Here is a 109,916-nt window from a genome sequence, read left to right as displayed (position 1 = left end):
TAACACATTCTCTGTGCTTACTCAGGTTTTCGGTGCTGAACTTTTTTGAAGTTGAGCTGAACCATGGAATATTTGTTTGCTTTGCAACTGTTGTCTAGCCATCTGCTTTAGGTTTTGCTTGATTTCAAGAAGGCTTGGATTGTTTTGGCTTTTTGTTTTTTATTAAAGATGTTGGATGCATTAATCCTCTGAAAAATCAAAACACCCTCAAGATTAATTACAGATATGGGTCAGCTATTTGTTGCAGTCTACCCATATGAAACAGGTGTTTGGGTTGGCAAGTCATCCAGGGGCAAGGAAAGGACTTCATAGAGGGTTTTTTTTCCTTTGAGTTTATGGTGAAACTGAGCTTTACACATTCTCCAGGAGTCAATTACTTCAAACGTCGTGTTCTGCAAACAATCCTTACTGGAACAGTTTCATAGAATCAGAGAAAAACTGAGGTTGGATAGAAAATGTACAGGTCATTTAGACCAATCCCTACTCAAAGCAAGGCCATCTGCCTTTGTCTTTATCATAGCCATCCATGAGGTAACTGGAGAAAGCAATTAGATGCACCTATCCTCAGCTTGTTCCTTGAATGCTGAAAAAATGCCATTCTTGTTCTGTCCTGTGCTCCAGTCCTTGCCTGACTTGGTTACAGCATTTTCATGTCTTTCTTGTCTGAAATACTTCCTATGGGAACGCAGGGCAATCTCTTCCCCTTACTGGTGTCTGCACACGTAGCCTGAAAGGTTGGGCTGGGTTAGGGAGCAGTGCAGGCAAGGCTGGGGAGATGGAACGGGCAGGCAGAAAATTCCCAGCTGACACAGGCACCTGTGGCTGGCAGCTTTCAGGGGGAGCTGCTGAGCTCACGGTGTTTTCCTGGGGGGAATTCTCCAGCAGCATATTTTGGTGTTGGAACCCAGGTTTGTTTTTTCCTTAGGTTTATTTGGCAAACGAATAGTGCTTCCAGCAGCCAACAGCACTTCAAATTTGATCCAGCAGGGAGCCCTCTCATCAGGTAGAAGGGATTCAGACTGCAGAGGTTAAACTCAAATGCTGGAGTCCCAGCTCAGCACCCCACTCGTAAGAGCTTGCTCACCATATGCTGACAGATGACTGTCTTTTCCTCAACAACTAAACTGTTGTTTAGCTTTATTTCAAATGTTTACTTTTCTGCTGGGATTTCAATAAAAGCCCCTTGTCCTGCAGCAGCAGCAAGTCATCCAGGACAAGAATGAGGTCTGTAAAACTGTCCTGGTTTTGTGCTTGTAAAGCCCTTTGAGAGAGACTACACTACCCATCCTGTGTTTTGCTTTTGGAAGGAAGTTAAACATACATTATTTAAGTTATTTGTGTTATTGTTAGATCATGGGGACAAAGGGGCTGACTGGTAACAAGCATAAAATAGTTGAAATGTATGCCCCTATGGTTCTTTTTCTAAAAAACTAAACAAAACAAACTTCCAAAACAGGAAAGGAAGAGGTGGGGGGAAGTGGGGATCAGTTATGTTTTGAGTTGCTTTGGTTTATGTGTTGCATTTTTTCTTTTTGAGCTCCTGTTAGCCTACTGCATCTTAGGCTATCTCTGGTCCCCAGAAATAAGGCCACTTATTCAGTTTCTTTAACAGAATAGTTGCCTTTGAAGATTGAATTCTAGATCACTGGTGTGTTGGTCCACTGAGGAGAAGTGTTTCCAGCACAGTACTGTGCACTTGCCTCAGTTTCGTGGTGGCTTTTCCCTCTGTTACTGCACAGTGATCAACCCCTTATCACAGAACAAATGCTACAGCAGCTCTGGATAGGAGCAGAAAGTGTATTTTAAATTTCTCTTTGCCTTTTCTGTTTCCAGCTTTAAATGGTGCTGAGTAGTGGAACAAAATCAAGCCTTGAGGTTAGAGGAACAGCAGCTCTTGAGCCTGCAGTTCCTTTGGTGTGCTCAGTGTTGATTGTGCAGCTCCCACAGCATCCAGCCCCAGTGCTGTGCTGGATTCAGCCCTCCTCCCAGCTTCTGGAGAGGAGGGAGCCAAACCTGCCAGTCCTTCTCTCCTACTGGTGTTGACTAAATCATGTGAGAGGGATTAAGGAGAGCAGCGAAGCATTTTAACCCTGCTCTCTCTGCAAGAGCCCTGGGGAACCGGAGTGTTCTCTAACAACTGGGCATGTGCATCAAAGGGCATGAGAAGGGGAGAGAGGTGGAGTCTGACAAAGAGTCCCTAATCCAGTTAGCTCTTGATGCTGCTGATGGGGCCACAACATGGAACTAAGGAGTGTTTCCTAGAGGATTTCCTCCATTTGGATTCTGAGCACTAAGGATCTTTTGGGTTTCAGGAAGGCAGCAGTGCCATAGCAGATTTGTGTGGTGCTCCCACAGGCGTTCCCACTCCTCCCTGGAGCTTTCTGAAATCACTCTGCCTTTTGATAGTGGCCCTGCTCCCCAGTTCAGTGCCTCCTCTTTGTGCAGGCACCATGGAGTCCAGGCTGGAGGGAGATAATACTTCCTGAAGTGCTCATTTATCCCAGCGGGAGAGAGGCGGCTCGCAGCATCCACACGGGTTATTAAGCTGCACTGAAAAGAAAGAGCAAACTGCAGAGTTGTATTAGTTTGTGTATTATCAGCATTTGTAAGGTACCTGTTGCCCTAGTAACGAGCAACAATGTATATAAGTTCAACCAGACAAAATCACCCTCTGGTCAGGGAAATAAAAAATTCATGGCCTTTCCTCCGGAGCCACTCCTCCAGTGCCTGGGGAGGAGGGCTTAGGAGAGAAGAAACTGAGCTGGTTGTTATGATCATACAATCCCAGTTTCTGTTCATTCACTGCTCCTGGGAACCCTGCAGAGCTGCTAACAAGCTGTGTGTGTATTGAGAGCACGCAGGGATATGCTGGAGGCAGGGGGACAGAGGGGTGGGCAGGTTCACATCATTTGGAGCCTGCTCAGTGCCTGCCAGAGCAGTGGGCTTGGGGATATCTGGAGCTGCCCTTTCCGTGTCCCTCCTGCTCTCATCTCCAAAAGACTGGCTGGGGAGCTCACCATGGGGCTTCTCCTGACCCCATTCACCCTGGGACTAGTTTGTCTTGGCATGAGAGGAGTGACAGACTGCTGTTTGTGACAAGTGCATGTGCTGCCCTGTCCTCACTTCTCAAGGCTGAGTGTTTAATCATTTAATGGGAATCACAGCATTGCCAAACCCGAAAAGCTGCCACAGGTCTCACAGCAGCAGTTACTGTTCTATGAGGGCTGGATGAGTGAATGAACATTTGCTGTTGCTGTTTGTGTCACAGGATGGTCTGAACACCATCGTGCTGGGCACTGGGAGCTCACCATGGCACCGTGTCCCACTGGTTGCCCCATCTCTGGAGCAAGGACCCCAGCTGAGCACATGGTCCTCTGGACTTTCAGATGCTTGACACTTGATATTTTCCTTCTAGAAAAATAAATTGTTCTGTATACGCAGTATAACAAGATAAACATTGTGCTCAGTACGACAACCAAGAAAAATACTGCAAGGATACCTTAAAGGCTGAGATGGGTTCAGAAGACAATGCTGACTTTGTGTCAATGTCAGGGGGAGAGTCATTGCTCAGGTCCTGGCAGTTGTAGGAGATAAAACAGCACTTTCTATTCCATGTGGGTCAGCTAGTATGGACTTGTTCCTAGCATTGATTCTGTATGCTGGCTAATGACAATACAGTTATTGTTCTTACACCTGTTTGCAAAGGGAAATGAATTGATGACAGAATTTTAGTGTCTCTCCATGAGGCAAATGGGTCAGGTTTCTTTATTTTTGTCATTTAGTGCAGTACATCTAGTCTTTCAAATCTGAGCTGCAACCCAAGATATATATAGGCAATTCAGCCCCTTGTTTTATCATCATCTAAAAGACAATAAAGCAAGCCATTAAAATCTCCACCAGAGTGAAATAAGAGGTGAGATTCTGATAGCTGTAAACTAGGCAGCCAGCTAAGGGGAATCCAATTATTTTTGGCACTGCCGGGTTTTGCTGCAGGATCACATCACAACTGGTAGCCAGCAGCACAAAACTTACTTCACTTTGGCTTGATGCTTGTCACAATTGCTACACAAACAGTAAAACTTCATCATCTGTTACTGTTCCGTGTTCCTATCAATCTCTCTTTGTTGCATGAGAAGAGATTTGTCTGCACTCTCTATCAGCCACCACAGTGATTGCCTCACTGTGACTTTGACTGTAATTTTAATTGTCTATAGATCCTACACTGATCTTTCTGACACTGAAAGATTTAAGAGTAGAATAAAGCTCCAGAATCGATGTTAACAAGTCTTTACTTGGGACCCTTATTTAATAAACTCTCATAGCCTCTAGGGGTGATACACAAAACTGACCTTCACTGACTGTCTGTAAAACAGAAAATCAGTAAATACATTTCTTCAGGAAGTAATGGATGCTTCCTTATTGGGAATCACTGTGGCACCTGAGCCATGGCCACAGCTTTACCTGCCCCAAAGCATTACTGCTCTAACTCTTGAGCAGATGATGTATTGCTCTGCAAAGGGTGGAATAAACCCAAACTTCTTGCTCAATGCACATTAAGATGTTGTAGCAGAGGTAAAAGTAGCTGATTACTTGCAGTGCAGAGCCTCTTTCCATGTCTAGCAGAACTGACAGTGTCATTTTAAATGGTCTGAGTTATAGGAGTCTGAACCAAATGTTGTAAAAGATACGGTATGGAGCAGCCAGGCTTTGATGAAGACATGGCTAGATAACCTAACAGGCATTCCTTGGTTTAACAACCCTGCAACAAAGTGGGGTTGTTGAGTTGTGTGGCTTTGAGTTCAATATGAAGGTTTCTGCTTTAAAAATTAAAGGGAGACGAAAGTAATTGTGTTGGGATTCTGATCTGGCAGACAACGTGCAGCAGGGACCGTGCCCACAGTGAAAATGCCACGGAGACAACGTGTCTGCTCCTACCCATCACATTGCTTTCCATGCCAGTGCCTGGCTCCAATCCATACACAAAACCCAGCCTGCTGGCTGCAGTGGTATTTGCAAAGGTGAAATCATGCAACTGTCACTGATAGGAAAAGTCGATAAACATTTTACAGATGATGGGTTTGGGCAGCAATTCTAAAGCGACTCTGCTCTGCCTCCTTTTGCCCTCTGGTTTGACTGCTGGGGATGCTGTGTGTACTTCATAGCAAATGGGTATTAAAGGTTTATTAAGCGATACAAGTCTGTTAAGAGGTGCAATCCACAAATCAGTATAAAATATTCCAGGCTATTGTAAGGCCTGGAAATTGAAGGATTTTGCATCAGTTGATTAACCAGTTAGGAAGCTGTGCCTCTCATTAAACTTTCATATGACATATTAAATGTACAGTTGTAAATGAAAGGTGACTAGGCCATTTATTGCAAAACAAATGGATTGATATGATTAAAAGGGGCCTGTGCATTTGTGTGGGGATACTGTCAAGAGGAATAGGAAGAGCACTTGCAAAAATGAGAATGCCACGATGTGCTTTTACTTCAAAACAGAGTCCTGAATCTGCCCTGTTAGAAAAATCTATCACTGAGACTTGAGTGAAGTATTATCTAACCATCTGAGACACAGCCCTATAATTCATGGGTCATTGACACAGTAGAGAAGATCAGTTCTGGCTATTGTAGCAGCAGAGGGACTCTTAATCCATGGATTATTAACGTGGAAAATTGAAGGGGCTGTTACAGGCTTGTGGTTTATTAGACTATTGTGGATTTAGGGAGCTTTAATTTGAAGATTATGGACACAATGGAGTGCAACAGATCCCTTGACAATGTCAGTGGCAAGGCTTTTGTACAGGAGAAAGCTTCTGCTTGAATTCTGTCCTTCCCCATCCCACAGGATACTGCTTAGGAAAACACTTATGGGGCTGCAGTCACCTTTGAAGCTCATTTGATCAAAGTAACTCAGAAACACACTTCTCTGAAGATAATGTTCCCTCAGCTCTCCAATCTGGAAATTATTTTGTTCTAGCAAGGCTTTTCTCGCCAGCACTTGATTTACACCCCCAATTGCTGTTTTGTCTTGCAGAAATTTGATGCTACACTGTGTTTGTATAACATCATTAGGTCCGTGGGATGCTTTGCAGGACAAGTCAGCTGAATGTGTTACATTTTGGAGAAGGACTAAGGAATGAAACCTTGGACCTTCACTAGCAACGGCTTTGTGAAATCCCCTGATGCCTCTGGTCACCATCTCAAAAGCCTGGGTGAGCTTTTCTCTGCTCCCCATCCACCTTGAAGGACCAATGGGGATGTGAGCATTTTGTGGGTATGGAGAGGCACAATGAGGCTTGAACACAACCATAGTTCCAAATACAACCAGCCTGCTCTGAAAGCACACCAGGGAGGGTTTCTTCCCTGCCCGAGAATGTTGTATGTCTTCCTTTTACCTTTCTCTATCCCAGAAAAAGGGCAGGAAAATGGAAATTGTTACAGAAAACTCTGCGGAAGGGTTGGGGGTGAGGGAGACTCAGAGCTGGCATTGGGGTAAGCTCTGTAAGTGCAGTGGTTCCACTGCACAGCATGGAACTGGAAACCTTCCTTCTCCATGCTCCGATTTATGCTTGGAGTACAAGAGGAGGAGCTGTGAGCAGGCCAGCACAGAGTGGCTGCTTGGATCCAGGCTCTTGGCACGTCCTCTGTGCCCGTGCTCAGCTCGAGGTGTCTGTGCCTCACAGGCTGCTTTGCATCCCTTCCGTGGCTGTCTGCAGCTGGGGAGGGGATGAGGAGGGCAGGGAGGAAAGCCAAAACGCCCTCTGTGTGGGCATTGTTGGTTTGTTGTGCCCTTGTCCAGGTAAAGCACAATTTGTTCATGGAGCTTGCTGCTGCTGGAAGCTGAGGAAGCCAAAGCACGAATGGGATCAGAAGGAGCTTCACAAGCCCGTGGTTGGTGGCTCACGAATGGCTTTTGAATGATGTCTCAGACACAACATTGACACCAAGATTTCCAGCAGTAGGGAGGGACAACAGGAAGAACACCCATGCTTGCCCTCTTGTCCAGGTAATTTTCCAAAGTTCCTACTTCTTCTATTAGATTTCATTTTAGGCCCAGACAAAACCTTAAAAGCTTTCCCAGGAAGGAAGGAAGGAAGGCAGCTGCACAAAATAAACTACAGTGTGTGTGAACTGGGGAATGGGAAGCAAAAAGGAGGCAGGGAGTTCTGTCAGACCAAGACAGGTGAAATGAATGCTCCAGTTTCCTGGCCCAAAATCAGTAAGATAAAAAGCCTGTGCAGGACTTCAGAAGGCAACTCAAGAATTTCTAGGAACAGCCCTGGGCACTGGGACAGTCCTCACCCTCTGATGCTCCAGTGTGTACCCAAAGGCTTGGTATATACACAAAATCTCAGCAGTCATGCAGAGATTTGATTAAATTGTAAAATTGGTTGAGTGATTATTTTAATTGAAAAAATATATATTTACTTGGAATAAACTCCTGTTTCTCAACTATGCTTATGTTACACAGATAGTTTAGTTTATATTTATTAAAAACTGTTTAGAATAGAAAATGTTTAATATTCCGCCTGGGAATAGTTATTTAGCACAAATAACTATTTCTTTAATATTAATTTCCACTTCAAGTATTTACATTTTCTTGCTTTCCCTTCTTGCCCTCTTCCATTCCTCTCCCCATCAAAATTTACTTACATTTCCCAGGGAATATATGTGGTTTAGAGTAATGCAAAACAAATGATGGATTGAGTGTATTTGCAATGCCCTTTGAAAACTGTCCCAGTGTTCAAATACTGCTCAATTTTATTCTTAAGTGTTCTGCAGCTTACTGCTGCAACATGTCATCTACACAGCCAGGAAGTTGTACAAGATACACAAGATTCAAGCCAACAGGAAAAAATCCAAGTGATCTTTTAGCTAGCTTTTGAAATGAGAAGAATTTTGTGACCCAGAACTCCAGAAATTAATATTATCTGAGCAGTCAAACACAGATGGTCCACATGAAGTTTTCTGTGTAACTTTTAATTTGACATGTGAAACATTTTATATAATTTTTTAAAATATACTGTGATTTTGAGCCTTATGCTATTTAATAGAGCACATATTGTTGCAAAGGAACAAAGACTTGAGAAGTGTTTGGTTCAAGAACATGGCAGGTTTATGCAACTTTTAGAATTTGTTAGGCAAAGATGCCTGATTTTTGACGAGCATTCCATGAAATGGAAGCAAACCTTTTAATGCTGATGTGCTGGACACCTGCAAGGAGCTCTGAAATGTTCAGTTACTCTGGCACACTAAACTCTCAAATAGTGGGAAATTTTCCTTTGATTTCAGCAGATGTCTCCCACAAGTACACAAGAAAATGTTTGTCTTTATATTATCAGCAGTTTTTATATTACAAAATAGCCAAAGGTCAGAATTTCATTTTCTCTCGGGCATGGTGCTGAATGAACAATAGCTGAATAACTGTGTTTGGATTCAGTCACTGATTGCACTCCCTCAAGATAGTCTCACAATCACTTATTCTTCCATTTCTGCCCAATAAAGTGCCTGGAGTTTGGTAAACAGCTGGAGTCAAAGGGGTGTGGGAGGTAAAAATACAACTGAGGTAGGTGAGAGGTTCTGCTGGTGAGAACATGAAGGGAGGAATGACACTGAGTTCCTGGAGCTCTGGGCATCACCCTCCCTGTGAGAGCATTGGGAAACAATGCATATTTTGGTCATTTGGTTGCTAATGTTCAGAGCAGAACTGCATCCTAATTTCAAGTGTTTTGCTAGCAGATGCAGCTTTTCTACTGAAGCCTAGGAAACAGAATGGTTGTGTTTGTCATGTTCACAGGATACCTGGGGCTGCTGTGAAACCCTCCGTGCTGTATGTGGTGGATAGGAGCTCCCATTGCCATGTGGAACACTGTGATTTTCCCCCAAGGGTGCAGGGGTATAACACTGTCTGGGCAGCAACATGGAATTGCTCTTACTCAGGTTACTGCTCTCTTCTGTCTCGTGGCCTTCCTGTACAGCAAAGTCACACGGGGAGCCATCAGGAGGCTACTGACACTGACTCAGAGCAAGCCTGGCCACTTCTCCTCCTCAGCTTTGCCAAGATAACCATCTCTGCTGGGAAGAGCCAAGGTGAGGATCTCTTTCATTACTTGATCAAAGCAAACCAATTACCTCCTTTTAGAGCTTTATATATTAGGCTCACATAACATCTCTTTTCACTTAACTAGTTCAGCCATTCATTATCCATTCAAATGGAACCTGGCAGAGCTTCCTCTGTTCAAGTTTTTTGGATCAGTAGTTATATCTGTTATTGGTCCAGAAAACATCAGCTTTCATCTGACCTCTCCCTCTCATGGAGCTTTTCCTTCCAAACCAATTTTTTTGTTTAAATATTTAAACATTTATTTATTTAAGTAGCAAACCCATGCATCCTCTACTCTTATCAAATTTCACTAGACTGCATTTCTCTGGCTTTGCTTGTTGTCTTATGGCTCAGCAGATAATGTATTAATGACCTGTACAAAGCCCCAGCAGGATATATCCTAGGGAGAAAATGGACAATGTCTGAGTTTCTCAGTAGTCCTTCATTTGGAAATGTTACTCAGGAAGATGTTACAACTCTGATGAAACAAAATTCAGCTGCTCCTTTGCAGATACTACATCCACAGGGAAAGATCTTCCATCTTCATTTGCCTTGATTCAAAAGCTGCTGGTGTTTCCTATAGGAACACTAAGCTCTGTGTTTATTAGTCCAATAAATGGCTGTCACTGAATGCTCCAACCAATCCTCCCAGCAATTACCATCAGCAGGGTTCCCATGCTGTGCATCAGTGACGGTTTGTGAACTTGTTTCAGTAACTTCCCATGAGTTAACACAGCTGAAACAGACAAGTCAAACTACAATCACTTGGTTTTGCTGGGGGATTTGGAAGCCTGGCTTCCTAAAGAGATTTCCACCTTCACACTGTAAGTCTCTACACCTGAATATGTTGTTAAGTTCTATCCAGATTTGACAGACAGCTAGGTATGTCAGCAACAGCAAGATAAGCTACTGAGGAGAGATTAAATCCATGGCACTCAATCAGGAACAAAAGTTGACCTGTAATCTCAAGTAAATCTCCAAATCCCTCAGACTACTCATAGTAAAAGTATTCCTGCTATAGGAGGTGTTCTGACTCGGGTTTTGTGAGTTACTACCCAGAAACTGGCCCAGCCCTGAGCCAGGGAGCCAAAGGCAACAAGGCTTTGCAGCTTCTGTTGCTCACAGTTTGGCTTCTTTGAAACTCCTTCCTAATTTCACTGCCAGAGATGCGTGTCAACCTTTGGGCTTTTGTTTTAATTACTAAAGGTGGTTTCTTTCCATTAAATATTGTGCAACTGTGCTGAGAGGTGCATTTCCAGTACTCACTTTAGTAATAATTCTTGAGCATAGATGGGAAACCGAACCTGAGGGCAGGGAGCACAGGAAGCTTTATTGCATCAGAGAACATCTCCGTGTGTGACCACAGTTTGTAGAAAATAAGAATATAAATGTGCCAAATGTATATAATGTGGTGGAATGACTCCACAATCCCAGAACTCTGCCTGGGACATTTACATTTGGACCATAGTGGTCCTGTGATGAATGCAGACAGAACAGTGAGTTCCTGACAGGTCTCAGGTCTGTTGTGTGCTGGGGGCTGGTTTCCAGCTCTGTGTGTTTAGTAGACCCTCATGACCAGCTGCACACCCTATCACTGCTGAGGAAAGGTGCTGGAGCTGAGCCCTGCTTTCATGTGTGAAGCATTGCTCTCCTCCAAATCTGCAGCAGCATCTCCTGCTCAGTGGAAAAGGAGAGCAGTGATGCTGTCTAGGCTCTGGGTAGCATCACCCATGTGAGGACAGTGGTTCTGATGATAAATATTTCATATGTCATTCATGTCTGATAAAGGTGAGCAGCAATACATTAAACCTTTCATATTCCTTCAGCTATCTCCTTTTTCAACGACTTGTTTGCTGGAGTGCCTCACTCTCCTGATCCTTCTTGGTGAGGAAGGAAATCACTTGTTTTGACGTTTTCTAAATAGGAAGAGTCAAGACACAGAAAACTTCATCTGTTGAAGCAAATTAGGTAGAAAGAGGCACACAGAGCAATTCTCAATTCCCCTGAGATGTCCAGCTCCCCTGAGCATCAGGTATTAAAGAAATTTCTGTAAGTTTTCTATTTACATCTTTACTAACCTAAATCCCTCTGAGTGTCTGGTACTAACTCATCTACCCATGGTTGCAGAAGGAATTTGATGTATACAGGAAACTAATCCTTTCCCAAAAACAAAACCAGTGTTTAGCTGCTGTCTTTTCCATCTCACTTGCTGCATTCTGGAGAGCTTGCCAGCTTGAACTGGACACTTTATTTAGGGAGGGAAACTCTCAAACTGCTTTGCATCAGGAACAATTTATCTATAGAAGTGTATATGTATAAAGATACGTAGTGTGTATGCACAAAATACATTTACAGTACTAATAAAATAAGAAATGACGGGTTCTGAGATTCCAAATTCTCATCCAAGGGAGAATTACACCTGTTGCCAGTGTCTTTAGAAAACTTTGTGAAAAGTGTGAGTGCTACATTGCACTGCATTCCCCACAAAATTTAAGGATGGTGAATGAACTCTAGTAAATTCTGAGTAGCTTTTTTCTTTTTTAACTGAATTTTCTCAGTAAACTCCCTCCTACCAGAAGCTCAGCTGGGACTGCTTACTTAAATTTATTTTGCTTAAAACAGGAACTGAGATTTAAAACCATTATTAATAAACAGTTTATTTTTTACTGGCATCCAACATAAGTCATAAATTATTGTCCACTTAATTAAAGACACTCACCTTTCCAGCTGTTGCTCAAATTAGCTCAATCTAAAGCAAATAAATTCAGTGCTTTGCCAGTTCTGTCAGGGACTTTGGTGCGGGCACAAAAAGTGTCAGGGTTCCTTTCCTCACCACTCCAGGTGTTACTGGGCCCTGTTGGAGCTGATTTTCAGAGGCCCTGAGACATCCTTGAACTTCTGGGAACTCTGACTCTTCATCAGCAGATTGTCTAAGATGTGAACTTACATGCCTGGCCAACAGAGTGAGCTCACCTCTTGTCTTTATTTTTTTCTTATTTTCCTTGAATCCAAGAGTGGACCTATGAGAAATTAAAGTAACTTTATTTATGGCCACAGCGATCCTGGAAGAGCAAGTCTGCCATTGATGGAGCCAGCAACTTGCTCAATGACCCTTCAAGCTAACCCACATCCAAGATCATTTTCTATGAAATGGAGAGGGATGTTTCAGGCAGCTGGTTGGAGAGAAGAGTATGTCTGTGACTACTATCCATAGCAAAAATAATTTCTCATTTTCAGTCTTTTCTACAGCTGACTCTTTGTAAACCTCCCGAGTTCAAGAGTAACCAGATGAGTCCGTGGAAAACAATTCTACTGAGAGCTATGAAATACAAATAGAAAGATATCACCCTGACCCCAGAAATCACCCATGAAGTTTGTTAGAGAGGCTTCAGGAGAAATGAGATGGGAAACAGAAGATACATACAGGTAGCTGGAAATGTCTGGGTTGGTGAAATTCACCCCACTTTTGGAGTAACCTGCAAAAGAGGGGGCAGTGTGTTAACCTTTGTTAATAGAGAGGTGTCAAAGGTGTGCATTCCTCTTCCCTGCATCTCACCCTTAACTGACTTTTGTTCCCAGTCCTGGTATGCTCCAGTGGCCTCTGATGTGATTCATAGAGGGGTGAGAGAGAGCCTGGGATGTCTGCAGATAGGAGACACCAAAATATGGCAATAATTACAGGTATTATTCTGAAATCACACAGAATTTCACCAGCCAACTCTCTCTGCCATCTACTCTGTCAGGCCCCAGAAAACTGCCTTGATCCTCAGTGTTTGTGTGGGAGGGCAGACAGAAAAGAGATTAAATGCTCCTTTTGCAATGTCTTTTCAAGCATCAAAACCATATCTGCTGACCAAGTAAGTGCACTTTAGTGACTATATCATCTGCCCAGTGACATTACCACTGGTTTGCAGTTAGATAACACTTCTCAGAAAGGGAAATTTAATCTATTTTTCTGAGTAACTGGAGCAAAACATACAAACAGGGAAATTTTGCAAGGCCAGAGTTTGTTTTTACTTATGACATCCTTTAAAACAAAGGTTAACCTTCTGTTCAGATAATTCCTTGTAGGACAAAGGTTCAAAACTGAAAGTAGCAGCCCAGCAGAAATGTGTAGCAGGAGATGTGACTGGGAATTGTGTAGCAAGTTGCGGGCTATGATAAATCTGAATTCTTAAGAGAACATATGAGGACTGGCGTGCTGCTATTTTGGGTAAGTTTCTCACTTCATTAATTTTTTATATTACTTACTATTGCAGTTGAATGGTTTGTAGTTTATTCTTTGCTAAAAAAAAAAAAAAAAAAAAAGGTGTTTTTTTTTTAAGGTTGGATAGAGATAGAAGAGAATGATGAATGCAGCCTGGGAGGCTGTACCAAACTCCTCCCTTCTTAGAGGTAGATGTCCTCTGAACCACTTAAGCTGGTTTGGGATTTTTCCCCTTAGCAGCTCTGCCCAGGGTCTGTTCCCATGAAGCAGAACCACGAACTAAAGCCTGAGAATGTTGGAGCAGAGGCATTCTCTGCAGAATGGCCCCTTCATACACTGCAGCAAAACTGGAGCTGGTGCCCCTTGAGTGCTTTGGGTCCTGTGTTTGTGGATTTAACTTCATTTTCTGCTGCAGGCCTCCTGGTATGTAAGAGAGCAAATTCAAGCTTGTCGCTGTGTTCAGTGAGGCAGCAAACTTGTGGGGGGAAATTCCCCTCCTGTAGTTCATGGTGTTCTTCTAAACTATTTATAAATAGGTCTGCTGCAGCCAGTGTTTGCATTTGGAGAGCCTCACTGTTCTCATTTTCAAGGCTTCTCTCAGATCTGAAAGTAAAGGTCAGGTTGACTCCCCTTATTTGAAATAGAGAGGAAGAAAGTTAACCCTGTAAGCAGGTGGCTCTAATGCAGTAGTTCTCAGGAAAATGAGTACATCTTCCCCTCCCTTTGGCTCCATTTTAATTTCTCTGCCCTCTTCATTAGCTGATGATAATTCTAACTTCCTGCATCCTTTTAAAGAGATCCCCCTGCAAATCATCATGTGGGATTCATGATTTGCAGAGATCTGGTAAGCAGCACAAATCACACGCTTCTGGCCACACTTGCCAGAAGTCCTGGATAAGTTTTCAGCTGAGTTTATGCTTCACCTCCCTCCACTCTACAGAACAATAACACATAGGCCCATTTTCCCCAAAAAAACTTGTACCAAAATGCAAAAATCCTCTTCATGGAGGATTATTTTATGCAGATTGAGAGATGTTTGGAGATGACAGGCATCTAATCTCATCTTAAGCCTTAAATTGCTGTAAATCCCGTATTGGTTTACTTTTAACTTCAACCAAATAAGATATTATCCTGCCTCAGAGTTAACGCTTTCCAAGCTTGCCTCAGCTGAGTGTTGCACACCAAAGGCATTATTATCTGCCACCACTGGACAAGGCACAGCACAGAGCCACCAATTCATGTGTGACACAGCTAAAACACTAAACAGGATTATGTGGTTCATAAGGCAGGAACCACATGCATGTAACAACCATTTTGCTTCTGCATGGGGCCCTTGAAGGGCAGGTAAAATACTGAAACAGCCTGAGATGTGCTGTGTTGTGTGCATGGGCAAAGGATGTGAGGTCTCATCAGCTTCCAGATGTAGCTATCCAAAGGCTGCACTAAGAAGGGTGTCAGTGGATATTTACTTCAGTGAGGACCTCAGTGGAGGTCACAGCCAATGTCTGAATGATGAAAACAAGAATGAGGGTGTGAAAAAATTTACTTCTGAAATGCAAAACATTTATTGTTATTTCTTTTATGTTAGTGTTCAAGAGCACCTTACCCTCCTTTATCCCAGGAGCTGTCTTAGCAGTCTCCTTCAGAATAGATTATCTTTGACTCAAGTGGTACATTTATTTTGGGATGGATTGCTAATAAATAGAGTTTTCTAGGTGTTCTGAGTGCAGGGAATGTAATTGGTAGGCAGGTACATTATGAACCTAACCAAAGAAGATTTACAAGACTAAATATTGTTTTATTGCCTATTTAAGACTTTGAAATGAAATGTTTGTATAAAAGAAGGTGCATTATCCCAAGACAGTGGTTTTATTTGTACTATTATTTAACAGAGTGTTACAAACACCCAAGAGGCCTCTGTAAACTTTCTGACTGAGCTGTGAATTGAGGCCAAGGTGAATGTCATGGTTTGACCCTGGCCAAATGCCAGGCACTCACGAGAGTCCTTCCCTTACCTCCTTCTGCTAGTTGGGCAGAGGAGAGGGGGAAAAAAAAAAATGAAGGGTCAAGATGAGGACTGGGAGAAAAAACACTCTAGGAGAAAAACAGGTTTAAATTGAAAGGTATATAGTAAATTTATTATTAACAGAGTCAGAGGAGGATAATGAGAAGTGAAATAAGTCCTTAAACCACCTTTTTTTCCCTTCCCTCCTTCCCAGCAACAGCACAGGAAGACAGAGCATGGGAGTTTTGGTCAGTTTGTCACTCAATATCTTTTTCTCTTCATTCAAGGAGAGTTTTTTTTCTGCCATGTCATGAGTCCCTCCCACGGGCAAACAGCCTTCCCAAAGCTGCTCTGGTGTGGGTCACTCATCCCTGGGGTGCAGTCCTTGAAGGGTAGGCTGCTCTGGTTTGGAAGCAAGGACCCTCTCTCTCTGTCTCTGGCAGCAGGGGCCCTCTGTCTATTCAGGTCTCACACTGGATCACAAATTTCTCTGGCATCCACCCACTGTGGTGTGAGCAATTTGCCCATGGGCTGTGAGTGGATCTCTGCATCCCCCATGCGCTCCATGAATTCCAGGGTGCAGTTTGTTTAACCATGCCCCTCACCATGGCTTGCAGGGGCAGCCAGGCAGGCAGAGCTCACTGTGAGCTGCACTGAGATGGGTTTGGCCTTGGCATTGCATTGCCATGCTCCGTGCCAGGGATGGCCCTGGCAGTGGTGCTTCACCACTCCTGGAAAAAAAAACTGCCCATGTGATGTTTTGATTTTCTTCTTAAATGTCGTCACAGAGGCATTACCAACCTCTCTAACCGGGCCAGCAGCATGTCCATCTTCAGAGCCATCAGAGATGGGTTCTGTTGGACATGGTGGAAGCTTCCAGCAGCTTCTCACGGAATCTACCATCTACCCTGTGGCCCTCTCCCACTACCAAAAAATCAGGCAGTGCCAAATCAATGCAGTGAATTTCTCCCAGTGAGACACAGTCACTGGGTAAAGATGTTCCTCTTAAGGAGGAAACCTGGTCAAAATGGCTAGAAGTTATTCTGATCCATAACAGAGCTGGTCTTTATGCATTTTTTGTGGATGTGTGAGGTTTTTACCCACTAGTAACATGTACAGGTATAATTTATTTTAGCACAGAAGCACTAAATAATTAATTAATTACCACATTCTCCTTGGATGTGTTCAGCTGCTGCTTGTTGTGAACATCCCATAGGCTCTGAGGGATTGTTTCTGTGCAGGCAGTGGCTGTTACCCTGGCAAGCAACTGTTCACCCACTGTTTAGAAATCTCATTTTCTCTGCTGGTATGTGAAAAATTGTATGGCATTCTGGTCACAAAATTCCTTTTCTAGTTTTCCTGTGCTTTGCGCTTTCACAATTCTCTTTGGCACAGCAATTATTATTGTACCAGCTGCAATGCTTGCAAAAGGTAATCATAATGAAACCTTGCAGGCATCTTGTGAAATGCCAACACTGGTGAGTATGGGCCCCACCAGAGCTTTTATTATAGATTTTGCTAATTCATTTGGGCATGCACATGAAGGCTTTGATGTTATTTACCTCACATGCTATATCTAAGTGAATTGCCATAATTATTTACCTATGAACTATATTTTTTTATCTAGAAAAGTGTAGTTTGTGGCTGGTGCTTTGGGATGAACTGCTCAGTGTGTTCTTTGAGTGGCTTGACACCCCAGTTGAATGACACAGGTTTTAGTTTTGTACATCACAGAAAGAAAGCAAACTTATAAAACACTGTTAATGAAAACTAGCTCTGCATTTCAACAACTGTTTTAATTATTATCAAATTATTTGTTTTACTATATTTGATTTCAAATTTAATTTTTTGTAACTCTGTTTCAAGTATAGAGACTGGTTATATTTATCTTTATATATTTTTATAATTTATATGTTTATGTTTGTATTATAGATTTAGATATATTTTTATTCACGGGCACCTTAAAAATTGAATTTGCTTTTGTATTTCTTCCATTTATACTGATAAAATATCATACACTAAGTAATTCCTATACCCATTACATATGATTTGTCATCCTTACTTCCTCAGGCTGTTTTCAACTTTAAGCCACTGCTAATCCATGACCTTAGTGCTTTTGTCTCCAGGTTTGAATTATATAAGTATTATGGAACAAGGATTGAAATTAACTACTCTTGACTTTATTGTACAATAACAGTCAGCTGATTAGCTTTTCTATTTCCACTAACTTGACTAATAGAGCAAATTTAATTACTTTAATTTTTAAAAAATTAATAATTATTTAATTTTTTTCAATGTGGGAAGGCCTTTTATGAAATATTTCTAAAAGGAAAGCGGAAATTAAAGAAAATAGTGATGGTCTGCATTTCTGGGTATCCAGAATTGCTGCCAAGTGCACAGAAAGACAACTGAAGCAGGAATGTACCCTGCATTCTGCAGTGCCCACTGCAATGGCAATTGAATAAAATCTGCTGAGACAAAAAAGAAAAAACAAAAAGCACTTTGGTCACAGAGCTGAAATGGAAAAGCAGCAACTGTTAAAAGGAACCTTTTGTAGTGTGTCTCCTCAAACTCTGTCTCCTTCCACGAGACTCAAAAGCAGAACACCTGCAGAATGTCAGGTTTCCTTTAGGATGCCGGAGAGCAGCATCACAAGGCATGGCCATGTCTCCAACAGGCTGGGCCGTTTGCTGCTGCTCCTGTTCCAGCCAAGCTGGTTGATTCTCACTTGAAATGCTATCTCTAAGCTGCTTTTGTTCAATTGCTTACTCTCCTGAAAGGTTATAATCAAACGGCCATACTTCAGGAATAATTTGGCTCCCTCGTATGGTACTGGTTTCCAAGTGGCATGTAAATAAGAAGTCACATTTTCCAAAGAGAGAGCTGCCCCACCATCAGTGCTGTGAGAAATCTGCTTCGCAGCTCCATGGCTGAATTTAGGGGGAAGCATTGCTGACAGGCTGAGTCAGTGGCCCAAATTCTTCTCCCTTTATCCATATAACCACATGAAAATTGTTTCTCCTATCCACAGAATGTGCATGAATAATTTGCTTGGCATGGAACTGGAGCTAACTAGCACAATAAATGCTTTTGTAAGCTCCATATGTCCCTTGCCTTGGAGCTTTTCAGATGACACAAAACCCTGATACTGTGACTAAAATGAGAAAAGCCTGGGCAATGACTTCAGAAGCAATTGGGAGTGACCTAAAGCTCATAACGGATTCTTGGCTTCAATGGTATTGACTCGGGTCCATCAGACTTACAAGTTACATCCAGACCTTATTGGGATCCTGGAATGACCCCTGCAGTCTGCAGAGATGGGTTTTTGAACCCTGCAAGGGGGTCCAAATTTCCAAACTTCAGAAACACCAGACTCTTTAACTGTACTTTTTGAAATAAGTTCAAGAAATGAGTGCACACATGTTGCCTATCCCTCTGCTTCTCTTTGCACTCAACATTTTTGGTGTAGGAGAGTTCAGTAACGGAAGTGTAAACCTTCTGTTTACATCTCTAAACAAGATAAGGTACAAATTGCTGCAATACAAACTTCCTTGCTCTGGCCCTCCGCTGACCTCAGCTATAAATGACAAGGACCCCTCTTTCTCACAGTTGCAGGAGTCTCCAGTCTCTGGGGCAAAGTTTAAACCAGCAAATGTGATTACAGAATCTTCTGTGTGAATTTTTCTGACTGCTGTGCTAGTCACACGCCGCTCAGGGCCAGGGGCTCATGCCTGTGACATGAGGGACAGACGCAGCTGGAACTACATTTGGAGGGTGCCCCAGACACCTCCAGCTGCTGGGTGAGCCTGGGTGCATTTGCACACATTTCCTGAAGTCAAGGAGCAAGCTACAAGCACTTTTGCTGAAGGGCTTGGATAGAGAAAGCCACATTGTACCACATTTTAGACCTACAGGAAACACCCATGTCACTGTATCTCACGCTTCAAGACTTCTCCTGGAGGCTGAGTCAAATAAATTGGTTCAAAATATCCAAGATTTTGCCAAGTAAACACAAGAATAATTAGATTTAAAAGCTAACTCATGCATTGTCTTATTTTTGTAGATTTCAATGGGTGCAGAAAGAAGAGCTGCCAGTAACACAAAAGCTGTTCCAGGCACGGGAACCAAATTCCTTGGTGACCAGGACAGATGACACATGGCCTGAGGGAACGACACAACAAGAGGGATGGGGCATGAGAAAAATCTTATGGAGTGGGGCAGAAAAGGGAATTTCTGCACCTGACAACTGTAACTATATTTCCATACCCTGAGAGATGTCACAGCCACTGGCAGTCACACACACACATCATTGAGACTATGGTGAGTATTCCTAATTGGAATTGTTAATTTGGGATTTCCACAGCCATGTCTGTCTGGGTGGTGGAAGTGGAAACTAAACCATCATGTGTGGTACCGACATCAGACTGTAGAGCAGTGCAAGGCTGGGCGTTTGCACAAGGGTGAGAGTTACATTGATGTTTGTGCGTCCCCTGGCAGGACTTGTGTCCCTCTCCTCCTGGAGCAGCTCAGCAGAGGAGCACAAGGACATCACCTCTGGCATGGGTCACCCAACTGCAGATCCCTGGAAGATGGACTGGTGCTCAGGCAAGGCCCTGCAAGCTTTCCTTGTTCCTGCCCTGTCACCACTGAACGCTCACCATTGGTGTGCCCTGGAGAGAGTGGGAAATGACTCAAAGAGGGTCAGGTCAGTAGTTCTTGTGTGTTTAAGCAATGCAGAAACTTCTCTTTTCCTTGTGCTGTGCAGTGGATTGCAGGAGAGTGACTCAGGGATATCTGCAAGAGGGAAGGGCTATGGGGATGGTTCTTGGTCACTGTTGTTAATGATGCTGCAGAGAGGTGCTGACAATGGATCCCTCACAATGCTTTCAGCAGAAGCATGTCAGCTTCTGAAAAGTGCCAGCTCCTGGCCCAGAGGCCTGTTTTCTATACATAATGGTATCCAAAAAAAATTAATGCAATTAGATACTGCTGCCCTAAACCACATGGTTTTATATATGTATAACCAGGGCTGCAAAGTTCCATTCTCACTGCTCAGAGGAGTTAACTGATGCACAGAATCAAACAGGATGATGTGTCTGTTTTAATGTGCCCACTTCTACTTGTGTTTGGGGGAAGTTGCTCTTTTGGCTCTCCATGTGTTTCACAAGCTATGAGAGGTCTAGAAGTCTCAGCCATGGGCGAGCATCTCTCTGTCCTGCTGTAGAAGGAACACAAAATTTGTTGGTAGATGAAATGGCTCCGATTTGGACAATTCTCTGTTTTGGCTATGGGCTTTGTGCTGCAAAGAACCATGTGCTGGAACCTCCTATGAAAACAGTAGGGAGAAATAATGCTGCTGGTGTGTATGAGATTTCTCCTCCCTTCAACAAATGCTATTCTTAGGTGGCTGGCTGGTGTGGAGTAACGCATTAACTGAGTGTGATAAGGCAGGGGAATGCCGATACTGGCCCCATTTTCAGCCCTGTGTTTGCTCTGCCATTAGACAATGGGGTCTTGGTCCCCTGGGAGGCCCTGACATGTCAAAACAATGTCAGTTAAGTCAACAAATATCCTTATGTTACAGTCATTTCCAAATCATGCTTTATCCTTTTAAAAATTCTGAATGGAAAGTTTAGGGATATTTAAGAATTAAGATAAAATATGGGGAGAAAACATGGAAACAGCTGGCTTACAAACATAAGCCTGATTCCCATCACCAGCATTTGTTAATGTTATTTATGTTGCAATGCATATAAGAAAGTTGAAAGGTCTGAAAAACACGACTTGTATATCTCATCATCCATGTGTAGGGTAGGAAATTGCCCCCTTAGCAGAGCTGCCACACCTCCAGACATACAAGGTGTGCTGCCCACATGCACATCTCCTCAGGTCTGCCGTGCACCTGCAGGTGATGAGGAGCTCCAGCAGGGCCACAGTTCCCAGGAAGGTCCAAATCCTTTAGATAATTTTTGGTAATATTTCTGCATGGGAAAGAAATGTCATGGCCTCACACTGGGTATATGGGAGCTCAATTCGTGGTGTCATTGAATTCAGATATTATGGGTAATAGTGCTATAATCCTTACTGCCAAATGATCACACCTGGATTTAGAAGCAAGTTGCATGTATTAAAGCAACATAAAGATTACTGACAGGCTGTTTATTCCTACTGGCATCCTTATGGCTCCTGTCCCAGCTTATCCCTCCTTGCATGCAAAAGACATACAAAAGGCTCCGTTGAAAAGTTTTGGGAATTTTGAGGGCTGCTCTTGTGTGCTTAGAGGTGACAAAATTAGCTGCTTAATTCATTGGCTGAAAACAGATTAAAAGTAACACCTACTTGTGCTATGAATAATTCATCAGTGAAAGAAAGTGCTGCAGGATAGTATTTGGGATGAAAACTGCACAACAGTAGTCTCACAAGTCAATTTGCTACCCATAAAGGAAGGGATTTCTGTTGGCTGTCCTCTCTTCAGGAAAAAAATCTACTCCTCTTAACATTGTCTGCGTTTGGAAACAGCCTACATTTTAGGTAATTAAAACTGATGTTCCTGACAAACATTCGCCTCCAAAGAAATGGTCTATTGTAAATGTAAACTCTCAAGATCCTTCCAGGCATACCAGCAGACTGTCTCCTAAAAATTCTTCCCAAGCCATCTGGTGCCTTATCTTTGTAGCCAAGCCATACAATAACTTTAAAAGAGAATTGTTGCTCGCAGGGTTTAGTCTTAGGACTACAGATTCTCTTGGAAGTATCCCGGTTCACTCTGAACCCCTTAGACAGGCAGCCTTGGTTGTGTGAATTCTCCACTACTTTTAATCAAAACCCAAAATGTGCAGCTGTGGTTCTCTGGGAAGATCCCCTCTTCCTGTGGTTTGCAAAGGGAATGAAGGAGTTACAGAGAGAAGCTGGAGATTTCCAAACAGGGATTTACACTCCATTAATTCTCTCTCCAGCATCCCAGCCAGAGTGGCATGACATGAATGTGGTTAAGGCTGCAGCCAATTCACATCATTCTTGTAGCTCTCCTCGCACCTGTGAGGGGAAAGGATGGATTCCAGGTTTGCTCCTAGACAACCTTTGCCATCAAAAAAAAAAAAAAGGTATTTTGTGAGTAAGAAGGCATGAAGGCATAGAGCAGAGGTGGCTGTTGCAAACAGCTGGGAAGAAAAAGACAATTTTGTTTCAGCTTTGCAGATCACCCAAAGTTTGCTCTCCCTGAGTCCTGCTACTTTTGTGCCTGCTTTTTAACATCTCACCTAAACTCCATCTTCTAAGAAACTGAATTCTTAGCATTAAGTCCTCTATTTTGGTTGCAAAAGCAGAGCTGACAGTGAAGTTAAGCAGCAAAGCCAAGGCTGCAGGTATCTGACAACAAAGCAGTAGCTCAGGCACAAACCAGTGAGGGATCCTGCATTAGGTGTGCCCAGCTGCTCAGGCAGCGACAGCCATCGTGAGAAACAGCGCAGGGTGTGCAGCTGAAAATAGAATTTGTTCACCACTCCTTCATCCAGGGCAAACACAGCATAGTTGGGGAGAGACCAAATGCCTTTTTGGATTTTTGTGCTGCGTTTATATGCTGAATCTTCCGTGCTAAGCATTTCTGGTCTCCTTCTTATCAATGCTGCTTTCAGAGGAGAGGAGGAAACTGGGTGCAAGGGTATAGAAGCACCTATAAGAAGAGAGCTGTTTCCTCAACATATCCTGAAAGTTGGGGTCAATGGCTGTGGTCTGTTGCACATTCTGGCTGTGGTAATGATGTGGTACCAGCAGTGCTACAAAGTGATGGGCTGCCATTAGATTATCTTCTCTCTCCCTGTGCCCATCTGTTCTGGGAACCCTCAGCTATCTGAGAAGAATTTTAAAACATCCCAGTTTTGGTACTGCAACTAAGCAAGCACAGACATTTTTCTAAGTTAAAAACAAAATGGGTTTTCAAGCTGTTGCATCTTGGTAAAGAAATAGTGGACGTATATATGCTTGTCAGGTGGATATTAATGAGCAAGATGTGATGCTATAAAATAGCTCCTGGAAATGACAGAGATTCATTCTGCACTTCTCTAAGTCAGTGGAAGTTTTGATGATGAGTTTTGACAGGCACTGGATTAGGCCTAAAACATTCCCAGCTTTTTGGCCATTGACAATTTTTTTGACAGTTTTACAACCAGTAGAGACTTCCTACCACAATACAAATGCAACAACACTGTAAAGACTTCCCCCAGGGAGACGTCTTTGCTTTTAGCTGGGTACCTCGTTACACCCCAAGGGAAATCAAACAGTGTAGGGAAAAAGAACTTGATATCTGTAATGTTGCTTAGCTTTTTCCCTGCTCTACTGGATATTTGTATTTTGTTATCTCTGGAGACAATCTACTATTTGGGAAAAGAATGAAAACAACCCTCCTAAAATAGAATTTTACAGTTTAATGATCCCTGCACTGAAATATTACATTATACACTTAGACTGCATACATGATGGAGAGGGAGGGTGGAACTAGCATGAGGTCAGAGCTCCATGACCCCATGTTCTTGGCCAAATCAATCATCTCAGTCTTCTTTTCATAAGGTGATGGTGACACCTCACAGAGCTGTTATGATAATTTGTTTATATAACAAAAGTACATGGCTCGAGGGATAAAGCTTTTTGTACCTGTATAATTTCCAACATTCCCAGGTTGCCTTTTGGTGTGGGATTACAGAACATCTGCTCTATTTAGTCCTCCTAGTATTACTGTTAATGTTTTGGCAAAGGGACCTGAAACATAGCATAGATGCATAAGTACGTAATATCAAAAGTCATGCAGAGTGTATTCAAAAGATAAAAATAATGCTTAGCTTTATGTGGCTTAATTTGCACAAAAATGGAAATATTCAGAATTGAGTGTTTCTTAGCTACTTTAGGACTTCTCCCAGGTTTACCTGTAGTAAAAAGGGAGATGGGATCTATAACTACTTGTTAGGCCAAAGAAACTGCTGGGCTGCAGCGAGACGCAGAAGCTGGGCTGTCCTGAGCACTTTCCACATGGCAGATAAGAGGTGTAAGGAAAAGGAGCAGTGTGTGAACAGTCAGCAGCAATGCTGGGAGCAGAGGAGGGGCGAGCTGGAACCAGCAGTTTCAAGTGGAGAGCCTCAAGGGATCATTATGTCCATCCATGCTGACCTGAAGATGAAAATCCCACACATTTGCAGTGTCTATGTGGGCTGTGCTGTTCCTCCCACCCCGTCCCTAGCTCCTACTCATGTATCTGTTTTCCAGGGTCAGAGCTGTTTCTGAAGGCAAGCTGAAGGCCAGTTTCCCTGCATGACTGGAGCAGTGGAACAGGCTTGTTTGTGCTCCCTCCTTCACCTTCTGTTCCCAAATGGTGATTCCCCACCAGGCAAAGAGCAGGGATGGTATCTGCAAGGACAAGGTAACACTGCATTTCCACTGTGCCCACCTTGCACCGTGTGCAGAGCATGGATGGCTCCCACAGAACACGGCTCCTGCTGCAATACACTGGCTGGGAAGATGTTTAGTTGCACAGTTTGACCCAGGACCAAGATGAAGGGTGTTTGGGTATTATTGCCTTGGGTAACCTTGAATTAGTCACCTCAATGTGCACATCTCAGTGTTCAGGGAAGTGGGATGGCACTGATGGCTCTGCAGCATCCTGGCACATCGTATCACAATCTCCCTCAGCCAATGGCCCTAAAATGGGGACCAGGATATGGGCCCACAGAGGGCAAGTTGTGACAGCAGTGCTGTGCTGGTATTGCTGGGAATGGCAGGAAGCACTTCCCAGCCTCCTGTGGTCAGAGGACCAAACTCCTGAACAACCCAGTGATTCAGACCTTGATGGCAGCAGCAAACTACATGGGGTAAGAAGAGAACTCCAGGGAGGAAGCAGAAGCTTAAAGGACTACAGTCGATGAGTGTATTTAAATCCTTTTAACGAGGACCAAAAAGAGTTGGCTTGGCACAGATAAGTTTGACAATTAGGTATACCCAAGGACTTGCAAGTTTCAGTCCCTCCAAACAAATGTGAAAGTCTTACAAAACCTAAAAATCCAGCTTTGACACAACTGCTGAAAATGTCTTTTAAAGAGAAGCCTCTATGAGGGTTTCCAAAACAAAAAGAAAGGCAGCCCAGAGTGGTATCCTTGTTACCAGCATCAGCAGATGAATGAGAGAGCAGGAGAGGGTGGTTAGCTGTTTGAAGGGAATGAAATCTTTCGCTTTCTGACCACACAGATTAGACAGAAGGAGAAGAGTTGGCTGTTTTCAGTTATCTTGTAGCATTGAGGAGCAACCATCAAAGGGAAACTGCCTTGTGGGATAATCGTTGGGCAAGCAAGAGGATGCAGCAGATAAAGGAAGATGATGCTTACCCAGAGAGGCTGAGCCACAAAGAACAAAGATTAGTACAGCCTCACCTATAGTGAAAATGAAATGGTAGCGAGGGATAAAAGCAGTGCAAAAACCTCAGGAAATCTGGGTTCTTCTGCAAGTGTATTCTTGCAGCAGTGTGCACTGCCCTAATTTCTTACTGAAATTTTGCTGTTGTGATCAAGTTCTGATTTTGTGGTTTATAGAAGAGGCATTTGCAGCTCAAGTTCTGCAATATTTACATAGGCAAAATTCCCAGTGTTTTAAGGGGTAGGTATGGGCTCTTAAGTCTTACTTTTGACTGGGTGAGGACTTGGAGTCTGCACAATTACCATACCGTAAGTATTAATAGATCCTTCCTAATAGGAAAGTTATTTGAATTTAAGATTGCAGCTTAGTTTCTCTAAGCTCCACATAATCTATTTACTTAGAGTAGTACAGCTTTCATTCTGCACTTACTAATCTCCAGCTGTAAAGATTCAAAATGCCACACAACATACAACTTGTGCATGTTGATGGAAATGGCTCCGGAAGTCATGGCATGCTGCATGGAATGCATAAATATATGTTTAGTGACATTGCAAAGCCAGGATTTGGTCCTGGGAGGCTTCAGATCTCTCCCAACTCTGCCCCATAATGGAGTCCAATGAGTTGGATCCCCTTTTCTGAATGATAAATTTTTGTTTCTTGCCTTCCTTCAGGTTGGTGGTTTCAAATCAGTGGGTTGGGCTGTGAGGATGCTCGACTAAACAACCTTGCTCCATTCAGCTCAGAGCCAAAGAGTCCTACCCAACCAAGTCACAGGTATGTGCTGTCACTTCTCAGCCATTACCAGCTCCTGAGCTCCATCAAACCTCACCCCAGAGCCAAATTAATTTTCTACTGGTCACCTTGTAGAAAAGTAAGGAGAAAAACTCCAAAGCTCTGATAGGTCTTCCTGTGACAGTGAGCTGAACAGAAACAAGGCAGCTCTCACCAGTGCCTGATGGGACACAGGGGATGCTGAGGCTGCGAGTGGTGGGATGTGAGATGTTTGTGAAATGGGGATGCCCCGGGGCACTCTGCAGCCCAGATAAACCAGACCTGTTTCCCAACACCATGCTGATCAGAGGCCTGAAGGCTGCACCCCTCTCTCCCAGACACAGGCAGGACAAGCTCCACGTATGCCTCCTCCCCTCCCCTCTGACTCAGCCCTAATGCTATGCTCAGCTTTTCACCTCCCCTTCCTCAGGCAACTCGGTTCACTTCTCCTCACTCCCTTTTTGCTGATCAGCTGCTTAGTATTGCTCCACATGCCCAAAGAGCAGAACAGGATCCCCCTGGCACTCCTGGGAAATGTGTCCACACCCACCTGAGTTTGGGATACAGCCTACCCTTCCTTCTCCCACAATTTCTGGAGCATTATCCCAAGCTCAAGCACCCTGTGTGTATCTCTCTCTGTGAAGACTGAAAGCTTTGGGGTACATGTGGACATTGTAGGAAGGTGGTCAGGGCTCAGGGTGCTCTGCAAGCACTGCAGCTCAGGGAGATATGGGTGAGTTATCTCTTGGTAAGTATCTGAGATTTTATTTAAGTCTGGTTTGTAAGAGTGGGTACAATGCCATGCAGGGAGGTTATGTGCCATTACACCTTGCCCTAAGGATGTGCTGACTTGGTCTCCACAATACTGGAGATTTCTTCACTGTCGAGGCTCTGCCTCCCAGCCCTGCAACCCTGGCCCGCCAGTAGCAGGGTTGAAGATGCACGGCTTTGCAGGTGATGCTTTATTTACTATGATTTTTACATTCATCATACAAAATTAATAATTGACTCCTAATAGTTGAGGTTTGTAGCACTTCACCAGTTGAAGACTCAGGAGGTACCATTTTGCCCAGAAGTGGATTCTGAATTGATTTTTATTTTAAAGCTTTCCCTTTCTGCAGCAAATACCAACATTTCTGTGCCTTGTCCCAAAGTTGAGCAAAGAATGTAAAGAACTTTGACATTTTCCATGGAAGTGCAAACTGAACTTCCAAACTTCTCATTTGCCTTATGTGTTTTAAAGGTTTAAAAACCTTTTAAACCAAGGCTGGGGTTTTGATTTGAGGAAGGGGTAGAAGACAACACTTAATTATATGTAGCTCTAAAGCATGTCTTAAATTTTTAGAGACCTTTCAAACTGTAAAACAAAACAAAATAAACTCAGTTTTGGATATAATCTTCCTTTTCCCTCAGGGTGCCTGAAAAGTGCACAACACAAATCTCATCCTGAACAAAAGTTGCTTGAATTGCCTCTTATCTGAGAAACGCCTAAGAAAACAACTGCTATAAGAAGTGCCGCACAGGGTATTCTTCAACTGCTGGTCCACTTCTTCAAGCTGCCTTGGGAAAAAAAAAAAAAGGGAAAACATTAATTACGTAAGAAAACCCATCTCTCCTCCCAGTGAGTGACAAAGGGACTCATCCCCACCAGGTCCTGGCAGTGCAGGCAGCTCCGGTGCCGCCCTGCCTGGGCTACTTTGGGATTTTAAAGCTTTTTGGACGGAGCCGGCGGGGAGCGGGCGCCGATCCCGGGTGTACGAAGCCGTGGCTCGGACTCCCCCCGCCCGCTCCAGCGATGGTTTCCTTGACCAAAACCTGCGACTTCGGCTCTCGCCGGCAATGAAAAAAGAAAGTGTCATTGGAAGGTGGGGAGCAGAGGAGGGCGGGCTTGATCCATGGAGCCCGCCCCTTTTTAAACAGAGAGTCCCGGCAGCTCTCGTCCACCAGCCCGACGGGGGGAGAGGCGGAAAGCGAGGGAGAGCAGGCGGGCGGGCGGGCGGCTCCCCCGTCCTGTCCCGGCCCGTCGGTCCCGACCCCGGCCCGTCCGCCCCCGCGCACCATGCGCGGCCCCCGGCGCCCCGCGCGCCGCCGGCCCGCCCGCCCCTAACGCCGCCCGGCTCCTGCGCCTTCCCGCGGCAGCGCTCCGGGGGCCGGGAGGGGGCCCCGAGAAAGGAGAAGAGAGGGGGGAAAAAAAATTAAAAGAGGAAAAGGGAGGAAAAAAGAGGAGAAGGAGCGGAGGCGGGGAAAGCTGCTCCTCCGAGGACAGCGCGCAGCACCATGCAGCTGGCGCCGTTGGCGCTGGCACTCACCACGCTCTTCATCGACGGCTGGAGGACGGCAGCGAGGAGGCAGAAGCTGCACCCCAGGCAAGGTAAGGGGGTGCTCGGGGAGGGGCAAGGGGAGTGCTGCGCTGCCGCCCCCCGGGGCCGCGGGGCTCGGCCACTTCACTCAGCGTCTGTCCCCTCGCAGCCCAGCTGCTGGAGAAGCTCAGCGAGTACGAGATCGTGACTCCTACCCGAGTGAATGAGTTCGGTGAGCCCTTCCCCACCGATGTCCACTTCAGGCGGCGCCGGCGGAGCACCAATGCTGCCCCCGACGCCTGGACGGCGGCCGCCGCCGGCTCCCCGAAGGCACACTACAGGCTGTCCGCCTTCGGGCAGCAGTTCCTCTTCAACCTGACGGCCAGCTCGGCCTTCATCGCCCCGCTCTTCACCGTCAGCCTCCTGGGAGAGCCCGCCGCAGACCAACGGCGCCTCTACGCCGAGGCGGCCGACGCCGATGTGAAGCACTGCTTCTACCGGGGGCACGTCAACGCCCGCCCTCGGCTCACCGCCGTTATCAGCCTCTGCTCCGGGATGGTGAGACCCCCGCCCCGCTGAGGGCCAGGGGCGGAAGCGCGGAGGAGGAGGAGAAGGAGGAGCGGGGCGACGGAGGGTGGGCGGGCAGAGCGATGGCGCCCGCCCCTTCCCCTGACGGCGGCGGGCGGCTCCGGCCCACCCCGGCCGGGGCTTGCTCCCACGCCGCTCCTCATCCCTCGGGTTCGGGGTGCGCCGCTCCTGCTCTGCGGATTTTTGGGGGAAAAATGCCACCCATCGACACCTGGAGGGGCGGTCTGTGGGCCAGACCCGGGCACGGACCCTGCCTGCCCCCGAGGATGCCGGTGTGAGGGATGGCTGCGGGCTTACCACCAGCGCTGGCCCCGGAGCCACCCAGCACCCGAGACCAGGGCATGTCCCGGTCCCTGGTACCCCAGTTGGGTGCCCTTCGGTGCAGGGATGTTGGCACCGGGATGTGCAGAAGCTCCTAAAAGGGGAGCTCTTCTGTCTGTCCTGGTACCTTTCAGTCCCACGGGATGCCAATTTCAGGGGCTCCCCGGAGGTTTCTGCTGGCTTCATTCAGTCCCGGGGTTCCTCTGGGTGCATGTGTATGTGGCTTCCCTCCCGTGGATACCAGTATGGGATGGCTGCAGAATGTTTTGTCTTGGATATTTTTTAATTTACCCACCGAATATGCACATTGATAGTTGTACGCAACTAGGAGAGCATTGGTGTCTCCTTGTAAGCAAGGGATTTCACTAGCTGGACACCTTCTTCTGGTCCTTATATGTGGGTTAAAAGCCTGTCTCAGGGAAATGTGCTGTGTGCATGTGAAGCCAGCACATGATGGGGTTGCACTGGGGCCTCCAGCACACAGCAGCACCATCACCCTTTGGGCAGGACTGGCTTGGTGAACATCACTGGCATAAGGACAGGGTCTGGCAGACATGCCTCTCTCATGCTCCCTGCCTGTGGGTTGGTAATTATCCCTTTGTAAGCACCAGTGGGATGGCTGTGCAGCCCAGGGTGGGTGCAAGCAGCGTGACCAAAGCTGCAACTCCAGCCACTGCCCTCACAGGGGTTACCACAGAACTAGGCACACCTCCCTCATTAGCTGCTTGCTTTGTGGGGTAGTGCTGCTAGGTGGTTTGTCATCGCACACAGCTGACCTCCTGTTCCTCTCTCTGGACCCTCTCAGCTAGGCACATTCAAGTCTGATGATGGGGACTATTTTGTAGAGCCACTCCTATCGCTTGAGGAGCAGGAGTATGAAGAAGAGCACAATAAACCACATCTTGTCTACCGACACCGGACACCTCCAACCAACTCTTCAGGGGACTGGCAGACTTGCAATACTCCAGGTACTCATTTTCTTACTGCCTTGGATGACTCGATGCTTGGAAGTCCTGTTTGCAGTTAAAAGGCAGTAGGTTTAGGGGGGAAAAAAGATGTGGAGTTGAGAGACCCCTCTAGAAATGGTGCTGTGAATGCTGGGACTGGGCTCATGGTGGTAGTGCTGTACTGGAGAGATGTGGTGCACCCGTGCTTTCTAGGAATTGGTTATGAGGAAGTTGCGGTCAGAAAAAAGTTTCCCTTTGATTCCTGAGGTAAAGCTGGCAAGAGAGCTTTTCATCTGTCTTGCCTTAAGTATCCTGTGAGCCCTTAAACTCGTTTTCTGTTCTATCCTACATGTAATTCCCAATCATCCTAATCTGATATACTCTCTGTCTGATACTCTGTCCTTTAAATGACATCTGTCTTAGTCTTGCTGTGCTCCTGGTCTTCTTTCCCCAAATCTGGCTGTGAGTTGTCACGTCTTACCTCTTTCTAGTGGAAATGAGGAGGTCCTAACACCAACCCTGACAGTTTTCAGTAATCATTTTTCCATGGTTCATTTTCAAAGGCTTTTTTTTCCTCATGGCTCTTCCTCCACCAGCACCATCTCCCTGACCTCCTCACTCTCTTTTTCTAGTCCTTGCACATATGAAAAGAGCACAGACCTTTTTCTCCCACCCTTCATGTGCCTTGATGAGCAATAACCTTGCTCCTACTGTCCCTATTATCTACAGTGGCCTCCTGCTGCTCTCTGCTTCCTTGACTTCCTGATGTTCGCAACTAATCCTCCCCTTTGGCAGCAAATACCTCAGTTTTCTCTGATGAAGCTTATTCCTTCAGTCTCCTGTTTCACCTGCTGTTTTGCCCTTGTCCTTTGGCCTGCAGCTCGATCTACAGGAACTTTAGAACCTAAACAGAGTAGACCTTGACTGAGTTCCCTTGTGGGCTGCAAGCTGCTCATATGCTGCAAAGTAGGCGGAGTTGCTCAGGAAGTAAAGGTACCACTGGAGGAGAAGTATGGTGCCCAAGTTAGGCTGCAGTTAGCACACGTTACTTGTTTGGCACCCATGACTGTGATCGTGGCTGTGCTGTTGAGCTGTCAGTCTGTTCAGCTTGCACTGGTCATGCTGAGTCCAAAGATGCTCTGATACTCTGTGACCAGCCAGAGCAACATGTGCTTCTTCTGGAAGACGTGTGAATCCACTTCCACATGCAAACCTATGTGCCAGGGGTACAGTGGCACCTCTCACAAGGCTGTCATTGTTTGTTCTTCCAAGGGTTGCTGCTGGAATATGCCATTCTGGTTTCTCTCTTCCAGCTGTTTCTGCTCCCTTCTTTGAGATCAGATGCAGGAGACTCAGAACAGTTGGAAAGAAACACGGAATCTGGCACATTGCATCAGTAACCCTTGGAGGAACGGAGCAGCAGATCACAAGACTCATTGAATCAAAGGTAGCTGGGAGGGCTCTGAATTTTGCTTGTGAACTTGACTCTGTGCTGCTGTAACTGACTGGTGTATTTCACCCCACTGTATAATAGTTCTCATTTAGAATATTATTCTTCTGTATTGTAGTTCACAAGAATAATACTCCATCTGTGATTTTGCTGTATCTCTTCCTCCTTTGTTCCACTATGCTTTGCTTCTTGCTTGTCTTTGTTTTCTTGCTCTTCTCAGTTGCTTCATGTAGTGGAGGGAGGAGTTCTCACTTCTCAAACACAAGCTTAAGTGTTCCAGATAGGCATGAGAGTCTTGTCTCCCTGTCCTTTTTCCCTCCATCTCTCCCTCTTACCATCTTTTCTTTTTGTCATCATCCAAGCTTTTGAAAGGGAATGATGCTATGGCCATATGTGTTTGGTGAACAAGTCTTGGTTATTTCATTTAAGGAGCAAGTTCAGAGCAGCTTGGGCAATGATGAACCTTGGCATCCAACCTGAGGTTACATCTGGTGAGAGAAGGTGTCTCATGTATTTGCATCAGAGGTGAACATGCAAAATCTAGCAGCACTCACTGTTTTAGACAAGGTGTATCTCTCACTCCTGCCAGAGAAGAATGGTTTTGTGAGAGTTTGGGAGTTAATCATAATTGTAGGGTGTTGTGTAAATCCAATCTTTTGTCAGAAGAATGTGTGAAATGGTGCATTTGCTTTGCAGGCTTCTGGCAGGGGTGGAAATTTGCTTGAAGAGGAAATTCATGGGAGGGAAATCTAAGGTACCCCCCTGAGGTGAGCAAGGGACCCTGTGTTGCCAGGCAGTGGTGCTATTAAAAATGACTTTCTGATAGTCATCTTCCTGGAAATGCTTAATAGTCAACATGCTGGTGTGCCCTTGCCATAATGATGTAATTTTAAACTTCTTGAGGTATTCAGGAAAGTTTCCCTTGTGAATTGACTAACAGATTGAGTAAAAGCTTTCATTTGCAGCAGTCTCCCTGGTCGTACTTTTAGTTTTTAGCTGTCCTGAGGTCAGCTTAGAAAACCAGGCATTTGCTTTTGTGAAGTTTTAATTAGCAGTTTCTGATAATAGTTTTAGGTCCTCTGATATAAAAGATACTCTACAGGTGTTCTGGAAAAAGATCTTTTTCCTCTGAATGCTGATGGATATCAAATGGAAACTGTGCTCTGCAGATGAACTTTCATAGCACAGCACTGGGGTCTCTGGCAATGCATTTGAGCCGTCTGGCATACAGCTCAACTGCTGCAAGAAAAACTTTGGACAGAGTTTTCCTTGGGGTAACAGGTTAATGTAGTTTCAGTCATAGGAAATGGTGCATTTTCCTGTCCTTCTTTTCTTGTAGTTGGTGCCGTGAATCAGTTTGTCATCTGGCCGGGGATCTGGCAGGATAATCAGTTGTGTTTTCCTGAATAGCCCTGACGGGATGAGGGCTTGGCCAGGCAGACAGCATGATGTCACTGAGGTGCAGCACCACTACCACCCATCGCTTCAGGATAGCAAGCTCTTCCGACCCAATCATTAAATATCCGCTTTTTTGAGGTGGAGGAGGAAGAGAAAAGAAATTGCAGTCCTAAAAAAAGAAAAGAGGAAGTGGCTCATTGCAAGGCTGCAGAGCGCCGCTTTCCTGCACCCCATGGAGGAACAATCTGACTCCAGTGATAAAGGCACGGAGCTGCATCCTGCATCCACCTTCATGAGGCAGGCAGCACCTCCCCAAGCCCCCATCCAGTGGGACCTTCTGGCAGGAGTAGACCTGTGAGCCCTTTCCATGTGAAACTGTCAAGGTTTGGTCTTGCAGAGAGATGTCCAGGTCCAGATGCCAATAGGACACTGCCTTTGGTCATCACTTAAGTAAACTACTTGAGGCACCTCTTATTCTGGGTCTTACATCCATTTCTGCTGCTTCTCCTTTCTATCATATTTCCCATGGTTTTTGTCAGTGATGTATGCATATATGTATTTCTATGTATATTTCAGTTGTTGAGTTCTCTGGAGCTCTTCTCTTCCAGTTTTGTTGGGGTCTGTGATAGCTTTAGCCTTCTACTGAACCTTAGCAATCATTCTGCCTGTTGGCCACCCATTATTCTGAGACAGATGTGGCCTCCACCTGCTTGGTTGCACTGAGCCAAAATTCTCCTATGTCCATGAGTATAATTGCAAGTATTGTGCCCTTTCATCACCCTGCTTCTGTTGACTGTTTGGCTCTTGCTCCAAACTTTGCAAATTCTGTGCAGCTTTTATTGTGACCCTGATGCAGGACTCTCAACTAAACTTTTTGGGGCAGCTCCTTCTTTGTACCCATGCTGCCTTTAAGTTTTAGCTTTCGTAATTTATGTATAGTGAGTGTGAGCTGCTCCCTCCCTTGCTGCTGGTCAGCTGTGCCCATCCTGAGGCTGGCATTGGACCTGGGCTCTGGGGCTGCATGTGAGGATCTTGCTCAAAGTCCTCTCTCCTTAATGAGAGCATTTAAAGCAGGAACATCCACCACGGGCAAAACTCGTCATGCAGAAGCAGCAATAACACTGTGATGGTGCCAAACTAGTAGGAAGATGATTAGAGCTGTTCCTGTTTCTGGAGGGGAGCCAGGGGGCTGTAGCCAGCAAAGAGGCCTTCCAGCAGTTCGTGCTGAGGTGGTGAGGTTTTGGAAACAGCCTCAGATGAGTGCAGGACAGAGCAGGTCTTACCTGTGCCGTGCTGACTGTGCCCCCACCCACTGCTGGCAGGGGTGGGAAAGCCCAGTGACTCACCTGCTGAGGCTGCTTTCCAAAATCCACCAAGTATTATCAGCACAGATGGCTGTGGGACGCAACCTGCAGGCTTAGCATATCCCACTACCTGCCAGAAATGAATGCAAAAGGGTCTCAAATTTGCTGGTGTTTTGTTGGGTGTTACAGCAGTTTGACTGCTGGAGAGTACATGTATGGCCAGGCGCAGCAGCTCCACAAAGGGAAGCCCCATGTGGTCCAGGTGAGGAGAAGAGAAGGTCTGTGTGTAAGTTGTGCTGAGAAGGGTCCTACAAAAACCAGAGGAGGAACCAGCAGCATGAAGCAAGTCTTGCTGCTGAGCCAGCATGGCACAGGCATACTCAGTAATGTGTCACTGATTTTTCAGTTGCATTAACGAGTAATTTGTAATAGATTACCCTTTCATAGTAACTGTAACAACCTTTCCCACTGAACCTGACACTGGGGAACCACCAGGGCAGAGGAGGGCTGCCCTGTGTCTTGAGCAAGCAGATGCCTATTTGCTGCCAGCTCAATGATTGTGATCTTATTTCTGCATGATAATTAGCACCAGCCTGCTCCCCTAATGCCAGCCAGCTGCATGGGAAGTCACTGGTGAACCAGTGGCACAAGCAGGAGATGGTTCTGTCACCATGTTCCCATGTGCTTGGAAGGGCTGTTCAGGTTGAGGTTGCCAGAATGGGGGTTTGTTAGTGTGTTATCAGTGCCATGATCAGGGAGGAGGCCTGGGGAAGGATGTGTTTGCTATCTGGTACTGTGGCTAAAGCCTGACTTTGTAGTGTGGTCTTTCATTGGTGCAGGAAGGGGATGAGCTGTTGTTCCTGCTCCAGCTGTGGTTCCAGGTGTGTTTGCAGTGTTAAAATTGGCAATAGAGTGGAATGAGGCCAGTGGTGGAAAATTTCCTGCTCCTTCTCCAGACCCTTTGTACGTGTTATATTGTTACTTTATAGCAGTTTCAAGGCAGAAACTTTGAATTCCGTTTCCTCAGGGCTCAATGTTTGTACTCCTGTGAGTGGTCTGTGATGAAATCCCAGATCCTTTGCACTTGGATTGTTGGTCTGTAGCCCTTTAGTATTTTTGCTGTTTCTTTTGGACTCTGTCTTGCTTCCAACTGTGTCCCCTCTTTTTTGTTTTCAACTCATTCATCCAGCAGAATTCTGCATTCTAGGTGTCTGGTTTCCAGGCAGGTCTTCAGGCAAATTCTGTACTGCTGAGTGTCACGTAAACTCAGGCTTGCAGGAGATCTGCAGGGAGGCTTTCTTAAGCCTTTACTTCCAGGTTGAGCAATCCTTGAGCTCTTTCAAGAGTCTGTTTAAGCTGTCAGCTTTGCTCTTGGCCTCAGGGTAAAACACTGAGTTTGTTCTTTCCCTCAGAAAAGTTTCTTATCTTAAAGAAGTGGATTGTAATTTTTAGTCAGATAGTAATTAATTCACATTTCCTTCCCTCCCAGAATAAAGAAGAGAATTGCATCACAACTCCCATATGCTAATGTAATTAATTCTATTTCTGCCTCCCTGTTGAGGTAACAGCACAGTAAGAGCCAACTGGTATTTGGTCAGCTGGGCCTGGGAGGTCAAGCTCAAGCTTTTGCCATGCTGAGCTGGGGAAGGGATCAGTCTGTAATGTTTGAGGTGTCTTGTGATATTGACAAGTGAAATAAGGTAATAGACTGACTTCAGTTAAAAAACATTGATCACAGTCAGATCCCATAATTAGTTTTGGCTTAAGATTCCTCAATGTGAGTTATATGTGCATGCATTTTGTTGTTACTCTTAGCCTTGAAAATGTATCAAGCATCCATCTGGTGCCCTAAAGGTGTAAGATTTAAGATTACGATTAAACAAATTGTTGTTGATTGGTTATTGTTCTGCAATTTAAACATGGTAAGTGGACAGAGTTAAATTATTCTCCTGGAATCAAAATGGACATACTTTTGCCTCATCTGTGTGGACATCCACAGAAGAAGGACAGGTGGGAGAAGCAGAGGGGAATCACTTGGGTGCTTTCTGTCTGTTCCCTATGGCATATATTACTGAAAATAAACAGGCTGACTGTTCTGTGACTGCTTCTCCCATATGCCTGTAATATCATTATCAACATCCCTGTGGCCAATTGCTGAACAATTTCTTTTTTTCTTTTTGTCTAATGGGATATTTTGTCTTAACTTTGTACTGACAGTCAGTAAAAGATGTGGTGGCCTCAGTGTTGTTCTTGTTGGCACGGTGCCTCACAGGTGTCACTAGACACTAGTGTGGGACACAGGTTGGTGTATTTGTGGCTGTTGTGCATTGGAAGTTGCCTGAAGAGCATGTGTGGGAGTTCTGTAAGATGATCTTGAATCATTTTCTGCCACATGTTCAGCTCATGTGTTAGTATGTCCTTTCTTAAAGAGAAAATTTATTGTTTTGTTCATTAATCTACTTTCTGTCTACTGTGCAAAATTGATAGCTTTCAATTGCAACATTTTACCTTAGGCATAAAAATAATCTTTTAGGCTGGAATGCATTCTGATATTCATCACCTGGAAAGAAAACATTTAGAGTATGTGTGGTCTTTAGTGTTAGCATGGTATAAACCAGAGAATGTTTTATTACTAAGGGAAGCTGACTGCTGCTCACTGCAAGTCCGTGGTTCTCAGCATTCTGGTTCAAGCAGTGAGAAGAAAGGCAGGGTCACCCTGACAGACATCAGGGTTCAGCATCACCTTGAGCTTTGGCACCTCCAAGTCTCTATAGTCACAGACACAGGATGCAGTGAGTGAATTGGGGTGGAACTGTTGGTTTGTGCATCAGTGATGCTTCATGCTAGTCTGAACTGCTCATGGCTTTCTAGCTTTGCTTTCTGGCATTAATATTTTCAAATATTGCAAACACAAATTCCAGGCTCTGGGCTTGACACGTGGGACTGACTTCAGCAGGAGGAGCTCCTGGACATGGACCTGGCTGTAGCAGCAGCTCTGGTTCACTCAAGGAGCTATCCAGAGGGAAGGCAGGATTAATCCTGCTCATAGGGCTGATCATCTCAATGTGGTACAGGGCAAGGCAGTGGCTGGTCCCCAATTTGTTTCAATCCCTGGCTATTGTCCAAGCAGGGTGTGAAGCTCCTGGCAGAGAAGGTGTGTTCAGCTCTGGGTTATGCTGACCACATCAGCACCCCACAGTTACAGAGGTGAGAATTTGGCCTCATGCAAATCCATCTGAGATACATTTGTAGGTGTATAGAAACATCTTGATATAAAATTAGGACAGACCCAGGGCTAGAAAAGTTCTTTGGTCTGGCTTCTTACCTGTTTGTGTCCTAAAGAGGAGCCAGTTTCCATTCCATTTCTTGGCAAGAAGAGCCTAAAAATGTGGTTCAGTTTCAGCCAGTCTGATCTCTGCATGAAGGCAAATCCATTTTCCTCTCTCTGTTTCCCAGGTGATGGCAGTCCCTGGGGCAGCTGCCTTTGTAGCAGCTACAGGCAGCAAATCCAGCCAGGCAGCTGGAGCTGGGGCTTGGACTGAATCTTTTGGCCAGGGTTTGCTCCTGTGGAGTTGAGGGAGACAGGTCACACACTGACTGACTGCATGAGGGGAACTCAGCTGAATTTTTGGTCTGTTTTATGGAGGTGTGCAATAATTTATTATCTGTGCAACTGGATCAGAGCAGGGCTAGAAGTGGTGTGGGTCAACTGCTGAGTGGCAAATTTTATTAAAAATCCTAGGTCACACATTCAGAAAACTTGTGATAATTAGTCAGTTTGAAAGGATCATACTTTTTTTCTAGCAGGGAGATGTTGTTAGCTCAAGAAAGGGAATTTTTCTTGCCTCCTTCTCTTGCTGTCTCTCTCTCTTTGTTACATTTTTTTTCGCTGCTATGTGCAGCTCTTATGAACTTGGACCTGAACTGGAATTGCTTGAATTGTTACATGTCTTACTTAATTGTGCAAATTGCTTTCTGTTCCAAGGACTAGTTAATGTAGAAATGGAAAGGATTAGGACTGTTGGGATAAGTGATCATTCCATCTTTTAATGTTTGGTTTAGTATAACAATAGTTACTATGTCAAAAGCAAATCCTGACTCTGCCCTGTCATGCAGGCAAAGTACTCACACAGGGCCCGAGTCTTCCCTGCCCTCTTTCTTGTGATAGATCCAAAGTACATTAGCCAGCAGGAAACATCCATAAATCAGCTGAATGGATTCTGGGCTGAGGCTTCTTGCCTGGGCAAAAATAAATGGCATTAGTGAAAAGATGCCATCAGGAAGTGATATCCTTGCACAGGATTGGGTCTCCTTTTAAGTCCCACATTACAAAGAAGAAACCAAACAGAAAAAAAATTAAGATAAACTACCAGGTCTGTATAAAGACAGTGAAAACAGCATAGATTGCCTTAGTAAAGTAGGCAGTAAAATGGACATTATTCTAGCCTTTACCTGCCTCTCAAATGAATATGAACTGTTGAGTCAGTGCATGGGCTCGCCTCATACTTGAATTATTGAACTATAGTTTACATGATTTTAAAGGTAGTAAGTAAGAAGAAAAAGAAAAGTAAAAAAGTAAAAGAAAAGTTTTCTTTTAATTTTACAAAGTAAAAGAAAAATGTTTTGCTTCTTAAACTCATCCAGTTACTACCATGTGTAAGTAGATGTGTTTCAGGTCATTGCAAAGACTGGGGGCTTGCCAAGAAAACCATTTTTCTTGCTGATTTCTGTTACTACGTTAACACAATAGGGAAAATAAAGTGGGGAAATATCACACCCTTTTCTGATGTTATGTGTGGCAGTAGGAAGCTGGTGCTGCAGAATCACAGTTTTGTGTAATGTGAGATTTTCCCTTCTGCCTGATGGAGCAGGAGCACGTTGCGCCATTCAGTGAGAGCACTGCTGTTGTGGCCATTGTAATGGAGCAGGATATCAGCAGAATCAGGCACACAGAGTTCCTGGCAGTGCCTGTGTGCTGCTCCCATTAATGTGGTCAGGATTTTACAGATGGGTTGACAGCAGTGCACAGCCATTAGCATTTAATTTTTTACAGGTGAGTGCACACTATCTACATGCAACAAAGATGGGTGAAGATAACAGTTCACTACTACCAAAGTCCAGGAGTGGCTTTCCATGCAGGGCATCCCCATCACTGGTGCCTGGTTTTCCAGTAACCAGGCTGACAGACACCCAATATGTGACCTGTCCAAATGGCACAGTGCAAGTGTTGGAGTGACTTTGTGAGTGGAAATAATTCAGTTGTTTTGGAAGTGATGATGTGTCTGCCTTCATTTGTGTGCTGAATGGGGAAAGAGCACTGATACTGTACCAACACTTGGCAGGATTAGATTAATGATTGCACTTGATGATCTTTAGTATCTTTTCCAACCTAAATGATTCTGTGACTCTATGCCAGATCTCTGCACAAAAAGGAAAGTTATTTTTCCTCTGTGCTGAGCATACCTGGCTTTGTTGGGCTCTGATTCCCCTGCATGATCAGGGGCAGGTCAGGGCTCTCAGAACAAGATGTGGAATTTCATGTGGTACTCTCTGGGTGGTTTGTGAGGGTTTTTTTAGTGTGTGACACCAGCTGCAGGATTTCAATGCAAGCCCAGTGAATATCAACTTCTTTTATAGACCTGTGTGATAGGTGTCTTCAAAGATAGATGTCTTTGCAATTCCCTCTTTTTTTGCCATCTGACATCCCTCTGACTGGATGGTTGGAGGAGAAGGTACCCGAGCCTCATGGCCCCACCTGGGGCCCTGTAGAGCTCTGCCTTCACTCTGCAGTTTTGTCTTCAGCCTCACTCAAGCCCTGTTGAGCATCTCACCATCCTTAACACATTTTTCCTTGGGCACCTGCTCCTTTTGGAAGTTAGTTATTTAAAAGGGGAATTTGAGGGGTGGTCTTAGGGTGCAGAGAGGAAAGGAGAGAAGCTGGCTCAAGGGCTGGGGTTAGCACTTTCTCCTCAGTCTGGTCCTCTCCTCACCTTTAAGTTATTTGTATGCATAGTTGGCTCCCCAAGCTGATTGGCACTGAATGAGTCGGGATAATGTCACGGTTGCCCACGAAGCAGTGCCAGCATGAGAGCATAACCTTGCCAACACAAGGGCATTGATTAGAGCAGAGGAACTAGGGCAATCCAATTATAACCACAAATGCCATTGGCTTTCTCAAATTCTTACTCAGATAACTGCAGACTCTCTGCTGTATTAAGGTGGTCTGGGCTATATCAAGAAAAGGGAATTTAGAGGACTTAGGTAGTACAGAGTAGGCAGGATTTAATTCTTAACTGCTGTATTGCCTATTTACACATAGGGTAGAAGGATAGTATTTTTCACATAGGTAGAAGCTGATCCCCTTTCCCTGCCATCATACTGCAGAACATATTTCTTTATTTGGAAATTATTACAAATATTTCTAAAAGGAAACTATACAAGAAAAAAAATATAAAGTTTCCTATCATTTCAATCTTGTTTGAGCATTGAATATTCCTTTGTTCCGTAATATTATGCTTCCTCTAACCTACTCAATGGGTCAGATAAGGAAATGTGATATTTTTCACCACCATGACGAAATTAAACTAAAGCTACAAAGAGCATGAGGGTTGTAGCCTGGAGTCGTAGATGAGTAGTTCAGATCTGGCTTTATATTAAATGCAGAAGTGAACAGTCTTTCGTGGATGAATCACATTCAATTAGCTACTTCCTATGATGAACTGATTAAAAATTAAGTGGCATCAAATAAGCCTGATTTTGCTCTTACATTTAAATAATGCTATAATTACATACTAATCAGATGGTAAATCTTAATTGTACACGTTTCATATGTTTTATATGCCTGTTCTCCCTCTTCATTTTGTCGTCTTTGTATCAGCATGGAGTATATTTTCAGGCTGCTTTTATGTTTGGCCTAATTGAATATCAAAAGCAGTATATGTGAAACTTCCTGAATTCTATTCTTTCGCCAGTGGCAGCTGTGCTATTAGATGACCTTTACCATTCCTGTAGCACAGAATAATAAAGGGAGGGGGGGAGCTGAAGCCCAGCCATGTTATTGTTAGAGACAGAAATAAATCATATATAATTGCTTTGCTGTGAAGGCCAAATCCTGCCGTCCTTCATGCCTGAGTTAGAAATACAGGATTTGGACCTTTGTTTCCTGGCCACCTTGGACGTGCCCAGAATCCTCACACTGCTGCTGCAGTGGCTAATTACCATTGCAGGGCTCCATCCCTCCTGCACAGACCAGGAGCTGGCTCTGCTGCAGGGAATGTCCACCTCTAAGTGCTGCTGGCTTCCCCAAGATGGCTTTAAAAATGAAGCCTTAGATGTTGGATTACATGGTGGGCTTCCACAGAGTGCTTCTGTTTCAGTTCCCTGCTTGCTTGGAGCAAGCCTACACAACTTTGTTGAGGCAATAGGTATTTTGACTTAGCATACACATGGCATTAATTTTATTCACTCCAGAATGTACTGTATGTGTTTTCTGCCTTTTAACCATAGATCATGACCACAGTCACAAAAAGAACAAACGGAAACACTGGAGAAGGCAGTGGGCAGAGAGCAGCATATTGTCTGACGTGGAGATGTTGAAACACAGCCTGGAAGTGAATTCTTTTTCTGGGGACAGCAACAAGACAGGGACCATTGGTGAAAAGAAGAGCCACAAGCGAACGAAGCGGTTCTTGTCCTACCCACGTTTTGTGGAGGTGATGGTGGTGGCTGACAGCAGGATGGTCGCCTACCATGGAGCCAACCTTCAGCACTATGTCTTAACCCTGATGTCAATAGTGAGTGTTCAACCAGGGCAAGTAGATTCACCCACAAGTCGTTTTCTAGTGGTCACAGAGCCCCTCTCTGCTGCGTTCATATGCAACACCATCAGTTTGCCTTCCCTGGGCATGGAGATAATGCTGGGGTTACATCAAAAATGGTAAAACATGGCTGGAAAATGCTGGTTGGAGTCTTCTTTCCCAGATCCATCACACTTCCTGATCCTTCTCACACCTCTCCCAGCTTTCTGAACATCAGATACCATGAGCAATAACACTGGTTGTTTAGTCCACATGCTGTACTTTTGTTTTTATTTAAGCCCACATGAAATAACAGCTGAATTTAAAAGGTGCTTTGGGCACTGTGCCTTCCAGGGCCCTGAGGCTGGTAGGTTAGGCAGTTGCCTGACTTTCCTTGCTGTTGCAAGGAGAAGGAGCCTGTTGTCACCCTGATCCTTAGCATAGTTCTCAAGTTGGCTTTTCAGGCTGAGAGCAAGCACCTTAGGAGCTGCAGGTACTAGGATGCAGTAGTGCAGTTTCCAGACAGGCAGTTCTGTAGATTCAGAGTGACTGGCAGGGAGTACCCAACACATTTGTGTCTCTGGAGGGATGTTCATTCTGTCTGAGGGTAGAAGTGCACTGAATACATGGTCTGAAACTGCCCATGTCAAAATCAGGTGCTTGGAAGAGTAAGTTGCTTTTGACAGTCTTGTTTGGTGGTCTTTGTGTCTCAGAGCAGAATGATCCTTTAATTTGGTGAAATGTGTGCTAAAGCAAAAGGAAATGTTGGGTTTCTCTGATATCAGCAGGTTTTTTTCATTCTCAAATTGTGCTTCTGCCAGGAGGTCTCTCCAAGTAGCATCAGAGCACTGAGCAGGGCAGAAGAGCCGCCCAGGAGAAAAACAGTTGCAAAATGGAAAATATGTGTGTTGTCTTAATTGTTTGTTTCCTTGAATGTTAAGAATAATTCCAAATATTGCTTTTTTGAAACAGGTGGCTTCTATCTACAAAGACCCAAGCATTGGAAATTTAATTAATATTGTTATTGTGAAATTGGTCGTGATACATAATGAGCAGGTAATGGAAATTATTTTCTTCACCTTCTGCTTGACAATGGCATTTGTAGTGAGAATTGTCATGAATAATTAAAATACCTGCTTTCTGTGTGTTGCTTATCAGGATGGCCCTGCAATATCTTACAATGCCCAGACAACATTAAAAAACTTCTGCCAATGGCAGCAGTCCCAAAACCACCCAGAGGGAAGTCACCTTCGCCATGATACAGCTGTGCTTGTTACCAGGTGTGGTGAATATTCTCATGAAAACTGTTGCCACTTGTGTGTCAGGGGCTGTGAGCATGTAATGTATGGGCAATGTTGAGGTTTTGATGTGAGTGTAATGATATTTGCAGTTGTGGGAGCATATGTCCACCATAACAAGAGATGATTTTGAGAGGTTCAAAGCTGTCTAAGGTCTACCCATGGGTTTAGCATAAGATGAAAAACTCTGACTGTGGTGGGGAGTTAGTTTGGATGATGTGGCAAGCCAGCATGAGAAGGTCCATTGAAGGACCAAGAGTTGTTTCTGCTGTTATTACTGTGCTTGTACCTTAACTCACTGCTGCATTGAGAATTAATGTGTCAGGTCTGTTCTGCTTTCAGACAAGATATTTGTAGAGCGCACGACAAATGTGATACTCTGGGTAAGGAAAACCTTTTCTTTGTCACTTTTTTTGTAGTGACAATATTAGTTGCCTGTTCTGAACTGTGAGTGACATTTCTTTTTCTATCATAAACCTCTGTGTTCTCTCCTAGGTCTGGCAGAGCTGGGCACAGTCTGTGACCCATACAGGAGCTGTTCAATTAGTGAAGATAACGGACTGAGCACTGCTTTCACAATAGCACATGAACTTGGCCATGTGTATGTTCTATGTAAATACATTTACATTTAAATAGCCCAGTATTTATGCTAACTAGGGCTTGCCAGCCAGGCTGGGAACTGGTACTGCTGAGCCTAATTATTTGAGGGGAGATCAGTATATTTGGCTAGAAGATGCACCACTGAGGTAGATGAAACTGAGGTGCTCTGGAGCCTATCTGAGAGCAGCCAAACCAGCAGGGCCATGTTTTGGGGAGGATAAATGATAGAGAGCCACAAGCAGCACCTAAGAAATGACATCTTGACCAAACTATTGGAACTAGCCAGGGTTTTGGGCAGAGGTCCTTGAGGAGGACCAGGACAAAGAATGCTGGCACATCTGAACTATCTTTTGGGACTGAAGTCCTCTGAGAGCAGATCCTCAGCCTGCCACAGCTTGTCCCACAGCTCTGTGTGGTGCTGGTGAAGGCAGTGCAGCAGCTGTATGTGAAGGAGGAACTTACCCAGGGCATCTGGGAGGTGATGAGGTGTATAAGTGAGCTTCACTCAGCTCTTGAACTGTTTCATCATGGAAAATCCTCTGCTGCTGGACGTCCCCAGAAGAGACGCTGCCATTCACCTCCTCCAGCAGAAGTTTCTTTCAAACAATTTTTGCTTTTTTTCTCACTTCTGAGACTTTTTCTCACTACTAAGCAGTCATGAGAAAAATCACCTTAGATCACATAGTCCTTTACCTCTGGCTACAAACTTTGGCAGCTGATTCAGTCCCAAACCATCACACGCCTGCTTTGCAGTGGAGGTCTGTAGGTGTGGAATGGATGAGTACTTGGGAATAGATCTCCCATTGTTCTAAACTGTTGTTTTTTTTTCATGGAGAGCTGGCTGAGACAGTCTATTTTTAACCACAGTAGTATTTGTTTAAATAAGACTTCCTGACAGAAAGTCCCCAAAGTTTTGATGTTCCCCACACCTAACCTGTGCCTAATTCCTTTGCTAATGCCGCCTCGGAGCTGCTGGGGGGGTTAGCAGTGCTCCCGAGCAGGATATGCCTCTGTGCTCTGTTTTTCAGAGAACAGAGTGAAAAGATGGTTTGTTGGAGGTAATCTTAATGGAATACAAACTCCCCAGCCTTGGAACACAGGATCACACCAGGTCACTTCCCCTTCCCCACTTCAAACAGCGCAGCGCTTTAAGCCGCTCTGTCTCCATTACCACATTCTTCAAGGTGTCATGCGCTGCGAACTTCGTGTTGGTTTCTGCTGATACCAATGCTTGCTGGCATTTTGTAAACCTGCCACATAAAGTATAGGAGCCAAGTCTATCCCTGGTGCAACTCTCCTTAAGCAGCAGTGTGGCCCAGGGTATTCAACCGCATTAGAAAGTATTTTGCATCCAACAAGGTGTTGCCTGTGTGCATGAGGGTCTGCAGTCAGTGGGCTTATATCGTCTCCTTCAGAATTCCCTGGGATCAGCTCTTGGATCTGTGGTCAGTTCCAGAGTATTTCCCATTTTTATGAAGGAGGGGCCAGACTCCAGCCTGTCTGCAGGGTAGCAACTGTCAGCTGAAAAGGAAACTGCAGCTGGGTTTGCATCTCACTCCAGGCTCCCTGGAGAACTTGTCTGGCTAAATATATGCAGTCGTGGAGTGGAGAGCTTAGCAGGGTGCTGCACAGCTTTTCCCAGATGAGTGCTAGAAACCCTGTTCATTAACACTTCTAAATTTATTATGAATATATGTGTATTAATACTTTTATTCTGTAATATCTGTCAGCAGCATATTTAGGGAAAATTCTTGGGTTTGCTTGCATTTAGTTCACACTGTTGCCCTTGCTATGCTAAATACTTGATGTTTGCCTCTTAACTGACTCTACTTTTTGCTCTTTTCCTCTTAGATTTAACATGCCACATGATGACAATCACAAGTGCAAGGAAGATGGAGGTAAAAACCAACAGCATGTCATGGCACCAACACTGAACTTCTACACCAATCCCTGGATGTGGTCAAAGTGCAGTAGGAAATACATCACTGAATTTCTGGAGTAAGACCTTGCATATGCATGTGTTGGCTGTTTTCACATGTCCATGTGTCCCATGGAGTTCTTCAGTTAATTTGGAGCCCTAGTGTGCAGCGTTTGGAGGAAATCAGAGGGATTTGTGTGTGCACGCATCCTTTACCTAGAGCAGGAATGCACCCCTGGCATCCAGTCCCTGCCAGTTCAGCCTCATGATAAGCTGGCAAGGACCAGCCTCTCAATGGGGAAGAATAAGTCTTCCCCCATGGATATTGCTTTTAAGGAATGTGTGTTCTCCTCAAACCTGAAGAATGACTTTCCCGAGCTTTGTGGCCCAGATACGGAGCTGTGTTTTAGAAGGCAGATTGAATCTGCCTTTCTGCTCCACAGGTCAAGATAAAGCCCTGGCACTAATCCGTGTGGGAACACCGTTCCAGGAGCCCACGGGTCAGTTTGATGCACAGTGATTCGCCCATTTTGCTGTCGTGCCTTCCCGTGTGTTGTGGTGTGGAACAGAATGAGAGCCATGATGGTGTTCTGGCAAATCCAGGAGCTCAGTCCCTTGGGCAGTTCTGCTAATCAGTGATTTTTTTTTTTTTTCTCTGAATTCCTTATAAAAGTGCGCCAGTGCTTGCTCAGCAACTAAATGCACACTCAGAAATGCTTTTGCCATGGTAGCTGACTGTGGTGTGGTGGATGGTTGCTGTCACAGCACAAGGGTGATGGTGTATGGGTAACACACCCTCCTGTGCTTGAGTTTGAAATAGCTCTTGTAGTGCTTGTTAAATATGGCAAACATGGTGTGCAACTGCCCTACGGCTAATTCAGGCAAACACAAGGGAATTCTGATCTCCCACCTCCTGTTTAACACCAGTATTCTGATTTGTGTTGTAGCACTGGTTATGGGGAGTGTTTGCTTGATGAACCTTCATCAAGAACTTACACATTGCCTCAGCAGCTCCCAGGGCTGATTTATGACGTCAACAAACAATGTGAGTTAATTTTTGGACCCGGATCCCAAGTGTGCCCCTATATGGTAAGTGAAATTTCACACCTTATTTTTCCTGGTTTTGCCAGAGCAAAATAAGGTCTCCTGGGGTTGGATGAATGGCAGACTCACAATCCATCAACTTACTGTCAAGCTTGTGAGTTAATGATAAATCCTGGGGGGAATAATTTCATAAAGGATCATCTGTCTGGCAAGGCATGTGGTGCGTGTTTAATGTTTTGATCTATGCAATCACTTGAGCAGATGCAGTGTCGGCGACTTTGGTGTATCAACGTCGATGGTGCTCACAAGGGATGTCGAACCCAACACACACCTTGGGCTGATGGGACAGAATGTGAGCCTGGAAAGGTCTGTAATTTGTGCCTCGTGGCTCTATTTCCTTGGGCTGAGGATGAGCATATCAGTCAGAATCATCCTTCCCTAATGCCAGTTGTGTGGGGCACAGCTCTGACTGCAGTGCTGGAAGCCCAAAGCAGCTCACTGTGTTTTCAGCCTGGTGGTGCCTGGGACATCTCCAGCCCAGATACATGATTAAAGTCAACTGCTTGGTGTAACACTGCTTAAAGCAGGTATTCCTGGAGTGCTTATCTTCTTGAATTAATGCCCTTGAGTGAATTTTTGAGCAAAACTCTTGCAAAGCTTCCCTAATCTTTTGTTAGAAATTGCCTGTGTGATGTGAGCAATTAGTAATTCTGTGTAACATAAACTTGTCAGCTGGCTTTTCATCTTGACAGCTTCAGAGTAAAATATAGAATTGGTTGACATTTTATGTATGGAACATTTTTGGCAGCAATTAATAGAAACTTCCCATTTCCATGTGCAATGACTATGACTTGAGACCTTGTGCCCTCAATTTCTCTGTTGGTGAGCTTGAGATCTGCTCACTGCTGAAAGATCAGCAATAACTTTGAAATTTTCTTGAAATTCCAAAAATCTGGGCTGCAGCAAACCTGCACTCACCCTTGGATATGACCAGAGTGATGTGCAAACAGCAGCAGCTGAGCAGATCAGCACCCCCTCAGAGCCACCCTGTGTCATGCAGTGTCCAGCTCCATGGCTCTTAATAAAGACTGTGTGAGCAAAAATATGTCAGGCCACAAATTTAGACAATCTGACAAGTTCAGACCAACTAGGTAAGTGTGATCTGAATGTCTCAGCTGAGAGCAGATGGGCTCTTAAGAAAAGTTAATGCAGCCCACCTGTGTTCAGGTATTTAAATGTGTTCTCACAAAAGGGCTTTATGGAGTAATTTTGCTGTCTGTGTGTTCATCTGATTCAAGCTTAAAGTTTGGATCAACATAAACTCTGTCCTGCTTGCTATTTACTTGGGCTTGTGAAGTGCTGAGGTGTGAGTCTGAAGTGCTTTTCCTTGGAATAAATTGCTATTTTGGTACTCTGCTGTGGCCAGGAGCCCTATCAAACTGCTACTTGCTGACTAATGCCTCAAGTCTGCATGTTTAAAGCCCATGCTGTATGGGTTGGCAGATGGAGAAAATACCATACCATTTTTTATGGAGATATCTTTGGAAATAAGAGAGCCTGAATAGCTAAAAAAAAGATCTAGCTAAAATTACTGGGATGTAGATTTAACTGGGCTCTAAATTTACTCTTAAATCAAGGGCAGTAAAAAACATGGGAGTATTAACTTACACATATTTTGCATGTGAGGACACTGAATCTGATACCACTAAATCAAGCCATAAGCCAAGCCCAGAGTCTGGTTTTGCTGGGTGATGGTTTTACCAGGTTGCACAGAACCAGCTCATTGTTGGGTGGAGATAAATCTCTGAAGGAAGATGAAGGGGGTTGCAAATTTGGGCCACTCTCTGTTGTGCTTTTCAGGGCTGTTTAAAGAATGGTAACAGAGGAGCAGATGAGCAGTAATGATTTGTGTCTGCTGCCCTGTGGCAGCAGGTAGTGTGTCTGTTATGCATGCATGGAGCTGCACAGCCCCTTCTGCCCCCTGCTAGTCCATTCAGCCAGCCCAAGGATGGCAGCTGGATTTGGGGAATTATCTGGAGCTCTGGTGGTAAGACAAAGGAAAGGAAAGTCTGCTGTAATGTCTTCCATCCCTGCCAGGGCTCTCCAGCTCCACTGTGTGTCTAAGATATTTTGAATTTGCTCCAGACAATCTGCCTTTTATTCTCTTCTTTCTGTGAGCTGTTAGCTTATAGGAAAGAGAACCCTGGCAGGCTTTTTAGTCTTTCTGCTGTATCTCAACATAGAAATTATTTTTAAAATATGAAAGGCATAAAGGTTGCACAGCCAGACTGTTCACAGTGTGGTTCCAAGAAGCACTATTGTGTTTTCATAAGATAATCTTGCTGTTTATTTAAAACAGCTGCTCTTTTCCCCTGCTTCGCTTTACCATCAACTCCAACCTCCAAATTTTTAATAAAATCAATGGATGTAGATGACTTCCTGGTTAATACTCAACCATGAGATGGGAGACATATAGGTCATGTCACGGTCTGTGAGCTCTGTTCATTCACTAGTTAGCTATTCAGTCATCTTCCCTGGGTCAGTGGTGCCAGGCATGACTCTGGTTAGATATTTAGCTGTGAGCATCAACATTGCTGCAAGAAGTTCTCCACTGGGACAGCACTGTTGGGTTGGTGTCATGTATTTCTGTTGTTTAATGATAGCTGTCAGACCTCTTTGGACCTGTATAGGGACCCCAACCTTCAGGTTTTCAACCTTTAAATGCCAGGAAGAGTTGTGCATTGTAATTTGTCCTGCAGCAAAGAAACAGGCATTTCAGCTGATTTTATTGCTGTTCTTTACTGTAGCAGATGGGTTTTAGTCAGTTTTATCTTCAGATAAAAGCAAATCTGGGGCATTTTGCAGCCTAGAAACCATGCTTGTCTCTGAGCAAACACCACATGCAGGACTCAAATTATGAGTCCTTCTGTCCTGCAAACCATGTTCACGGGCAAATGCACCTGAGATCAGCTTTCTTCATCAGCAAAGCTATGTAAAAGTCAGCCTTCATGGGAAAAAGTGTCCCACGTGCTGCAGAGCTGTGGGATGCACAGCCCCATGACAGCTTGATCCTGCTCTGTTTTCCTAGATGGCTTTATCCAAGGTGGTTCATAAAGGTGTCTAAAAAAGCAGGATGAGCTTGTGGTGTATCTTGACATACCCTTGTTGTGCTATTAGTGGAAGGGCTGGAAAAACACAGTGCATTAGCAAATTTGACCCTGTTGCCATAAAGATCATCAGATCTGAACAGCACCTGGTGCACAGAAACACTGCAAGGGAATATTTTAGTGATACTCTCTACCTGCATTCTATAGTCTGTAGCCTCTTCTAATCTGTGAGCAATCAGCAATGTTTGGGCTTCCCATAATTACAAAGATTTAGGCATCTGCATGTCTCTGGGTTTAAAGCAACTGTAGCAAGCACTGTTCACTGAGAGGGGACATTTTTCCATCTATTCTGGTGAGACCAGAAGGTGACTCTTTCACTTCTGCACAAGTCTGTGTAGTCCATGTGGTAAACATACCCCAAAGGATACAATTTATACCATGAAAATAGGGAGAGGGGCTTGCCAAGGTAACTTAATCCAGTTTTCCAAACAAAAGAAAACGAGTCATAGCTGGAAAACAGAAGTGTAGACCAAGTCTTGGCAAGTCCCATGTTATGTCTGACTGTAAAAAAAAAACTACTTGGGCTTGAGGAATTAATTTTTCTCTTTTATTTGCCTTTTGGATTTGGAAGTTTTCTGCTTTGGGTAACTGTGGGGAGGTTTGAGTTTTCCCTGGTGTTTCTCCTCATTGCCCATCTCCTCCCCTGACAGGGCTCTCCATGCAGAGTTTCTGCAGCTCTGCAGGAAATCAGATAGAGCAGCTTTTTGAAAAGCCAGTGCTGCGAGCTTGCTGTGCTGCTTAGCACCAATAAACAGGGAATATTTTGTGGTTGCTGTTGTCTTTAGTCTTCATCCCATAAATCATTCCATGGACTCAGCACCTTGCCTTCACTTTGCCATTTAAGGGTATGGAGAAAGAAAAATATGGGGGTGACAGACAAAAGTAAAAGCGGTTCAGTTTTATTTGATTGCAAAATCATTGTGTGTGGCTGAGAAATAAGCGAGGCTGAGTCTCATTGCCCGGGCTGGTCACTGTGGGTCGCTCATAATGCAAAGCAGCACAATCCCACCTTTGCCCTGTCTCCTTCACGTGCAGCACTGCAGGTTTGGGATGTGTGTGCCCAAGGAGCGGGAGGCGCCGGTGACAGACGGAGCCTGGGGCACCTGGAGCCCCTTCGGGACCTGCTCGAGGACCTGCGGCGGCGGCATAAAGACAGCGATCCGAGAGTGCAACAGGCCCGAGTGAGTGCACAGGGGCAGATGGGGAAACGCACTTTGGGCTGCCCAAATGGGCTGGAATCAACTTGGGCTGCCCTCAGTCCTTGGGAGTGCCAAGGACAGGTGGCTCTGCACTGGGCATGGGTGGCTTTCCCCAGCATGGGTGAGGCAGGATGTGGTCATTGGTGTGTGGGTGAAGTGCTCTAAAAAAGGGATCCATCCATTCAACAATGAGGGATAAAAAGCTGATACCTCCATGTGTTTATTACCTTCCGTTTTCCTGTGGAGGCACAGCTGGGGTCCCACTTCGAGAGGTGTTTTTCTTTCTCCAAAGCTGTCAGAAAGGAAGGAGCCTTCCTTTTTCACCATTTTATCCCTGCTTTGGTTGCTTTTGCAGCTGTTCCTAGAGGCCTTTATAATAAGGTTTTCTACCGTTTTATTCCTGCTTTGTCTGGTTTTGCAGCTTTTGGCTGCTTTTGCAGCTGATCCTTTATACAGTTACATTTCAGCTGGTGCAGACTAGCCAAACCTCAGCAGAAATCTGTGCCCCATTAAAAAGTGGTACTCGAGAATGTTTGCTATCAGCCTGGAATGCAAAATCCTGCACCATTTGAAATGGCAGGGAATTTTGCTGTGGGCTTCAAGGAGACAAATATATAGCTGGTGCAATAGTAACGGCTTGAGCAACTGGTATGAAAACAGCCTGTTTACGTAAATTGTGAATTGTGCTGGTTTCTGTTTAGATGCCTTCTTGCAGAAGGGAGGCTCTCTGGGCTTTTATTTGGGACTGAGATACAGGGAGGAGAGGGTCTGTGGGGCTGATTGCACTGAGGGGTCTTAAAAAGATTCCTATTTCTCATCACTGGTGTTGGATGGTTTATTGCCAAGAAAATAGCCACTAGAGATGTGCCAGTGATAGTTTCATCACTGTTAATGGGAGAAGGGAGAGCTTATGCCCATGACACTCATGCTGTGGTAACAGGAGAGGCTGCTCAGCACAGCTGGGCAAGTGTCAAAAGTTGAGGCTGAGAGAGTAGGACACCAGCACATTAATTAAAACAATGCTAAGAAAAACACAAGTGCAGAGAGTTCTCCTCTGGCTGTGCTGAGTCAGCACACTCCATATGGTCTTCTGTAGCCATGGAAAGACAAAAGCAAAGCATCTTTGCAGCTCTGCTGCTGAAACTTTGGATGCTGTCAGTGAGATGTATTCCTGTTTTCTGAGACGCATCTATTCAGACTGATAGCTTTTTGTGATAGAAAATCTCCTTTATCCTAAAGGCTAGCCAAGGGATTTGAAATTCCATCTTCCCTGATTGCTTGTGGTTTGTGTCCTGGTGCTTCAGTGCTGTGGCTGGGATTTGCAAAAGCACCTAAACACACTCTGCTCCAAGCTGCCTGAGAAATCCTTGTGACTGATAGTGGTATTTTCCTTTCCTGAGCCTTGTGCTGGCACTGGCCTCTCTTCTCCAGCCCCTCACAAGGTCTTTGTGAGTAGCTTGTCCTGGCACCATCCATAGAGCTTCCCACTGATTGTCGTTGGTTTGTGCCTGCAATTTGACACCACAGTGTGAGCTCCCACCTCCTGTGTCCCCATTATCATGGGGCTGCTAAAACGATGCAAATGGATGAGAGCCCACTAGATATTCTCTTGCCTTTTCCCCTTCTCAAAGTACTTAAAAAGGAGACAGTCTCTCCTCTGTTGTAGAAGGCAGCAAACCTAACCCAGATACCTTGAGTAAGGTCTGAAATAATTCTCAATAAATCTTTTGTATTCAAAGTTGGTTTAGCTTTTTAAAGTTTTTTTCTGTGCATGAGAATCTGGGGTGGGATCTTGCATCCGGTAAAAAATTGTGTTAAATCTGGCATTGAAAATTACATCCATTCCCTCCATGCTGCAGAAAGTAAAGCTGCAGCTCCTGCCTCTCTACAATTTGTAGAGTGCTCTGACACCTACATGATGAGTGTCCTGCAGGGATGCAGGGAGAGCTGTAGGCCTCTGGAATTGCAGCAGCCTCTTTTGACATACCCTGAAGGAATGTGTTTGCTAACCAGACCAGACCCTTCCCACTGAGATTGCCCACATGGGAATTTGAGCCTGGCTGGTGGACAAAGCCCATGGCTGTGGTGCATCATCAGAGGGGCTGTGGTGCAAGCCCTGGTTTTCAGATAAAGACATGCTGCAGAATTATGGGAAAGGGCATATTTGATAACATGTCAATACCAGAATCCCTGTTTACAGGAATGGTTTTTTGGATGGGGGAGTCTAATCTCTGGATGTGAGTCAGATCACATTTGCATTTTAGTCCATCACAGAGGTATCCACCTGTGCTTAACAGTCTGAGCCTGACATGTAAACAAATGTATAGATAACTGTGCTGGCCACCAACCAATTCCCAGTCCTAGGGCTTCCTGGAATGTGGGGAAGGATATCTCAAACTGATCTGTGCACACTGGAGCTTCACAGATTTTTGTGCACATCCTCAAAATGCTCAAGGTGATGGCTTGAGCATCATGTATTTCAGACCTGTTGGGGTGGGAATGGGGATGAGACCACATCGTTCCCTGGGCATGAGAGTTTCTGGGCTGCTGGGAGGAGGGCAGTGGGTCTGGGGTGTGTGCAGGAGCCTGGGGGAATGGTACTGGATTGAAAGTGGGTCTGTGCCAGCTGTTAATTGGTCAAATAGGTGACTCCAAGAGAAGGGAAATGGAAGGAAAACAAGGTTTCTGTGCATGTACTGCTTTCCTTTCTGACTCTGTGGTACATTGTTGATGATCCATAAAAATATTACGCAGAGCAAAGTATGCTGTATTTCTTCATGACACTGAAAATTGATGTTATATGAGGGTGGCTTCTTTTTCAGGGTCAGCTCTTTCTGTCCCTCAGATTCTGTGAGAAGCAGAGCTGGTTAAAAACACTCTGAACTGTCAGGGCAGTTTGGAGCTGTTTTTGAGTGTCCGAAGTGTGAGTGTGCTTCGGCCCCCAGCATTGTCTGCAAGGAGATTTCCTGCCAGGGTTACAAAGCTGACAGTTTGCAACAAGGTGGCAAGCTTTAGCATCCTTCAGTTTGTGGTGTGTCCTGTGTCGATGTTATCTCAGTCTCAGGGGTCATGTCTAGTGAAGAAAAAACTAAATAGTAGCTTGGGATTTTTGGATTTTATCAGACATACTTTAAAAAAAGAAAAAGCTCCTACGTGTTCATGTTCCCCTTAACTAAATAGTTGAGAGTTTCATTTTAGTTAATTGATTTATATTGGAAGCAATATGTGGTTGCCATAAAAATGTTGTAATTACAATTTTTTTTAAAAAGAAATGCCTTCTTAAAGGTTTGTATAACTCAGATGTTTTGTCAAACTGCAGCAATCCTGCAGAGGTACAAATGCTTTTGAAGTGAAAATGACGAATCCTGTTAATTCCCCCATGAATGACTCAGACTCAGCCAGGTCTGGAGTGTGCTGTTGCCATGATAAAGAAGTTTCCCAGTATGCTGTGTGGTTGAGATGTCCCTTTGTAGCTAGAGGTGGCTCATGTGGCTGCATGGGAATAGTCCATGGGATGGGCTCTGGTATTGGGAAACCCCCAGCAATTGCCATTGTGCCTGCAAGGCAAGGAGGAGTTTGGGCTGTGTCTGCAGGAGCTGCTGTGCTGGGGTAGCCCTGGAGCTATCCCAGGTGTAATCAGGTGAGTTCTTTGAAGTTGTTTGTCACAAGGTGGACAACAGACTAAATCAGTAAAAACCAGGTTTAGACTTCCTCCACTAGGAACTGTAAAGGTGTAAAATCAGTCTGTAATCAGGAATCTGCAATGGCCACTGTGTAGTTGCTTGGGCTTTTTATCACTGGTACTTGCTTAATTGCAAACACCAGAAACCTTTGTAAGTGACATGAATTTCACTTCCAGATGGCATGTGAGAACTGCCCTCAGAGCAGGTAGAGCTGGTGTTGTGAGCTATTGCTCAGGACTGTGCCTGAGGACAAATCATACCCTGTGGTATTTAGGCTAGGACTAGAAGGGTCTGCACCAGAGCAGTGAGAATCTCAGGGACTGGAGGATGCTGGCAGGAAAAATCCCATGTTTGTAACTGGTGGTGCCCAGCATCTCATCTGCAGCTGCTCAAGGACACAACTCCTGCCAAACCTGTGAGCATCCCTAGCGTGGTGGTGAGGGGTGGTGGGAAGTCTGCCTGCCTTTCCTGGTTTTGCAGGCAATCTTTTGGCAAGGGCAAGCTGTTCTGTGCTGCTGTCTCTCATTTGTTTCACAGGAACTTTGCTACTTGAGTCATAAAGAGATCTCAAATGAAAGAGTGAAGAATTGTTATTTGTGGGATAAAAGGCACTGCTGGGCTTCCTGAGGTGCAGAGATGCTCAAAAATCCTGTTCAGCTGCAGGAACTTGTTGACTCACTGTGTGTAGGGACCATTGTGCAGGTGCAGGGGAGTACTGTCTTTTTTGTTAGAGGTGCTGGCTGCACGCAACTTGGAGATCTCATGGTGAGCACCTCTGTTATGAGGACAGGGGTGGCTCCCATTTATCACTCATTCATCTGCATCTTGAAGGGTTCTCCAAGTGTGCAAACTTTGTGTGTGTTCCTTCCCAATTGAGCTCCAAGGGAAGGAGCATTCTGCCAGCATCCCTGGGGCACTGAAGGGTGCCTGGTTCCCAGGCAAGGCAGAGCTGATCCTGAAGAACAGCCCTGGAAGGCACGAGGTGTGGGTGCATGGTTGTTGGAGCCTGGCAAGTCACTCTTCTGATTGCACTCCTTGCTACTGCAGGCACCCATTTTTCAGGGTGTAGATAGAAGATGTAGGTTTGGTGGTTATTTTGATGTGCAGCTCATTCTTGCACCACTGCTGGCAGCAGATGGAATAGGAGAGGCTCTTTCAGTCCCCAGAGTGATGTTCTTTGGCAAAGGCTTCATCTGCATATGAGAAAAATAGTTTTATGACTACAGCTCTGAATCTGTGAGTCAGGAAATTTAAAATGAAAGCTTCTAGGCTTTACCACTGGGTTTTATGTGGCTTGGATGGGATTTCTCTTCCCAGTTTATACCAGTGTCATCCTGCTATAAAATGGGGGTAAGTTATTTATTGGCTGTCTTTGATGCTTTCTGGAATATATGAGGGTAAAGTTGTTTCAAAGTGCTCAGCATTACCATTTTTAACATTTGGGGCTAGAAATCCTGAAGGACTAAGTGCTGCCTGACCTTTCAGCCTCTGCAGGGAAGGAAGCCTTTTCTCCTGTAATGTTTAGTTATTTGCAACCTACTAGATCAAAAGCAAATTGTCAGCCACAAAATCCATAGGACTGATGGGGTTGTAAGGAAACATGGGCCTGAGTGGGATCCCTCAATGTGAAAATAAGTCCTCAGGTGGGGAAGAAGATGTTGTGCTTCCTTTCTGGTTTCTCTCACGACCATGGCATCCATCAGAAAGCAAATATTCTTTTTCATCCCTTTTTATTGCATATGTGGGATTTTTTTTGTTAGACACCAGCATAACATTTCCTCCTTGTCAATCTGGGATATTAATTAAAGATATGCAGAAAGACAGAGCCCACAAAGTGCTGCTGCAAATCCTGACTGTACCGACCCAGTTGCAGAATTGCAGTTCCACCTCATTTCCAGCCTGATGTTGTCTCTGCAGACCCAAAAACGGTGGGAAATACTGCGTGGGTCGTCGTATGAAGTTTAAATCCTGCAACACAGAACCGTGCTCGAAGCTGAAGAAGGATTTCCGGGATGAGCAGTGTGCTGACTTTGATGGGAAACACTTCAACATCAACGGGCTGCCCACGAACGTGCGCTGGGTTCCCAAGTACAGCGGCAGTAAGTGGCTGGGGGGATGCAGGTCCTGCCTCCTGGATTGCTGCCTGGGGTGAGGGTGTTCAGATAACGTGCTCCTGGTGTCCCTCCTCCCCCTGCAGTCCTGATGAAGGATCGGTGCAAGCTCTTCTGCCGGGTGGCGGGGAACACGGCCTACTACCAGCTGCGGGACCGCGTCATCGACGGGACGCCCTGCGGCCCCGACACCAACGACATCTGCGTGCAGGGCCTTTGCCGGGTAATCATTGTCCCTTCCTCACCAAAAGGGCATGGCAGTTTGGTAGGGCAGGCTGGTGCTTCTGCACCATGCTCCAGGCAGGTGGTGGCATGTCCTCTGCACTCAGATGATGCCTATTACCAGCTCTGGGACCGCGTCATCGACGGGACGCCCTGCGGCCCCGACACCAACAACATCTGTGTGCAGGGCCTCTGCTGGGTGATCATTGTCCCTCCTCTTCACCAAAGGGGGATGGCAGTTTGGTAGGGCAGGCTGTTGCTTCTGCACCATGCTCCAGGCAGGTGGTGGCATGTCCTCTTCACTCAGAGGATGCCTGTTACCAGCTGCAGGCTCTGTAAGCCCCAAATGATCTGAAACTTGTGCCAGCCTCCAGATTTGCCCAAGAGCCACATGTGGAATCATAGGATTATTTAGATGGAGACCTTTGAGATCAAGTGCCACCATTAACCCAGCAGTGCCAAGTTCACCACTAAACCATGTCCCCAAGTGCCATATCTACATGTCTTCTAATACTAACAGGGAGGGTGACTCCCACCATTGCCCTGAGCAGCCTGTTCCAGTGTTTGACAAACTTTTTGGTGAAGAATTGTTTCCTAGTATCAAATCTAAGCCTCCTCTGTTGTACATGAGGCTGTTTTCTCTTGTTCTGTTGGTCGTTACCTGTGAAAAGAGCCTGACCCTCACCTGGCTACAACTTCCTTTCAGGTAGTTGGAGAGAGTGAGAAAGTCTCTCCTGAGCCTCTTTTTCTCCAGGCTGAGCTCCTCAGCCACTGCTCATCTTAGTCTAGACCATTCACCAGGGGACACACTTAAGTGGAACATGTTTGCACATCTGCCCTAGGTTACTGAGGGCTGTGGAATCTCAGCCTAAATCCCAGTGCTGCTTCCTTCTGTGTTTTGCCCCAGTTCCTCCTGATCAGGCCCCAGAGCTCTACATTTCCATTCACAATTGTTCTTCACACTTTTCTCTACAGGAACAATTGATGCAAGAATTTTTTTCTAGTGAAAGCATTACCTGGTGCAAATAGTTGTTCTGATTCTTGCTTTGTAAAAAAGCCTTTTGTTGTAAAACCTTGTAGGATGGCCGCACTGTAAATCAGTGGAAAAATGTGGGGAAGCAAACCAGTTTATCTCACAGCAGCCTTTTGCATACACAGCTTTTGTGTGCCTTAATTAGGAGATTTGTCAATGCTGTTCTAGTCTTATTTGCTCAATATGTTTTTTTCAATTTTTCTCTTAAAGCAAGCTGGATGTGATCATGTGCTGAATTCAAAAGCAAGAAGAGATAAATGTGGTGTTTGTGGTGGGGATAATTCTTCATGCAAAACTGTTGCAGGCACATTTAACACAGTGCATTATGGTAAGAATCTGTTGCTAAAAACTTTATGGTGAAAAAATGTGGGTCTATAAAAGCCATTATGACACTTAATCTACAAAAATGCCGATGTAAAACACAAAATCCTTCTAGCTATAGTATATTCCTTTTTATAACTATTTATGCTATCCCTAAATGAAAAGTATCAGCTTGTGTAATGTGAAGTAACTTAGCTCATTTCCCTTCCCCTGCAGAAAACAAATCAAGTGCCTGTGTAATAGCCTTGACTTCCTGTTCCATCTTTCCTAGGTTATAACGTTGTGGTTCGCATCCCAGCTGGTGCCACTAATATTGATGTGCGTCAGCACAGTTACTCAGGGAAACCAGAGGATGACAACTACCTGGGTGAGTTGTGTTCCTTATGTCACTCCAGAAATCTGCCTTGTTGTCTGGCTGTGGTGATGTATCTACTGGCAGCTCTCTGCTAGGGAGGTTGAAGAATTAATTTGAGGGAGATGTTTTCTTGGTGAGAATTTTTCTGTGTCTGCCAAACATTCAACCTTATCTTCTTTTTTTTTTTTTTTTTTTTTTTCTTCATGCCATCCTAGTTGCAAGGTCTGGGAGGTTCTCCAATTATAAGAAATATTCCCTTAGGGTGTGTCTAGGGCTGTGAAGGACTGTTGAGCCTGGGTGGTAGCTGAGGGACAAAGCTGGGAACCAAACAGCATTCTGAGCTCTGCTGGAGTCTCCTCACTGCAACTTTATCTCTGCTGTCACCATGCTTTGTTGGTGCCATGTCCTGAAAGATGTTTGTAAACACATACAAAGAGAAATTATTTTCTTCTGAGAATAATAATTCTGATTTCAGATAGTGAGGCCTTCTTGTCCCTGCCTGATAGTGACATGTAACTGTAAAGAAATACTCTGCACCAAAGATATTGGTTTGATTTAAACCTAGCAGTAACTTGGCCTTTAGAGGCAGATGAAAATGCTTGTGGTGCTGTGTTAGACCACTGTGCTACATGCACATATATGCTGCTAGCATGGCCATGAGTGTCTTTTCCACCATGATCACTCACCCCACAGATAGTTCTGTTTGGCTTCAATAACAGAGATAATACAAATGAGCCTCACTACTGATGTTACACTTCCCAGTTGAAGGCTGATTTTGCCATTAAGTCCTGTCAGAGTCTCTACTCCTCCTGTTTTGCACACCCTGTGCCTTGCACCCCCAGCTGTGTTCCAGTAGCACAGGGTCCTGTACTTAAATCTTTGAACGGGGCACTTCATCTTGTTCTGTCACCAAGTTCCTGTAACTAGGTGTGTTAATAAGGGGAGTTGGTTGGTGGCCCCTAGCCCATCAAAGGTATAGGGAGTCATTTGAGAAACAAGTGCCAGAGACCACCATGCACCAAAGGGAGGCAATGACAGCCTTGCTGTTGCTCTGAAATGCCATCCATGTGCTGGACCCTTCACTGAGGCAGAAAGTTGAGATGGTGCAGCATGAATGCACATCAGCACCAAAAAAATGGTCTCAGAGTTTTCTGTCTTGGAGGAGGGAGCCAAATTTTATTTTTCATCTTCCCTGGGAAAAGCAATCCTCCCTATGTTATGCTTTTTCAAACTGGTTCACCCCAGAAGGAGCCCCAAAGTTCTCAGCTCTTCTTGGAGGGCCTTTAATCTTCTTGGGAAACAATGAAGTCCAATCTTCTTTAATGTTGCTTTAATATTGCTGGGAAAGCATCTCTTCACATTAGGCCTGACTGGAAGTAAATGAGAAGTGTGCATGGGTCCACTTACTTTGCAGCTCACTGAGTGTGAAATCTTGGGCCCTCAGTTACTGTGAACCTTGTAGTTGCTTAACAATTTAGGAGGAATTTGATGTTGTCATCAAGTCCAAGATGTACCTACTGTTATAGGAGATATAGTAAAAGAGAAGTAATCCCTTAATGAGTTTTACTACTGCCTAATAACATTAAAACCTCCAAAGTGTGAAACTTGGTTGAGAGTAGCCTCTGCTTTGTGAGGTTTTCTCCATCTATGTCTTTTTGCTACTAAGCAGTGTTTTGCTTCATTATCTCTCCTCATTCGATGGAAAAACTTTCCCTTTGGTGTTTTGGTGTTTAGATTTTTCAGTACAGGGGCTTTTTAGTAACATAGCTGTGATGGGTGAAATGGTGGGGAAACTAACTTAGGAAATTAGCTACATAATCGCATTAGTGTGAAGTTGTGCAGCAGACTGCTGTTTTCAGGAAACTGTTCCTTTTATAAAGCATTTAGGCTTTAAGCCTCCAGTGCTCTCACATACCTTGAGATTTGGAATAATAAAAAGTATGGGGGGAGGAGGGAGAGGGCAACCAAGGGGAAAATACTGACCAAGCTCTTTGTAATTATATACTAGAAATTATGTTTAGGTAATTAGGGTGCATACATTTACCCTAAGAACACACCTGGAAACACCAGGGAAGACACCCTATCCACACAGCTCATGAAAAGTTTTGGGCAGGATTATTTCTGTGGTATATGTGGGGATACAGCCTATGTGTACTCCTTGCAGCAGCCAGCCCAGAATGCCTTTTGGATACCTCTGTTTTGGGTTATGGATGAACTGTTTAGCAACAACTTCAGGAATTCAGCCTTCATTTTTAGGAGGCTTTCCAGTGGAAAAAGGAGAAGGCAGAATGTCTGCAAGAGCTCTGCTGCTCACTTTACATCCTTTCTGTTTGAGAATGCCAGTGGGTTCCCCCCCCACCAGAGAAAGGAGCACTGAGAGCACAACCCACGTTGTTATGTATGTATGAGTTAATTCTGCCTCTTTAGTTATTGTTTTTTGCACCTATGCAGCCTTATCTAACAGTCAAGGAGACTTTATATTAAATGGAGACTTTGTCGTCAGTATGTTTAAAAGGGAAATCAAAGTTGGGAATGCTGTGATCGAATACAGTGGCTCCGATAATACTGTTGAAAGGATTAATTCTACAGATCGGATTGAGCAAGAAATAACACTTCAGGTGAAGTATATGTTGTGTGTATGGACAAGTCTGCCCAGCTTTGTTGGACTGAAAACAGTGGGCAGTGATATCTGTTGATTTACTCTGCTTCATTTTTCTTCCTCTCAGGTTTTATCAGTGGGCAATTTGTACAATCCTGATGTTCGTTACACATTCAATATCCCTATTGAGGACAAACCTCAGCAGTTTTACTGGAATGAGCATGGCCCATGGCAGCCCTGCAGTAAGCTCTGCCAAGGTGGGTGCTTGGGAAGGGTAGTTTTGTCCTGGATTCATTTGGGGTCTGGGCAGTTCATCAAACAGATCCCTCTCTGTCAAGAGATTCTCACCCTGTGAGTATTGTTGTTTCCCTGGTCTGCAGGGAGGATAACATCCTATAAGGGGCTTCTGGGTTTCAGAGCAGGGCACCTTACAGCCCCTCGCAGCTAGGTGAGCCTCACAACCTGGTTTGCAGGTGAGGAAGCTGAAGCACAGAAAATGAGGCATTTCCTAAGGGTGGCCACGCTGCTAAATACTCAGAGCCCATCCTTGTGGAGGTACTGAGCTCTCTGCCTGTGTCCATCCCATCTACAATAAACCCTTTCTGCCTCGCTTAGTCTTAAACCCCCTCCCTGTTTCTGACAGAGGTAGAAAAGCACACCTAAGCATGTCTTAAATATTACTATAAAAGGTGTAGGAGAAATAGCTGAATTGATCACTTACTGCTTGACTCAAACCAAGCGCTGGTTTTCTCTGCAGGAGAACGCAAAAGGAAGCCTGTGTGTAAGAGAGAGTCAGATCAGCTCACGGTGTCAGACCAGCGATGTGATCGACTTCCCCAGCCTGAGCCCAGCACCGAGCCTTGTAACACAGAGTGTGAATTAAGGTGCAGTGTACTCAGCCATGTATATAAATAACATTGTGTACTTATTATTTACTCCTCTTGCCTTTCGCTTCTCACCCTAATTCCCTTTCTCACCAGCCTGTATTAGATTTTGAAAAAGAAAAGGATTGGTAGTTGCCTCTTTGTCGACCAAGAGAGATTGTCATCCACCAGTGATGTTTTGAAAGGCACTTTTCAATGTTTTCACATTTCTCTTGCTGGATTCAATTAGAGCTAACTATAACAAAAATTCTCTAATGTTGAAAAACCTCCCTGTGCAATACAAGGCCTGAAATTTGCATGTGCCTGGATCAGAAATGCTCAGTGCCATTCTACATACAGCTTGCAGAGAGGGGAAAACATACACTTAAAGCAAAAACGTAGCTAAGACTTGGATTTATCACTGTTTATTTAAAGCAAAGAATAGGCTTAAGTGTAGAATGGGTTTGGGGCTGTCCCCAGACAATTCTTGGCAAGCTGGAATTGATGGAGCACAGTCTAAATCATCACAACCCATTTTCCTTTAAAAAGCAATCTGTTTTCCTTCCTGGGGCTTAAATGTGGTGGCATTGCTGGTGAAGCAATTCAGAAGGCTGAGTTTCCCGAGGGGTTTCTGCAGCCCTGTTAAACCGGGGCTGTGCAGGGGCTGTGCGGGGCCGGGTTGTCGCGGTAACAGCTGTTGCCATTGCAACAGGTTGGAAACTTGAGAAGGGCAAAACAGGAGTTTGAAAAGCATGCAGGGATGTGAGGCTCCCACCAGTCAGGAGCTATTGATTCCAAATCCCCTTGATCTTATTCTTCTCTGGGCTGTGATAGAATTTGTTCTCTTGGCTTGGGAGCAGGGCTCTGTGCTCCCTGTACAGGCACAGGCAGCAGCCCGAGGGTCTCCAGGACCCCTGGAGGTTGTCACTGCCTCCTCCCCCAGAAGCCACCCCTGCCAGGTGTGAGGGGCAATGGACCCTGTTGGCTTCAGGGTCTCCAGCACCTCCCTGGATCAGGCCTCATGTCCAGCATCTCTTTCCAGAGCTGGACTGATGTGAAGCAGGGATGTATCCCCAGGTGGGTGCTTGGGGGCCTTCAGTACCATCCTTGTTGTCCATCTTACAGAGGAGGCAGCAGGATGGAAATCTGTCAAGAGAGAACACCTCTAATCCCTGCTGACACAGCTAGGGCTTGAGTATCTTGTAGCAAGTAATTTGCTTGTTCTTTGGAGGGTTGAAACTGCTTTGTGGGTGTCCTTTATTGTGGAACACCTCTCCAGCCTGTGCAGATCATTTTCTGATGCTGTATTTTCCAGTTTTTAGATGCTGAGGTGGTGAGTGCAGGAGAACATGGGGTGGAAAGTTTTCAGGAGCTTTCAGAGCACTGTTCCTTGCTTGCTCATGAACTCTCCTTGCCACCTTGGCTGGTCCCACAGGATTACAGTGTGGCTTTGCTACCTTTCTTTTGCTTAAGAAAGACCTTTCTGCCAGTTCCTTCCCTTCAAGCAGCAATGCCAGGCTAATTGTAAGTCCCAAAACACTGGGAAGTGTGACACAGCGCCAAAACTTCCTGTTCAAGAGCATATATTCCTTATTTCTGTCCCACACCCTTGAGCACATTCCCTGCAGAGCCCGGGGCTGATGTTTGCTGTCCCTGGCACAGGTGGCACATCGCGAGGAAGAGCGAGTGCACGGCGCAGTGCGGGCTGGGCTACCGCACGCTGGAGATCTACTGCTCCAAGTACAGCCGGCTGGAGGGCAAGATAGAGAAGGTGGATGATCGCTTCTGCAACAGCCAGACCAAGCCCAGCACGAGGGAGAAGTGCACTGGAGACTGCAACGTGGGAGGATGGCGCTATTCGGCCTGGACTGAGGTAAGGAATGCTCTGTGGCACAGAGAATCTGCTCCATGCACAGCAGTACATTGGGCTGTTTAGGTGCTAACAGAATATATGTAAAATATGGCCACAGTGCTTCTGCTTTCATTGCTTCCTATGGAGGACACTCTAGACTGAATCAGCCTGGTAGTCCTTACCTACCACTGCAATTAATTGTCTCATCTTCATTACATGAAGCTCTGCTAGCTGCCATCAAAGCTGTTACCGCTGCCAGGAGCTGGGGAGGACATGTTGCCATCATCAGAGAGCTTCTGAAATTTGTTTCCTTTACACATCTTTTTGCATTAACAAGAATATTCCTGAATGCAGGCGCCAAGAGATTGATGAGCCTCAGGTTTTCCAGGGAGGGTGCAGTGAAGGGGGGCTGGCTGGTCAGAGAAAGTTAATCTCTCTTAAAATGAGAACAAACAGCAGCCATTTAGGAGAACTGAAAGGCAACACTTGTAAAAGTAATAATGGGGTTATATTCTGAAATGAATTTGAGAAACACATTGCCACGACATGTTATTAAGCTTAGCAAGATTAGCTTTTTAAAGGAATACATAAAGTAAAAGCCTGTTACTTGAAGTATAAACTGTTGCTCTGGAGGTTTCCTGCAGTCACTCCACAGTGAGGGAGGAGGCAATAGCAGTAGAGTGGCAGAAAATGTTGACTCTTTGTGTCCCTCCAGTGCTCCAAGAGCTGTGGCGGGGGCACGCGGCGGCGGCGAGCCATGTGTGTGAACACCTACAATGATGTGCTGGACGACAGCAAGTGCAGCCAGCAGGAGAAGCTGACGGTGCAGAGGTGCAGTGACTTCTCGTGCCCACAGTGGAAAACCGGCGACTGGTCCGAGGTGAGTGCTGAGCACCAGGCTGGGCTCACCCTGCTGGTCCTCCACCCTGAGGGGCTGCTGTCTGCAAACAAGTGTCTCTGTCTCCATCCCTGCTTGTCTTCTTTGTGCCTCCTGCAGAAGGTGGCAAGCCTGTGCACAGGGAGGCTTCAGACAGGCAGTAAAGTCATTGGCCTTGTGGTCAAGTGGCCACTTTCCCCCCTGCAAAGCCACCGGGGGTTAATGTCTCTGCAATCCTGCAGTAATTTCTCCACAGTTTTTCTGTACTTCTGCCGTGTATTTGAGAAGAAAAATACCTTCTGCCCTCATTTTCCCTTGAGATTGTCCTCAAGAGCCCTGGCAGCTCTGGCTGTCACTGGAGGGCAGGATTGCACCCTGCTGATGTTTTGCTCAGCCTCTCTCTGCTGTTTATTACTGCTTCCACTGCTGCTGGTGTTTTTTGCAATGCAACAAAATGATCTTGATAGGTTTGTCTCTGCAGCAGGACTGGGGGTCCTGGAGAACAATCTTCAAAGGGTGCTCATCTTCATTGTAGCCAAATTTCTCTTGTTTCTGTGAATCATGTTCTTTTAGGGCATAATGAAAGCAATTAAATGGGAACAGGGATTGTTTTCTACCAAACGTGTCTTCTGATTTGAGTTGGTGGCAGTCCAAGCCACGCCAGGGCAGTGGGAGAAGTGCTCACAGCCTGCAGAAGCCAAGACCCTTAAAATGCACACTCAGAAAGAACAAGTGTTTTAGAAACACTCTGTTGTGCACAGCTAAAACCCCACAGGGCAGTGCTGTGCCTTTGCCCTGTGTCTCAGAGCTACTGGAAGTCAAGTGACTTTGTGGTCTCACTTTGCCCATGCTGAAGGATTCTAGCCCAGCTGTGCTCTCCATGATCCAGCCCCTGCTCTAGACCAGCTCCTGAGAGCAATCTTCTTCTTGACAAGACACTCCCCTGTCTTTCATGTTGATGTTAGCTAAAGAGCTGCACTTCAGCACCAGGATATTTTTTAACCAGTGATTGCAGTAGATCTCCAGGTTTATTTTCCAGTGCCAGGGCAGGTGCTGAGCTGGCAGTGCATCCCCAGCACCACCTGAGCTTGCACTTTTCTCCTCACAGTGCTTGGTCACCTGTGGAAAAGGGCACAAGCACCGCCAGACGTGGTGCCAGTTTGGAGAAGATCGATTGAACGACAGGTTTTGCGACCCCAAGACGAAGCCGGAGTCGGTGCAGATGTGCCAGCAGCAGGAGTGTGCCTCGTGGCAAGTGGGGCCCTGGGGACAGGTACCACACAGCCCCACAGGGCTCCTGCCTGGGGGGACCTGGATGAGGGTGGCTCTGCTTATGCTGAGGCTGGCCTCTGGCTTATGCTGCCCTTTCATCCAGATTCAGCAGCATAACTGTGTTAATTGATTTGCACACCAAAGCAGCCCTCTGTTTGCTCGGGTTCAGCGGATAGGCAGCAATAACAGTACCTGCCCTTTGTGCTAAATTTAATCTCTGTCATACTGAATTGGCCATGATTTTCAAAAAAAGAGGTTTCCAAGGTTACGCTCCTAAATCCATATTTAGGCACATAAATATATGCCCTAATTTTCACAGAAAAGCTGCTCACGTTGAATAACTTTTGTTGCTTTCAATGTTTTCCAGTTTCTGGGTTAGTGAGGAGGTTTTTTTTCTGTTAAAATACAAGTTACTCATTCCTCCCAGAGTGTTCTGGCATCTGCTTTTTCACAAAGCTGTTAGCTCTTGACTTAAAAAACAGGAGTAAACCCAGACCAGTTGTCCCAGTCAGACATATTTCCCATCAGTAAAATTATTCATTAGCTGCTCGTGCTACCATGGGGCTGAACAACCAGTTTTAAAGAAGGATATCATACAGGTTCTACCAGACTCTGCTTCTAATGTGTGCAGCAAAGTAAATCATTTCAGTGTTCCACCTTCCTTCCCAAAGAAGCAAGTGAAGCGTGCAAGGCACTGGTGGCTGCAGCGAGTTAAAACTTTGACCTAATTTAAAGCTGAAATGCATGAAGTGGAGAGAAACCAGAAGGGAAACTGTCTTTAATTTTTGCTGCTTTTGCTACGTGCCTAAACAAAGACTGGGTAATTAATACTTTCTAACCAAAGCACCTACTCAGACCCAGTGCTCTTTTCTCCCATCTGTCTTCTCCCAGTGCACTGTGACTTGTGGCCAAGGCTACCAGATGAGAGCAGTGAAGTGTGTTGTGGGCACCTACGTGTCAGTGGTGGATGATAACGAGTGTAATGCTGCAACGAGGCCCACAGATACCCAGGTAAATCCTGCTCTCTTGTCTCCATCTCTTCCCAGTGTGTGTATAGAGGCTTCCAGGCTACAGGTTCAGGGGACATCTTGCTGCAGCAAAGCTTTGCCCTGAATGCCAGCCATGAAGAGCAGTACTTTGGGCTGCTCATGGTTGTTGGAAAGATGCAGCACAGCACCCTGCTTTTGTAGAAATGGGATAGATAAACAGGGAGTTCCCATCCAGATCCTCTCTATGTGGTTCACCTTACACTCTGAAGCACCAGATTGCCAGAAAGGCAACAGACAATCTATGAGGGTATCAGGGCTTTTTGGATGAAAATTAATTACCTTTGCCTATGGTTTATATCCATGGAGCTCTAGCAATGAGTTGTGAGGGTGTGTTCAGATGCAGCACTATTGCTGGAGTCTTAAGAGCTCATGAGCTAAAGAATCTGCAGTGGATTGATCTGGAATAGCAACAAGAGACCTCAAGGTTGAGACATATTTACTAGCCTCAGAGGTTCAGGTTTTGACACAGCAGACACCTCCTTTGGCTTGCGTGGAGTCAAGGATGCCTGGCTGCAGGACTGTTGCTGTTGCCCCTCACCACAAATGATGGTGAGAGGCCATTTCTTGTCTGCTGCATGTGACAATGTAATGTTTGTGACAGCTACAGTTCCAGACACATCCTCCCTGGCCAGATAAATTGAGAAATGTTGCACACCTTTTGCAAATTTGCTGAAGAGGCTTTCCATGCTGTGTACTTGGAAGCAAACATGTAAATTCCCATTTCAAACAGAGGATATGTCCAAGGTGTCTGGAGGAGCTGGATAAAACAGAACATTACCATCTATCTGTCATCTAGGAGAATTGTAGTGTTCATGCCCTGTGCAACTTCAGTCTTGCATGAACTCAGAGTTTAACCAAGGCCACAACATTTGGGAAAGAGCTGTTTTTCTCATGTATGGACACCAGTTGCACTGCAGTCAAGGGGTAACAAACCCACCTGTCATCAGCCATCATATGGCATGCATGCCTCCAGCATAAGTGAAATCACAGCAAAACAGAAATTGGGTTTGCCATTTGTCAGAAGCTGCTCTCCCCCTCACAGGGACAATCACTCTTAATTTCCTTTTTGGCAAAGACTACTCAATGGAGTAAAGTCATGGATGTTCATAGTTTCTGACACCAGACCTCCTGGGAGGTCCAGACAGGACCAGAGCCCTGCTGTGAGGCATTGTACAAAGACTGAGCAGAATGACATGTCTGTCCCCAAAACCTCACATTGCTTGATGTGTGGTGGAAATCAGCACATGGATATAGGTGGTCTGGTGGGCTGCAGGGAATCAAAGGGCTGCAATCAGCAGCATAACCTTTATTGTATGGGCTGCAGGTCTCACACTGAAGGAAGGGAGCTTTGAAGGGAGATAAAGTTGCTGTTTTGCAGATGTGTGTTCATGCCAGAACATTTAATGAACTTTCATCTTTTGCCTCAAAAACATCTGGTTTTAATGCATGGAGATGGCACATGGTTATAGGGATCCCTATTGTAGAGTTCCTAATAAGTCAAAAGTCCACATAGGGTATTCCATATGAAGGCCTCAGGAAAGGATGCTGAGTTTTGCTGATTCACCAAGGGGATGCAGGGAGGAAGCTGCCTGCACAATGCATGCAGGTCACAGACTTTCAAGATGTTGCCTATTCTCCATAATTACGTTGAAGAGGAGGTGGTTTATTCAAAACATCTGCAAATTCTTTATTTCCTATTTTTCCCCCATGTATTTCCTGTACAGGACTGTGAGATAGCTGTATGCCCTCCCCATCCAAATAGTCCTGAAGCCAAGAGAGCCATATCAGGTGTTCACAGGACACAGTGGAGATTTGGATCCTGGACACCGGTAAGCACACATCACAATACTTTCAGGATTATTTTACAGTAGATAATGTGATACTTTTAAGTGCATATGCCCAACTTTTCATTACAAATTCCTTGCATTGTATGTCAGGCAACCTCCTAGTGAAGTGCTCTTTGCTCTTCCCTAGTGCTCTGCAACATGTGGGAAGGGCACCCGGATGAGATACGTCAGCTGCCGGGATGACCAGGGCTCCGTGGCTGATGAGTCAGCTTGTTTCCACCTTCCAAAGCCATCAGCCACAGAAATGTGCACCGTGACACCGTGCGGGCAGTGGAAGGCCTTGGAGTGGAGCTCTGTAAGCATCACGCTGTCTCTTGCAAGAGACCTCATTGCTGCAAATGTGCTTCATTAATCTGTTGCACTTGCCCTTTTATAAGTGAGGTTGTTTGGGTTTTCTGCTGTTCATTATTAGCAAGAGCTGGTTTTCTAAACTGGAAATGTGACCGTGTCTCCTTTTCCCACTGTAATGCAGTGCTCGGTGACCTGTGGTCAAGGTAAGGCAACGCGACAAGTGATCTGCGTCAATTACAGTGACCAGCTGGTGGACAGGAGCGAGTGTGACCCAGACGACCTCCCTGCCACCGAGCAAGAGTGCTCCATGTCTCCTTGTCATCCAAACAGCCATGACTATGGCAGGCCCATCCCCCCTTTCCTCTATCCGGACCATCGCCTCAAGCCGCACCCTGGGGGCAGCCCCAACCGAAACCGTGCACAAATACCAGGAGGCAACCAGTGGAGGATTGGCCCCTGGGGTGCTGTAAGTGCCCTGATTCTCTTATTCCTGGGTTTTGTTGGGTTTTGGTTCTTTCCCAAGCTGATCTGTATTTTTTTAAAGTCAGCACAAAGGGAAACGAGAGAGGGACCTTTCTCCCCACTGACTGCTCTCTGCTCACACAAGCAAGTGTTGCAGAAGGGCTCAAGCATCACTTGTCAGCCTCTCATACCTCATATCTCCAAGGCAGTCTAGGCAGAAAGCTGACAGCATCATTTTCCATGAGGCAAAGGCTGGCCTCTGCTTCTTGGCTGTCTCCTGGGGCTTTTACAGCTGTGCAGGGTTGTTGCCAAAGCACGGCAGAGCCTCGATGCCAGCTCCTCTCACTGCAAACGGTATGCAATGCTTTATCGTGGAAGTCTCTAAAGGGAATTGAGCACAAATGGGATGTCAGACACTGCAACAGGGATTACTCACCTGCTTAAAGCTAGGCTGGTGTTTACTTTCTTTGCTTGGTCAGCACCTAAGTCATTGCATAGCCATATTAGCCATAGCTGGGTTTTGAAGTTTAATAATGCCTGTTAGATGAATTAAACTTCTAGCAGTGCATTCCCACGGTGCAAGACACTGGGAAGGAGCTGAGAATGCTAGCCTGTTCCTGGAGTAAATGAAGCTCTGGGCAATTGTGTCTTCCAGTGCTCTAGCACGTGTGCAGGGGGGTTCCAGCGGCGGGTCGTGGTGTGCCAGGATGAAAATGGATACACTGCAAATAACTGCGATGAGAAAAGCAAACCCATGGAGCAGAGATCCTGCGAGTCTGGCCCCTGCCCTCAGTGGGCCTATGGCAACTGGGGAGAGGTGAGTGCACTTGCATCTGGGCTCCCTGCCCAGTGCAAGACTTTCATTAGCAGGTGGCTGAAAAATGGGAGAAGAGAGGGCTGTTGTGGTGACATTTATTAGAAGGATTGGAACTTGAAGGGCAGCCTCTGATAAATGAGTGAACTCAAGCAATTGTTGGGTGGTGTTTTCATTTCCATTTGTCATGGGAAAACTTTCTTCCCAAGCAAGAGTGAGTTTTACAAAAATGAAGATTTTTTTTTTAAGAGAAGCCTAGTTTAACTAAAGGCCTTTTTTTTTTTTTTAACAAAAGCACTGCTTCCTTTTGAAAATTAATCTGAGATAAGCAATTGGAGATGTAAACCTCCATTATCACATGGAGTTGGGCAATATCATGGTGGAGCAGCATGAACAGCTTTAGTGGGAGAGAAGCTGAGGCAGCTGAAGGTCCATCTGAGGCTCACGAGAGGGATTTGGCTGCAGGGGGTTAGTTTAGAACAGAAGCTACCATTGGTTTTTTGAGGTGCTTTGGGCAGCAGGTGAGCAGTGTTTTTGCTGTCCCAACGGTGATTGCTCTGTCCTCTGCTGACTTGCAGTGCACAAAGCCATGTGGAGGAGGGACAAGGACACGGCTGGTGGTGTGCCAGCGCCCAAATGGAGAAAGGTTTACGGATCTGAGCTGTGAAATCCTTGACAAGCCACCAGACAGAGAGCAGTGCAATGTGCAGGACTGTCCTAGAGATGCTGCCTGGAGTGCTGGTCCTTGGAGCTCGGTACGACCATAAACTCTTTCTCTTTATGAACTATTTTGTAGATATCCCCTAACAACAATTAATTTGCTTCAAACCAAGGTGCTAATGCTTCATGTCTTAAAACTGCACTTACAGAGGATTATTTACTATATATTCAGAATAACACCTATTCAGGAAGGGCTTACATTAGGGGAGCTCTGGTCCTTTAATTTAAAAGGCACTTTCTGCTAAGTAGCAACCTTTGTCCATTTTATTACACTTGGCAAGTGCTGTGCATTATGAATCTTGGTTCTGGCGAAGTTTTTGCATATGGATTTAAACCTGGAATTTAAGCAGTACATTTCCATTGAAGTTAAATTGTTCTGCTCTTTAATGGTAGTACTGCACTGGGCACCTACTGGTTTAGCAGTGATTGTTCTCTGCCAAAGGCAAGAGAAGTGGGGAGAATGTGCTAAATAGCATCAATTCCCAGGCATGTATAAGTGTGTATAGATGTGTGTGCATGTGGGCACATGCCCACACACAGACCTACATAGAAACATGTGTGCATTCACACCTGTGCTCTGTTTCTGTTCCTGTGTATATAATAAGACTGTGATGTACAGTGCAAAGGCACCTGTAAGCTATTCTCATGTATCTCTCTGGTTCTGGAGAGTGATTGTCTAGCTTGATCTCCAGCTGCTGCTTTATCACTAATCCAGCAAATGATCACCCAGGTGTCGGAAGGCTTAAAACCCTGGCAGTTTCCCAATAGCAAAATAGTATTTGGAGCAGAGGTGTCTTTCTTTGCTCCTTTGCTGCTGGAGGAGTCTGCTACAGAGATGCACTTGTGAGGGCAGAGCAGCCCTGAACCGCAGGGTTGGGGTGCTGTTTTGGGTGCCACACCTTTGCAACTGTCCCTGCCCAGAGCAGCAACCTTTTCTGTGAACCTGCACCAAAGCAAGTGCCACCTGAGGTGCTTCTGGAGCCCTGGAAAACCACAGACCTGTCCATTTTGGAGTGGCCTTCAAACAGATGTAAACCTTTATTGTGTATTTTGTTATAAAAGCATTTGAAGACAATTTTTAAAAAAATCTGATTCAAAAGCACTTTATAGGAAAAGAAAAAAGAGGCCTGTTTTTTAATGTACTGGACTTCCTCAATTGTCATAGTTTGGAAAGTCATCTTGCCAAAACCTGCTCTCCTTCTGTGGGTGCTTTCAGTAACACGGATGCCTTCAGTAACACTCTTCAATATTTTTATCATACCTCAGTGAGCTCTGCAATAGCCATAAACCTTCTGAACTGGTGTGTATCCGGTGCTTCACCAGTACAAGAGACAGTGCTATGAAATATTTCATTTGAGGTGCTAATGTACCCCTTGTCCATCAACCTGACTGGTGCTAAGGAAGAGCAAGGTGAGGTAAGCAGAGGTAGCGATGCGTGTGCTGGCTGCCCCACAGGATTTGCCAGCTGGGAGGTGCCTCCAGCTTTGTTTTACCTGTGCTGGACCATTTTCAAGAGCCAAAGGTGTGGACAGAGTTGTGTTTCATTCTTCGTGGCTGTTGAGGAGCAGGCTCCAGGGCTGCACCTTCTTCTCAGTGTTGGAAACACAGGGTGCAGTCCTCTAGTCTGGTGGTTTTCTTTTCACCCAGGAAAAGTTCCCTTGGCTCCATTCTAATGTATTAGTCTCAGTGGGTTGTCCTTGCTCTCCTGGGAGCAAGGGGACATCTGGCAGACAGGTTGGAGGGCAGGGACACCCTGTCCTGCCTGCAGTGTCTCCTCCCAGCTGGCGCAGGGCCAGAGCCCTGGGGAAGTGGCTGCAGGACTGAGCCCCTGTCACTGCCATGAACTGACTTGGTTTTTCAGTCACATTTACCGAGGTGTCCTTGGGCTCTGACACAGGGGACCCAGAGCTGTTTGAAGACTGAGAAGTATCTGTGGGGTCCCCAGGGCTTCGTGTCCCTCCAGCAGAACACTCCACGTGTATTTCTACCTCGTGCTACTACTGTAGGTAGTAACGGCCAAATTTTCCTCTTTACTGTGGTGTCACCTGAATTTGCTTTAGCTCTGCCATCGGTTGCAAACATCATTCTGTAGCTGTACATACTTCATCTGTTGGGATGGAGTGTCACTACCATATTTTTTTGGTCACTTTTGAAACAAGAGTATAGTATTAGCTGAAACTTTTCAGCAGTATGGATTTATGTATTTATGTAAAAGTGTATTTATTTTTCCAATACTGTTATTTAATTTTATATAAATATTGCATACATTTACAATGTTTAATGTTAATGTTGAACAGTGAAAATTAAAGACAAGTAGAATGTAATCATAAATGAATTTGTATAATGATTTCTTGAGTCTTTTGCTAAATTCAGATCATATACTTAGTTTTGGTAACTTCTGCTAAATTTTCTGAAACGGTTCTGCAATGTTCCATCTTTTATCTTGCTTTGTTCTCCAACAGAAATTGTTATTCTCAATGATTAAACAAACACAGTTAAAGGTGTATGAATTACAAAGTTTAGATAACTAATTTCTTGCAATCATCTGACTGGCTTAGCATTACTCAAGTTTCAGAGAAATTAGTACTATAAAATACTTACAAATTAAAGCAGAGAGTCTGAAGCACCCAACCCGCAGTCCTCGGGCAAAATTCCACTGGGATTTTATACAGTAAACAAGTGATCTTTATCTGGCTGGTTAAATCCAGGTTTGGAAGAGATAATTAAATGGAAAAACAGATTGTATGTGTAAATGATAATTTTACAACAAGAAACTGGTGAGATGTCTTGTCATTTTAATGTATGTTCAAAGAGGACTAAGAGGAGGTGACACTTTTATTCCCTTGCTTATTTAAGAAGATGTATTTACCCATTGCAGAATTGTACACCATGTGATAGACCTGACTTTTTTATTAAAACCATCCTTTAGAAAACGTGCTGACTGACTGTCACCAGAATACAGAGAGTGTTTTTTCTCCTCTGAATGCTTTGTGGTATGAATGCAGATCTCCATACACACTCTCGAATCCTGAGAGGAAATCTTGCCATGTCCTCCAGGATGAGGGAGATGTTCACAATGAGAATTATCCATTGCTTCACTTAAAACCCAAGGTTTGGTTTTAATAAATATACCCATATTTATACCACATATATAAAATATATGCATAACCTCCCTGAAAGAACCTGTTTTGGAGCAGATTTGCTCCATGCAATAATTTCTGATATTTTGAGTTTGCCTTAATATCCAGCTGTATCCTGATACAATTTAGGAACAATGCTGAATTAACTTGTTGTGGGCTTCTCATTCTTTCTGAGTTAGGAAATGGTCACAGATAAGGTAAAACAATTCTATGTTATAGCACCCTGCTTCAGTTGGGTGAGTCATTTGGGCTTCACTGCACAGGGCAGTGATCATTTGACTTTAAACTCTGGAAAATGGGTGGGTGAGGTTTAGATTTATTTGGGGTTTGGGTTTTTCTCCAAAAAAGTATTATAATTTTAAAAGTAGTCTGGCTTGTCAGGTACTTGTCAGTCTTGGGTTTCTGAAGTTCAAGCTGCTGGTGTAGTGGTTGTGCAGCTCTCAGTGCTTCCCAGCTCTGTATCCTGTAGGTAGAGGTGCTGGAATCAGAGTCTTTGAGGGCCTTTTGCTCTAATAAAAAATCAGAAGCTTACTGTCAAGTAATTAGAACATTAACCAGCTAAATTCCAAACTCTCTTATTGTGGATGTGAGTTCAGGTTTGTGCTAGGGCATCACTGGTTTCCCTTGGTGGGAAGCTGGTGCCATTGATGGCTTTGCAGGGCTCTTTGGCTGCACACAGGGATAGAGCAGCAAAGGAGCTCTGAACTGGGAAGTGGAAGAACTGCCTGGCCAACATCTGTGTCAGGCAGCTGGCACTCTGGAATTTTAATCTTAAAGTTGATGTCAGTGCAAACTTTGGGTGATTTGTATTTAATTCTGTCAAAGCCCAACATGTTGTTTGCAAAATGTCTTCCCCGTGCAGCTGGCTGGAAATAGGCTGCTCAACAGCAATATTCTCTGTGTCATTGTTCTGATAATGTTCATAGCAGGCAGGATGTCAGGTCTTGCTAAGGCAGAAGTGATAGCCAGGGACAGATTTGGTCGCAAGTGTATATAACTCTGCTGTTCCCTTCTTGTCCTCTGCAGAAAATGAATTTGCTGTGGCAGCAGCATTGCTGAACTGCTCTTGGGGTTTTGTTTGAAGAGTCTCAGCCTGTTGCTCCTCTGAGGCATGGTGATGGATGCTCATGCATCTCTCTCCTCACCTCAGTGCTCACTGAGCTGGTGGCTCCAAGGCAATCACAGGTGGGCAAAGCCAGTGGTACCCAGCTGCCCAGTAGAGTCACATCATTTTTTTAATCTCTTTTTACCCTAAAATCTCCTCATTTTGTTTTCCTTTCCATTTTTATTTTTTGCCTATTATCACTATCTTTCATTGTTCTGTTTCTACTTAAAAAAGGAGAGAACTGTATAGGTATACTTTTGTAATCAGTTTTGTCTCCTCTTTGCTGGTGTTGATGCTCCATCAGCAGGAGAACAACCATGGAAGCCCATCAGTACACCCTGCAGGTGAGGGACCACCCTGGGGCACTGTGTGCTTGACACTGAGCCAGCACCTTAATGATTCCTGGATCAGCTCCTCACAGGGCTGATTTCCTGCAACTTAAATCTCAGCTGTTGCAATCCACTCTCCCCCTTGCAAGCCACCATTGGTCTTTACACCCCTCATGACCTTTTAGTGTGATGGAGAAGTAAAAGGACTGGTCAGCAATGTCCCTTCTGACCTCCTTAATCCAGCGAATAAATGCAGGGGAAGGATCAGGGAAAGGAGCTGCAGAGGGTCTCATCTGCTGTCCTTTAACAACCTCTCCTGTTGCCACTGCCAGCACAGACAGGAGCTGGGCCAGTGGTTAGGCTCACAAAGGTTATTTTCAGGTATCTTTAAAACCTTCTCATCCCTTTGCCCCCAGACAGTGCATCTTTCCCCCAAGTTCCTCAGAGCACTTTCCCACTCAGAGCAGTCTCTTTCCTCCCATAGTGCAGTGGCTGTTTGGCTGCATTTGGCATGCCTCTGTGGTTGCCTTTTTACACCTCCTCCCTTACACGTTTTCTCAATGAAATAGTAATTTTCTAGGCCTAAACTCAACCAAGAAGTGGTGAGGCTGCTGTTCAGCAATGGCTGGCTTCAGGCCTTGTGTTATGGGTGGCCCATCCCTGGCTGCAGATCTCCTGCACATCTGCACAGGCCCTCACAGGAGAAATAAAGCAATAAATAAAAGGGCAATTGCTGGGAATATTTGTCTCCCAAAGCACTGGCTCTGAGCACAGGAATTCCTTGGGCTGCAAGGGACACATTGAAGCAGTAACACACTTCCAGGGATGAGCTGTGAAATGCAGCATCTACAGACATATCCCTGAGCTGGGTTTTGGGAGTCTGCCTGCAGTTTTGTCCATTTTCCAGAGTCACACTCTAAACTCCACACTGCAATCATTGCTGTTCCTCAGATCCTAGGGATTTAGAAACAAGGATGTATAACAATGAGGGACATTAGGCACAAATAGATTTACTGTGCTTCTAACTTTCCCAGTGACTGATTTGTGCAGTTATTAAGAAAAAAATGGTGTAATCAGTCCTGTTCCAAAGACACTTAAAGCTCTATTCATATTTTAATTTTACTAGCTCATAGGGGAGGTGAATGAGCCAGCAGCATGCCCAAGACCATGTACAGGTTAGCAATATTTATCCCTAGTGCATTAAGGATAAATAAAATGGGGGAGCAAGCAGCAGCCCAGTGCTCCTACAACCCCCCAGTGTGATGCACACCTGTGAAACAGGGCTGACATTTTTTGGAGAGCTCTTTACTTTGTGTTTTACTGCATCCAACACAGAAAAATCCTATTCTGGAACAGAATATCTAAATGGCATTGTAGTACCACTGTTCCCTAGAAATATGAAGTGTCAGTTAGCTGAGGCACCTTGCTGCTTCAATTGGTACTCTCCTAGAAGTGCCACAGCATGGAAAATGGGTTTCATCAGCACCTTCCACATCCCACTGTATTGGTGTCCTTAGCTCACACATCTCCTCCCAATTTGAGGAAATGCCATCAGACCTGCAGTGGCTCTGTGGGGCTTTAGTTTGTTGTTCAAGGTAAATAGTGTGGAGCAGGACAGGGACACAGCTTTTAGGAGAGCTTTGTGTGCCCACAGCCCTGCTAATTTCTGTGCCTGGTGAAGTCTTTTGTGGTGTAACAGGGCAGGGAAAAGAGAGGGAGAAGGTGCTGCTTACTGGGTGGATGCCGCAGAAGAGGAGATGCATGGCTTCTCCTGCTGCAGTTACCTCTTTCTGTCATATATCTTGTGAGGTTTCCCAGCTTGGGGAAATTATTGTATTGACTTTGGCACTCAGGCCTTAAATCTTGCAGGAGTTAAAGAACCCAAGAGCATCCTTTCCTCTGGGCAATTTGTGCTGGAGCAATGGGCTCCAGACACACCAGCTCTTTCTTCCCTTGCAGCAACACATCAAATTGGACCCTTTTCTTGATAAATTTTCTTCTTTTTTTTTTTTTTCTGGGTTTTTTTTGTTTGTTTGTTTTTTTTAATGTGCTATAAGACATCATCTGAGGCCACTCACCAGTCCCTGCAGCTGAGTTTGGTGGTGGGAAGGTGAAGATTTAGTCCTTTTTTTCTTTTTAGATTTCTTCCTTTTGCAGTAATGACTTGGGAAGCTCTGTGCCTCTGCTCCAAGCCAAGACCAGAGCCTCTGGAGGATGGAGACCCTGTGGGCACTGCAGAGACAGGACAGGCCAGCAGGGAAGTTCCTGCCCATGCCCAGGGCAATGAGGGCTCCTTGGGAATACCAGGGCAAAGCCTGCTCCTGTTCAGACTAGGGGCTGTGCTCCAGCTCTAGGAGGGCTCCTCAGAACACTTCCACAGGGGCTCTGCACAGTGCTCACAAACACATTCAGACTATACATTCCAAAATCCCTAATGTTTGTGCCTTGTTTTTCAATCACCCCATTTCTCTGAGGAATCAATTTGGATGAAACATTTCTAAAACCTCTTTCAGAACTGCAGTGCAGTGCTTTGGTATGTTTTTTTTCAGGTCTCTGGTCCATCTGCCCTCCCTTAAATGTAGAGATCCCTCTTCTTTTTAAATGTACAAGAAGCACAGGTACTCTTTGGCCATGCACCAGCTAAAATCACCATGACCATACACACTCAGCACCCATGTGTCTTTAGTCATGGCTCCTTAGTTTGTGAGGAAAGGAAGGCCAAGCTGGGTGACTCCTGCCCTGCTTGTATCCCCACCCAACTTTAGGGATTTCTCACCATGCCAAGGCAGATGGGCACAAAACTTGATAAAACACATTGATGGGAGAAACAAGGCTTCAGAGCAGCAATAAACATTTCCTAAACATCTCCTTAAGTGCTGCAGCCTTGCTGTCAGCCTGTCCCACTGAAGCCAAGGGAATTACCTGCTGAAATACCTTGCTGTTGTGAAGCTTGTCTGGTTTGGAAGCCACAGAGCCCCTGTTGCTGAACAGCTCAAATAGGTTCCAACATTTTAAGATTCCTGGTGAAGGTTCAGCTGGTGAGGAAGGATCCAGGCTTTCCTTGGTGATGTGTCTGTTGATGTCCTTTGTGCTCAGGGACTTCAGAAGTATAGAAGTCACTGGGATATGGTTTCAGTATCTGACAGCAGCAGTGTTAGTGGTGGTAAAAGGTGACACAGACTAAGAAGCTGCTGACAGGTAGCTGTGAGGGTACATTGCTGGGTTTGCTTGTAGTTGGAGAAGTTTGCTGGCATCCCGGAGCACAGCCCTCTTGGAAAATGGGTGTAAAGCATTGGAGGGCTCTGTAGCTTTTCTGCTTTATTTCATCCAACACGTTTTGTCTCAGATTGTTGGAAAGGATGAACCAGGGCTTACTTACAGCTGCTGACTTTCCATAAAATCCTTAATGTGGGGCAGTCTAAATCTACAAGGATTGATTTTAATTTCCTCCAAAAAGTTGCTCCTGGCAGAATCTGATAAAGCCATTTTCAGTCTAATCCTTCCCAGCCCTGCCTTGCTGAGCTATCATTCCTATCTTTGGGAATTCACTGGGTGATCACCACAGCTTGCATTCATTGTCTTAAATACCTCCCAAATCGCTGTCGGCTGTGCACAGTGGGTCTGAAAAGTGGTCTGACAGCATTTTCTGCAGCTTTTCACTTCTGGGGGAGAGTTTTCCCAGGTTCTTGCTTGGGATGTGCCCTTCTGCCCTTTGTGGAGCTGCCCCTTCAGTGCACAAAGTTTTCAAGGAGCAGTCATTCCATTTCTTCTTGACGGCTCTGTGGTGCCTTTTTCTTGCTGAGATCTGTTCATTTGTGCCCAGGGCTCTTGAGTCCTCTTGGTGCTGGACTGACTCCACTCACAGAAATTCACCAGATTTTGTACAGATTTTTAAGCGATTTTGAACGTATTCTGGTTTTTTTGTTTTTTTTTTTTTTTGCCTGCTGCCAGCCCTGTGCATCAAGTAGCAGCCCATCTATTTTAGACAGGTCTTAATGAACAAGAGGTACCCTCATCTTCCAAACAATGAGATCAGGAAATACAGAAAGGGTTATTTTAAAGCGATTTGCACACACTTGGTAAAACAGAATGATCATCTCCTAAATTCTGAAACAGAAAATAATTTTTCTGTGGAAACAAAAACACGAGCAGAGCAAGGCATGGCAGATGTTTAGCATCGTGTTCTGACCTTTATGGAAACAGTTGATATGGAAATATTTCTGCTGTATTTATTTAAACCTTTCTCCTTGAATTTATTTAAACTAGGCAGTATATTTATTTGAAAATATCAGCAGCATGCCAATCTCCAGTTCTTGGCAGGTTAACACTAATCATGCAATAAACATAAAGCCCTTAAATCTGTGCTAAGTGCTTTGATCCTAATGCTCTTAGGAAAGTTCTTTTCTTATTGTTCTCCGTGTAAAGTGCCAGGTGCAACTCTGGTGGGTTTAAGAGATAATAAAGATAATAACAAGGGGAAGGTTTGCTAGAGTATTAGAGTGATGGCTATAGCTGATTTTTCAAAATACTGTTTCTCTATTACTTTATGCACCATGAACTTTTTGGTGGTTTTTTTTACAGAAACATAACAATTTGTTATGTTCTGTTAAAAACCAGAAACATGCCTGGCTGTCCTCCCAGTTTCATCCAGGGGTGCTGTTTGCTGTTGTGCCTCAATCACAGGCTGTAAACTGCCTTTCAGGGCAGCGTTTTCCCACACCCAAGTGGAGGCGGAGGCAATGTGACCACAGACATGCCCAAGTGCATGTGATCCTGGAGTTCAGGAAGCTGATTAGTGAAAAAATTCCATACATTACCTAGCTACACCTTCAGGGCTGGCCCAGAGGTGCTTAAAACCGGCAGAGGCTTTTCTGTTGACTCAGAAAACCTTGGATAAGGTGAGGCTGTGATTCCAGAGAGCCACCATCTGCCCCCAGTACTTGGAAGCATTTTTTATGGGAGGTGTGGGAAAAAAGCTCAAGAAAAAGAGGAATGTGAAGGCAGTGATTTTCCCAAATGTTTTGAGGAAGGCAAGGTCAAAGCTTACCTCATTGTATTGGTGGGTACCATAAGCAGGCAGCATTTGCAGCCACGAAAAATCCTGTTAATGGAATGCAAAGTTTATCCAGGGTCCAAAATAAATGATGAGGCTGGTGGTGGTAGTTGGGTGTACAACTTCCTGGACTCACATGGTGTTGAGATGCAGCCCACTATTAAATTATGCTTTGCATGTGGCTCACATATGCTTAAAATCTATGTGCCAGATAAAAGTTGAATACCTGAGATGAATTAGATGGCAGTTATTAAGTAGACTCTTTGCAAAGGAATTTTCAGTCTGTGATACTTGGTTAAATTAGATTATTCAACCTTTCTTTTCTGTCAGTGCAAATGAGATCATAACTCAAATGTGCATGAAAGCAAACGGGTGGTTTAGATCTGAAAATGCACAGCTGCCTAAATTTGATTTATATTAAAGGCAGACATAGAAATGATTCATTCCAGCATCTTGGGAATTACATTTAAGTATTAAAAAAATTAAGCAAATTATGCCTCAACCTCTGAGTGCACCGAGGTTTGCACGCAGACTTGTTTGATCATGGGATCATGAGATAAATGTCAGAACCAGGCTCCACGCCAAAGTTCAGCATTTTGTAGGGGAGTAATAACTTTGGAAATAGCTAGGACCAAATTGTTTGTGAGATCAAGTATTTATCAACCAGCTTCGGGTCCCCAGAAAGGTGCTTGCATTGTTGCACAGTGTGGTTAGTCTTACTTTAGGATAAGTAGTGCCATCCCATGTGTTTTGTAAATTAAGGATACTCTGGGCTGTATCAGCTCAGGATGTGGGACATGAGAGAGTCCTGATCAATGCTGTAAATTTACTCTTTAGCTTTGGCTGTCACAGTAAAGTGGCATAACCTGCATGAAGCCTGTTTTCCAAGGAGCACTTGAATTTTTGTTTAAGCATCAGTGTTGGTGTTTAGTCCACAGACAGTAAGTGGATGAAAATACTAGAAGTTTAAAAATGGGTTTTGTAGGATGTGACATTTCTGTCTTGCTGCTGACTTTCATTGCCTGAGGAGAGAAGTAGAGAAAATGAAAAAATTAACTTCTGATGAAATTTGAAGGCTTATAAAAATAGGGATAACATTAGCTTGATATTTCTTCTCTTGATGCTAAAGAAGTTTATGGGTCTGGGTAACTCATGGCAGTTTTATTTTATTGCAAGGGACAACATTTCTTCTGTTTTTCAGTGCAAGGTTGGATGTTGCTTGTTGGGGTTTTTGGCCTATCTTTTTCCTGGGCTCAGGAAAACTCAGAGGCAGTTATCCCTGCTCAGCCTCTGAGAGGAGCATCATTAATGGCTCTTAAAGCTGTTGATCAACAGGACCTCAGTGATCTTTTGTCAATCTGTAACACTCCTGCTGCAGGAAAACAACCTTTTTCAGGGCATTGTTTATACAAGCTTTTAAGCATCAATATCTGGTTTTTAGAGCTACATCCATTTCTCCACATTGGTCTGAATTTTTCCATTTAGAAACTGCTCTCTTGCTGATTCTTTGTGAGCTGAATGAGCTGTAAGTAGGGCTGTAATATAAAATATTCACAGGTGTCAATGTATATGCCAATTTCTATTTTAGTGGATCTTCCAGAGCTGCTATATATATAAATTTTCTAGGGTTCAAATGTATTTATAGGCTGGGAAGAGCTTAAGCTGTAATATTTTTCTTGGGAAATATACTGATGGAGTGACTCCAAAATGAAGGTTGAAGCCTCATTTCTGCATGTTTTCTCCATTCTGAAAAGAAAGCAGAACATTTTATATGGAGGGATGGTTGGAACAGTGTGTTTGCCCTCAAGGATTAAACCAGTATGCTCATGGTGTAGCATGTAATGAAGAAATGGAAGCTGAGTCTCTGGGTGCATCATGCTGAGTAAGAGGCTTGTTCTACATGAAACTGTCATATTAAATTCATGTCGTGATTCCAGACCCCTTTGATTCCTAAATCTTTGGAGGAGACTAATCTGAAATCAAAGTGAAGTTGCTTGGGGTTTGCATGCCAGAAGTGGTCACATTTGAAAAAGTTCAGTGAACCTGCAGAGGGAGGTTGAAATTAGTTGCTTCACTACAAAGCTTGCAGCTAACATACCTGCTGGTTTGCTTTTTGCTTTGATTCTCCAGGCTCTGCCTTCTTGCCACCTTCTGAGTTGTTTTCAAAATGCATAAATCTTAAGGATGAACATGTCCTGGTTTCAGTCTGTTTAGTGAAGGAAAAAAGAAAAGTCAGACTACGCTGATAAAACAAACACGAGCTTTTGTACCAAGGACAAGGAAATGCTGCACTTTTCTGCCTTGTCCTTTGTGCAGTTATTTCCCTCTGTGAAGGTGCAGAGCACACTTTACCCTCCTGATTTACCAATATTTGACATCCCTTTGTACCAAGGTAAATAGAAATGGTTCCTTTCAAGTTGTTCTAAGTAGATACTGAGGGCTCCTGCCTTGATCCCTGTAAGATGACTCTGCTCCTTTGAAAGGACTGGAGCAATGCCAGGAATCCAGGCTGTTATCCCTGCTGAATGTCAGCTGTTTTCTCTATTTTGATACTGGCATTTTTTGGAGCTTTGACCAAGAATATCACACAGTATTAAATGCCTGCACTCCCCTCAAGCTTTGTGTAGCCTGCTGGGGACCTGGGGAGGTGCCTTTTGGTCCAGCTAAAAGAAAATGCCCTGGGTAGCCATGGCCGCAGTATGAGTGTGCAAGCTGATCTGTTATTACTTTATATTTACAGTGTTCTGTCTCCTGTGGAAGGGGCCAAAAGCACCGCAGTGTGTACTGTTTGTCAAAGGAAGGGAGGCATGTAGAAGAAGAGAATTGTAAACACCTTGCTAAGCCCAACGTGCAAAAGAAATGCAGAGGGGGCAGATGTCCGAAGTGGAAAGCAGGAGATTGGGGCCAGGTGAGACATCTTGTGTACCCTTTTGCACCTTTTGTTATTCCTCCTCCATCAAATTGGTTAGAGCCTGGTTTTCCAGTCACTTCTGTCCTCATGAATTATTCAGGGTGAAGGTTTGGGGCCAGATCCTGGTGTAAAACAGTGCAGCTTCATGGACAGCAGTGGAGCAGCACAGATTTGTACCAGCTGAAAACTAGGCAGCTTGCTTTTAGTGTCTATCTGAAAGCAAATTCCTTGTTTTCAAATTCCAAAATTTTAGGTTTTTGCTAGAAACATCATTAGTATATAATATTAAAGAGAATCTACTATTTATTCATGTTTTAAATATAATTTAAATATCATATCTCTAGTAAAATCTTCCTTAGTTTTGAGCAATAAACTCATTGCTTGATTTTCCCTTGTTAAAAAGTCAGACAGTCATGCATAGATCAGAGGCTGCTGGAAATAAAAAAGTATTTTGAGTTATTAAACTTCTTGCTTGCTGAAAGCATACCTTGAATCCTTTTTTCCTGAAAATAATGTCTTTGTCATCACCTTGAATCTGCTGCATCACATTTTTAACTCTGAACTTTGCTTTTCCCTCTACCTCATCAGCATGCTAATCAGAGGAATTATTGAAAATCCCAGACTAAATGAACTGTTAACTTGTAAAGCATCGTGTTGCCTTGCATTCTGTCTTCCAAATTTAGGTACAAAACACCCATTCTTGAGGTATTTCAGTTTCCTGAAAGACAAACCATTCACATTGCCACAGGCACACATGCAAATGTTAGGAGTAGGACACCATGCTGTTGATTAATGTCCACTAATAAAAAGGACAGTAAACCCATTAATGATCTGTGATTGTTTTCTGACTTGTATTAGTTGTTTTTTTAATCCTTACCTTTGGATTCACAGGATAGGAGTGTTTACCATTATATGGGTAAAGGACTCAGTGCTTGTTCACCATGGAGGTTCAGTTACCAAGGTCTGGGCTCTTTACCTGAGGATAGGAGCATCCAGCCTGTGAAATCCAGAATACTGCTCCCATACTGCAAATTAAGTCAATATTATTAGCTTTATTACCTTCAGGATTGAAACCTCAGTTTTATACAGGAGCCAGACTAAAATAAAATGCAAGGCCATTACACAGTCTTGTGGTATCCAATTTGCACCTTATTTAAGTGGCTACTCCTGAAAGCAGTTTTGACTAATAATTGTAAACATAATAATGTAATGGTCTGTCAATTGCATTAAAATACACTAATACTAATTGGTAAAAGTAAGTGGTTTAAAATTCTCAGCTTTCCACTGCATCATGGATATTAATTTTATGCAACTAGAGAAAGAAACCCAAGTTAATAGGAGGATGAGGTGATTTATGGTCTAAGGTAATCTCTTGTGACTGGGCAATTAAGGAATATTTGTATGCTAATGATAAGGCTAAGAACAGGCTTTTCCAGGAGCAGCTCCTCAGCCCAGGTTCCTGATGCTGAATGTGCTCAGCCAGCCAGCATCTTGCTTGGGGACAAAGTAAAGTGGTAGAAAAATTTGTGCTACAATGTCAAACTGGGCTTTTTAAAGCCCTGTCAGATGCTGTGGCATGGATCTCTGAGCCTCACTGGTGCTGGCAGCATATTTTTTTTTTTGCCTGTGACGATGAAGAGTTGGGGCTGTCACAGGTTGGAAGTGCTGGTTCTGGGTCCCTTGTAAGGGTGTTCAGGGCTTTGCCAGAGATTTAATGCTGTGGAGCCAAATTTAGGTGCTGAACTTCTCCTTAAGAGCATGAAACAGACACGAGTTTGGTGCTCTGAATACACAGTAGATCAGGGTATGAACTGGGCATGAAAACTCCATGTGACTTTCCCTATCTCCAGTGCCACTGTTGCCAATAGGAGACATGATCAGTTTCCACTTAGATATTATCTAAAAACCCCTAACTTTCTAAAGGTGTAATTTTCTCAGAATGTTAATCCCAAAGCTGAGCTGCTGTGCTTTTTCTCCTGAATAAACCAAAAAGTCTGCATGAGAAGTAAGGCAAGGTTCTCCCATAAAAGTGCATCCTTGTGTCACTATATATGCACAGAACCTGTTGCACATACCTTTAGGTAGATGTTGGGGGGTTTTGCCTTCTGGAAAAGGAATTACTGAGAAAATTAAGCTCAAAAAATACAGGAGTGGTTAAAAACCAGTCTCAGCTGAACACTGGCTGTGCTGGTGCTCCAATCCTAGGTTTGTTTCTCTTTGGATGTTTTGTATTCAGAACATGGTTAGTTCTTTTCTAGATTGTTAAGAACCCACTTCCCTGGGGCAAAGCATTTTGATAAATCTCTAAAAAGGCTTTTTCTCCAAGTTTTAACTGTGTTTATGTCTTCACTGAAATATCAGATTTAATGTGTTTGTTTCTCCTAAGTGGTGTCAATTATGGCCATTTACCTTTCCTTTAACAAAAATACCAATATTTATTCTGCTGTCTGGTATTTGCATACTTCAGCTACAGGCTGAAATCCAGCCCTGTATAAAAACACAGGCAGAGCATCAGGTGGAGTTTCTGGCACAGTCCAGGCACCATCCTCTCCCCAAACCCAGGTGTCACACACACACACACACACACACAGTACAGCCCCCCATGAAAAAGCCACAGTGTCACCTGTGCTCTTTTATCCACACCTGGGCTTTTTATGTTGGTGATAAATGCAACTCAAAAGATACCTTAGAGCATGGTAGGCATCCTGGTGTGTATGTTTCTCCAAGTTTGTGCCTTTATTCAGTTTGAGAGTCCCCTATGGAATGTGTAGGACAAAGACCACTGTTAATCCCAGGGAAGCAGCAGCATATGGGAAGCATTTGCATCACTAGTGACAGAAATCCCACTGCTGCTTTCAAAAGCTACACAAAAATACTCCCACCCTCCTATGAATGTCTGAAGCCAGACAAATAGTCACAGTCAGCTTTTCTCTGGTTTTCTTGGCTTTATGGGGTATTTGGACAGTAAAGCAAAGAGCATTACAGAGGAATACAGAAAAGGGAATTGCTTCTCCATCAGGTACCACTCAATTCCCTGCCTTAAGAAGGCTCATTTTAGTGGGCATTGCAATAATAGACTGTGAACTTATTTTCTTAGTACCTGATATATTAATAAGTAATATTAGCTATAAATAATATTAGTTGTTAATTCAGCTGTGGTTTTAATACATACCTTTATTTTTTATGCACTTTCTTCTACAAATGCAAATTCTCTTTACTCCAATACTGTATAGTATACTTTAAGGTCTAGCCAGGAGGAATCTGTTCCAGGGGAATATTAAGTACTGCTAAACACGTTAGTGTGCAGTCACAACACTAAGAAATGTTGCGTGAAAGAAAAAATAAGCTGTTAATAATATTGCAGTATAGATAATAATTTAAAGATGTCTGAGAAACAGAAAAATGCAGGCATTTGTTGCTGTGTCTTGAAGTTGGGAAAAATGTGCCCACACTGTAATGAAGGAAATGTGAAATGCAGTTAATTTCAAAAAGACATTTGCTTTCAAAACCTAACTGTATTCCCTGCCTTGGTGCATGTGCATGTCTAGATGCATGAAAGAAATCCCAGCTGTATCACACCTTTCCCTCTCTACAGCTACACACTTTCTTCTATAGAATCCAAGTTTGCTTTTCATTAAAGCCCACTCTGTTTGTGGCATTTGATGTATTTTGAACTATTACTTTTTTGAAACAGTGCCTGAGAAGCAATACTCAGAGCAAATCTCAGAGCCTGGCCGCCTCTGGCATGTCAGGGTGGTTTTGCAGCACCGCTATTTTGCAATAAAAACAGATTTTTCAATAAAAATCCTGTCCAGAAAGTCCTGACCCCACTGAAGCCAACAGCAAATATTCACACACGGGCTTCAGATTCCCAGTTTTCCCTTGCACAATGAAAAGCCTCACTTGGAAGTTTGATAGAGCATTGCTACCTTGTTTTCAAATTCCAAAATTTTAGGTTTTTGCTAGAAACATCATTAGTATATATTATTAAAGAGAATCTTATTATTAAAGAGAATCCTTAATCATTGCTAACGATGCCGTGGAGCCCAGAGCAGAGCCCAGACCCCCTGAACTCACCGTGGTGTCTGTGATGGGAGCTGCACTCACCTTGTGTCCCTCCCTGCAGTGCTCGGTGTCCTGCGGCCGGGGCGTCCAGCGCCGCTCCGTGCAGTGCCACAGCAGCAGCAGCCCCAAGGAGGCCGAGTGTGACCCGGCCAGCCAGCCCCCTCCTCAGCGGGACTGTCACCTCCCCCCGTGCCCCACGCACCGCTGGGCAGCCGGGGAATGGCAGGCGGTAAGAACCAACCTTCCTTCCTTTCCTTCCTTTCCTCCCTTCCTTCCTTCCTTCCTTCCTCTCCTCCTTTTCCTTTTCCTTTTCCTTTTCCTTTCCTTTCCTTTCCTTTCCTTTCCTTTCCTTTCCTTTCCTTTCCTTTCCTTTCCTTTCCTTTCCTTTCCTTTCCTTTCCTTTCCTTTCCTTTCCTTTCCTTTCCTTTCCTTTCCTTTCCTTTCCTTTCCTTTCTTTCCTTTCCTTTCCTTTCCTTTCCTTTCCTTTCCTTTCCTTTCCTTTCCTTTCCTTTCCTTTCCTTTCCTTTCCTTTCCTTTCCTTTCCTTTCCTTTCCTTTCCTTTCCTCTCCTCTCCTCTCCTCTCCTCTCCTCTCCTCTCCTCTCCTCTCCTCTCCTCTCCTCTCCTCTCCTCTCCTCTCCTCTCCTCTCCTCTCCTCTCCTCTCCTCTCCTCTCCTCTCCTCTCCTCTCCTCCCTTTCCTTCCTTCCTTCTTTCCTCTCTTTCCTCCCTTCCTGCTCTCTGCTCTCAGGCATGCCATGATGCTGGGAGTGCTGCTGGAGGGTCAGGGTGTTTGGGTTGCAACCTGGGGTTGCAAAAAAAAAAAAAAAAGAAAAAAAGTTCATGCGGAGCAGAGAAATGCCTCTGTAGGGTTAATTTATTGCTTGTGCTGCCCTGGTTTGGCTGGGTCCTATGAAAATGCTGAGCGGGTTTTGGGTAGGATGGATTTGGGTCTCTTCCAGGAGGCAGAGCCCTGCTGTGCTGCTCCAGCCTGAGCCCAGTGTCTGGAGGAGTTAGGGAGCAGTGGTAATTGCCTCTTTCCTGCCCCATTACCCCAGCACCATCTGACATCCCTATCCTTGCACTGAGCTCTGGGTCTTTGCTGTTTTATCAAACCATGAGCAGTGCTGAGATCAAGTCTTCTGTAGGAGATGATGCTTTTCTGCGTGACCAAGATCAGTTCCCATCAAAAACAGCTCCTGAGACTGAGACTGGGGATAAAGCTGCTGCTCCAGTGGTTTAGGGAGTGACTCCAACTCTCCTGCAGTGTGGGCATGAGTGGCCTCAAGGCTGGTGGGTGGTAGGAGTATGAGGGGATTCTGAGCAGGAGGACCCTCACAATGCACTGCCAAGAGGGTGCTGTGTCAGCCTTCAAATGCCCAGAAGTTTTTGGCAGAGGCAGCTCAGACCAGACACCAAAATTATTCTTTTCATTCTGTTTTTTTCTGTTTTTAACCCGTGCATGTGGTGCCTCAGCCTGACGGGAACAGGACACACAAGTTTATCTTCATTTCCCCAGCCTCAGCAGTGCTGGGAAATTGGGTTTATAATCCTGTGTAACCCAGCCACAAGTGCAGGAGGCCAGAGGGGCTAAGTCTTCTCCCAGCTGCTTCCCAGGACACAGGGAAGAGTGATGGGAAGCAGCAGGAGGAAAAGCCAGGCTGGTCACACAGTGGAAGCAGATGGAAACATCCCAGCCAGAAAAGGAAATGCAGGAACAGCTGAGGGGGCTCCAGCAGCTTCCTTGCGGTTTTAGTTTTAGTTTTACAGAGCCCATTGACTTCTTCAGTGAATAAATTTAAAGGCAGCAAAGAGGTCACCAAACAGCAGGTAGTGCCAGTCCTTACCTGGTGCTGTAATCAGCCCAGGAAAGAAACAGCTCCTGCCCCATCCTTTTGTAGAATCTTAGAATCATTAGTTGGAAAGGTCCTCCAAAATCATCAAGTCCAACTTGCAACTAAGTTTTGCCCTCTCTCCCTTATCTTTGCAACTTCTCAAAGCAGTTTGGAGAGGCACCTGCCCTCACCCTTCTGAGCCCTTGATGGGATACAAATACTGATATTTTCTGAAATTTTCCAGGACTCCCCATTGCACTGGGCAAATTTTGAACAAAGTGTGGAGATTTGATTTTTCCCCAAGGGAGCTTTACTAAGAGGGACTGGAGGTTTCCTCACCCTCATAAGTACTCATGAGTAACCATGAACAGGAAAATGCAGGAGCTGCCCAATGTGAGTTTGCCCCTCTGGCTGATTCCAAGCATTTCTTCCAAGCACTTCTTATTTTGTTCTGGTGTACACAGTGAAAAAAAAGAATAGCACCTCCCTCCAGCCATAGGCAGTGTCCATGAGGAGGCACAGATTGCATTGGTATTCTCTGAGCAGGGAGCAGCAATGAACCCTAATTGACATGGAAGGCAGGATATAAATAACATCTCAGTGCTGTCTTGTTCTTGATTCCTTATCTTTAAAGGGAATCTCTCAAGAGGGTTTGGGGTTTTTTAATTGTTCCTTTTTGTTGTTGTACTTGTGTTGTTTCGAAAAAAAAGTGTTGGTCTTGACAATGAGAAGGAATATGAAATTTACTGGAAACCATTTACTGCTCTGTTGGTGTATCACGTTAATCACCTGTTCTCAGTGCCCTCACCAAGGAGAAGAAAGTCAATAGAAAGAGCCTTGCTAATGTCAAAAAAGAACTCAGACTAGAGTCACAAAGAAAAAGGGAAAATTGGGAGAAAGTTTTTCTTTTTATATGAGCCTCTGTGGAAGGACAGTGCACGCTCTGGAAGCTGCCATCCAACTCCTGAATCTTTGACATTTGTCTTTTTGGGGGGAAATTGTGCCATCCTTGCCTGATTTGAATTGCAGAGTTACCCAAGGCATGTTTCAAGCATTCATGGCACGGGGGGTACATTTCATCTCTGCGTTAGATTGTTATCTAAAAAAAAAGAAAAAAAAATCAATGCTTTTGCAAAGCAATGCCTTTGGGGTTGTTTTAATTATTATTATTGCTCTTCTAAAGCAGTTTCAGAAGTGCCTGAAATGATCCTTAATTTGATCTGCCAGGAAAATAGTTCAGAATTTGGGAAATGAGGCAAAAGAGACAAATATTGTCAAATGCCTGACCTGTTTTCAGATTTTGCTATCAATAGCTGTTATAGCCTGGCCCCACTGTTTTGCGTGAGATTTAAATCAATCTTGAACATGAGAATTCATGCAAAATATGTCACTGCATTAAAAGGAAAAATAGCCTTTCCATGCTAGCTGAACTATCTGCTTTCTACATGAATAATGTTTTATAACTTTGGCTTTGCTGATTGGAACCTCTGCAGTGTTTCTCTTTGACTTATTTTATGGTGGTCTCACTGTCTTTGAGCCTCATTTAATATTTCAGTGGGATTATTTTAATTACCAGTTACCCTTAAAAATACAAATAACCAAACTTTCAATTTCTGATGATGACAAAATGCACAGAGCTGGCTCAGGTTTATTTGGCCACACAACTGTTATTTGCAGACAAACCCAAATCAGGCTGGCATGTGCTTGGGAGTGCCAGTCTTTCATCAGCAAGTAATGATTTTAAACAAGGATGGGCTTTTGATGTGATAGCTCTTCACTGCCACTGTTAGAAGATACCTTGATGGCATAGACATGGTTTACCCTCTGAAAGTGAAGCATGAGCCAATGTACTTTACAAATTTAGTCTGAAATATACATTAAGGAGATGAGACAAAATCAGGCTTGGTTCTTCCCTCTCCTTTCAAGGTGCCTCCTTTGGCTCTGAGGAACCATGGAATGATTCACCCTGTATTGCTGACCCCTCGCTGGGCTGGAAATGCCAAAGCAGAGAGGAGGGAAGCTTTGAGCATCCTGTGACCCCACTCCCAGTGAGCAGGAAGGTTGGGGTTCAGGCTGCCCCAGAAGGTGCCTGGAGAGCTGTCAGGGGAGCTCCCTGATGATGGAGCTGCAGTGGTGCCATATTCACACACAATGACCCCCTTTCGGTTTTTACTTATGTAATAGGGAGATAATCAGAGATGGGCAAATACAGCTCACTTTGTTTGCTTTCTGGGGAAATCACACTCCAGCAAATTCCCCCAACCCCTGTAGGATTGCCATGTTTCAGCACAGACCTAGAAGGAGCTTCCACTCCAAGAACTCAAAGCAAGAGAGTAAATAAGGTTGAAAGCACACAAAGCCCTTGGGGTCTTCTGGCAGACTGCAGATTTTGCAATGTTGACTGTTGCCTAAGAGCTCCTAAGTTATTCCTTTGGAATAAATGCTGCTTTGTGGAGCTGCCTCTCCTTCCCCATCCCTTTCCACTTTGCCCCAGTTTTGAATATTTACATCCCACATGATGTTGTGCTCACTGCTGCTCTCCTGGTTTGCTGCTGCTGCCACACACTGATCTGAATTTTCAATATTCTCAAATAATTTACAATCCTGGTTCTGACAGCCAATTACAGTAACAAGGCCATGACAGTGCCTGCATTTTGCAATTAACTGAACCCACTAATATCTTCCTAATTGTGGGCCAGCCAGGAGAACAGGATTTGCTTCAGGGAGGCTGGAAATGATGTTTGGAGGGTAAGACTCCAACTAGATTAAACTGGCACAGTGTTCCAAGCCTAGGTAACTTCAAGCAGTGTTTCTGTACAGATAGGGATGGTCTGATTGGATGTTTTATCCTTTTCCTTAAGGGGAAGACATTCCCTACATGTTCTATGAATTATTATTTTCATGCATTTTTTTCCTTGTTAATCCAGTTAGTTGAAAGTGTTAGAAGTCCATTACAGGCAATAACTAAAAGAAAATGGGGTTTTATCTAGGCAGCTGCTCTTCCACTGATTTATTTTGTTTTATGTGTTTTTCTAAGATGCCCTCCAAGGACAGCCTCACTCCCAGGAACACAGCCGCACAGTCAGGCTCGTTTTTCTGTGACAAGGAGAGAAAGAACTGAGTCCTTGAAATCTCCAGAAGGACCTGGGGAGCACTTGTACTTGTCTGGCATGGGTTGATCTTAATATCAGGCAGGGCAGTGTTTAAAAGAGAATAAACCTGCAGGGCTGCCTGCGCTGCAGTGCTTGTAGAGCTGTGTTTGAGGCCAGGCTGGGTGAAACTCTGAGCAACCTGCTCTAGTGGAAGGTGTCCCTGCCCATGGCAGGGGGTTGGAATGAGATGGTCTCTAAGGTTGTTTTCACCCAAACTATTCTATGATGATTCTATGATTATGTGTGCCCCATGCCAAAGCAGAGAGCTGGGGAAGGAGCTCCCCCCACACCAGCCACAGCCAGAGGTGCAGCAGTGTGAATTTTGCACGGGGGATGGTTGAGTTGTGGTTCTCCAAACAGCTGTATTCACTAGGGGCTGAAATAATGGGGGTTGGCCCTATCTCCTGGCCCAGCATGCCCAACCCTGCATGTTTTGATCCTACCACAGCTGGGCCCCACACCTGCCCCATCCCAATACCTGCTGCCTTGGTTTCTGCTCTCTCCTGGGGATGTGGGTCAGTACTCCGGAGGTCAGCAGCAGTTTGTCACAGGCAGCAGCATGGGGCACAGCAGGTCCTGGTGGGAAATCCTCCCCCAGGGGATACCAGTGGCAGCTTACAGGGGTTGCTGGGGTGTGGGTTCGTCCCCTGGAGCCCCGCAGGGCTGCCTGAGCTGTTGTTTGTCGCACACAGTGCACCAAGACGTGCGGGGAGGCGTCGCGGTTCCGCGAGGTGCTGTGCGTGGACGAGGAGGAGCAGCCGCAGAGCAGCGGCCGCTGCGAGCCCAGCGAGCGCCCGGCCGAGGTGCAGAGCTGCGCGCTGCCCCCCTGCGAGTACGTCTGGATCACCGGAGAGTGGTCAGAGGTGAGGCCCCGTCCCGCCCCTGCATCCTTGACCTCCTCTCAACGCTGCCCCTGCTGAGGTGTCGCAGCCCAAATCAATCAGCACTGGCAAGGCAGAGCCGTGGGTTTGAAATCTTATTTTTTGGTTTATTTCGGTGTGCAGTCTCCCTGTTGGATAGAAAGGAGCTGGGCTGTGGCCGACAACCAGGTTATTAAAGAGTAAAAGCAGCGTGCTCAGGGTCCTAGCTAATATTATCTGGACGCAATTTTCTTCCAAAGCACAGTGCATTCAACAGGCACCCTCTTTGGTTTTCTGCTGGTTTAGTTCATTTATTTAATTAATTGGTTTTATTCCCATCCACTCCCTGGGGGCTCTGGGGCCCTGTGAGTTGTACAAGGGTCCAGATGTGCATCATGGGGGAGAGGCAAGCCTGGAGGTGACCATGGGGGCACATCCTTCCTCAGTGCTGTCTTTGCAGGGGCAAGGACCCAGAGTGAGGGAAGGCGGGGCATTCACCCTCCCAGCTGGGAGGCAGGGAAAATAGATGAGTTTTCCTTGCAGCGGGCGCCGCGTGCGGGAGGACGCAGGCTAATCTCAGCCTGTTTCCTTCTGCAGCCAGCGAAGGATTACTTTCCAGTTGGAGAAACAGCAGAGGGAAATGACAAGGCAGCTGCTGACACAGCACTGATTAAAGAGAAAGAACGAGAAAAGGGAAAAAGGAAAACATGGCAGGACTGAGGGGAAGGAGAGCCTAGCCACCTGAGATAGTGCAAGGAGGGAGAAATGTGGAGACATGAGAAAATCTCAGAGCAGCCTGGTCTGCTGAGTGGTTTCTTAAGAGAAATATTGAGGTGCTTGTCAGGCTGGAGCTCTGGCTGCTCCTTGCCCAGGCACCCTCTACCCACCCCCAGTGCCTGGGAGACCACCTGGGAGCACTCAGGCCCATGAAGACAGAGAGGTAAAGAGATCTTATAGAGCCAGAGTTTGGCTCTCCCAGGTCCCACTCAGTTTTTTGATGAGGAAGGCAGAAGTGCTGTTTATCCTCTAATTACGATGAAAAATTTCTCATTCTTCTGGTTGTTGGTTCTTTTGGTTCTCTGCATTTTTCTGGTTCTTCTGGTTCTCTTCTAGCTGCTGACAAGTACCTGCAATTCAGGGTTAACCTTGACCACTTTCTATCTCTCTGTATGTAGGGCAAAAAAACCCCACCCAACCAAAACAACTAATAGAGCCATTTCCAAATTCCCATGGATCTTCTGCTCCTTTCTTTGTGCTTAGGAAGAAATAACACATGGCCAGGAGCCAGCCTGGAGCAGGGAGTCCTGGAGCAGCTGTAGATCCAGCCCAGAGAGGAACTGGGTGCCCAAAGACAATGTCAGGCACCAGCCCACTTGTAGTAGCCACTTACAATATTCATGACTGGCTTAAATGGAACCCAGTGATCCCTTGAATCAGTTTCCTGTGTTGAAAGCTGTCAGGCCTGGTTTCCTCCCCTCCCATTTTGGGCAGCCCTGCTGAAGCACGTGGTGCTCACCGCTCCTTGCTGTGCCCGCAGTGCTCCGTCACGTGCGGGAAGGGCTACAGGCAGCGCCTCGTGTCCTGCAGTGAGATCTACACCGGGAAGGACCACTATGAGTATGGCTACCAGAACATGGTCAACTGTCCTGGCACACAGCCCCCCAACATCCAGCCCTGCTACCTCGGAGAGTGCCCCATCTCGGCCTCCTGGCGCGTCGGCAACTGGGGAAGCGTAAGTCGGGCAAACTTCTTTTTTGGCCAAAAAGAATGGAACAACCTGGGGTTTTTTTAGACACAGACCAAAGGTTTGGCAGGGGAATGTTTTAGAGATGCTTAAATTATTGCATGGAATACTCTGGTGCAGCAGCAGGCCTGGTGTGTGTAGGGCTCCATACTTCAGACTGAACCCCTTCGTATGGGGGAGTCCCAGCAGCTACAAGTAGGGTCATTCATGAAAACTGGGATGTAGCCAACGTTTGTGGCCATGTTGATGGCCATGCTGCATGCTTAGTCATTGCAGAAAACAAGGGTTTGAAAGCCTTGTGCTAGAAGGATTGGTGAGTCACTGGCAACTGCAGTTGATCCCACTTGGCCACATGTATAAGAAAGACCTGGGAGCCAGCATTAGGCTGAAACACTGGTCATTTGAACCTTAAAACAATTTTTCTTTCTTGTTTTGTCCTTCCCCTCCTTCTCACAAATGCTGGGACAGGTCAGGGAAAAGAACCTGGCCTTTCTGCTAAAGTTATTTGTTTTGAGCCTCTTCTGGGACCTGAACTACAAGATCAAATTTTAGTTAAGGTGATAACATTTCACTTCTTAGGGCTTCTGACATTCTTTGAAATGTGATGTTTCTCCCATAAACTTGATTTATTAACCCAGCTCAGGCATTTGTCGGAATTTGTCAAACCTTTACAAGGCGATGAGTGTCAGGCCAAGTAAAATGTAGTAGAAGTTGTCACGGTAACTGGCAAAGCCATTTGAAACCTAAGTTCCTCCTGCCCCATAGGAAGCTTCAGATCCTCCCTGTGAGTCAGCACGTAGGAGTTATAGCAAATACCTCAGCATCAATTAATTGGTATTTTCCCTCAGAATTTAAGTGCAAAATACCCAACTCATTAATCCAACTTCACTGCAAAGAGCACTCATTTCAGAGAGCAACACCTTTCTCCTCACTTTGAGCTGCTGAATGTCCCAATGACCACCAAGTGCCATGACCCTTGTCAGCTGTGATTTTGAAAGGGATTTAATGTAAAATGCCATCACCTTTGATGGACAGAGAGAGTCCTACTCAGCGCTTCAGCTAAATTTTATGGAACTGGACTTGATAAAGAGTAAATGCCCAAGTTGTGAATACCATGAGCCGTTGAAGACCATCTTCTTCATGGTGTATTCCTTTAGAATAATAATTTCTAAATGGATGAGCAACTTCATTTTCTTTATAGCCTAGCCTGGTAGCTGTAGAAAGAGCAGAACTTCATTTCTCAAGTACTTGAAAGAACAAGTTGTGGATGGAGGGTGGGAGCAAGGTGCTCCCACCTCCCACAGCCCACACTCTGTAGCTGGATGCTCTGCTGCTTGGTACCTCCTGCAATTTGTGCAATTTCAGCCTTAGGATTGCCCTTAGACTGGATGGTTTGAGGATGACCCAGTGTTTGCACAGATGTACCCATTTTCCCAGCAGGTGAGGGGAGAGAAGATTTTGAGACTTCTTTTTTTTTTTGTGCAATTCGCATGGAAAACAGCAATCTTCCTAATATGAAAAATAAACAATTTCACTTGAGTGCATGGTTCAGTTTAACCAACTGCCTCATCCAGCAAAGTGTGCAAACACTGAGCAAAGTATGGTAGTCTTGAAGTAATCAATGATAATAAGGAAGGGATTAATTACTGAAGGGACTACTCATTTGATTAAAATTAAGCCTGTGTTTGAACACTTCACAGGATTGAAGTCTTTGCTGCTGTCTCTTGATAGAAGGGAAACCATCTGTCTCTGTTCTTTCTGGAGCCCATAAACCCTTGAGATAAAGCAGGAATCTCTGTCTTGTGTCCCGCAGTGCTCTGTCACCTGTGGAGTTGGGGTCATGCACCGCTCAGTGCAGTGTTTGACCAACGATGACCAGCTCAGCAGCTTGTGCCACGTGGACCTGAAACCTGAAGAGAGGAGGACATGCCACAATGTCCATGACTGTAAGTCTGCAGATTTACACCTTCTTTTGCCTTTCTCATGGTTTCAGCATCTTTTCCCCTCAAACTCCTAGAGATCTGCAGTATTTCCAAGCATTGGGAGCCATCCAAGTAAGCACTAAGACACTTCAGGGAAAGCTGTTAAAAATAAAAAAAGATGTTTTGATGTTTTGGAAGCCTCAGAGTGTTTCAAAATAAATTTTGATGTATAGTTGTTCAGTGACTACAAGTATTTCTGTTTTGTTTCAGGTGACTTACCGAGGAGTTGCAAAGATGTTAAAAATCTTGAAGGTGTCACTGAAGATGGTGAATATTTCCTACAAGTCAAAGGAAAGACATTAAAGGTGCATTTCAGCAACAGAATGATACTTCATGGGTTTTCTGAAGGTTCAAGAGGACCCTGCCTGTGGTCTTGACTTCCACTCTTGGATTTTCTGCCTTTGGTTGTCTCAGTGATGCCTTTGCACATGACACAATCCTGGCTTCTCTTTCTCTCTCAGGTGTATTGCTCTGGGATGCAGACTGACAGCCCAAAGGAGTATGTGACCCTTGTAAACGGGGATGCAGAGAATTTTTCAGAGGTGTATGGATACAGGTAAGAAATCCTGTAATCAGGAACCTCACAGTGTTTTTGTTTTCCATGGCAGTATTTCCTGGTCATGAGTAGAAAGGGTTTTCTTTTGATTCAGATTGCATAACCCGACCGAGTGTCCATATAACGGGAGCAGACGAGAAGACTGCCAGTGTAGGAAAGATTACACAGCAGCTGGGTTTTCCTCCTTCAGCAAAGTAAGGCTGGACCTGAACACTATGCAAATAATAAGTGAGTAAAAACAGGGCCTTGCCATTAAAAAAAAAATGTTTATTTTACACAAATATAGCTGTAACTACAAGCAAGCAGTAGTACTCTAGTGAGCAATATTCTTGAGAATTCCTGCTTTTAGACTTGGTCACCTGTTTGCTGCTTTACACTGGGAGACTGAGCACATCAGAGATGCTCATGTTATTTCTCTGTAAAACAGGAAAATACTAAGGCAATTCCTGTTGTATCTGCTCTGCAGAATGAGTATTTGCATACTCCCAGCAGCCCATTGCATTTTGTGAAGGATTTTATTTTATTTCATTTGGTCCCCTATTTTCAGAATGGACTCAGACACAAAGCCTGACCAGAGAGGAGCTGCCCCACTCCTGTAGCCCCCTCCATTTTACTCAGAGAGATCCCAGTGCAGGGGTCTCCACTGGGGTGGGGATGCTATTCCCAGTGGCCAGGGCAGAAAAGTCTCTCAGCAGAGCCAGACCACAGGAAAATAACTTTTGTTGAGGGCTGGGAACATAGATTTGCAATGGAGAAAGAGAATCTAGCTGTGCAATAAGAGTAACACACTGTCCCTTTTGTCATTTCTGTGAGCTGGGAGCCCATCCCACCACCAGAGACCCTGTAGCATTCCATGGGGTTATGGTTTCAGTCCCCTGACTCCACTGCTATCAGTTTTCAGCAAGTGTTTTAAAAATACAACATATTGTTGGGAGTTCATTCAGTAAATAGCTAAGTGGTCTTTTAGCGAATCAAAATCCTTCCCTGTAAAACGACTCCTCATCTGATAAGTGGGTTTTATCACTTAATTTTCAAGACCTCCCAGTCTATCAATCTGTAAAAAGCAACTAATAATCTGTAAAAGCTCCTAGGTAAAGATCTCAAAGGAACCACCCTCTGGGAATTTGATACCAGCTCCCTTTGAATTTCAAAAGGAGCTGGGCACCTACCTCTGTCAGGCAGGAGCTATCTCACATCCCCATCTAAATGAGTCTCAGTTACTTCAGATCCCTCCAGAGCAAAATACTCCAGTTCCCTTTGAAAACCCGACCCCTGGGCTGGGGCAGCCAGGAGAGCAGAGATGTTGTTTGCTTTTGTTTAAAAGAGAGACTTAGAAGGTGCTGGAGCCTTTTTGAATGTGGGGAATTTTTTGAAAGCGAAATAAACCCCAAGTTAAGGGTTTGAGTTTTGTTGTTATTTATACCTTGTTCCTAAATCACCAACAGATTTAAACTGAGCTGTAAATACTGAGTGTGTCCTGTTAAATTCAGTGCTCATGTGCTGGGAATCAAATGTGGGATAAATCAGGATATTTAATATTAAAAAATATAGTAATATTGATATCGCAAAAATATAGAAGTCTTGACTTCCTACATTAATGTAGGAAGCCAGCTTTGGTGAATTTAAACATTAGCAAAGAGCATGTTTACATTTATTTTGTCTCTCTCCCTGCATCTTCCTTTCCATGTTATTCACCAACTCTTCTTCACAGCAACTGATTTACAGTTTGCACAGACACATGATGGACGACCTGTTCCTTATGCCACTGCTGGGGACTGCTACAGCGCTGCCAAATGCCCGCAGGTATTTGACAAGAGCATTTAACAGGAATTGGTGCCATTTGTTATGTTCAGGCCCTCTATTAATTACTGCTGATCGCAGCAGCCCAACTTCAGTGAGTGGCACATTCTTATCTCAGCGATCTGAAACTTTTCCCTTTGTGAAGAGGGAGAAAGTGATGGAGAAAGTTCTCTTTGTGAAAAGGGAAGAAAGTAGTTTCCATTTTCCATGTTATCAGGCCAGTGGCTACCTAAGAGACATTCCCTAAGGCCCCAGTAAAGGAGAAAAGGAAGAAGAAAGAGGCTGTGGGGAGAGAACTAGGCTGAAGTCAGGGGGATCAGTCCATGACAGGACTTGGTGGAAATGCTGGGCAAAGAGAGCAGCAGGGAGTAGATGATTTCAAAAGTCTGTAGGAGACAAATAACACTGTGTTAGGGATGACTTGCTGCATGTTCCCAGCACAACTATTTTTGTGGGGCTGGGGATGGTAAGTGATCTGTTTGGACAGTCCAAAGTATTGGGTGGGCATTACTGGCAAAGGGCATTAACAGGGAGTCACAGCAGCAGCAGAGGGCAAACCTTTCCATCTCCTTCCCTCCCTGCTTCCAGAGCTGACACTTTGCTGCACAGCTCAGCAGCTTAGGGATTGACTCCTTACCTCAGGAATGCTCATAAATGTTAATATCCATCCACCTGACCCAGCCCGTTTGCTCCTCACAGAAAATCAGCATTCCCAAGGCAGCAAGTGCAAGGAGCAAAGCTAACACCGTCTGGTACTGCAGGGCCCTGCTGGGCTGTGGGTCAGCCTGGGATGTGTCCAAAGGATCCCTCCATGGGTCCAGAAATTGACAGGACTGGAGTCTGCCATGGGGGTGAGGGGAGGGCTGGGGGGCTGAGTGTTGGATGCTGGCATAGTCCTTAATTTTCCATCCATCTTTGTCATTTTGAGAAAATGTGGAATTAAGTGCTTTAAAGAGATGGAAGAGTTTTTATTTCACTAGTCTGGAAAAAAAAAAAAAAAAGCCAGTGGAAAAGAAGGCCAAGTGTGCCCTCTCCAGTTGAGGAGGGAGCAGTGAGAGCAGCTGCAGCACATCCCTGAAATTCCTTCCCATCAGCTGCTGGAGCACGTCAGGCTCTGCAGTTTGCCATGGGAAAGCCAACAATGCCCTCAGCCGGCAGAGAAGAAGCAGTGCAGAACCGGGGTGAGGCAGTGAAAACCTGGGGGAAAAGGCAGTAGTTCAAAAGCAATCTGAAACCCCTCCTTCTCTGCAGCCACCAGGGAGAAGAAATTCCTAATGTGAGCCATGCTGTGATTTGTACAATGATCATGGTCAGAGCAATGGAAAACAAGGAAAACGCTGCTGTCAAATGCTGCTAGAAAAGTGACACCGTGGCATGCTGGGAGTCTGGAGCATGGCATTTTGGGATAACCAGGCTCTTGTTGTTTTTTAGGGTCGATTCAGCATAGACCTGTATGGGACAGGCCTGTCCCTGGTGGGAACAGCCAAGTGGCTCTCACAAGGGAATTACGCCGTGTCGGAAATTCAGAAATCCCCAGTAAGTTGTAACGTTATTATGGCTATACCTGCTCATCACTACATTGTCATTCATGGCAACATCTTCCAATAGAGACTAACAAAAAATGAACATCTGATATTAAAGTGTTGTAGGTAATTGTAGAGGGGCGAGGCCCTTGTGGGTTTAACTTGATCTGAGTTATTGCAATTAATTAGTGAGCCTGATTAACTGTGAGGCTGAAAGTGCTGAGTGCTGTGGGGCAGACAGATCCTTAATCAGTTGCCTGAGATGTCCAGCATGGAGTGTGCATCACAAGGCAGGGCAGCAGGACAGGGTCAGGGCTTCAGAGTTGGACCTGCAGGTAGGGTCTGGTGCCAGGCAAGTGCCCTGAGCAGGAATTGTTCCCAACACATGGCTGATAAAGCATGGAGGATGTGGACCTTCCTGCTGGTCTGGTCTGGATTTATCTCCTTGGGAAAGTCTCAAGTCACTGGAGTGTTGCAGAGGCACCATCCCCTGTCACTGCCTGGGGCTCTGCAGGCTGCAGCCTCAGGGTAAGCCAGGCAGCCCTTCACAATCACAGCCAAATTTGTACTTGTACTGCTTAATTTGCCTGTTAACACCTCCTGCAGTCACTGTGTGTCTTCACTCTGTTGCTTCTGTGTCATATTCTGAAATGGTAGAAACCCAGGATTGCTTTTTTGGCTGTTATTTCGTATGAGTCATCCCAATTGCCCCTGTTAAAACTCTCCAAAGGAGGTCACCATCATTTAACAAACAGCAATTGGCAAAATATCCTCTCCTGTACTGCTTTCAGTCTCCCCCTGGCTCTGGGGAGCATGAGTCTCCTCTGTGCTGCTGCTCTTAGAGGAGAATTAATGCTACAGATCTGACCACACTACAGGTGGAAGAGGACCAGCCCTGTATGTCAGTTCCAGCAGGTGCTTTTCTATTCTCCCCTTCTAAAAGGAGAGAAGTCAACTTTGGGGTTGCAGAAAACATCAAGGCTGGCAGAATTAAAACAACTTTAAGGAATAGAGGTGCTCAGAAATCCTCCATCACCTGGTGGCATCTGTCAAGTGCTGTTCCAAGGGCGTAATTGCCTGCAGGAGCAGAAGAAAGAACGGTGCAGTGAGAAGATGATAGCAGCCTGCTGCAATCACAGATCAATAATGTCAAGAGCAGGGTGGAGCTCGTTTAAAAATAAGTGCTTTGTGCAAGCTTGTTGTGTGCTTAAGTCCAATTTTCTGGTAATTGAGGGTTGAATTCCCCTCAAGGACTGTCTGTCCATTCTAATGACCAAAAGAGGAGAAAGACTCTGCAGAGGAGAGGTAAGGAGGGCCAGATGGAGGTATTAATCTCCTGACTCAAGCCTAGAGTTGCACCCTGCTTGCTGGGCTCACCTGGAGACCAGGTCAACCTCAGGACCACTCCATACCTACTCCTACTGGCTGTGGGAAGGGGAGGAGGGTTGGCACCTCAGCAAGTGACATCACCTCACCCTGTCACTTTCCCTCCTCTCTTGTCTCTGGAGCCACTCCAGGACTTTCCCTTCCAAGTGGATGTTTCCTTGTGTTGCCTGCAAATACCCTTCCCATGCCCTTCCCATGCTCAGGCAGGGCTGAGCAGTTGTTACTGGCCCAGAGTTCTGGTTTTGTTCTTGCATGAGCCAAGATTTCTACTCATTCCTGTTATTCACTGTGGGGCAAACTGGAGAAAGCAGATATCCTTGAGATACCCTCCAAATGACCTTCTCCTTGGGCAGCTTGCAATTTATTAAATCAAAACTACCCTTTCCTATTTGTGTCCACCATCTGATCTGCTAGCACTAAAGAGAATTACCTTTGTGTATGTTTGAATACAGCAGTGATTTCATAGACTGATTTTGGCATAATTTGTTTTCTTATACACCCTAAAAACCATGGCTTAAGTAACCCAGATCTGGCCCTTCTACAGCATGGAATTCCTGCGCTCTTACTGAGCTGTTATTTGTGATTTTGCCTGCAGGATGGTACCAAAGTCGTAGGAAGATGTGGTGGTTACTGTGGGAAGTGCACTCCATCATCAGGAACAGGCCTGGACATTCAGGTGTTATAGCAGTGGTGAGTTCTCAGCTGCTTCTGCATGAGGAGAATCTCCCCCAAAATACCCTGAAGGAGCAGATCAGGCCATGCTTGCAAAAAGACATGGAGTGCATTGGTGACAGCCACCCACCCCACACAGCATCCCAGTGGGGTCCCCTGCTCCCTCAGGAACCCTTGTGGATCCAGCACTGTCACCTGGAGACACTTCCTCACATTACTGGCACCTCCTTTCCTCTGCTTTTGTGCCAGTTTCTCTGGTGACATGTTCCAGAGGCCAGGATCACTCTAAATGTGCTTTTCTGTGTTTTCCAGGTTCTCTGGGAGCAGCCAATGGAAATGAGAGATGGATGAAGGATAGTGATGCAATACCTCTGCCTTCCACTTTTATATCTGTGTATATGTGTATATAGATTGCATATTCCTAATGTACAGTATAATATTTATGTTTGGGATTATTTATTTTGATTTAATATTTTTGTACGTAAAATCATTATATTAAGGCTGCTTTTACTATTTTTATTTTTTATTGTTAAATCCTGCAGTCAAACCACTGCATTTTGCATACTCTACATTATATGTAGCATTATGACAAGTGATACTTAATTGTCACTGTATTCAGTTGTTTACTTACAGTCAGTAATTTTCCTTCAGTTATGGGCTGCTTTGGCCCTCCACGGTGCTACACAATCTGCATAGGGGTATTTTTGGCATTTCAATCTGTCTTTATGCAAGGAAATTAGACAAGATGTGCTTAAATTTTTACTTTTAGGGATTAGGCTGACAGCACTCAAGGAAAACATGACAATGAATACTGTGCTAGTTGCATTAGCAATCTTTATCTTTTAGGTATGTTTTGAATTTCACATGACCTCTGTGGCCAGTGCTGAAAGCACTGGTTTGGTGCTAACATGATATTTATTAATGCTCTGTAGTTTTAGTTAATCCAGTGCCTTTATCATTGAAGAAGGGGATAAAGCAGAAAAATTGTCAGGCAATTCAAATCAATCAAGATCTACCCTAGGTTTAGCAAAATTGCTGCAGATGGATCTTCAGATCTTCAGCTCAAGCCCCTTTTTTTTTTAGGGTTCTGAAGTGAACTCACTTTTTAAAAAAAATGTATCTTTGTCTCCTAATTGCATGTGCCACTGTGCTTCCTGACTCCATCTGGAAGCGGGGTATTAACTCATCCCAGACAGGCTGATCAGGCCATATGTTTCCCTGGGCTGTGTTCTCACAAGAGATGTAGTTTCTTACAGACTTTGTTACAAAATCCTAGCGTGAGGACAAAAGCATCCCTGTGGTGTTCCCTCCCCCTGGGGCTGGTGAGCACTGTGGGGACAGCACACCCAGGGATGGGGACAGCACACCCAGCCAAGCCACCCCTTCTCTTGGCCAGGGTGCTCCCCTGCAGGCACTTGCAGCATTTCCCCAGCTTCCTACTCACTCCCAGACCATCTGCAGAGGGAGGCTTCGCTGCCTCCTTTCAGCAAGATCACTCTGTACCTACAGATGATTCTGCCCCCCCTTCTAAAGCAAGCTGCTTTACGCCTACTCCTGAGTTGCTTCGGATCTTCCTGGTAAGGCATCTGTGCTCCTTGCCTCTCCTCATTCCCATGTACAGCCAGACATTTGCTGTTGGCTTTTTTTTAATCAAACCGAGGAGCCATGTGCCTTAGGTGTGGTGGCTCCTGCCTGTACATAGCCCTCAGGCCACGCTTTCACAGAGCTCTGCAGCACATAACGGGGGTGATGTGACCAGGTTACTGTTGTAGTCCATGACTATGTCCCTTATCTCTTTCTCCACAACTTTACTTAGTGATAGCAAGGTGCTGCCCTTCCACCTTTTATGTCAAGGCAGCCAGGAGCACAAAGTACAAGGAAAGGAAGCTTTTCAGCACAAAATTACCAGCAGTTTGGAAAACCAAAGAGGCTTATCTGCTATTCCAGATAACTCTTTCCATTTTCGATGCAAGCAGTTACCAAACACAACCTCAGGATCTTGTGTGAGTCTTTTACAGAGCTCCCCAAAGGATGTGTAATCAGTGTGTTACAAAAGGGTTGGATCAATGGTGATAAATGATCCCTGGATTCATAACCTGTGTGTGCTGGGCTGTGCTCAGCCTTTGGAGTGAAACCTGTCAGCCTGACAATCAGGGATTGACACATTCCTGTCAGCTGGGAGACACCTCACAGGCGAGCAGGGCTGTGCTACAGCCCAGAGCTGGAGAATTGGTGAAGGAAAGAGGAAAAAGGGAAAGAGAAAGGGAAAAAAGGGAAAGGGGAAAGGAGTAATAATGGAATAGTGATTTTCTAATGATATTGCTTATGTGTAAATTCTGTAGGGGAAAAGGGAAAATTGCACTATGAAGTTCAGAAAGAAATTGTGGTGCTTTACCACTGTAAGTGAAGTGAAATGAAGTGAATGGCTATTTATAAAAAGAAATACTATTTTGACCTGTACAAATTCATTTCTACCATATAGTTTCAAGGCAGCTATTAACAGAGCTATCAGAACCTAAAAAATACAAAGTAAACTAAAAGGGAAAAAATGACAGAGCACCGATCCTGATATTCCTTAATGGTCATCATTAAATAGAGCAGATTTTGAGGATCAGAGACATTTCTTGTTCAGGAAAGAACTCTGGGTTTTGTATATCAATGCCATTATTTTTCTACAAACTGTGGTATTTTTTTGCAAGCACTTTCCTGTACAATGTTTCCTTTCTTTCTGCTTATGCTCAAAAGGAAATGACAATACCTGTATGACATGTCTGTATGGTCTTGCTGCATTTGCCATCGTATTTCAGTACCTGTCCTACAATAGAGGCAAAATACTTTGTACACAAGGGAATAATACATTTAATGGTAAACATTTTTTTCTGTGCTGGTGTTTATTTCCAAGGTGTGGGTTTGATTGTCCCATGCAAAAGGAATGAGGGATGTTGTTTATATGGAACCCTGCCCCAAACCTGTGCTGGAGTCTGTGGACCAGGGACCACCTTGGAGAATGTCCATGACCACCCACTCATGTCCTGATGGCTGGAGAGGCTGGTGCTCCCAAATTTCTGTCCAGAGAGGACTGCTCCAAGGTGCATGATATACATAAGCACTTCTCAGAGATGTCCCATGCATTGTTCAGACGTGTCTGGTGACTGGCTGGTGCTGCCTTCAATGACCAGGGACATCATTTGACATGGCATGTAAGGGAGACAAGCAGTTCATTTTGCAAATGTTTTTGAATTATGAGCTGGGATAATGGCCTGGTCCACACCACTTCTAGTGTTATGGAAAGAAATGTGAAAAAAAAAATCAACTTTTCTAAATTGGAAAAGATAGTATCAAATATACAAGAAAATTCAGGCAGGAGAAATTTAGTTTAAAAGGAAGCAAATGTAGGGACTGCCTCCCAGGATGACAAGCAAGTGTTGAAGTGCAACCAGTGTTACATCACCACTGCCCCAGATACTGCAGGTAAGAGTGAAGTTGCAATTTCTGTCTTCCCTTATATGTTCCTTATGCTTTGTCTCAGAAAATGCTGCAGATCTCTTAGTGCTGGCAGGTCCAGCCTTTTCCAGCTTCTATTTTTTTCAAAGGAGAGAGGATTCCCCCTTTGGTGCTGTCTGAAACACTGTCAGATGCAGAAAACAGAACATGCAGTATTTCAAAACCTCAATTCTTATTTTAAATGACCAATCTCGTAAAAATGGCTTTTCTATAATTTATCCTTAATAAATTATTACACAGACTTTAAATGTGAGCTGCTGTGGAATTAATACACAGACCCTGAATAATATTTAACTTTCCAGCCCTGTATAATGAAAGGGCATTTTAACACTTTCACTGCTTAGGTTCTGTGTGCTTAGTGCTGAGATTCTGTGGCAATTCTTCAGTCTCTTTGTGCAGCTGCAGAGACAGAGGTGATGCTTGATCACTCTGGCCTTCTGCCCCAGTGATGGGCATTTTTCTTCTACAGAAAAATAAAACGCATTTTGTTGAAGGCTGTTGGAAAGGCGCGTCTCAAGGAATTAGTCCCAAATGAGGACATTTGATTCCTTTCCTTCCTTTCCTCATAGCCACACTTTGAAAATTGAAGAATGGGAGAGAAGCCTGTTCTGTTGAGTCTTTCCAACACAACTCCTCAAACAGATGATTGAGGGCTGACTCAGAAGAAAGCGTTTTGTCAGGGGAAGAGCACTGAGGTGAGACACCTCCCATCACCAGGCAAAGGCACAGGAATTCAACCCAACCCAGGCGTCATTAACAGCTCAAGTGGCTCAGCCCATGCCCTAAGTTCTCCCATCACTCGAACTCTTAAATGGAGAACTCTTTCAACCAGGTCGTTGTAAGAGAAGTGTTTCAGTTCATCCAGCAGTCACAGCCCTTTGTGGTGTCGGTCATGTTGTGGGAGGGGATGAGTCCCTCTGCAGAACAGATTCCTGGAGGCAGCTCCGGCTTGCATCGAGCAGGAGGAGGAAGCTGATGACCGAAAGTGGTGCCTGTCAGTCTCACTCCAACATTTTCCAAGTATTTTCGCCTGTGAAGTGATCCAGGCAATTGGAATTGGAGCTTTCCAGAAGCAGATTTAGCTGACAAGTTTCTGACCTCTCTTTGCAATAGCGAGATGAAGAATGCTAAGAAGTTATTTTCAGCCTTCAGAGAAGAGTCTGAGTTTCCACTTCAAAGTTGGCTTAATTTTCCAGCTATTTAATATTTGCAAATACAAGGCACGTATTTCAGAAGAAAAAAAAAAGCATAGTATTTTGACCTAACCCAAATGCCTTTTATACTATATTTCCTGGGGAGGTTTCTTTTGTTTGTTCCAATTGAAAAAAAAAAAAAAAAAAAAAAAAAAAAAAAAAAAAAAACCTGTGAAATTTTCCATAAAATTACTTCTGTGTCTCTCTACTTACAAATATTGGTTTTGAAGTGTTTGGAGCTGTGATCTGTTGACTGTAAGTACAAGAAGATCTGATGTAGGTACCGTTTAAGTAAGGGGAGGTAGAAATTCATTTCTCCTTTGTGACACTGATCCAGGTCCTTCAAGGCAGGATATGAAATGCAGAGGCTGAGGCCGTGCCCATCAATCCATTTCCACCAGGAAAACCTCAGTTCTGCTGGGAGCAGAATGGTTTCCACATTACATCTCCTCACAGGTTTTGGCACATGCCTGGCTCTAAAGATCAGTCTGAGCCGCCAGCAACAAGATCAAGCTGCAGCTAATTAAACATGTGTTGGTAGTCAGTGTCTCCATTTCTGAAGAGACAGTATGAGGAGAAGAGCCAGAAGTCTGGAGTAATCTCTGAATACAAAACCCTTTGTATGTGGGGCAGAGGGTGCACGGGGAGGCAGGGCTCTGATATTCTCTCTGAAAATCATTACTTGGCTCCATTCATATGCTTATAATTTCTTCATCCTTCTTTAGTCTGCGCCTACATTTCAGATGAGCAATTAAATTAATCAGGTCTTTTCTGCATTGTCCTTTTCTAATCCATCCTCTGACCTTGCTCTTTGAAGCTATTCACAGCTCGCTGCCTGCCTTCCTCAGCCCCGCACAGAAAGGAGCATTGACTGTGAAACGCTCTCATTGCTCCTGCTGCCGGCAGCAGGGAAGTGGGAATGGCTCCC

General features: G+C 44.9%; 1 protein-coding gene across 1 annotated transcript; it reads left to right on the top strand.

Annotated features, from left to right (window-relative positions):
- The first annotated feature begins 28,450 nt into the window (after positions 1-28,450).
- On the top strand, positions 28,451-107,156 carry ADAMTS9 (ADAM metallopeptidase with thrombospondin type 1 motif 9). Its single transcript, XM_058812794.1, has 40 exons — positions 28,451-28,852; positions 28,951-29,339; positions 30,496-30,658; positions 42,296-42,582; positions 43,558-43,641; positions 43,744-43,865; positions 44,226-44,266; positions 44,379-44,484; positions 46,335-46,481; positions 47,349-47,490; positions 47,707-47,811; positions 51,648-51,793; positions 57,412-57,593; positions 57,692-57,828; positions 59,071-59,188; positions 59,453-59,548; positions 61,988-62,154; positions 62,263-62,392; positions 62,893-63,019; positions 64,661-64,871; positions 65,566-65,730; positions 66,836-67,000; positions 67,891-68,010; positions 69,773-69,877; positions 70,023-70,190; positions 70,368-70,652; positions 71,304-71,465; positions 72,041-72,217; positions 84,550-84,717; positions 88,847-89,014; positions 94,461-94,631; positions 96,166-96,360; positions 98,186-98,318; positions 98,565-98,659; positions 98,816-98,910; positions 99,005-99,138; positions 100,622-100,713; positions 102,142-102,246; positions 104,215-104,309; positions 104,604-107,156. Exons 1-39 carry the CDS (start codon positions 28,759-28,761, stop codon positions 104,302-104,304), a joined length of 5,787 nt encoding a protein of 1,928 aa, XP_058668777.1. The 5' UTR covers positions 28,451-28,758; the 3' UTR covers positions 104,305-104,309; positions 104,604-107,156.
- Positions 107,157-109,916: the final 2,760 nt, after the last annotated feature.

Source organism: Ammospiza caudacuta, chromosome 12 (genome assembly GCF_027887145.1).
Source record: "Ammospiza caudacuta isolate bAmmCau1 chromosome 12, bAmmCau1.pri, whole genome shotgun sequence".
Taxonomy (NCBI): domain Eukaryota; kingdom Metazoa; phylum Chordata; class Aves; order Passeriformes; family Passerellidae; genus Ammospiza; species Ammospiza caudacuta.
Note: the sequence above shows the minus strand (reverse complement) of the source record. Positions and strands in the feature narration are given on the sequence as shown.

Bases quoted from the DNA above. Each gene is read 5' to 3' on its own strand.
- ADAMTS9 (XM_058812794.1), top strand. From the start codon at position 28,759: ATGCAGCTGGCGCCGTTGGCGCTGGCACTCACCACGCTCTTCATCGAC. The intron at 28,853-28,950 runs GTAAGGGGGTGC...GTCCCCTCGCAG, and splicing joins GAAGCTGCACCCCAGGCAAG to CCCAGCTGCTGGAGAAGCTC. The intron at 43,866-44,225 runs GTGTGGTGAATA...TTCTGCTTTCAG, and splicing joins ACAGCTGTGCTTGTTACCAG to ACAAGATATTTGTAGAGCGC.